Below are 127,154 nucleotides of genomic sequence, written 5' to 3'. Positions count from 1 at the left end.
AGGATCACGCTGACCGGTCGGAGGTGAACATCACCCCCACTGGGCGCCCCAGAAGCCACTGAGAGTCCCGGGCCCCCCCAGGGACCGGTGGCAGGAGGCGGTTTCTCCAGCAGATTTTGTGCAAGCAGCTGAGCGTGGTGCTGAGAGCATTTTCCCAGGTACACCGGGGAGCGTGATGCTTCCCGCGGTCAGCAGGCAATCCTGTGAAGGGCCGCTGCCCGAACAGCCCAGTAACGTTACTGACATGGCAAATTAGTACCAGGCAGAGCTGAGGAGTGGGCGGTGGGGCAGGCGGGCACATGGGGATGGGTCCCGCGTGGCCTGCAGGTGCCAAAGGCAGGAGGGCCATAGCCGTTCAAGAGCTTAGCTGCATTCCCTACTGAAGTTAAAGGGTAGCTTTTCCTCATGGACTTCCACAGGGCCAGGATTTCACCCGAGCTGTTTAACAGCCCAGAGGATTAAGTCCTATATCCCTTGTCTTGTTAGAGAGAGAGGAGAGTCTCCTGGCAGCAGACTTGGCATTTACAGAGGCTTGGCCTTCGCTTTCTCTCACCTTAAAATCAATGTGCAAAGCACATGTTGGACTCACTCAGTCTATTTGAAACGCCACCGCGCATGCCCGGCCCTCAGCCTGCCTGAAAGCATCACAAGGCGAGGAGGGGTTTTGTTCCCCGGAGTCCCCTGCTGCAGGGCTTCCTTCCCGCTGCCTGCCGCAGGCAGCCCTGCTGCTCGGCGGGCTCTGTCTCGCTTCTCCGGGTGCTGCTGCCATACCAGTATGGCCCCTCGCGCCCACGCCTGTGGGTCACGCTGGAAGGCGCTCTCCTCAAAAGCCTCCGAATGCAGCTATTCAGGCCGTTTTTAAGTTACGTGCATCTGTATTGACACACATTTTTTAATTAATTTAAAAGTTTTTTTAAACTAGCTGTTAAATTAACAAGAAAAACTGTATAAATATATATATATGCTTTTTTATATATATATATATGTATCTTAATCTAGCCAACCCGCAGCTGCTGCGTTTCTTAAGGGTCACAGGGTCAGTGCTGTTCTTGCAATCTCAAGTTACCACAATGATGCCTTTCTTAATTATTATTATTATTATTATTATTATTTTAATACCTTTCAACTCTATTTATGGCTTTCTTCTCTATTTATTTCTTATTTAGTATTTTACTCCTGTCCATACATTGAGTTGCGATTCCCTGGCTTGGACTTGCCTTCGAAGCTGCACGCTTCATCCCCAGCCACCGTCAAAATGTCTTACAAGCCCTGGCTCCTCCGACACCCGCCATGTTAGTGCCCATGGTGGCATCCTCTGTGGGTGCAGCACCCGCAGCACCCGGCTAGCTGGGCTCTCTCAGCTGCCCTCTCCGGCCTCACAGAGGTAGCAAAACGTTCCTCCCGAACAGTCCTGGCCCTGGCCATGCAGCAGGTACCCTACAAGGGGGCTGCCTTACGTTGCCCATGGTTAGAAACACCAGAGAGATGTCCCAGAGCTTTGAGACTAAGAGGAGGCAAATGGTGAGAGCAGCACGGGTTCCCGGCACTGGCTTACGGGCGGTGGGGTGCCACTCGCTGCTGAGTACTCGGAAGCACTTCTTGCCTATGAGAAGTAGTTAGTGCTTCGGTAGCAACTGCAAACTAGTGGTGAACCAGGCTTGGGGTTTGCTGGGCCCTGCAGTGTCCAAGCTCTAAGGGCTGTTGTACCTGAACAAGCTCACAAGGAGAGGAGCGAGACAGGGGCCAGGTCAGCCCCCAGGCGCATCGCCCACCACCAGCACTGCTGCCCACCCGTGCTCCTAGCAGGTTTTCCAGCCAACGGCCGGGCTCTGGCTGCCTCCTCTTGAACATGCTACTCAGTTCAGGTCTCACTGCCCTAGCACCTACCTGGGTAGAGCCCACGGGAAAGAGGACCAAGACAGCAAGGTGAAGGAGAACCAGCTTCCCTCTCATCTAGAGACCACGGCAGCATGTGAGTGAGCGCGCATCCCCGCAGGAGCATGCCTGGCCTGAGCCGTGAGCACGGGGAGGGTGTTAGGGGAAGGCCACACGCAGGGACAGCGCATCACACGTGAGGTTGCAGAGCTGCAGCACATGTGGCTTTACCTGCCCCACTAGCCGTGGGGACGCAGCGCCAACCCGGGCCGGGTGTGCCGCCCGAATAGGGCTGCTGGCTGGGTTTCTGTGGCAGTGGAGGTGTTTTGGGGCACAGAGGCGTGTTTCCCTGTTTCCCAGAGTACACCCAGACCAGGCAGCATGTTGTAAAACACTCTCTAAACAAAGGCAAAAAGGTAGTTTCCTGGCAAAGGTTTGAAAAATAATCAAGCAGAGGCAGAGCCCCGTGTTTATTTTGCTGCTCTGACTGACACAGCAAAAAGCAAACAGACCAAAGGAGAAATTAAACCCAAATGGGAAGGGGGGGCGGAATCAAATGGAAAGTCATTCAGCCCTTTGCAGCTTCCCGAAGGGAGCTGGGAGGAGGCTACGGAGCGGCCTTGCACCCCCTTAACTCTTTGCTGGTAACATGGTTCCCCACTCCCCCCACATAGCTAGGTAGGTAGGTAGAGCTAGGACTTTTATACTACTGATTTTGAAGGACAGTTTTCAATGTATAATAATATATCGGTTTAGGTGTGCAGTGTTCGAAAGAGAGACTGGGAGAAAGAAAGAAAACAAACCTCAATCAATATTATTGTTTTTTTGTTGTAAAATATTGTAACCTTGTATAAACACAAACTTTTTTTTTTTCCTTTAGCTTAACGGCCTGGGGTAGAACATATTAAAAAAAAAAAAAAAGTTTTAAAAAAGTTCAGGAAAAAAAAGAATAAAAAAAAATATTAAAAATGTTGCCATGTGAGGTTTGTGCCATGCAATGTTATTGCCTATGCAGCCATGTATTACCAGTTCATTACAGTGGAATATTAAAAAGGAACAAACAGTCTTGCAGCTTGGTTCTTTTTACCCCTTTTTTTTTTTTTTTGAAGTAAGTTATTGCACTTGCAGCTTTTTTGTTTTCTTTTTTTTTTTTTTGGGAGGTGGTAGGGACTGGCATTTCTGGGCTCCAGTTTTTATTTTTCCAGTTTTTGAAAGGAGTGGCATCGCTGGGAAGTACCCCGCTTCCCAGCCACCCCGGCTGAGGAGGCACAAACACTGTTGTTGTTGTTTTGGTTTGCAATAAACTCCTTCTCTTCTCTCCTCTCAACTGCAATCTGGCTGGTTTGTTCCTGACTCATGACAGATGAAATGTGATCAGAGGGGCCTCCAAAATCTCACGTTAATTGAAGTTGGCAAAAAATACTAACAGTGCCCTTTTGAACTGCTGACACAGTGCAGAATGGATTAGCCGGGGGTAGATTAACAACAGGTGGCAGCTCATGGGCCCACTGCCTCTCCCCGTACAAAGAGATGGTTAACAGCCAGCAGCCAGGCGCGGGAACATCCTGCCAGCCAGCTCCTGGCTAACGAGGGCCTCTCCGCCTCTGAGAGCATCACCGCTAGCCAGGCCAGAGGGCACCGTGGCCACAGGGAAGAGAGGAGGATGGTCTCCCTTGCTTACTGCTCAGGAGCTGCTGGTTCTGGCAGAGCTTAAGCCTCGCAGGGCTCCTGGGGGTCTCCCAGTCCTACCCAAGCAGTCCCTAACAAGGCAGCAGGTAATCCATCACAGCTGACACAGGGAGAAGTGACTTGGCAACAAGATGCCGAGCAGCTGAGGAGCCTCAGCCACCCAGCTCCCCGTGCCATGGCACCACCGCTTCTACACAGCACAGCCACACTCGAGGCATCGCAGCAGGTCTCCTGAACTCCAAAGAGAAGACACCCGGGGCTGGCAGTGGGGGGACCTTCCCCCCTGAAAATGCTCCTTTATCCCATGTTCCTCCTGGGCCAGTCACACCCCCTCCCCTCCCAGCTCCGCTTTGGCAAAGGCCTCCAAGCCTCACCCACCCTCTCCTCCACTGCGGCTCTGCCGGATTCCCCAGAGGCGCCTACCAGCAGCCAGATGCTGCTTACTGGGTTGCAGGAAGATTGAGCCCTCTGGGCTTCGCTTCCCCCCGCACCAACGGGAGGGCTTGGCTTGGCCCCACGCATTCCCGGGGCACGCCTCTTGCCCCATCCAACATGGGGAAAACTGGGTTCTGGGAGGGCCCTTTCTCCTGCTTTCACTCCATGAATAAACTCAGCTGAGAATGCCTTTCCCTCAGACTCCACAGAACCACTGGCACCGGTAAAAGCCCAAGCCCCTGCACCCAGACGCTGGGTGAACCAGAAAGTGCCCTCTGTGTTCAAGCAGAGCTGAGAAGGTGCCCAGCAGCTGTCAACAACCCACCGAGACCCACAGAGCCCCTCTGGCCTTTCCGTTAAGTTCGCTGGGAACATCAGCTTGGTTCAGATGGAGCATGGCTGTTTTCCATCTCGCAAAGAAACGGATAATGCAGGTGCTGTTGCAAGCTTATCCATTCCTCTCACTTGTAGGAGAAAAATTCCTTCCCTCCCCAAGCACTCAAAGCCAGATTCTCCAGATGCTGGCAAAGCTCAGGCTGCCGAGAGGCTAAAGCCAGTTTCAGTAACATCCTAGTTGTATGGGTTTACATCAGAAATTGCTCCTGGCCTGAACATTGCTAAAGAGCTAAAAAGTCTCTCTATAAACTCGATAGTGGCAGGACCCAGATTAGAAATGCACATTCTTTTCTTGAAGCTGCACTTTCCTACTGGTATTACATGAGTTGTTTAAAACACATGAAAAAATTTCTCTCTAGATGTGGCTACAGCACCTAGGTTGACGTGTTCCTTCTCCACCGGAGAATATAACTTTGAGGCAGGGCAAAGTTCGGGCAGTTTTAATGAAAAACAATTTTTTATTCCTGTAAAATAAACAGATTTGCCTTTTTTCTTCCTTTCTTTAAAAGCAGGTTATTAACCTTTAAGCAGATGGATGTACAATAATCTTCTCATTGGCAAGGAAGGTAACAGCCATGCAAGGTGCGTCTACTTATGGCCAGCTGGAGCCCACATGTAAAGGTGTTGCATTTAATCTGAGACAAACAAGTGTTTATTATTTGTGAAAGGATCTTCCACTTTCTCTTGCTTTTCAGTTCGTAACTTACTCACAGGGCAAAGACAGATGCTGTGAGTTAGCAATCTGCTCCTCCACTGCAGCCTTGCTGGATTCCTGGATCTCATTTTACGGTCCTTTCTGTTTCGAACCTTTTCCCCTGCCTGTTTGTATGAAGTGTGGCAAAGGGGCTATTGTTCCCATCAGTCTTCGGCTGAAGGCACCCAGCACTAACTGCGCCTAGCACACAGCTGAAACCTGGCCCTCCCTTTGAAAGAAAGGTTTCACAAAAGAAGGACCTGTAAGTTTTCAAATGGCCAGACCAGCAGGTGAGAAACAGTGTTTTTCTTGAGCGTATGGCTATACGGACATGCAGAAGGGAACAATAGAGCCTTTGGCCTGAAAACCTCAGGTATCTTTCCAAGGGACTATGGGCTTATCTACTGGATGAGCATGAGATGTTCACACTGGGCAGGTGGATATCCGTAAGTGGCGCTTTTCAGTCAGGGCCAAGCTTTGGCTTTTAGTTTTACAAGTTCCCATTGCTGCACAGAATGGGGGTGGGGAGCAGAAGAGCTAAGCTTCATCCTTGAAAGCACAGGGTGCAACACCAACTACATCTCATAATCACACATGGAAAACCTCATGTGGGTCTATACATCCCAAGTTCTTCACACCTTTGTTGGTCAAATGGTCCAGCTGTCACCTTTTTCCAGTCCCCCGCCAACTAAAATGTAGGTTAAAAATCCAATAGATGTGACTTAGTAATTAAACTGGTATTTTCTTTTTCTTATGACTCTGTAGAAATAGTCACAACATGGATTATTTCTCTTTATAGACACCTGGTTCTCCCCTTGCCCATCTTATCTGTTGTCTTCCCCCCTGCATACAGTCTGGTACTGAGCACTGATTCAAGTTCATAGACCTAATGAACCCATGACCAAGTTGCATTGATCTCAGCCCACAGTTACTGCAGAGTTGTCATGCTTGTCTGGAGCGGGAGCACTTCCTATTTATGCAAGTAAACAGACATTTAGAATGAATAAAGGAAATTTGAAGAAGAATTACTGGATTCTTTTCCAGACAAATGAAGATAGCAAACAGGCAACCTTGCAGGGAAAACCTCTGAGCTGCGCTGTTTTCAGTCAGAAAACTCCCTGCGTGCTGCTAGCTCCATGCCACTCCACTTAATTGCCTCAATTGTTGCTGTTATCCTTTAATGGGAAACATAACTCACTTTCAAAGCAACCACAAGAAGCTGCAAACACGGGAATCCTGAAGATCAGCAGAGGTGGGACTGTCTTACAGCCATTTCCATCAGGCTGAAATTATACAGAGTGCACCAGGAATGTCTCTAAATAGCTCCAAGCCAGGGCAGGCTGAAGCATGCCAATACTGCAAGTCAAGGCTAACGGTCCTCTACCTTGGTATTGAGCTACCCAAAACTCCAAACAAACAGACAAAGCGTGGCCGTTCTGCTAAAACACAGGCTGGGGATGCTGGTGTTCAATCCTGGTTTTACCCACACAACTCCTAAGGCCTTGGGTATATCACAGCTTCTCTCCATTTGTTTATCTGCAGTAACGGGTAAGAGGCTGATCTTACTCAAGCAGGAGGACTGTGAAGCTCTATTTATTGCGCTCAGATACAGCAGTGGCAAACATCATAGAAAGAACTTAAGAGTCCCACATGCACTCCCAAGAGCATGAGATACAACTGAGGGATCCACGACTCAACAGTAAAGCGAAAGTGTTCTAGCAAATGCCATCTCTCTCTACATATCAATGTTAGCAAGAGCTCTGAAGTGACTACCTGCTTATGGGATAACTCTCAGATCCTACAGAAAGATGCAAAGAATACTGTGTTCAGAGTTTTCTGGCAATTTTTGACAGAAATGATTTCTTTCAGCCTAAAAATTAAAAAGAAAAGACAATACAGGTGGAACATTTGCCTAGTACTTGCTCTGCTCTTCCCAACTCTTCAGGACCAGACTGAAGTTAGCAATTGAATCAGCTCACCTTCTAGCATACACTTCATCTAACACAACTTTGCAGAATGTTTTTTTCTTGCTTTAAGTACATGGAGGAGACTACCCATGATTGCAAGAACTACATGTAGTTTACAAGAGAACATGCTTTGCAGCAGTCCTAGTAAAATTTAAAGATGCAAGTCTTTAAGAAGAATGATGAAAAAATTCATACTCAGTGTGATCTCTGGCTAGGGCATTTAAAATCCGTTTTCTCATCAGCACCGTCAATTTTAGTTTTTCTTTCCTGTCTTGTGCTGCAGTCCTGTTATGACAGCAGCTTCCATGTGAAAGGGCTGGACAGAAGATTTATGCAGTACTAATTAAGCATTTTGAGATCTTTCCTGATCAAAAGGTGCTCTACCTGTGAGAAGTACCCAGGATACCAGACACCGATTATGGAGGGCATTCATGCCAAATCTTGAAGGTATTTTTAACATTAAAATTGCCCATCTAAATCCATTTTCATGTCTCTCAGTATAGCATTTTTCCAGAGTGCTCAACACTCACCAATACAACCTAAAAGCAAAACAAGTCAGAAGTGCTGAACATCTCTTAAATACCACCTTGCAATTATTTTGATATCTGTATCTCCAAGGCCTTTGAGTTTAAAAGGCCTGTGAATTGATAATTGACAGGGATAAACTAGTTGCTGCAGTAAAGCATATCTGAACCACACCAGCGGAAGAACAGTGGGTGGCAGGAGGTTAAAAAGCAGGAGCTGGAGATGGCCGGAGAGAGTAATTCAGCACATTAGGGCTTGAATTAGCATGTCCTGTAATGAGATAGTGGAACTGTGAGGAAGGAAAGAGTCAACACATTGTAGGGAGAGTTGGTGATGCTAAAAATGTATCCTTAAGACTCACCATGACTGGCAGGGCAAGCACTGCGGCACATCACACCCCTTGCTACGCACAAGCAGCTAGGTGCGCCATGAACACATGTTGCCCTTTTGCAGCACGCTCCGCAGGGACCGTGCCGCAGGTTCTGGAATCAAAGAGCTGCCACCACACTGAATTCCACCATCTCAATGACTCAGCCAAAGCTCTTCTCTCAAAAGCACAGTTCTTCAACATTTGCTGTCTCTCTTCACAAAAAGAGAAAGGATCTGTTCTCTATTTCTCCAAGATAAATGCTACTGTCAAATCTTGGCAGAAAATTAAGAGTAACAACTACTCTCTCCAAAAAGGTGACTGGGATGAATTCGTGCAGAGCAAACTTCTACTTCAAAGACACCCATCCAACTCCGGTTATGGGAAAGACAAAATACTGACGGATCTTTCTAAAGTATACTGTGGATATTGAAGTTTCACACAGATTTATGTAGCAAAACAGCCTGTCACTGCAATTCTCCCTTCTAAATGCATCCATGTTTCCTTGCGCCGCTCCAGAAGTGAAATACAACAAACACTCCTTGGATTTGCTTTTTAATATACCAATATTAACCTTTTTTTTGATAACATATATACAATGAAAAGTTAACAATGATCTTAATTCAAAGATTGACAACAAACCCATTCCAAATCAGACATACAGGTACATCTTACCTTCACAGATTTTGCATCAAGAACACACACATCATAAACATAGAGGGGAAGTAGGCCATTTTACAATTTTTTTTTTTTTTTTTTTACAGTCAATTGCCTAATTTTCTCCATGGCACAAAACAGAGACAAAGTACCATCTAAATGAGATGGCTCTATAAAAGCAACTGTAAAACACCAAAGGACAAAACACAACTGATAAAGGTCACTGGGCATTTTGTGGAAGGGGAATCCCCTCAGATACTTTGGGATGCAGGCACAAGGACCTGTTGCCTTTTGCTGACCTGAGACTACAGATCAGTTTAGGAGGGCTGGTTAGACTGTCTTTACCTAAAAATGTTCCACCAACTATTTGAAATCCTCCATGTCTTTTAAGACTCTCTGCAAAAATCCTGGCTTACTGAGAAAGAACCAAGAAATCACAGCAGCTTCACAACTTTGTGCAAGGAAGATGTTACAAACTCAATTATACTGCTAAGGCCTGCCCAGCTGAGATCAGCCCCAAAAGAACGGCCAAAACTGAAGCAACTGCTACACTGTCACGGCTACCCTTTTCAAGCAAACTTTTCAAGGGAAATACGCTGGTATTTCCTGATGCTCAAGCATCAGGACATAAATCAACAGGAACATTCAGAAAGAAAGTTCATATGAATGAACCTGAGAGGCTGCAAAGGAGAAATAGTGAGCTACAAACCTTCTCCTATCTTGTGATACCCACTGTGCAGACAGCAATTGCCACTGCAACAGCTATCCTTCTAGCTCCCCAATACCCCTTCCCACAGCCACTCAGGAACGAAACAAAGACTGCAGCGAAAAACATTTACTAGTAATTAAACGTTCCCAGAGAATCGGACGATACAGTTTACAGGCACATCCCAGGGGAGTTATGAAGTGAAGCATCCCCTCAGAGCTATTGTTCCAATATGATTTTCATTCACAGCACATCCACTGCATTGGGCAATAAGATAAGTCTTAGTGGGGGTGAGACAAATAGGAGCAGATGTTTCCTGTTTCTAGCCTGACTTTCATTTGGTTTCTGTCATTGCTGCCTATCCAGCTTAGGAGAGGGGGTGAACCGTGATGCCTAACACTTGTCCTATTGTTTGGGGTTTGGCAAAATCTGAGGAATAAGGTTGCTCACAGTGTAACAGAAAAACAGCCCATCAAGTAGGATGTCTCTGTAACTGGCAGCAACGGAGGTTTCAAAATACAGTCAAATCACCCACAGTGATATCAGGCAATTACCAAATCCAGTAACAAACCTTTTATCAGTGGAGCTGGAACAGAGATTCCTTTCTCAGCCTAACTAGGGATCATCTTTAATATCGAAGGGGAAGAGGTAATAGTCCAGGCAATTTTATTTCTAATTTTGCTGCATTTAATTTTCTAATTCAGGCTAATTTCAGTATTGGGAAACAATTCCAATGCTTGTCAGAAATGTAAAGCTTCTCCAAAAGCCTTCCTAAGCTGTATGTTTCAGTGGCAGCCTGTAGCAATGGGTTCCTTAGTTAAACTACAAGCAAAGACCCAGCAGTTTTTCCAACAATGGTAATTTATAGGAGTTTGTAAGTGTGCGTTAATAGTGTCTTGCACGTACACATATCCCTGTGCATCGAAGCTGTAACTGGGATTTTCTGTAAATTGAAGTGTTTTTACAAATCAGTACTACAACACATTGCTTGCTAAAGAGGATTCTGATGTGAAAATCTTATTTCATAGCTGTTGTTCCAATGTGTGGCTACAATGTGAAACTGTAACCTGACTGCTCTGTTTTGATAACGAAAAGCAAAAATAAAGTAAGACTGAAAGGTACATCTTTTTTTGTACAATACAACTAATTTTGACAGAGAGTCACAGTCTCTTGCACGGACACAGCAGAAAACCTGAGATTTACGCAGGAAGAAGTGCAGCAGTTGGAGTTCTGTCCTGCAGGTCTCTGCTTTGAAGGAGACCATCCTCCCAGCTGCTGTGTGTCTCAATTCACATCAAAATAATTTAAGTAAAACAAAATGCTTTGCCCTTTAAACCATGTGACAACACACAGATTTTTGTTGCTGATGATGTAAAAAAATAAACATTTGTCTCACTAGGCAGAAAAAAAAATGTTTGTTACACACTTACTTAGGCCTACAATTAAGCTCGAAAGACAGAGGCCCACCAACCGCACAGGCAGTAAGTCCCTCCCAAAAGAGAGCAGCTATACATTGCAGACAGTTGCTTTGAATGGATGGATGCTTACAAACCAGAGAACTGCAGCATGTTTGATAGAAGAGGTCAGTCATGCCAGTCAGACCACAGAGAGCGAGATTCTGTTTTATTCTTCCAGGTGCATAGCTTCCTTTGGAGAAAAGTGTGTGTTTGACAGTTCTGGGAGGACCCATGAATAGATTCAATCCTCTGTGAGCAACAGAGAAGCAGTTGTTCAGCTTTCCATTACATCTTTGTGCAATGTAAAGGGAAGACAACATACCAGATTACAACATTTATTTCCACTTCCCTCAGACGTAACCCACTCTAGCGATTTTTTTCTTCAGGGCCTTGTATTCCTCATAGCACCTTTTCGGCCGTCGTTTTCGTCACTCAGGTTTGTCTCACAGCTGCCTTTACAAGCTGCCGATATTGGGAAAGCTCTTCAGTTTCTCAGGAAAGTCATCTTTGTACAGGACAGGGTCAGCACGGTGCTCCACCACTTTCAGAGGCATGGTCCCAAAGACAGAGGCAAACTTATTGATGCATTCAGATCTGGTGAAAGGGAAAACAGTAATTAAGAACCCCAACAACTGGGCTGGCTACCAGCTCCCACACCAACATAACTGGTAGAAACCTTCCCTCTTGCGCTTGGAAGTACTTCAGCCATGCTGGCTACTGGTAAATAAAAAGAGAGCCTCACTGCAGAGAGAACTGAAAAGAAGCTGGTGTTCTTTGATTTATCCATTTAATCACAGAGACGAGCAAGGGGATGCTGGCAGCAGCACATGTGCACATGGAGGTCAAAGCTTCCCTTCTCCCTCCCCCTAGAATTCCAGTCATTCTTAAAGCAATGTACATGCTGTAAACCAGAACAGATTAACTGCCAACATGTCTCTTAAAGGGCCACTGTTGGGTCAATTTGGCTTATAACGAAGGTTTTGCAAAAACCAAACCTTTGTGAAAATGGAGTTCTTAAAAAAAAAAAAGTCTGGTTTTTTTCAGGCTTCTTCAGAAGCTCTAACTTTTCCCACAAAAATAAACGTGCCTCAGTGTATAGGCAGTGCTGATTGTACTGTAACTTAAAAGTGAAGCTGAAAAAACCCTATAAAATGAAACCAACTAGTTTATTTTCCTTGGCTAAATAAAGAGATATTGAGCAGTAGGGCATCACATTAGCACAAAAAAGATCAGACCACTGATGACTCTTTCAGTTTTAATAATCTCAGGTGTTAGTAATGCTGTGGAAGGGAACTGCCATGTGCTTCAGAAAATAAGCAAACAGATGTTTAACCTTACATCGCTCCTTTAACTCTTTCACTGAAAGGCACAGTACCTGTGGAAGCAAGGCAGGGAAAACTTGGCTCATCTCAACTCAGCCGGCGCTCAGCTAACATTAGCTGCTTTATAAAACAGCTTTGAGGAACTTCACACACCAAGAATCATGACAACAGTCCTCAACACATAACAGAGACAGCTACAAGAAAACAGGTCATGTTTCTTTTGCTGTTCAAAAGGGAAAACAAAAAAGAAATGAGTACTTTGACACAGCTACAGAGGCTGATGTGCTGCAGGCGGTCCCAGAGCAGGTGTCTCGCTCTCCAACCACTGCACCCTCTCCCGACCCCTTCAAAGCATTAGGGGGTCACTATGGCTCCAGGATAATTTTCCTCAACAGACTTGGTCAATCACACTGACTGTGAAACAGTTTTGTGATGGGGACTGCTCAAGACTGCCCCAAACACTCTTCTGAAGTAGATGGGACAGCAAGACTGGTTTTCTGGTTTTCAAAATTAATTTTTTGGCTTCTGAGCCATGCCGTGGCTCCCTCCTTAACTAGAGTAATGACTGGAAAACACAAAGCCTAAATTGTTAAAAGTGCTACATCTCTACATAGCTGTTTCAGGCTATAATGCTGATATTTCAGGCTATTTTCTGGCCTGAGAAAAGTGTCAGAAAACTACTTCATACAGGTCATACTTGAACAAAATATTTATACAGGTAAATGCAGATATTTCACTTTCTGCTACCTTCTCATCCCCTCATACTTCTTCCTATCTCCAGATTCAAATCTTTGCACTAGGAAACAAATTAAAAGGAATTCAGAATGTAAGAGGAAACCATGTGCAGTGGGAAGCAACCTCTAGATCTGGCACAAGCACAATTTGCTCCTGGGTAGCACAGATCTGAAACAGGAAAGGAACCATCAGTCAGGACTGAAGTAAAGAGACCCAAGTAGCTGTTCAACGTCTGCAATAACAAGGTGAACCATCAGGAGGGTGAGCTTTGGGCCCTGGGCACAGAAAGGTTACAGTAAGGTGGAGAACAGGAACTGAGTGTTTTCTCCAGGAACACTAAGCAGTTTCTGTTGCCTCCATGAGATGCCCAACATGAGATACTTGAAAGATACCTGATTTTCAGATAAGGTCAGACTTCCAAATCATCTGTTACTTCTGAGAAATGTGGCTAACTGTAATCCAAGTTGTGTGTACTGGAGAAGTCTCGTGGCAGGAAAAGCACAAACTTCACAGGCAAGGAGGTAGATGCACTGGGAAACGTGCATGTGAGAAGTTTGCGCAGCTGCTGGCCCTTAGTGGTTTCTGGAATACAAGAATACTTCTAGTCTACTGGTTCAAATCCTGCTTCTGCCAGTAATGACTGAAAGAGATTGTACTGTAACAGCTGCTTGGTGGCCGGTGTGAAATGAATTCGTTATCTCAGCCTGCTGCCTGGTAGGCAGGTGTCCACATCAGATCAGTCATTGTCACAACCGGAACTAAGCGGCACCCTCAGAGCAAAAGACAAAACTAAACGGATGGTGGAGACAAAACTGACCTCTTCCCTCCAGAGTTTATACTCCCAAATCAAAGATGAAGCCTCATGAGAAAATATCAAGATGGAATCCTTCTACAGCCAAACTCATTCTGGTGGCAAGACCATTCAAGCATACCAGTTCAATATCTTTAATCACCAAGAAACCACTTCATTGTTAAAGAAATGAAAAAATGAAAAATGGAAAAAACCAGTATGTTCTAATCACTCTGGCTGAGTCAGAGAAGTTAGCCCGCAGGAAATATCAAATTCAAAGATCAGAAACAGGCTTTTTTAGATGAAAGAAATGTCATACACAAGCCACAAAATGTGTTCAAAGGAAAGTCACCTCTTTCCAAAAATTTCATCTCCTGCACTGAACTAAATCACTTGAATTCCAAAGCCGTTGCCACTTTTAGACAATATAAACCAGAAAGGATATCTAGAGCATTAAACATTCAAAGCTAGGTAGCCAAGAGAATGTAACATGTCATCTTAATACGGAGGGAAGGTGTTTTTCTTGGCTGTGTCGATAGTTTTGCAAATTCATACTAACAGAGACATGTTTGCTTCCAAGAATTATTCTTTTTTTTTCTTGCTCTGCCAACAACATGCAGTTGTGCTCAACAAGGAATTAAGATTGTGTGAACTCAGAAATTGAGAGCCCTGTTGCCCCGGCAGACTGGGTGAACTTCGTGTCTGTTAAAGTCTCTCTTAATCAGTTTCCTCTCCCTTATAACCCAAATATTTTTTGGCGGGGTAACTCTGCACCCCCAGCCTTTGGCCAACTGTTACCTGGTCAGTTTGCCTCTTAAGGGAATGGCTTCCTATTTTGACTCTAACAAATACTTACATGTCCTAAAAAAAGACACTGCTGTTAATGTTGCTGCAGAAGCAGCAACAAAGCAGTCCTTTGTTGTACTTACTGTACAGGCAGTTGCCCTCTAGGCTGCATTTTACAGAGTTCTCCATTTTTGAGAGCCAGATGCAAAGATGCTAAAGGCAGAAAACTTGTTGCTACTTAAACAGCACCTGTAAATACAGGGATTATGAGATCTTCCTACAGCTTCTTCTGTGACCTGATGTAAAGGCTAACCTAGGGCAAGAAGGGGATTCTTGGTTCAAAGGTTTCTTTAGTTAATGTATTTTAATGATGGAGCTCGATAACCCTGGGGACTGAAGTCTTTTATTTATCTCAGAAAAATTACACAGCAGGAAGAATAGCAGTGTTGGCTTTCCCATGATTCGCTGTAAATATCCTTCAGTATTGGTAAAAAAAAAAAAATCTCTTAATAAAAGACAGTTTAACTGTACCATCTTTCCTTCGTCTCTGCTGAGAGTGTCAAAAGGCCCAACAGAACTGGTTAGTTACCTGTCTCTCCTGGACAGATCTCCACAACTGACTTCTCAAACCTTTTACACTCACAAAACAATCATCAGGCAGTTGCTGGGCATCTCTCTGCTATTTCTGAACCAGAAACCTAACACTAAATGTTGTGCATGCCCATGACAACCCTGATAAACTGTTTGTTTCACGAACAGTAGGTTGATCCCTGGATATCTGGGCAAGTAATTAGCTCGGACTACCTGCTCGCTATTTCTGAATGCTAAAAAACAAGGAGTCAGGCACTTTAGGAAGCTGCAAGTGAAGCTGATAATGGGTCTTTGCCTGATACCCCAGGTATTGTTCTCGGTACCCAACACTGTAAAGTTATCTGTACAAAGTTATTCTTTTATAATATGACAAGGATTCCCTGATGCATGAACTTTTTCCATTCAGCTTCTCTCCTGACCCTGAAAATAGCTATACATACACACACACACATATATATTTATATGAGCCATAAGAGCCTTATTCACTGCTAAGTTAGGAAAATTTGCTCTAGGAGTTGCTATCATTTATTATCCACTTAAAATGAACAGCTAGCTTAGAAGATTCAAAAAAAGAAACCCTTTCAGATTTTCAAATAACTCCCTTATATTGAAGGTAGATAATAACAACACAGGGCAAGAAGGTATTAGTTGTAGCATGCAGTTTCAGTATGATACTAATGATCTTCAAAATGAAGCCTGAATACACCCAAACTGTATATCCCCCCAGATTTTCTCCTGCACCCAGACTCTATCCCAGCATGTACTCCTTTGGCTGGGCAAATAAAAGTATGTGGATTTGCAGTCAATCTAACATTTCCCACAACCCAGTTATCTCCACTGTTGGAAACTACAGAGAAGCAAAGCAACAGTTTAAACATGTTCTCAATAAACTGTCAATGATACTTTACTCTGAGGATACAAGAATTGCTATAGACATGGAAACATGACCTTTACCCTACTTCATAATGCACTTTGGAGCAAAAAGCACTGTTTCATCTTCTGGTTTTATAGTGTTTACCTTAATGAGAACCTAGTTCATGACCAAAATTCCTATGTGCTGTTGTAATGCTACTAGTATGATCACAGGAAAGCCCAACTGGCTTCAGGTAGTCCATCCTGTAAGCCAGCGCACAATTGCTAGACACAGGACAACCTCTTGTGCTTCCCTTTCAGCTAACATTTAAGATCTACAAAGCTTCCAGCCCCTTCCTTAAGAAGTTTTCTGCAGAGTAATTTTTAACACCTTCATGGGGTACATTTTACTTCTGACTTGCATACTCCTTTTTTCAATCCAGCCTTATTATACATCCAGTCTAAATACTTTGTCGCTCACCCTGGTGGTTATGCTCTTCAATGCCTGGAATGATGCTTGGTTAATAATCAATCAGCCAAACTATATATGTGTTTGTGTGTATTGTGTAATGTGTGTTTACACAACAGACAGACACATGTATGCACTCTTCTTGTAAATAAACCCCCAACCTACTAACCAGTTTTGCATTAGTTCACTGCATATATTACAATACATAAATATCATTTACATTGCTAAAGGCCAGTAAATGGATACAACACTTCAAATTTGCTGAGTACTGCAGAGAAGGACAGAAAAAAGCTTACTGTTAAGATGATAACCATGTTATGTCTCTCAGTCCAAATCTGAAATGGTCTCTTTTAAATGCAGGTCAGATTTTTTTTATTTTGTCACCTCTTCTGGTGGTCTTTTCCAGCACTATGGCCACTCCTGCTTACCTACCCCATCAATGCTATGGCTGCAAATTATTTTTCCCAAAGTTTGCAGGAGAGATGCAACAGCCCAAGAAGCCTAAGGTGAAATGCTTTTGTCAGTCCTAGATCTCAGGTTAATTCCACCTAGTATCTAGTATGTACTTTTATTGTCAGATAGCCCTTTTCAAACATGGGTGTTGAACAGCTTTGTAAAAGTGAAGAAACTTTCCCTTATTTTACACATTCAGAAGCCAAGGCAGAAGGAAGTTTAGTGTCTTGGTCAAGGTTGGGAAGCTATTTCACTGTAAAGCAGGGAATGCAACTCTTATACTTACCAACTTTCAGTATGTCACTCTAAACTGCCTTTCCAAATACATACTTCATTTCAAATTAAACTCCCACAAAAATATAACAATGCCGCCATTGTTAAAAAATGTGACATGCAATTGTGCAGGCAAATGCCCTTCACCAGTGGAAGCAATGTGCTTCACAATCTTTGGAGGAAAGACAATGTACAAACACCAATTCGAATAACGTATTAATAATTTATATCCTTGTTACTCTTTGGTAAGCTAGCAACTGTCTGGTTTAAAAAAAATAAATCTCATACTCGTTACAGTTGATGTTCCACAGTAAAACAGAAATGTGGTATTACTGAAAGTACTGCCAACAACCTCAATTTCATATATGTGTCCTATATGCTTTACAGAAAAGCTGCTAAAAAATGTGCCCTTCTAAAATTCTTTCTTGTAGTCGTCCACTTTCAGTGTCACATCATCCATTGTAAGAATGACTTATGCTAATCAAATCCATGCGACATTCTTTCAAAATTAGTAATTTACAGAAATACAATCAGTGAGCATTTTTGATCCTAATTTAATGAGACACAGGATAAGATTCTAGGGATCACAACAAAGCAATCAGAGGAATAAAAGGTGGTCACTCACCTTTCCACCATGTGTGTCTGGTCCAGTGATAACCCATCAATTGCTGTGCATTCTGGACATTTGAACTTCTTTCGTGGGGTCACCTGCAGAAAGGCACACCAGATATCATCAAATATCAGCAGAAGGGACATTAATCTCCTTGCACAGAGAGCAGCGCAATACCTCTGAACATGCCTGCAGTGTAAGCTGAGCTGTCTCAAAAAGGGGGGGGGGGGGGGGGGGACGGACAAAAAACAAAAAAACCCCACACCACTCCATTCCTCCATTCAGCTCCATCTGGCCCGGCTGACTGCAAAATTCACAGGGGCCCAATAAAAACGGCTTGGAGGGGTTTTTCCTTCTGTAACTGAAAAGAAGTGGCGATGACAAGCTCCTTAATTCCTGTTTAATGACTGTTTTCTCACTGCCAAGGTCCCTGTATAAACACCATTTGTTCTTGCAGCCATAACAGCGATGAAATATAGCTTCCCATACTTCACCGTAACGTTAATCCAACAGACGCTCTTTTGCTCACTCCAGTTAATAGCTGACTGGCAAACTCTGCAAGACTCTCCGAATCACACAGAGGTGCCAAATTACTCTGCTGTGCCCTCATACAGCTCAAAAACTTTTTCGGCAAAAACACACACTTTTATCTTCTAAAGACTTTTCTAGGAAATGCAGCCACCAGTCCCAGTAAATGATGATGGACAGACGGGAAAATGGACCCTGCTAATTGAAGTAACGCCTGGTGGCCTCTAAATCTCATTCCAAGTTGACACACTTTGAAATGAATGTACAGAGTGAATGTCCAGACCTGAAAACGTGTCGAAACATGTCAGGAAATTAATTCAGGGATAAAAAGTTCATTTAAAGCTGATCTTGCAATTAACATTCTTGCAATTAACATTCCTATAAATCAGCTGTTCCCAGGCCATGACAGAGCAAGCTGTGGACAGTTGGCAATTTCTTTCCTCTAGTGATCTCAAATAGTTAAAATACATGTATGTGGGTGTGTATATATACACACACATATATATAGCTATCATTTAAATTACCTTTTTCATACTTCATCTAGATGGCTAAAATAACCACAAGAAACAACTGGTAAAAACAATTCTCTCTTCCCAGTTAGCATAAAAGTTTTACTAAAAGGCTTTTCTACCATGGAAGGAGAACAAGACACCATACCAGGGTTAAATGAGAGAAAAAGGAAGATTAAGTAATATACTGAAGCCTATTAAATAAATTTATGCGAGTCTGTACATCATGTTTTTAAATGTTGTAAAGCTAAACTGTAGAAAAGTCCCACCTTAATGACTGATTTGCCAGTGACATTTGCCACTAGAAAATTCATGGCAATATCTTCACAATTCATATGAGCATCCACCCAATTCTTGATGTCTCCAGGCATTTTGTAGGTGTAAAGATAGTTGAAATACTGCAGGACAGAGGGAGAGAGAGAGAAAATAATTTTAAATACAGATGCAGTAACTATAAGACTCTAAAGATTTCAGTCACTGAACAGCAGGCAGCTAAGGACGGATTATGGGCAAACTGTGATACTGCCTTCAGTCAAGGACTACTTTAGCAGATAGCAAATCATTTTTGGGTGCTTAATTGCATAATTACTCCTTTCCTGACCAGCACACAAATTTCTTTACAATCGGTTTTCTTTTCTTAAACTGCTAGCTACAAAGCTACATTCACTGCAAAATTTGCTGTGTAGTTACAGGTCATGCAAACTGGCAAGAGTTCTTCTGTAAGTTCATGAAGGTAACGGTTTTATTTCACAGGCAGAGACAAATCAGTTGTTTTCACAGCAACTGAAAGAGGCTTACGGAAAGTTTGCAATTGGTTCTCTGATTGTTGTAGAAAACAATCATGGCACCACAAAACACTGACAGAACAATGACAGAAACACATACAGCTCTTCAAAAAAGGTTCATGTTGTACATTAGTATACTACAAGTTGTATATTGCCTTGTGATAAAACGCTGCTCCAGTGAGCACCATTGAGACTTCATTGGTCCATTCTGATTCATATTTCCATTTGTTCATCTCATGGTCCCAAAGATGCAGGCGGCCTGGATATCCAACCAACCTGTCAGGGAACTCACGCCAAACCTGAAGAGAAAAAGACATGACACACTGCTAACCAGGCCTGCAGAGCGAGCAAACGCAAATGTGCAGATGCAACACATCTGCTTTGGAAGGGCAGAGTTACAGTGGTGCAAGGACCACTTCAATTCTTCTCAGTCCCAATTCTTGGAATAGGAAGCTGCCTGGAAGAAGTATGAAAAAGCCCAAGCTTGCTTTGGAAGGACCCTGCAACTCAGGGAAGCCATGCCCCCAGAGCAAAAGGCCACTAAAGCAATACTAACTTCCTTGTTGTAGAGAAATACCACCGACTATTAAAAAAGATTTTAACACTAACTAAAACCAAGCATGATTAAAATGGAAATTTTGATGTTAACTTCAGCAGATACGGCTACAACCTAACTACTTTCACAGCTGGCTTTGGATCTAACCAACTTGCTTCCTTCGATCGGAACAGGCTTAAAACAGGCTTATATTTTATATATTTCTGGTATTCTTTAGTGGGTGCTTGGATGGATCTAATGCTACATGGAAGGCCTCTTTGCCCTTGACTTGTTCCAGACAGCTGGATGCAATCAAGATACCATCCTTGTCACTCCATACATTATTTTGTAGCTGACTACACGATCAAACACAGTAGACAAGAACAAGGAGAAGGGCATCATTAACGCAACCCCAGTTCTCCACACTGCTGGGCACATTAAATAATGGACAATTTCTGCATCAGGAAAAAAGGGAGAAAGGATTATAATTATTTAGAAGGGTCTGAATGCTATTTGCTTGCTAAATACACAGTTTGTCTTTTTGCTGATCAATAATGAAGTTAGTGTTTATCTGCATTATTTGCAGACAAATTACTCAAAATTTGTCCTTTAATCAAAATAACTGCTAGGTTTGTTGGAAGAATACAAGTCTTGACTCTCTGACACACCGTGTTAGGTCACAAGTGTTTCTGTTTCAGATTGGTAGTGTATAAACAAACACATACCCAAATGTCATTGTGTATGCAAGATCAACAACAACAAAATATCTTACATATCCCCAACGGTCACTTCACTAGCAAACCTCTTTTCTCTGTACAAAAGGCAAGGGAACCCTACAGTTGAATTTGCAGTAAAGAAAGTGTTATCTGGAATTCCACCATCCTGCAAACCTCACCTCGTCAGCAGTTCACTTCGGGCACTTTTTATGTGCCAGTATGTTTCAGTTGGGAGGCCTGGACTATAAGGACTCTATGCAAGTATTTTGTCAAAGTACATATGATAAAACAATCAGCTTAAGTTACTGCTTCTGTATCTACATTTCTGTGATTCTGCATTACTATATACCTTTTCATCTATACATCTCAACACATTTTATTGCTGTCAGTTAATATAGCTTCAGAATCCCATGATGAGAGCAGTTATTATTTCAAACATACAGATGAGGAAACCTGCCAAAAATCATACAGGAAACAAGAATGGGAACCAGATCTTCTGACTCCCCGACTTGTACTTTATCCAGAAATCAATCTTTCTAGACAGTTCTAGGGCACAAGTACTGGCATAGTATTTAGATAGAACGCTCTAACAGGGCTCTTGAAAGCAGAGATGATTTGGAACTCAAGGAAGAGAATTCACAGGACGTTGGTGCAAGTTGGTGCCATCAGGTAATTAAAAAAATACAGATTTTTGGCAGGCAAGCCAGTGAGGGCTTGAGATACCTATTTTGACATGATGTCAAAAACATTAATAAAGAACAAAAAACCAACGGTATGGCCAGTCCTTCTTCCAAAATTTTATTCCTCTCTCTCCAGGAGTAAAAAAATTAATGATTTAATGTTAACTTTTTTTTTTAAACCTGACTATTAAAATGCCCATCTCCCAGCTGTTGGAAGGCACCACCACATAAGCTACTGAGGCTCAACAAAGGATTTGACAGAACACTACAGATCTGCACTGTATTGGGCTAAGAATTCTTGTAGAGGGAATGGCATGTGTATTAAAGGCAGCTGAAAGAAAGATTAAACTCAGCTACTGCTTCCCAAGGGACTTCAGTGCCTTCACAACACAGAATCGTAGATTCATATCCCTTCTAGTTTTTGCTGTCATCTGCAAGAGTCCAAACGACATGAAATAAAAGCCAACTATAATGCATGTTACTCATACAGATTTCTTTGTACCACTGTCAAGCTCAACCCTACCCTGACTCTGGCCCCTGAAAATTGTCAGTTTGATGCATCTAAAAAATAACTTGGTTGCTTTAAACCAAGATTCCTTTTAAAAGTAATGCTATCAAAGTCAGTGGGAAAGCTTGGCTTTTTCATAATGTTCATCACTAGCTCATTCAACGGTAATTCCTGGAAAGGCTCCAAATAGCTGCATCCAGCTCATTGCCCAAATCCATACATGTGTTTTGTGCCAAAATTAATATATACAGCTACTGCTTATAAGGAAGCTTTCAGAATAAAAATAGTGGTAATGATTCTTATACTACTCTCTATTTTGTACTACCGCCCATTTTCTTGTTTGATGGTTGCCTATAATTTATTAGTCTGTTAGGAATACATTCCATTTTAGCCAGTGATCTTATTAGCTTTCTCAGACTAAAGAAGGACAGCCTGATTTAATACTGGTAAGGGACACATCCAAGGAAAAACATATTGCCAAGTGAAAAGGAGGTATGCTTCTTTGCGGACAACACTATTCCGATGACTCTGCTAGACAACCCTGAAGATAAATATTTTTGGACGAAGCATCTCCCAGATGAAAAGTCAAATAGAAGTTCTGACTCGGTAGTTTTACTAAAAATCTTGTAAAAGACACCAAGAGAAAATGATAGTAATTTTGTTTCCAAGTCGAGTTCCCCAAGTGACATAAACAGCCTAGCTAAAACACCCTCCAGTTTCACCTCTCCACAGTTCTCTCTGCCTCTTAGCCTCAACTATTCTGTGCTGTTTTGTTGTGCCATCAGAACAGCTGCCACAGCTCATTCTCCATGGAGCCAGCGGACAGAGAAGCACTTCCTTTTCCAGAATATACTCTAACATTTATGCATTAAATTTATTAGACTATATTAAGTCACATGCAACTTCAGGAACTGGCTAATTACAACTAGAAAATTTTTAAATTTAATAAACAGAAAAATAATCAGCATTTCCAAAGCTACCGTGAAAACGTTGTAAGAATGAAACACTGACTATCCTTTAGGAATGAAAGAAAACCCAACCAATGAGTATTCCTTCTCTCCTCCCAGAGCCCCATCCACTCTTAATTCTCTCCCAGTCCTCAAAGAGATGGCTTGTGCTATTATTAAAAAACAAAGCAAAATGTAAACACAAAGCCCATTAAAAAGATAAGCGATGCTTCACATGCACACAATTTGTAAAATAACTTCCATTTGAAGAGGAGCTTTGAATGTGGCCAGCAGTTACCCATGGAGATGTCTTTGGTAAGCAGAGTTATATTATTCCTTCTATAAAGGAATGCTGAAAAATACATTTTTAACAGCCAAAATGGGTATGGAAGAATTCTCCTAAGGAAGGCATTCAAACCTTACGATGATTTTAGCCTACTGAAATATGCAATTCATCAGAGAGTTGATTTTTTTTTTTTTTAAAGAATGTCAGAGACATGAAGCACTGAAAACCAGCTCTGAGACAGAATAAGATCATCTACTAGCAGTAGGCAAGAAGCTTCCAACAGAAAAAACACAAACTTAGCAATGCACCAAACAATGTCTTCTATGAACAGAAAACATGCACTCAGAGCAATAATCCCAATTTAGATTACTTCTACTATTGTTGTAATAAAAATACTTTGTCTTTATAAGGACAAAGTGCTGCATAAGTACATAATAAGAAATCTTCATTAACTTCATACTTGGAAACTGTTATCCCCACTTTTCAGGGTGATAGAAATGCTAAGCCATCTGTCCCAAGGCCAGCTGAGATGTAGAGATGTGAACACTACGACGTGTGCTTTCCGTCCCGCATTCAAACAACAAACACTTCAGGAACAGCCAATGGTTCTGCTTTAATTTTTTAAGATTATGATAATCTAAATACTAGCTCCTTTTCTTGGGTCACTCTGATACTCCGTCTGTGAACAACAAAGATCTGTAAGTGGGGAAAAAGTTGTCTAGTCCTAACAGGTTTTTTTTCAGTGCCCCAAGTCACACCTGTGATTTCATCATGTAACTTAACAGAAATACTTTTTTCAAAGTCAGAATGTCATGAGTATTCTTCTGCTACCTTAATACAGCAGCACACAGGGACTATTTTTCTGCTTGCTCCAATAGATTTACGCAATGTCATAAATCACTGTACCATAATAGTTCACTTTTAACAGGTAAAAAATGTCTGACACTTTGAGTGTTACTATAATTTTTTATGGCTGAAAGTGTACAGAGATCAAAGTTTTCTGGTTTTTTTAGGCTTGCTCTATACATTCAGACATGTCTGTGACAGAGGGGGTTTTGCCACATGTTTAAATGTAAAGTCTCAAGGATGTCAGGAGGAGAAAAGAAAATTACTGAATGTCACGTTTCCAGCCCTTCTTATGACCAAAGCAGAAGCAGACATACTTTTAAAAGAAAACTTTCTAGTAACATTATATGCTGCTACTGTTCCCTCTGGATTCCCCTGCAAATGAGTCAAGAGCTTGAGAGATACTTTTCTGGTAACACACATACACAGATAAATAAATTATCACAGGCCGAGGACAATTTAAACATCTGGGAGCCAGCTCAGGCCTGTCAAGCAAGTCACAGACACTCAGGGACAGGAAAGATCAATCTTCAGCCCCTGATTTCTGTGCCAGAGAGTAGGAAGTACATCACCCACCCTCTATACGAGGAAAATTGTGTATTTATAAAATAATCCGCTGTGCTTCTGTATTCAAAGACATTTCTATTCATTTATTGGGGGGGGGGGGGGCACTCTCAAAATATAAGGATTCAAACTACCCACGGGTTTGTCTCAACTATCTGCTCAATAAGGCATTTTAATTTTCCATCAGTGTGGCTGTGTAGTAAACTGAATTCCCAGAATCAAAATGGAATAGGATTTATAATAAAATGCAAAAAACTGCAAAAGCAATAGTTCTTAGTCTGCCAGACTAAACAATCTTGTGTCCAAACAGTTACATTCACACACTGAATATAAGGACTGTTACTCAGATAGTCCCTGCAACCAATGCATATGGTCCACAGAAGGCCAATAAATTAGCCAGCACAGTCCAACAGCTAGACCTGGGGATGAAGAGTTGTAAGTCCCAACTGCCACCTAATCACACTGACTACAGGGGAATTCACATCACCTTTTCTTTGCCTCATTTTTTTTTTTCATGAGGATAACCCTTTCCTGCCTAAGTGATCAGACTCAATATATGTGAAGTTACAGATACTCTCCATTGAGGATGTTTAACGCTTCAGACATGAGCGCCACAGTTCTACTTCTCACGACTTCTGGCTGACACAGCTGAAAGTCAGCTGCAGTTTGAATCTCTGCTTCAAAGCCCTCCAATCCTGCTTTGCCAGTAGCAGAGCTTCATTTGGAACTACTTACACAGTCACTTAGGTTTTTATAAAACTTATCGTTATTTACTTTGAGACAGCTCGATGAAAATGAAAATCAAACTGCAAACGGAGCAGCATGCACATTATGGATTTGCTATCTTTCATCCCATCAGTTCACCCTCAAAACTAGTAGTTATAGCACCAACACAGACAAAAGTAAGTCAGCTTGCAGAACTGCCAACACTTGATTGCTCTGCTGTTGCAGTGCAGCGTTTAAAACATTCAGTGTAGACAACGGAGTATAGAGAAGGCATATGTGGCCAAAAAACCCCCTTCCTTCAGTTATCTTCTCTTCATTCCATCTTTCACACTTCATGTACTAACCCGTTACTCTTAACCTGGCAAGGGAAGTATTTCCTTTCTGGAGACACACATGATAGATTAAACCTCTGTCTCCACTACTTAACATCTTTGTTATTACATCAGCATACCTACATTACCACAAGTCATTTCTTGAGTCCAAAAGCTCGTTACTTGCTAACAGTCTCTTTCACTTGAGAGGGAGAAAGAGCCATATTTTACCACATAAGCATTCACATTAAAGAAATACTTCCAACATCTCTTAAAAAATATCTTCTTGTGTTAACAACTACACTTAAGACTGTTAAAAATGAGACAACTATCACATTTAGTTTGCTTTCTACCCTTTAGAAAAGTGGTTTTCATTATTTCACTCAATTTAAGTAATAGTTTCGTGTTCTAGCTCTCATGTATGAAGCCTAGTGTTGTTTTGCTCTTGATATTGCAGGTACAGGTGTGACTGATTCAAACCTTTCTTGAAATATACCACTTTTCTAATGTTTCTGATTTATTTACAAATATAGCATGTTTGTCTTAAATACACACATATAACAGTAAGGTCAGATTATGGACTGTGTCATATACAAAAATTAACTCATTCAAACCGAAGTTTTGGAAGGAAGACAACAGTGTTGCTTTAAGTAAGTACACTTTTTAACAAACAACTCAAATGCCTATGAAGACTTTCACCTCTTTGTACTGCCATGGGTAACTGATTTGGACAAACTTTCTTTTTGTTGATACCCTCATTACAACAGCAGCTGTTGAAGCTTTGCCATTTCAAGCATATGATACATGCGTCCCCTCCTTGACATTCTTCAGTTCCTCTTTTCATTGCACTCCACCTTATTTCGGCATGTCCTCAAGAGGCCTCCTCTGTTCCCAACACTTAATCTCTGAAACTTGTCTTGTCTGTCAAGACACATTAACTTGGATAGTTAATTTGATTTGTCTGAAAACTGTTTGAAACTGTTAAGAACGCAATTCACAGTCTCCAGACTGCTTCCATTACACCAATTACACAACATTTTCTGGAGTCTCTTGGCATTACTGTGCCAGTTACCGAAAATCTTCTGTTAGCTGGAAGTTTTTTCCATAAAGTAATGACTGTCTGTAAAAATATTTCAGTCAGCATTGAACTGTTACAGTAAAGAGAGATACAACAATCTGAATCAGCAGACTGTGTCGTGATTCCTCCACTTTATATACACATGCAATGTTGAAGTGGACAGCCTAAGAGACGGGAAAAAACCAATTCTCTTACCTCATAGCCAAACTGGAGTTCATCTGAGGTTAGCATAATGATATCGTCATCAATAGCCAACACTGCTTCTGTTTCTATCTCATCATAGGGGAAGAAGCGGTTACTAAGTTTGTTTTCTGCAGTCCTAACAACTTTCAGGGGAACACGAATCTTTGGCCAGAGGGAATCTAGACAGAAAATTAAAAGAAATGGAATTCAACATTGTACTTTACTTCTGAACAAGTCTGCACATGTCTTGGCTTCTCTTTACTCTTTCTTCCTTCATGTCTTAAACAAAAGCTTCTTAATGGCCAATTTACACCTGACTTTCAGTTAGGCAAACATGTAAGTATATGAAGGCAAGAGACAGAAGTTCAGCTACATTTCCCTCTTTTGCACTCTACAGAGAGCTTCATAGACAGCGATATGGGGGATAGCTTGCCCAAACCAGCAGTCTGCAATAATCACGTAACAAGAGTCAGCAGTACTATGCATTGGTTTAGGACACACAGCAAGGAAAGATATTTTATTCAACTGCAACTATTTAAAAGAATTTGAAGCAGCAGTATACAATCACTGACTGCAAGTCTAGGGTCATAAAGAATTTGAAAAAGAATATTAGTTCTATCAAGTGCTGAGAAAAATAAATTTTATTATATAAATGAAAAATCTAGATACACCTAAAATGTTAATCACTATTGACAGTTAAGGAGTAGATTCTGTGTGTGAGTAATTTCTTTCATCTTCAGAGTCCTAAATGGCAGTGATAAATTAAGCTAGATAAATGCAAAAGGATTACACCTGTGCCCTAGAGCTTCCTTACAAGTAGAATAAAGCATTGGAGTACATAATCATGAAAATTCACAAGTCAAACGATGCCTTAACTAGCAACAAAAAAACCCATAGAAACAAAACTGGATCTAATTCACTCTACAATGAGATTAGATTTCCATTTCTTGCTACGTGTTTAATATGTAGCACCTTAAGCATCACGTTAACAGTTTTTGCAGGCTTTTGCATACATTCAAAAATTTTCAAAATCCTATTCTATTCATACAAAAGTATAACTGCAGGCATAAGTATAGAGCACCAAGCTAAAAGAAACACAACTAAGGACTGAATACTAAACATTAATTCTAAATGCACATATTTAACCATATACTTTTTCTAGCACAAAGCTTAATGGTAGTCATTATTACAGTACGATGCATCACGAAAGCACCAATTCATCAAAAAGTAGTTTAATTAATAGCTGAACAAATTGCTAAACAAGTACCAATGTGATTTGTTGGTTTCTTCCAGCTTTCACAATACATACATTTTAATGAAAATTTGTGGGAAAAGAGAGCATTGTAAGTGGAGTCTAAGTACCTTATGAACACTAGATAGATGAACCTGAGTTTCTTACACTGGTGAAATGGAGGGGATGACAATGGTATATGATAAGAAAAATAAGCGAAAATACTTCAAATCAACTACAAAGTGACTGCTCAGAGAATTTATAAGTTGTTCTCTGTGTCAAATGAAAATGTGTATAAGGATACACCTCAAGGGCGGTGATCCTTCCCCTCTACTCAGCACTGGCGAGGCCACACCTGGAGTACTGTGTCCAGTTCTGGGCTCCTCAGTACAAGAGAGACATGGACATACCGGAGAGAGTCCAGCAAAGAGCCACGAAGATGATGAAGGGACTGGAGCATCTCTCCTATGAGGAAAGGCGAAGAGAGCTGGGACTGTTTAGCCTAGAGAAGAGAAGGCTCAGGGAGGGTCTCATCAATATGTACAAATACCTGAAGGGAAGGGGTAAAGAAGATGGAGCCAGGCTCTTTTCACTGGTGTCCAGTGACAGGACCAGATGCAATGGGTGCAAACTGAAACACAGGAGATTCCCTCTGAACACCAGGTCACTGTGAGGGTGACTGAGCACTGGCACAGGTTGCCCAGGGAGGTGGTGGAGTCTCCATCCTTGGAGATAGTCAAAAGCCATCTGGAGATGGTCCCGTGCAACCTGCTCTAGATGACCCTGCTTGAGCAGGGAGGTTGGGTACAGGATGATCTCCAGAGATCCCTTCCAAGCTCAGCCATTCTGTGATTCTGTGGTAAGTGGAGTCTATAAGAACTGACACTGGGCCTGAAGCCACTGAAATTTTCATCAGTGATCTGGAATACATAGAAACTGCCAGTGCAATTTGCAAGTGACACAAAGCCTGGAGACATGAAAAATAGTGAGGACAATAACGTCATACAAAGCACTCTGGACTGCTTAGCATTTGAACAAAAACCAGACTGACACAACTTGACACACAGTTAAACACTAGGACCAAGGCAACTTTTTCCCTAAAAGCAGCTGCTGAAAAGGATTAAGGGGTCAGACTGGACCTTAGTTCTCAGCATGCTGCTAGGGCAAAATGAATTAATGTAATTCTTGCGTATGTAGATGGGTAAGTACTAAGAAATGGGGCAAGGGGAGTGGAGGGCAGTTTTCCCTGTATGCAGACATAGTCAGATAGATGCTAAAATACTGTTTGATTCTAGTATTTTTCAAAGCACGTTAAAACACTGGAAATGGTGCAGGAAAGAACCATGTAAGTTATTTGAGGAAAGGAAAAAATGCCTTATGGTGAAACTTGGAGATCAATCTGTTTAGCTTATTAAAAGAAGGAACAAAAAGTGGATTTGATTAACATGTACAAGTATCTACACAGGAAAAAAAATGCCACATATCTTCAACCAACTAGAGAAAGACGTAACAAAAAACAATGAGTGGAATCTGAAGCCAGGCAAATTCAAAGTATAAATAAGGCAGACATTTTTAATAGTAACAGTGGTTAACCTCTGGAGGAAGTTAACAAGGACAGCAGCTGATTCTGTCTTTGAACAAGACTGGGTATTATTACAGAAGATGCACTCAAGTTAGATAGAAGTCACTGGATTGAAAAGAAAGGTGAAGTAGTGACTCGTGACTTACAGGTCAACCCACATGATCTTACTGTCCCTTCTATGAATGAAACTCTATGAATGCCTACAAGTAAAACTTGCTCCCAGGAACAAGTGTCCACATCCTCCTTGCCACTGGGCCTCTCAGATTTAACAGCTCACACAACACTCTTAAATAAAACACAGAGCTGCACACTGCTTAAAGACACCAGAGTCCAAACACTACTTGACTGGGAAAACAAAGCCGTCTTTCCAAACCACACCACGAGCCTTCAAAAGTCAGTTTTTCTTGGAGCTGTATTTTAGAAAGAAGGACTGGCATGCATGGGTGGCCAAAAGAAAGGAGAAGAAATACAGAGTGATATTTACTGGCAAAATTTGTATTCTGTTTCCTACCCCGAGGTTTTTACTGTGAGATTGAAAAAGTGACTGCAAAATCTACCTTTATCTGGGTGGTCTTGTAGACCATGGCCTGTATTTGACATGTATGCAGGTTCTTGTCCAGTTTCACTCACCTCTTTTCCTTCTAGTAGAAGGCAAGAGGCACCACCCCAAATACTGATGCGCACTTCAGTAGCTCGTCGGGGGATTCAACCCATGCTACTGATGGGCTCCAATGGAAGTCACAGTCAGCTAGCAGCTGGGGAGATACAGCAAGTGCCCTGGGGCCACAACAAAAATGTTCAAGAGCCATGGATTCCAATTACAGTGCAACACACTCATTTTATTCTCAGCATTGTAAGGTCTTTGAAATCCCCTGCTTGAGCCATAATCTGAAACAATGATTCCAGTAGGACACCACTGAAATTCCAAAATTTTCATCTTACTAGTCATCCTAACCTCAGGAGACAGTAACACTGAACGACTGGAACCGTTTATTGCAAATTAGTACTCTCAAGTCAACTCACTGCTTTCTTACTGGTTTACCATACAACATGCAAGTATCCATATTTATAAGACAGTTACAGGTATCTCACAAAGACACAATATCATGGCCTCATAAAGACTGTAGACTGTCTAACCTTTGCAAGCTAAAGACCTTAGGCTAATTGTCTATAATTATCCAATTAAAATCCCAATATCGGTATCAAATAATTTTAAGCAGCCTGCTAGATCCTCAAAAGACTCCACTGTCACAAGTGTTTCAGTAGCAATCAGAATTGCCATAGGTATGTATGCATTTGGAAATTTGTATTTATAAGTATCAACAAAGTTTACATTTTATACATGGTTAAGTACTCTTTTATTCAGGCTTTTCTTCCTTTCCCATCTGCTAAACATAAAAAAAAGATAACCAAATTGCAATAAAGATCTTATTTCAGTGCAGGAATACACTGAAACAAAAATTGAAACTGAAAAGTTACTAGGATTGAAAAATAATAATTCAGAAAGGCAAGCATGGACGCTTTAAACTTCTAGCTCTTTGGAAAATCAACTGTTTGATAGCTTAATAACAGACATGCCACTTGCATAAAAATATGGTAACAGAAGAAAAAGTAATGAGAAGCGTATGAAAAATGAAGGTGTAATCTAATTATAATCAGCATGCATCTCAGATGTCAGTAAATCCTCTTAAATCCACATGATTTACTAAGGTCTTGGAAAGTCTCTCAAAATGACCAATTCTCAAAAAGAGGTATGTTACTGTAAAATATTTGTGCTTTGAGAAACATAATACAAACTTTCTGAATTTGGACTTAATTAATGAACGGAAAATATTACCATTTTGGAAAAACTCTGAATAAGACATTAGGGTACCAGTTACTCTGCAGCATGCAAAATGAAAGAAAGCATAAGACTACTTGCTGCCTAGAGGCTGATCTGATACTGAAGGTTGCTGTACCTACAGAGATGGAAGCGCATGGGAGATGTCATCACACAATGACACCCGGGTAGCCACTTTGGCAGCCTGGGCAAAAATGACTATCACAAAGAACAGCAGGCTCTACTTAGAGGTCCAAGTATTCAAAATTAGCCCTGCTGCAGGAACTCCAAAAGAAATATATAGTCAATAAAAAAAAGACAACAGCTACTTCAGCAGTCAAAGTTTTAGAACCCATCAGGAAGGTTAAAACTGTCTATGTTTATTTTAAAAGACCACAAAAGAAGAGTATTTGTACTTTTCTTTTTTACACATAAGAGGAATGTGACTTACAGAGAAATCAGAGACAGGGTCTGCCACTTCTGTAATACCATGCTCTGAATTTTCAGATACTGCTTGGAAAGTTATGAGAAACCTCAGCACTAGCAAAACATATATGGGGGAAATTCTCAGTTTAGTGGACTTTATTTTAACCAAGGTAAAAGCACATGCTTTAATCTTACAGTAAGAGGGCACTGCATCATTTAACAGAGTATGACAAAGATAAAAGAAGCCCAAGACAAGAAGGCAGATGAAGTCTTACAAGACGGCATGAGACCCTTCAAGCATACAAAAGTAAAAATGCATGTTTGGACTAGGAATTATTCTTACTTCTTTTAAAACCAGTGAGGACTTTCTGTGATGCAGCAGAAAAGAGAGGTAAAATATGAAAACAAAGCTCTCTGGAGTGTATAAAAGTCTATGTATATACAGAGTCTGAAGAGAATGACAGGCACCTCCTATTGCACATCGTACTGAAATAATTACGAGAGAGGAGTGTTTGAATAACACTTACACTTGCTCTTTGGCATCAAGACTCAGGGCATTCTTGGCACGTTGTGCTATTTAGGACTACTGATGCACTGATTGCAGGAGCTGCCCACAGAAAACAGCATGTGGTCTTCTAAACACAAAATCAGCAGTTTCCCAACTTTTCCAAATGCGGCTTCCACTTCTAATGGGCTTACAATCCCTAACAACCACATACGTGGCTGTATTTCTGGCCAGCCCACAATCCCACCATTAAGTCCTGCAAGTCCGCATCTCATAGCAAATTTTTCAAGCATGATTTCAACAAACTACAGGATCAAAAAAAGTGCCATAATTACATTCCCATTTAAAACACACATATATAGAAGAGCAGCAAAAACCCCCACCCTCTAAATATCCATTTCTCAGCTACAACTCCCAGTGAATTACATGAAAGACATAAGGAAGAGAAGGGAGGACAATCATGAGAGAAAGGCAGCTACATTATAACCTAAAGGAATACCCTCTCACACCAAAAAACCCTTTCACTTTCCACACTCCCTAGGCTTGCCATCAGATGTTTGTAATAAAAACCTAAGTAACATAAGTTGACAAAATGCTTAGATATAAAAATGAATTCTTAGTCTGAAATCCAGCCCTGCTGCTCAGCTCTAAATGAACTGTTACATCATACATAAAAGAGGTATCATTAAAAATAATAGAGAGTAGTATTTCTATGGAGTGTATTATCTCTTTTCAAAGAGGAATGGCACCGTCATGTTGTTAAATAGCATCATTCTCTGTATCCTTGCTTCTGAGAAACTGGGAAGTTAATAGCATCTGAAAGGGCCCTTTAGCAGCAGATGCATTATCGTCTATCTAGTCAGCAGACAGAAGTGTATTTATATATGAAATTACTTGCTCTAATTATTAATCATCCATTTCCAGTTTCAACATTCGACCTAGGGAAACCGTGAATCAATACAGCTGCCGTACAGAGCTAACCAATATTCTTGGGACACCCATTCTAAGTAGTATCAAGTTCAAAAATGGCAAGTGATATTTGAATGCAGATGGTTTGTTGCATTTGCAATTGGAAGCAGCAGGTAAGGATCATGAGGAGGAGCTGGAAATACAGTGTACACTCTTGATGGCAAGAACTGAATGCTTGCCAGTATTAAGAGCAATATGACAAAATTAAAAAAAGATCCACTTATTGGCTAAAATAATGGCATTTTGATGACTCATACAAAGACACTCATACAAACACGCTTTTCCTGTTTTACTTCCTCAGTAACAACAGCTAGGAATATCTCATGACTGCTGATAACCTGGCACCAGAGTATTAATTCATATTAAGCTCACACTTCCCACAACTTCTATGGAGCCCACTTGGAACTGTAAAAAGGAAAAACCTTTCCAGAAGTTGTGCAAGGTAGACTAAGATCAATAAAAAACTGGCAGAAAACATCTCTAAACATGCTCCTCTATGTACCTGCAGTTGCACAGAATCCCATACACTATGCTCAACTCTCATACCTGATCTTTTATAAAATCCGTTATCTGATGCTCATTCTAATTGGTCTGTAGTACTCAGGATGGATTCAACTAATTGAACATGGATGATGGAAGCCTAGCAAGTGCTTTTTCAGTCTCAAAGACTGAATGGCAAAACTTAGCTGGAACATGAAGTTTCAAAAAACTGTCAGAAACAACAACATCAAGCATGTTACGTCTATATATTACCAGAATTCCTTCAATAACGGCTGACTGAAAACGTTTGTCCAGGCATTTCAACTGCTTCAATTTAGAACTATCTGTTCAAAACAGGTGCTTTCTACTTACATTACAACGTTTATATTGGTCTACAGTAATACACAGAATTCCTCTCATATATAAGAAAATAGAATATTGGTTTCTAGGACATTATTTAGAGCCCAGTTTTGTTAAGCTGGGTTTGTTAAGCTGATTTTCTAGACTTCGTTGAGAAATAACATTGCAAAATGTTTGTAAGATGATTCATGGAAGACTAAAACCATCATGAATTAGTTCTCTAGCTAATCACGGAAAACGGCATTAAGTCCATTGTCAAGAAGCCAAATTAATTCAAAACCTAAAGAGAAGTTAAAAAAAAATTCCTACCAGTGCTATTAAAGGCATAGTATGCAAAAAAACCTGCCACTGAAGACTTTTTTAATTATTTATTATTTTTTTAAAGTTAACACTTTCTTAAGATACAGTAATCCAGAGGATACTCAGGTTCCTTATCCCCAGTGTTTTAGATCAATGTTGTCCATTAATAGTATTAAATTGAAATACAAAGATGATCATTGCAGTAATACCCATAAGCCGTATAGTCTGTATCTTATTCCATGTTTATGAGCAACTTAGCTCCAGGAACCACTACCAATACAACTACACAGAAAGTACACATTCTTTAAAATAGACTTTTCATTTTTATAAAACTGAACCAAAAAAGAAATCAAGCTACCACACACGATTTGTAGCTTGTTGCGTATTTACTAACAGTAATGCATTTATACATTTTTATACCATTTATGTGGTAGACAAAATGGTTTCTTCAGTTGTCTGAAACAAACGTGATGAAACGTCAGCAGAAATTTCTATCGCAGGCTACTTTTTTGAATTTCAGAACTAGCAATTTAGACAAATACAAATGAAAGGGCAAAAGTATTTGGCTGATGGAGAAAATTAAAAAACATCCTGTCTACACAAATATTCCCAGCAGCAGACACTTGGACCATAATGTTTATTTTAATGGATGCAGAGTGAGTGACAAAAATTTGTTTTTTTCCTATACTATTTCAAAGCTTTTAATCTTTTCATTAATATACATGCAGTCATGGGCCTGCTGACATTACTGCTGGGTTGACAGGCTTCTTACATACCCTGTATGGCTGAGAATATATGTAAAACTCAGCCAAAGACACAGAGCAGAGATCACATCCCTGAAATCCAGAGAGCACTTAAGATCAGCAAGATGATTCTATAAAGCTTTAAGGTTCCAGATTAAAATCATCATTGTATGTGGTATTTTCTCTCTGCTATTTAACATCCAACATTTTTACCATCATAAGCACTCTGAAAACTTCAAAATGTTTGCACAAGACATCTGTGTTGCTCATAGTCTGTTGCAGGTGTGGTTTTTTTTCCCTAAGACACAGCTCCTATTTTGAGTTCAGAAACAAAAGATTAGACTCTTGGTTTCCAGTCTCACCCAAAGCAGTGTTCCTACTTTGGCGCACAGATTCAGCAATGACCTCAAAATACACAGTAAAGCTTCCAGCCCTTTACACATACATAGACACCTATGTCTATGGTATCTCTCAAATAGAAAGTATGGGAAGGCAGTGTGTTGAACTAAGCAAAATAAAGGCCAACGCACAGGACCTTCTTGAATCAATTCCTTGCCCTGAAGCTGAATTACTGAGTGATGGTGAAGACTTCACCTGTGTACCCCAGTTTCTAAAGCTGTAAAATGGGAATAACCAGTTAATCTACTGGTTATATAGCCAGGATACATACATAATTGTAAATATTTTGAAGGTACTCAGGTTAAATTAAAACTATAAAAAGCAGTTTCCTTTATTATTTATATTTTAATATATTTTACTTTGATTTCAAAGTAGACATTAACTTTCTAATTAGCAATCTCAGCATCTACCTAATAATAATGCCATGAATAATGCTACTTACATAGCAGTTTTAAACTATAGGTCTCAAAGAATTTATCTAAGACAATATTGTTGTAGTAATCTTAATAGACATGGAAACTGTGGCACAGAAAGAAACGAGTTGCTCCCATTCAGCTGGCAGAAGTTGTGTCTGGTCAGTGCCCCAGCTGTAAGAACTACCTGCCCAAGAAAAATAATTGAAGCATTGGGTTTTTTTAGTGCTCATTAATTTTTGTTTATTTCTCAAGAACCTTGTGAGATAGCCTATGTGTCCTTCACTGTGTTCAGGTACCAGTATGGCAGAACTAGTAGGAACTCAGAGCAGACAGTTAGGTGACTAAAGATCAGTCATTTAAGCTTGTACTAGTCACCTTGTGTTTCCTTCATACTCAGTGGAGGAAAAAAGGGTACTTCTGGAGGGATGATTTAGTTCACCCTAAAATAAATACCTAATGCAGCCTAGATGGAGGTGCTTGTTTCTTTTCACTGATTCTAAAGGAAACGCAGAGTGATGAGCTCAGACTTGCACAAGTAGCTCTCAAACATTTTAAGTTATGAGAGTGGTCCTTGCAAACTCATAGGACAAAGGGAAAAATAATCTTTAAATTGCTACTGATTTCTAGCCCATATACATGCAGCTACTTTTTCTCCAACTTTATAGTTTTGTACATTATTTGGGTGAAAACTTTCCAGTCAGGTGTTCATTTAATCAGTTGCCCTCTTAGCTGTTTACTTTATTTATTATCAGCCAATGTGACAAAAAATTTGTCAGTCAAACCGGAGCTGCATCTGCCTCGACAGGCCTAGATTTGCAAGGAGTTTGTTTTCCATACACCTTGCACACTCCCCACACCTGTTACCATTCCACAGTGCAGCAGCTGAGATCAGCTACAGCCTCTTACCTGCACTGAGGGATGCTCAGCAGTACTGATGGCAGAGTGACCACAATTCATTCTCGTCATTCATCTGACAAAAATCACCATTAGTTCATTTTCAGGTCATGCTGACAAATACACCTTTTCACTCAAACTTTACTAAATGCTGAGGACAAGCAAAAAAGGGTTTTTATCTTATGGAATGTTGCATTTGTTGAGGGGTGCAGCATCTTAAATTTTGTACAATATTTAGAATAGAATATTTCATTTTTATTCTGTTTTCCTCTTAAGTCCCAAGTTTGCTTAGTTTCATTACATAAAGGCATTATTACAAGTACATAACCATTCATTGAAAAAAAAAAATCCAAAACAAAACACAAAACCAAAACACCAACATTAATTTTAGAATTTGCATGTACTTCAAAACTTTCCGTTCCCAGGGACAGATTCCCTCTATTTCCAATACATATTGCTTCGATAACAATGTCATTTTCAATTATATTTTTCTGGTGTTGACAGAGGAAAGAAAGGAGCAACCACATGTCATATTTGTGTGGCACTACGCCAGCTACGTCTCAGGAGACCTAAATCCAATTCTCAATTTACCACACATAATCACTAAGGAAGACAACTCGGATGTCCTTCACCCAGCCCTCCCACTTACACATGCAAAACAAAACAAACACACAAAGGGTTGCAATGACAAAAGCCAAGATTTGCTTCTGTACCAAAACGTGTTCCTTACATGGAAAGGACCAGGAAATACAGCACTTGATGCTCCAGGAGGGAGGTTAAGCGCCTCAGCTTTACTATAACCAATTAAAAGCGAATAGCCATAAAAGAGCAGATACTACTGTAGGGTAATAAACCAGACTTTATCAGTGACCGTGGTGCACATTACAAACTTCAAACTCATTCCTTGCTCTAATCCATCAGAAACTTCCTGGCTTTAACAGGCTATAAACAGCAGAAGCTTTGAAGTTCAAGGATTAGGATCACTAATAGACAGACTGAACGAGAGGCTGGCTGAAGAGCCAAGTGGAATGCCCTGCATGGATCTGGAATAAAACAAGTTAATTTAATCAAACTGACCTCTCTCTTGCCATAGGCCAAGAGATTACAATGGTTATAACAGCAATAAAGGGACAAGAGACACTAGAAACAAATAGTTATTTGCTTCGATGCAATGCTTAGACTAATGTAAGGGCAAAACTGCCTATGCTTTCAATTGTGCTCTCAAATGCACAATTTTAAGCTCTACAGGCAAAGGCTTTTTTTTTTTTTTTAAAAACTAGTTTATGACTTAGTACTAATCAAGGCAGAAAAACATTAAACACTTTAATTTTCAAGAATTTCTAAATGCAAGATTAAATAGAATGATTTAACAAAAGACCATTCTAATGATTTATTTGCTTCGACTCTTCTGTATCTCAGACTCACTCAAGGAAAATGTGGAAACAATCCATTTGCGTTAAATCCACCTGCATTTGGTGCTCACATAACTGAGTATAACACTAAGTATTTTTGCTTTTAGAAAAAAAAGTCTTACTGCAAACATTCCAGTTATCATCAATTTATACACAATACTTCTCACTCCAAAGGACTGCAAAACATTTAATAAACCACTAAACTTGAGGTCTTTAGCACAGCATTATTACAAAACACTTTTTAAAGCAAACAATAAAGCTACTCCGCTTTAAACTGGAGCAAGCTGTCAAAATGCCAAATGAGCCAAGTGAATGGTAGCAATAGCTTGGCTCTGAGAAGCTATTAGAAGATGGTAAATTGAGACAAGTGGTCAGGGATTAATTTTTACATTTTATCTTGCCGCTATGCAGAATAGCTAACTTCGAAGAGTGGAAAACAGCAGCAGCTGAAGCCTCTGAAAAGAGAATTACAAAGCAAGGAGTCCTAATGACACGCTTCATTCGCTACAGAAGAATCCACAAGGTTCTGTACCACCGAATATAGCTTTTTTTTTTTAACACATATTCCTAGAAGGCAACATTTCTTCTCCCACAAAATCACCACGTTTTCAGTGAGAATGACAGATTCATATATACAGCATGTGGGAAACAAACTCATTTACAGCTACTATATCTACAGTATTTAATCGAGAATGAGAAGAGGAGGCTTTAATTGCCCAGAACAATGCTCAGGATTTTAGTATTAGTGTTCGGAACTTGGAAGAAGCTCATCCTAGGAAGCAATAAGCATGGTAATAAAGTGAGCAGCATTGGAGCGGCTGTCTGGCACTGGAGAGGATTACCACAGGCCAAGCCTAGCTACCTTTACATGGGACAATGCCTCCTGGCTCTCCCACGTACTCCATGGTGATTTCGTAAAGGAATTCACCAATGTCAGGACCTATGCTTCCAGCTGAGGACCTGGGAGAAGGGTAAGAGCAGCATGGTCTCGTGAGGCAGACAGCCTGGAGCTGGGAAAAAAGGAAGCTGGTGCAGTGGTGTTGTATGGAAGGAGACAGAGAAACATGGGATTAGGATCTTGGATTTGAAAATGTAGGCAGCAAGCTGTGAGGACTGGGCAGCCTGAGACTGAGGTCCTGGCACGAGGGGATACAGTATGGCAGCATGCCAGGCCAGCAGATACCCATGCCAGCAAAGCACACCTCAGCCACTGAAGATTAAACAAATTAATTCAGAGATCTACAGCACTGAGTTCACACTGGAGTCAATAATATACTTTTGAAACCAAATCTTCTTCCAAAAATCTAAACATTTAAATCATTTGGGAAAAGGTCTATGAATGTGCCCTCATTTTACAATAACCATGAATTCAAAAAATTTAATATATCATGCAGACTTCACCAGACTCACTCATAAAGACTATAAAGAGCAACACAGTATCCTATGTGTTGGAAACAGAAATATTTTTAAAAAGGCACGTGTCTTGTCTTACTGGGCTAGCTGTAGCATTTTTACAAGATATTCTGGTGGTGTGGGAGCTTCTTTTCAGACACCCAAAATGTCCCAAGTTTTCATTTCATCAGTCAAAATATTCACTTATTTTCTAGCTCCAAGCATTCAAACTACTTTGCTGCTTTGAACCACATTTGCCCTAGAAAACAGTCTAGCAGAAGTAGTATTCACTGTGATGAGAGAGTGTCTACAGAGAAATAAAACCAAGCATCAACAAATCAAAGATGAGTCTCTCCTTACCACTCCTCAAAGTAAAATTAGGGACAGAAATGTTTCTGTAACTATTGCATCTGTTATCTTTGATTCACATGTTAGCAGCACAACCACTAGTATGCTTTTTTCTTTTACTCTACTTCAGCTTTTCTCATTTCACTTCCAAAAATATTGCCACAAAAAAAAATCCAAATTTATTATTTTGAAAGTAACCATGAAATACTTTCCGAAGACATATTAATGAAGTAGAAGAGAGGTCATTCTGTAACAGGTGCAAGCAGGCATGCTACCCCCAGTTTCACCCTCCTCCACCACTCCTACCATGGGGTCTTACCTTCTGGTGGATTCTTATTCTGGTTGTTCCAGACAACTAACAATTTGGATAGACTAGGCACTTTAGACACTTCCGTGATGACTCGGAAAAGGCTCTCCACCCGGTCATAGGTCAGAACTATGGCTGTGAAACCTTGGGACTGAGGTGGGATCAGTGGAAGGAAGAGTGGGTTGCTCACACTGCTCCATTTCTGTGAAGGAAAAAAAGAAAACAGGAAAACGATTCAATTAAAGTGACTTATCACAGTAGGGAGTAATTATTACAGTATGGAGTAATTCACGTAGCCAGGACCTAACCGTCAGATTTGGAATTTGCTCAGATCAGGCAGGTTGACTCTCCAATTCTGGCAACAGTGGACTTCAGCAATTTCTCAAAACCTTTATTCCAATCTCTTTCTTAATTCAATTTTCATTTTTGCCTAACGTTGCAAACAAGAGGGGGTTTAGGTAAAAATTGAAGTGGAAGAGGCAGATAGATTTGTGGAGAAGAAAAACCAAGGTGAATTTTGAACCCAGCTAGCATGACTCAATTCTCATTTACTAATCACTATTTAAAGACATTTATATTTATAGTCAGGACTCAATAAACAAAGAGAAACTTAATCAGCACTACAATTTCAGAAGCGAAGAAGAGTTAACAACAACAAAACAAAAGCAGCAAAAACATAAACCTGGCATAAAATGTGTACCCAAGCAAAAAAGGCAAAAGCAGGCACTAAGAGGAATAATGTACTAGCTTCCACAAAACAGTGTTTGTTCAATGGTGAAAAAAACACCTATTGCATTTAAAAAAAAAAAAAAAAAAGAGACATGAGATGCAAAGATGAATTTCAGAGAGTTATCTACTCCTTGTGAATTTTAACTAGGGCATCCCTTTTAAGACTTTAAGGGTCTTACTTCAATACACTGCCAGCATAAGGAAGCCAGCTCAGCTGGCAAAAGACAAGACAACTAAATTCTCACTGAATGTGCCAACCTCCTTGGGAGCCGACAACGTGGGGGAGGAAGCAGTGAAGGGACCGTTTGACAGGAATGAATGCGCTGGCATTTCAGTCTCAACTTTTCCATTCCAGCTGATGTTCCAAGCAGGGGTCAGACAGAGAAGCAAAGGGAAAAACAAGACCTTTTGGGATGAGGTGAAAAGGGGAGTTGGGAAAGCAGAAATCAAGTGATGCTGTTTTGCAGGGAAGTCTTGAATCCTGTAAAAAATATGAACACTCATAAGAGGTTAGTAACTGCCAGCAGTTTACAGTAATACTGCAAGAATCTCCAGCTAAACTCATACCATAAGCCTGCTTGTATGAGGAGGACAGCAAGTTTTACAGACTCAAAGTTATCAGCTCATATTTGCAGGAAATAAACTTTGCAATTTGCCGTTTCCTTATTTAGTCTTTGGGTTACTTTATACACCCAACAATCACCCTCCTCATGTGTAGTGGTTAGACACCTCTAACTAGAATAACTTCAAGGACGAGGAGAATAGAGAGCCTATTTACTAAAAGAGATCATAACATTTTGACCATTTTGGCAAAGGAGAAAAAAAATATGATGTGAATATGATTTCCTTCTGCGAACACATCAACACTGAAGGGGGGATAAATACGTGAGGTGAAAAAGAGACACTTAGGTTAAGCACAGCACTGGCACACTGTTTTATCCAGGATGGTCTAAGGGTATGTTCCAGGCAGGGATCTGTCAGTAAGAGTAATACCCTTTAGTAGATTTCCTGAAACAGTTGGATAGACGGACTAGTCTTGAGGTACACATACTTTATCAAGTCTGGTACAAGTAGCACTCAGCATAAACTGTTTGTGAGGTTCCTAATGGAAAGTATGGAGTTCTAGTTTTTACCCAGCAGGAGTAATAGGATGATGTAGAAATAGTAACAGCATAATATGGAACTTCAGTTCATGAAAGGGACATGGCTACCTGTGATAGCAGAGGACTACACTCAGTAATTCAGAAAATATATATCCATTAGTTTAGCAACTGATATGTGCAGAGACAAATCTGCTTTCAGATTATTACATTTTCTAAAATTAAAGCTTTTATATATATTTTTCCTAATTTTACAAGACTGGTGGCAGATGGGGACAGCCCTCCGATTTTGCTCCAGCTTCAATAATTCCTACAGCAAATCACAATCTAAAGGTTACCAGAACATAATCCATCTCATTAAAGCTTTACAGACTCGTTTCCACACAACCCCCACCCCAAGACTGCTATTACCCAAATGACCCTTGTAATGTCGAGCAGCTTCTTAAAACAACTTTCAGAAACCTCTTTTCATTAATACTTGAAGCAGAGGTTTAATACCATACTCAGTAGAATGCCAAGAAAATCTTACATTTCTGCCCTACGAGAAGAAATAACTGGTAGGGTAATCTACGGACAATGCTGTATTTACTACTTACGGGTGAGTATTGCCACCTAAATAAATGGCTCCCACTTGAAGTTTATCTAGCAACTTTTTCTCTCTGGCCACAGCATTTCCTAACAAATTACTTGCTATAATACCCTTGGAAAAGGATTATTCCTTTTCTATCATCTAAGACTATTTTAAGTACTTACAGAAAAAATACAAATGTACGTGTGCAAGCACATGCATATGTGCCTAAAAAATTATCATGTTTTCTCTTAAAAACCTAAGTTTTAGGTACATGACTTAAATTCCAAGTTTTACTACTTTCAGAAAGGCATGAAAATTCTCCCCTGCTAGTTATAACTTAGGAAAAATAAGGCAACTTTTGAGGTGTTTTTGCTCATGCATCTACTAAAGGATGAGGGAGGGAGGGAAAATCCTGTAGACACTCACTAATGGATGGGAGAACCAAGCCTCTCATTTGAGAAAAACATTTCAAAAAGGCAATTAAGCATCTCTCAAGTGCCATTAAAAGCCAACCCCCTGCTGCCTGCCTGAAGAGTGTGTCTACAGTCTGAGACCTATTGACCCCACTTTCTGCAGGAAATCGGGCAAATTCAAGCCTCCATAATTTGCTAAAGTCTTCCAGATTTTTGCTTGGGAAAAGCAAACCATACAGGCAATTAATTCAACAGCAACCTAATTAAATCTCCATTATGGCAGCAAAGCATGAAATGGATAATGACATAGGGATGGGTTCTCCCAGTCACTGCTCAAGAAACCAAGTGGTGAAGGAACATTTGCTCCAGTCCTATCTTTATTAACATTCTTGATGGAAATTCACAGGAACTTTCACTCTCAGAGAGAAGAGCAAACAGCAACAGTGGATTGATCATCCATCACCTTTCTTTGACAAAGTGCTGACACTCTGCTATGGATAAGACAACCCTTCACTCTTGCCCTCCCAGCTAATATCATTAGAGGAGCCAGGATAATTAATCTAAGATTAATAGGTTGTTTGCTGTGAATCATTTTTATGGGCAAAAAGGATCAAGTTCAAATGCCAGTTTCCTAAGAGCAATCTCATGTCACTTAGGTCTCGCAGTCTCAGTTGTCTGACAGCTCTTTGCAGTTCACATGAAAAGCCAAAGTAGTGCGACCTGAATAACAGTGAGAACTTAGGGATAGCCTGAAGCTGGGGAGAGAGGAGAATTCAGGAATGGGTATGTATACAGGGAAGGATTCAGACTGCTGCAGCTGTCCTGTGCATGCTTTCCACAAGTATGCATGTGTAATAATGCCTTAGAAATAAGGCACCTTCCTTTACTATAGATACATCAAATATTGCTCTCCCTCTTGGTTATTAAAAACAACTTGATTCTATTTTAGGAAAAGTTAATACATTAAGGACAAGGTATTAAGGGATTTGAATTCTCATTATGTGGGATGCTTAAGGTTGGACTTGATGTGGAGTCCTCAGGTTCAAGTTAGCAGAGAAGTTTTAAACAGACCATTCTTAGGAAGATACAGAAGTGAGATAGATGGGAGCTTCAGGACATCAATGAACACAACTGGACTGAGAACTGGCCAATCATTATAAACACTACAAAGCCTCAAAGGTATTGGCAAAATACCAGGCATAACTAAGACAGGGTCCTACCCCAAAACTTCTTATTTGGGTGTGCACTGAGTACCATTGAAAGAGACTTGAAGAAAGACACTGCAGACACATTACAAACTGCATCTCGGAATGGTCTCTAGGAAAACAAGACTGTGTAAGATGTCCTATATTATAGAAGACAGTCAAGAACTTCCCAGCTATCATTTAGTGGGAAAACTCAGCAACAGCACTTTAGAAGAATAAAATTTCACTGCTCCCATGAACAAAACAGTGGGCTTTCCTCCCTGTGTATTTTATTTTCAACAAGTAGACTCAGTGTTTGTTGTAACCAACATATTAGTGAAACCACACAGTTCGAACAACAACTCACTGACTTTTAAAAGCACAGAGGTAAGGATAACAGCATGTTGAACTTAAACAGTAGCTAAGCAGTTCTTCTACACATCTAAGCAAAGCAGGGATATATATCCCCTGCTTCTGTGGGTGTGCCTTTTTCAGCTGGGTTGTTCTGAATATCAGTCTAACCTCAATGTGGTTTCAATTACGAATTACCAGACCAAAAAAAGCCTTGATTTATTCTATTTTGCTCCAATTATTCATGATAAGTTTCTATTGAATACTTTGAGAAAGTATTTCATCATGCTTCCCATACTCAAGTGGTCATAGGGCAAACCCAAGGGAATTAACCCTCTCTACTTCTCCAGAGCCAACCACTGTGCTTACACTCTGCAGAATCACAAGCCAAGTTGCAGTGGCCACCGTTTCATGTTTTGATGAAGACTATAAACCTTCCTCAAAAACATTTTAGCCACATGACACACAGGCGTTTCTACCTATTCCTTCTTGAGTGATGAAATCTGATACTGTCATGAATCATGAATTTTGATTGCCAAAATACATCACGTAACTATAACACTAAGTTATTCAGCATCTTTTTTTTGTTTAGCTGCTTAAATCTGATCAGCTGTCTGAGCCCTTCTGACAGAATCTATTGGCTGAACATTCTTTAATATAAAAACTCAGCTTCAGGCTCATCTCTTCAACCCCTTAATTTCAATAATGTGTCAAAGGAATAGATTTGCAGTGAAAAGAGGAGAATTATCAAGAACTGAGTTCATATTTACAGTTGCTGTAATACTTACGCTTTTTGGAATCCCTCCATCAATTTTATTGCCACTCTTTTGTAAGAATAAGAATAATAAGAATATTATAACGTTATAACCTTAATAAGAATATTCAAACAATTGGAAAGAGAACCAGGAAAAGGATTCATGTTTTTCTGGGGTGTTTTTTTCCCCCCCCCGGTGTAAGTCAGCGTAGCAGCTCCTGACCCAAAAAACCCAGGGTACGACATAATCTAAATTGGGAAAACGGAGCTTAACGTACCTTTCATGCTACCAAAGCCAGAGAAAGACAAGGAGTACTGAAAAGATGACTTGTGGAATCCAAAGCAACAAAGTCGTCATCCCCCCCCCCCTTTTTTTTTTTTTTAAGTTAATGACTCCCATTACATAAAATAAAGCTGCACAGTTATGAAGCCACAGGAGGCACCAGGCAGTGCAACAAACAAGGTAAGAACAACGATGGTGAGACCCTCACCTTTGGCCAGCAAAATTGTGCAGTTCCTTTGGGTGCATCTCAAAACTAGCTTTGCTAAGATTAAAAACATGTCTCTCACTTGTATGTTTATGTGTCTACTTCTAAGCTAAAGACAAAGCAAAAAGCTCTTAGAGAAAATAAAACCCATCAGTGTTAAATGGTTAGGTGTAGTCTTAAGAACTAAAATGTCATTCAAGTGAAATATATGAAATCCAGTTTCTGATTCTGTCAACCAAATCCAAAAATTTGTTGTTCATGCCTCAAAGGATATAATTTACAATGGAAATAAACCTACACACTAGATGCTAGCCACACAACATAGAAAAACTGTGAGGTTATCTATCATTGTGTAAGAGAAGAATCCTAATCTCTGGGCAGGTAAGTTAAATAACCAACTGTTAAATCATGTTTCTCACACACACACAAAAAAAATCAATATTTATAGCTGAATACATGTGGTATACTCAACTCGTCCATAATATCAACACTGGAAAAACATTGATAAACTGAAATTTATTTAGTATAAGAAAGAATATCTATCTTCTAACATGGTAAATAAAGCAAAATTTCGCCCAGCTGATTCAAACCATCACAGAAGGTAGCTGGAAATACAGCAGGAACAGAAACTAATATTGTTCAATGGAAAAAATACCAGATGTGCATTGTCCAGAAAAGTACTAGCTTGTTCTCATTTACAGGTAAATAAAAAAGCATATGTTAATATTTGCTTAACGCTTTGAAGATGAGGCACGGTACTAGGATGGAATTACAGTTATAACAGTGGCATTATCTGGAGACTGAGGGCTGTAAAATACTAGTCAAAGAGCTTAGAAATAGTTTAATTGTTTAACAAGTGTCAACTGCCTGGTAACTGGCAGAAGCCCACAAAGTATTCTGTAAATGAACATCCTACTTAAGCTTTGCTAAATGAATGGCACTTTTTACACTAAGTTAATTTGGCTATTTTAGTTTAAACCAAACGATGGTGCTGTTTTCTGCCTCACTGGGAGAAATGAAATCTGGTATGTTTATTGTTCGGCATAGTGATATCCTCAAGTGATTATTAAACTATGGTCTGTATCATCCAAGGTCAAAGCTCAAAAGCAGCCCCTGACAAAAAAACCTCTAATGTTTTATAGGTCTACATTATAAACAGGCTTGAAAGAATTTCAACAAAAGTAACTAAAGAAATCTGGAAAAACCCTGTCTTACTCATTTTTCAGAAACCCGTATATGTTAGCAAGGTATGAGGCAAACTAAGAGAAGAATTTAAATAATCTACAAAGAAGCACAAGTGAGAAAGTAATTTACCTCTATTAGAGCATAACGAAGTACTTAATTGAAGATAACAGATCACATCTCAAACCTCGGTCATTAGTTCTAATCCAGCCCAAACTGGTAACCATCAGAATGCACACTGTAGAAGCGGTCATTTTCTGGCTTACTTGAACGTAACTGATTGCCCCTGCCTAATGGATAATGGCTGGCCAAGAAATACAAAAGGCATTAAACTCTCATGCTTGCAGCAAAAGACACTCTGAGACACAAAGGACTCAAGTGGTCCAGGAATGAATTTCAGGCCCCCAAAACATCATTTGCCCCTCTTCATTAAAAGGAAGAAATATCTTGCAGTGCATTTTTATGGAAAGTAGTATTCCATAACATATTAACATTTTATATGCTACTAGTTTTCCACTTCCTCAACAGGATAGTGGACGAGTAGGAAAATAAACCACTTTATAACGTGGTTTTTTTTTCTTTAGAAAAGGCCAACAGTCTTCAGTCAACCCATACAAACACACAAAACTCTTGGATCACTTCCTCCATGTAATGTACTAAGTATGGAGTTAACTGCATATGCATTTATCTTCTGTGTACCTTATACTCCCTTCTGCTGGAAAAACACCCTCCCGCACTGCTGCTGCATCCACACTGTGGTGAAGATACTGAGGCAACAGTCTCACTAATATTTGAGCCAATATAAGCCAAACTAACGCCAAAAAAAGCAGCCTTCCAGCCACCCGGTCCCTCCCTTGCTCTCCCCCTCCCCCCCCTTTTTTTTTCCTTTTGCTGGGTAAGTTTTACATGAGGAAAATTATTTCAGTTAATTCGCCACAAGTGAATTAAAAAGTTCAAAAAGCAGGTAGCACATAGAGAGAGAAATCGTCATCCAACTATAGAAGAGTGCAGAACTGCCTCTTTTGGCAACAGTACCTGCTTATAGTGGTTTAAAATGTTTGGGAAATTACAGACTCAACACAAGGTGTTTCTTTGTGTTGAGACTTGAGGAATATCTGGGGAACAGGAATAACGCTTATCTATATGCATATCTAGCCATAAGCATGCCTCACTGATTTTAAATGCATGAATATCACTTTCATGCTGACTGTCCAAGATAATAGCCATCCCCTCAGATACAAACATCAATGTAATTTTGCTGAAAAGAGAATAATCATTATTATGTTTGCAGATATGTCCTAATTCCTAATTTGAAGTATCAGAGTTCAAAATAAAGGAAAGAGAAGATCTTCAGAAAATAGCCATAAGTCCCTACCAGTCCTACTTTGCAAGTGACATCAAACTTGAGGCAGCCTTTTGTGAAAAATGCAGCTTTCTCTTCATAGGTGGTGTTGCTACAAACTTACTTAATCAAATATTTGAGGCTCCTAAAAATCTCTTTTATCTAGCACACTTACAGGCTGTAATCTGTTAAATGTTTGCTAACTCAAAATAGATTCAATTCTACTGTACTATAATAAAAACAATAAAAGGCAGTACTACATGAAATCATAGGAAATAGACTGAAATTAGATGATGAATCTTAAAACTGGAAACAAACTCATGAGGCTGCAATAGCTCAACAAAATGCAGAGCAAAATGTGCACCTTGGAGAGTTATGAGCTACCCTAATTGTCAAAGTAGAAATAATGTTTTTACTGCTTTATTTTACACCTGAAGCAGTTGTAACAATTGAGCAGCAAAGCAATTAACAACCACGACATTTTACCGAGCTCTGTTTTTCTGTTACTTTGCAGGATCCTAGTGACATACTGAGTAAAATTAACCCCTATAAGCACACAAAGAAAACAAAAAAACCTTAAACCAAGGAGACAGGCAGGTAAGCAACCACAGCCAAGGATTCTCTCTAGCTAAGGATTCTCCTCTACGTGATGATCTTGCACAGACAGCAAGCTCTTCTTTCTGTTAGAAAGGTGTATTTGTCCTAGCAAGCAAGCTCATAAACCCATTAAAGCTGGCCTTTTCTGTATAAATATTCCACAGGCAAATCCATGCTCTCATTTTCAAAACCTCACTACTCAGAGCACGGGGATCTGAGCTCTATTAACAGCCTTGTACTGATTAAAGAAGTCGCTGGCTAATTTCAGTAAGCCCCCCGCCTTAAAATGGTGATTGCACCTCTGCACCCTCCATTAATCTGCCTACAGCTTCTACATACTCTTTCTGCAACTCCGCATTCCTATCTAAACTGCATAAGGGGAACAAGAGCATATAGAAGAGCACTGCATTTAACCCTTACTGGCCACAACATCACAAGGAACAACAAGCAGAGCTAGAGGAACTGGATGCTGAGCCATCCGAGTTTGAAGACAGAATACACATGGCAAGTTCTGGAGGTACAGCTCTGGCCAGTAACATGAGAATTTATGACACCCAGTTACTCACACATTTCACTGTGGTATTAATGTTAACTCACAGGTGCTTCATTTTACCAGTTACCTATATCCTGGCCCTGGGGCCAACCTGAAATAATTTGCTTTAAATGCTTCAGTCTTGGAGTTTATTTAAAGAATATGGCAATTTTCTTGTAAATGAGGAACACATTCAAGTCATCTTTAGTTATTTTGTCTTCTTATCAGTTAGAGGATACAGTTGCCACCTTCTGCTACCTCAAATGTACATACATACCTGCCTTCCAACTATAATGTTTCATCCAGGCTTACTAGAAATTGTAACAGTGCTATGAGTGGACATTAGGCACCAGCTTAGATGAGAAACACTCAGGCTCAAGTGGATCATCATTCCCCGGACAAGCAGACACCAACTGTGGAATTCCAACTAGCGCAATTATTTAAAAAAACCCCAACACTAAAATAACTATTATTAAATTTATTGACTTATTAAATTTACTAGCAGATACTGTATGTATCATCACCTTCTAAATTGTCTGAAGTTAGAAATCAGCTGAGTCCTGAAAAACATGCTCCCCTATAGACCACAACTGTAATATTCTCTCATCTCAAAGAGATAAAATATATTCACAGAAAAAAAAAAATTAATAATCTCAAAGATACACTGGAGAAGGCTCCAGTTATTTGCTTCGAATGAAAGAACAAGGGTCAAAACCAAACACTATTAGCTGGCTTAAAAAATAATAATAATAAAAAAAAATAGAAAAAAGAGCCTCATGGAAGGAAATTTTCATACATGCTCAGAGTAGCTATCAAAATCCCCAGTTAAAGATATCACAGGATTGTGTACTGCTGTTCTACAAATTTAACTGCTCTTGAACAATTCCCGATCTGAATTCTATTTTCTTTGACCCTCTGAGAAAGGGTCACAAGCACTCTGTGTTGCTGGCTAATATGGAGCTTACACAGCCCATAAAGGAACTTTTAATGATATTTCTGTTTCATATTGAAGCAAGAAATGAATTCATGCACATACTAAGCAATTTTCATAGACTAGGATAAACATCAAATTCTTTCAACTGAGACATAAAACCACCAAGGAACTGACCATTCGTGGCATGAGAGAGGCACGATACGAGGTGTTAACTCCAACGTCCTGGACAAATTCCAGCCCGTCTAATTGCAGTCAGCCTTCTAACTTTCCTTTGCAATTGCACATTGATACAACATTCCTGCCTACTCCTTGCACTGCCCTAGCGCGGTACTGCTGTTACGTGTTCCTCCACAGTTTCAGAGTTCTGTTCTGTATGTTGCCGCGTCTGTGGTCATAAACCTTCTGCTTAAGAACCTCTAGGTTGAATGACTAATATAAATATTTTTTCCAAGTATATATTAAAAAAAAAAAGAAAGAAAGAAAGAAAAAAAAAGGAGCCTGCTTGTTGCTCAGAGTAAGATTAGCTTCCCCAGAAATGGATGGGTTTCCAGTATAGGAAAGAACCCAGGAGATGTTTTTGTGTCCCCTTTAAAGACCGAGTAATCCTAAAGCCATTTTCTTCATTTTACTAGGTGTTTCAAGGTGCTTGTTTTGCTAGCATAATCTGAAAGTGTTAAGATGTTCTGATCCCCTTCTTGCAGAGTACGTACTGACTTCTTGTGCAGCTTAATTTCTTCCTTAAATATTGACAAGTGCCACGTTTGCTCTCTAGGCAATGACAACAGTAGATTATTAATACCTTTGGCTAGGCAATGGAAAATCATCTTCTGAAACACAGCAATGAGCTTCTAACTCTTTGTCAGCAACTGTTCACACTCTATTGGCCTGAAGCGTTTAAAGTAAAACACACTCTACTCCTGAGTACTCCTACCCAGCTTTCAGAGAAACTCTCTCTAAACCATCATAAAGTGAGACAGTTAACAGGTTTGGTTTTATTAGTAAAACAAAACTATTTTTTATATTTTGACACAGAGAAAATTAACTGATTATGAGTGAAAATCATCCGCAGGCTTTTATATAGAAAAAATCAGAACCAGCTGCTTGGTGCAGAAGGTCAATTAATACTCCAGTGTTTCTTCTTAACAGAGGTGGGTTCAACCGGTGAAACTATTTTTTATAAGAAAAAAAAAACCACAGCAAAACTTTGATCATCAGTTTCTGTGTAAGAGAAATTACGTAGAAATAACATGGATAAAATTGTAGGCATAGGAATAATTTCATCAGAATTACATGAAAGAACCTTGCAGATTGTTTAAGATCTTCAGTAATTCCACCGACTACTTCCACTGCAGTTATTAATTTTTAATAGCACTAAATTCAACAGAAATAAAGAAGTGTGTGTGTGTGTGTACGCATGCATGCAAAATAAATAAATATATGAACAAGCAAGCAATTTAGCATGTGCAACAGCAAAAGTTAAAAGTTCGCATTTCACTGCCAGGACATAAAATGAACTGCTAGTTATTTTGCCAGTTGTCATAAAATATATTAGCTTCATCTATGCAAGTTACCAACACAACACATACACACACAAACACACATACACAGAATTATTACCAAGTTTCATAGCACATACCTTTTATATGAGAAAAAAAAAAACAAACCCACGATTTGTTTTATGAGTGAATCAAATGAATTTACTTACCACAGCTGGGGGATCATTCCATTCTTCATAAGAAATGGCAGCATATGGGTAAATTCTATCATTGATAATCTGAAGAGTCGCAAGAGCAATTGCTTTCATCGATCGAAAATATGCTTCCCAGAACCACCTTGCCTGTAAAGAGAATGAAGTTCACTTTCACGTTGCACAGATCCAGTGCTTAATAATAAATTTTGGCTTGCCATGCACAATCTGTTCCATGCAGTCTACAAGTCAGGTGAAAATTAAATTAGGAAGCATGTTTATTGTAGCTAGGATATTTCCATAGAGCCTGAAGGCTTCAAACTCAACCCCACCCCCCAAAAAACAGGATTTACAGCCAATAAAAAGAAGCAGCAGCATTACTTTGCAAGTGATAAAATAGAATGAGAATACTTGAAGGAATCAGTTACTTTCACACTTCTATCACGTTTTCCTCTTGAAAAATGTCAAAAGCAGTTTGACCATAGAACAGAAGAAATTGCTGTTATACTCAGTTTTTCCAAGGCAGAGGAATCCACAGTGCAGCTAAATAGCCAAATAAAAGCATGCAGCCTAAAAGGTGGAACTTAAAAGTCACCTTTTAACATCAATATTAGAGACAGCTGATCAGCTAGAGAATTTCAGTACTCATGAACTCTACCAAACTAATACCTTCCCAAGTCTTCCAAAAAACAAATATTATTTATACAAGTAAATAGTAAGATTTTTACATAAAAGTACATGCCTATGCCAATTTGTTACAATCATTAATCTAGGCTAATTTACAACACAGGCAGTGTAAAATTGCTGAAATGAAGCATGTGATTTTCTTATACACGGCTGCACTGAATTTCACAGATGAGTCGTTTTCAAGCTAAGGTCCTGTATGGCAAGTTTTAATCTTGTCCCAGTTTCTATGTAAGACAGAAATGCTGGAAGAAATGCAGGGTTTTAGAAATGAAAATGCTGGCTTATCTGATTCTCTGTTAGAGACATAAACATACTTTTTAAATGCCTAGAACCATCAAATGATCCTGTAGGACCCCATCCGACCCAGAAGGAAACACGTTTTGCCAATAAATGTAGTTCAAGAGTTTTGGCCCAAGAAATGTGAATTTTTTCAACCTGATTTTTCTTCAGGAAACTCCAGCACCTTGAAGTGTCCAAAAGGCAATTTAATTTGCAGTCTCCCTGTGGTTCAGTATCAACTATAAGAGTATGCGTTTGCATCTAGGTTGTAGAACAGTTAAAACAAAAGACGTTTTTTGATAATTGGAAGCTTAAGAAGCTTTCAGAGCCAGAATACAACTGAAGACAACATACAAATTTGGCCAAGTGCTATTTTGCTCTTGCCATGGATTCCTTAAACAGCAAAAAGGCTCTACAGACAGGCTGGTTTTAATCACATGCTATGAGAATATTAAATAATATAATTTAGAATATTAAGTTACTGAAGGAATACCAAGCTTTTGGAGGTACAGACTTTAAGATGAACCAAAAAGAACTCTCATTTAGCTGTTGTTGCCAGTGTGTCTCACTCTGCAGGTCATTACTTTTTAACAGAAGACAAAGAGTGATTCCTACATGTACACTTCGTGCTGGAGCATTCCTAGGCTAAATAACAGTGTACAGGAAAGATTACAAGTAGGGAAAATGCAAATTCACAAGCAAACTTGCACATGTTCATGCATATGCTACCCTGTACTTCACTCTAAGTGTAAGCTATGCGATTCAGAACTAAAGACCTATTGCCAAAACACTGGCCCTAAAACTCTAGTTTGTGGGTAGTTTGTAAAACAGGTTGTTCAGAATAGTTCTGTTAAATATTTAAGATTTAAAAAATCCATGTTACAATTAAAAAAGCAAACTAGGAAAAAGACAAGTACTCTCTGGAGCACTACTTTTATTGTGAGAAAACAACTATAAGCCTTACTACTTCAGAGTATTTCAAAATTTTATTAAGGAGACTGATAAGTATGTCCAAAAATTACACTTCTCTGGAGCTTGTCATCCAGAAAGAGTGTAAAGCAATTTCACTCTAGAACGGAATCACTTTCCTCTTCTTATTTCTCTCCCTGGTAGGACTAGGATAACAGGCCAATTACCAAGAACATAGAACAAAATGAATATTACATCCAACTGTAAAAGCAGAAGAATTATATAAACAGGTAAGAATAAATAATGTCTGCCTTCCTAAAATACCAAAAAGACACTAAATAAAGCAAACACTATATGCTAAGCAAAAACTTAAGTATTCCTTTCCTTATGCCCCATTTCTTAAGAAAAATGTATTATCCAGAACTCAGCAGCAACTGGTTTAAAAAAAAAAAACAACGGAAGTAGATTAAGAATTAAAATGGACGAGAACAGTGAACCTCTCTATTAAAGTATCCTAAGTAAACAAGAGTAAGGACAGATTTCAAATTTCATTTTCACATTAAATAACAGTTTAGAACCACTGCTATAAGCAGCACTAAGTAGGAAAGAGAAATTATTTTATGTAGCCTTTTAACATATAACTTTATAAAGCAATTAAGTAGCTATTAATTGTGTGAAATACACACAGGACTGTGTATTTCATTGTTATTAAATGACAGCATTCCTATACTGTTCTAGGATTGTTTATTAATACTGTAATATCTATGATTATCTAGCTTCATAACAATCAAAGCTGTTTTTCCTCCTTCGGCAGAACTAGGATGGATCTGATCTAGCTTCTCTTTGCTGAAAGAATGTTTGCAATGTCAGGCAAGATTACACCTTTATACCAGCAGCAAAACTGGAGAAGAGTGCAGAGGGAATTTACTTTTTATAGACTAATATTTATGTAATTAATTTTTTGTGAAGAGCTAGAAAGTGTTCCCACAGTTGGTTGTAATTTTTTGGAGTTGTGTTTCTTTAAGGCAGAACTCAAAACCTTCTAAGGGGATTTGAAGTCTCCAAACAGATGTTTCAGGGTCTCATTACTTCCTCACCACCTTGTTTGCTTTTATAAAGCAGAACTGATTAACATGGCTTGCTAGTGTCTGCTGCTCAGCATGCTAAGTTACTAAACAATTTGGGAAAGTTTTCTGTTGGGAAGATGTATGCTGATTTGAAATGTATTTTCTGCTCTACTTGGTGTGGTTGAAAAGCTTATGTTGGAAGGTAACAAATACATACTGGGAGGGATAAAAATCTCATGAACATGTTTGGGATACAGGAGAGAGAAACAACAACAACAAGAAAAAAAAAAAAGAGACAGAGATCTGTTCCTGATTCCTATGCCAACTTTCTTAGTATTCTTACATAGTTTTTCTGAGCTGTCCATTTCTCTTTTCCATATCTATGAATTCAGATGACAATACTCGAGAGTTTTATATGTATATACATACATATACTGTTATATACTCAAGAGTAGCTTTAATACATCAGGTAATGTTTGTAAGGTATTGCAATTATAACATACTAATTAGAGCTACCTGAAAGCCTTTCAGGATCTTGAAATAAATGATCCATAATTGCAGATCTTGTCTTCCACGTAGCATTGATTATACACAGTCTACAACTATGATATGGTCAAGCTACCATTCCTTTCAACTTGAACTGAAACTAACTTCTAGTACTCTAGTAGTCTGCTTGATGAGGTTTCAGAATTTTCTAAGGAAACAAACTATGTGGACCACAGACTTGTAGAGAATGCTAACTTTGTATACAGCTAAATATTGCTTAGGTCACGGGCAATCTAATTTGTAAATAAAGATCAAACATGTACTTTGTATAACTGCCAAAACGACACAGATGAACATATGTTAACCTATGGGATCTTGTTCTGGGTGTATGGCTTACCAGCAATTGCAAACAGGTATTTAAGAAACACAGCTTCTCTTCCCCTTCTAAATTTCTAGATAAATAGAAAATCTAGGATAGATCCAAGATGAAAGACAGAAAAGCATTACTTTCTAAAACAGTTTTACCAATGTGTGGAAGAGTCAAATGTAGAGTACTGAGTGACTTGACTGAGAATGAGAAATACGTGATATTATTGGGTTGCCCAATGGGTTGGAATTGACTAGAATCTCTTATAATACAATAGATTCCCCATGAAATTAATTTGCCTGAATTCAATTTTCACAGAAAATTTTACAAAGCCAAGACAGCCTCACCATGAAAGCCAAAGACTGAAGGAATCGAAGACCAAACTCTCCCCTTTCTCCAAGAGGTAAGCTCTGCAGACCAAGGTCACAAACATGGGCATGCCCATAGGTAGCTCTAAGTTGTTTCTCTTCCTTCCTCCACACCCATTTCAATTGCTGCATCCTCATTAGATCAGCCAGGAAAAACCACCACTTTCTGTAAAGGCTAAAATTGCTTAACATAATGTAGAGGTATTAATTTATCTCTACAAATACATATGCACACTTTGAGGAACACTAGCAATATCTGTAAGACAGAAGAAAAAGTTTAGAAACTTTGTGTAGTTTTCTTCCTCGAAGCTGTAGATGGTATGGGAAATTTGCGTTCCTTCAACCAAGTAAGCAAGCATCCAAACCAAAAGTTCAATTCCACTTGTTTTCAGTTCCAGGATTTTGTTCAGGTGGACTACAAAGAAACTAAACTGACAATATTCAGCACATACTGGTACAGGCAAGAGCTTGGGACAGAAGCATTTGCAGTTGTTTTCATAGGAGACAACAGGCAGCAGCACAGAGCAATAGGGTAGCCTACTCATAGAAAGTAACATTTATTTAGGTAAGGTGTTATTTTCCTAAGAAATAAACACACTTGGGGGCCTAGCATCTCTTTATAAGCTCTTTACAAGCCAGCATAGCATCAGGTTACAAAGTCCATTCATAATAATGTTTATAAGTTCTAGTGTTAATGCCACTAATGGTGCTCCGGTGTAGAGTGCAAGTCAGATCAATGTAAATCTTTTGATTAGTTTGTGAAAAGAAAAACACTGGGCATGAGGCAAGGAAAAGAATACTTTCTGTAACATTTAGATCAAGGGGAAAACAGTCCATGAAAAGAATTTTCTAGCCTCCTGTTTTTTCACAGCCCGTAATTTGGTGGGAGTTGGTAAAGTCAGCAAAAGGGGAAAAAAACAAGATTCGCTGAAGAGTAGTAAAAGTTAACTGCCCATAAACCACCACTTCTCTCAGCTTTTAGGCCAGGCGCCATGATGCTGTAAGATTTTGCCCCACTGCAGGAGTTCAGTGTTTCTAAAATGCCTTGAAGAGGTTTATGAGGCCTTGAAATATAACCATTTTCACACTGGCTGGGGTGACTCTACTTAAATGCTTTTCCTTCTCGATGGCTCTTGGTGTTCCTGGTTTTTACTCCCTGACCAGCTGGGTTAGGGAAGTCTGGCCGAAGAAAAGAGCGTGGCCTAGCTGCTGCAGCAGCACTGGCCTGGAAGCTTGGTGATCTTATTTTTAATCCTGGTTCTGTTACTTATTTACAGATAAATGCTTGACATTCATTTTATTTCTTGCTTCTACTTCAGCCTCTCAGCAGTATGTGTAATATTCACCTCAGAGAGATGTTATGAGACTTAACCATTCTAGACCTTGGGATGGACAGAAGAACAGAAAAAAATTTAACTTTATCCTCTCATTATTTGTAAAAAGAAACCTTAAACTAATAAAACTAATATTTAGCTAACCAATGCTACCAAAGTAACTGAGTGTGGCAACCCTTTGCTACAATGTGTACCTTCAGCAGAGATATAAAAGATATTACAAGAAATACCTACAGCTCTGCTGTGTATCTAACAGCTCTGGGCATGGAAGTTTGTCCACTAAGACCTTCAGGCTCTTAAATTACATGTGATACCGTTATATAAATCAAATGTTTTTTAAGTTACTGAGACCTAACAAGTTACTGCCCATCAAGCAAGCTACTATAATTGGTCACAGGCAACCCCCCCATAACCTCTTTCCATTGTGCAGCAGGATTAGATAGGCTACTGAGGTTCAAGATAAACTGAATTATTATATATTTGCCCCATACTAAAGATGCATATGAGGATAGCTGATAATATATAATAATCAGATAGCAAGCTTGACCTCTCAAGCCCCCTACTGCCCCAAGGTAAAATGGGACTGAAGAGAGGGCGTAAGTCCCTCTTTTGGAGGAACAAGAATTTTATAAAAAGTTTCCCAAAACAAATTTTGGGTTCAGACTGAGGACCCTATAACCCCAAATTCCCACATTTTTCTGCCTATGAATTGTAATCTGCCCCCTCTTTCTGGACTGCCTTACTGTTTCTACAGCTGGTTCCCTGTTCCAACAACTTCCTTGTTGACCACACATATCACTTTTAGTATGCAGTTCTTCAGCAAAGATGATACCAGCTGGGTCAGCTAAAACCAGTGCCATCTTTGTTTCTTTACACAGGCTTATGAGAAATCCTCAGAAGACTTTATACTATTAAGAATTAGACAGTAATTTGTTGTTTCTAGAAAGTGATAAGAATTTGGGTTAAAAAAAAAATGTTTATTTGGTTTAGGACTCTTGGCAATATCACACAATCAAGTTCAACACACCTAAAGCTGGCTGGCTCAGTCTTCCCTCTGTAATCAGTGGAAAAAAAAATTGGGTCATTCAGAGAGAAATTTAGAGCTCTGGTACCTTAAAATACCTCCTGAACAATCCGTTCTCCTCTTATTAAGGGAGCATGAGAGGACAGAGTAAGTGACCAGCTGTGGGCCATGATCCTTCTTTCCCTTAAAGCCCTATCTTCAAAAATGATTTGAGGGCCCTCTCGTTTTCCCTGGAGAGGCACGAAGGTTTGAAATGAGAACTTGAAGAATGTAGGGTACATTTTTCAAGAATAATTCATGTGTTTCAGGCTATAGGAAAAACGTAAGAGCCATGCTCTGAAAAGTTGGCTCACTTTTGCGGTACCAGTACAATTACCCAAAACAGGAGGTAACCTCTTTAGAAATGGCAATATGAAAGTAAAAATTAGATTCTTGTCCCCATACACAGACTACTATATAGGAATTTTAAGAGTTAATCCATTAAATCAATGCAATACTGGTAAAATCACGCTAACTTGTCTGAAACTGAAAAGCTTTCTGAATTATTTTCATGTTTTATAGAAGATCAGATTAAAAGCACCTTTCAAATTTGACGTAAGCTGATTGTGTTGTGTCTATTTGTCAACACGGACCTATCCGAGAAAAGCAGTAATGTAGGCATTGTATAAAGAGTGCTCATAACATCAGCATGCCACTTAAGGCTAAAAAATGGGGGTAGGAAGGAATTGCACTTTTGGGGGTGTCTGATCACTTCAGATAAAGACTAATCCATAATTCAGTTTTCCCAAAGCTCAAACCAGAAGTTTCTCTAGAAAGGGAAAAGATGAACAAACAGTAGAACAATGCAGGACACATACAGTTGCTTCCAGGTTAGCTAAGGTTTGCTTCTAATGGAACACGACAACTTTCTTTTAATATTGTTTCTGAATTTTCATTCCATCTTTCAACTCTTGTTTCTGAGCTATGCATGATTCCCAAGTAAAGCCCTGAAAATATTCATCTATTTAACTTATACAACTTATATGAGTGGCATATAGCGGAATATTCCTTAATTACAAGACACTTCTGCAGGATAAGCAAGCAAACCAATAATTTTTATCATTACAGTCCTACATTTTAAGAAAGAGATTCTAAATAGACATATTGTGGTGCTGGTTTTTATTGTAATTCAGTCTCAAAAAATATTTCTTCAAAAGTAAAGCAGTAGGTGGATTTAATCACCTGGCTCAATATTCTCCACTGTAGTAATTTCAGCCATGAAGCAAGCACATTTGCCTACTTCAGATACAACAGAGAATGAAAACTAAATCTTTCCACTATCCAAATTTCTTTTTCTTTTTGAAGCTGCTGATTCATAAGGGGACAGAGGTCAGAGTTCAAAGTGCTAGTCTTACTCTTCAGATACCAGCCACTTGGGAGTAACTCACTTCTACTGGCTCTCAGTTTTATTGCTGTAAACTACTTGACAAGCGCTGACTCATAAGAGCTAAGGGTAAAGGAAAATGTTAGCGCAAGCTCAGATATTAATCTTAAGCTTCTTACACTGCAGTCTTCCTCAGATTCTCCTCTTCGGCGCTTTGAAAAGTATCACTTATATCAATTATATTAATCCATATGTACAACAACACATACTATGGATATATGAGAATGGTTCTTTGAAACATATCTGTTAAAGTTAACATTTTGAGTCTTGCTGCCATACTTTCAGATAATTTGTGGGGTTTTTGGGTTTTTTGTTTGGTTTGGGGTGTTATTTTGTTTTTGTTTGGGTTTTTTGTAAAGTTTTCATCTTCTGTTATGATCAAGAGCCTTGTTCTGCTTAAAATCTGGCTCAAATATATGACACAGAAGAAGCTATTTTTAACAGAATAGTTCTCATTCTCTCTCATGAAATGGTAACATTTTATATGGTTTTGAAATACTGCATTATTTTGACCCCTAAAATACATATTTCTGCTATTTCTCATCCTAGTGATAGTAACTTAGTTTTAAAAATAACAACAGCGCAAGACTTGAATAGATAAAAATGCCACTTAGCACTGGCATTCTCCCCTCCCTCCATACATTTCTGCACCTCAAACTTGCTTCTTTGATTAATGAGCATGTCAACTTCACAACTCTGTTCCAGAAGGCAACACTGCACCAGCCAGGAAACCTGACTTACTGCCCTGGCACCCTACAAATCCACTGCCAAAATACATTTCAGTTATGGAGCCAACAAATAGGTATCGGCACTACGAGCAGCAAGGAACCACCCTGCTCTCAGCTGTGGCTGGGAATACTGTCGAAAAGCATGCAGACAGTGCCAGCAAAGAAAGGAGCAGGATGGGAAAAAAAGCAAAGTTTCATTAAGCACTCAGAGCTTTAAACACATGTACTGTAAAAATGGCTGCCATTTACTGAATTCCCTCTGCTCCCAAAGAGCTTTCAGTCCTGTCTTCCTATTCACAGGCAAATTACATGTGTTGACACCACAGAAGTAACACAGCTGTAAGAGAGTAATATAGATCCTACTCTGGCTTCCAGATAGTCATATCTACATAATCATCATTGATAACAATGTAAAGACACTAAAAATAGCCCACTGTCTTTCCCTCCAGTTTCCAGGAGTTTGTAGGGCTCCCTAATTACTCCAATTTCACCAGGTTGTTACTGTGAAGGGGCAGGCACACCTAACCTGAGGAGTAGTCAAAATTACCTGGATCTGTATCATCGTTTTTATGATAAGTTTGACCTTTGCACACTCCCTGTTAACCACATTAAACCAGACCTACAGTGAGCTAGACTTACGCTATCCTTGATTCAACGGCAGTCCAGAAAATAATGGAAAACAAATATGTGTATGTAATTGCAGGGAACATTCAACTACTGTATGACCACAAGTTGGGGGGTGGGGGGACGTTTCAGCCACATTTCTTGACAAATGATGGACAGCTCCTGAAACTGAAAGCAATAGGTTTCTAGTCCCAGGGGTATTGCCTTCAAATATGTCTATGTTCTCAGGGTAGATCGGTTTTCCCTGCTGCAGGCATCCTGCTGAGAGGTGAGGTCCCAAGCAAAACACAGGAATCTGACTGCAAGCCTTTGAGGTGGCAGGAGCCAAGGGGGGTTCAAAGACAAGGCTGGCTGGTGGGCAGCACCTCTGAGTATTGCAGAGGTTAGAGGTTAGTAAAGCAGGAGCCACTGGCCAATAAAACAGTGTTTGGAGAGCCCACTCTACAGATAAATTGGGGATCTGTTTACACCTTTCCCAGCTTTCTGAGTTACACACACTGATGCTTCCCACTGTGATCTTGTCCTATGTCCACCAGCATCTCCCCTCCTCAGCAGCTGCCCTGCTCTCTGCTGGTTGGCTTTGTAACATGGCTAAAGGATGCTTGGAAACTTTTAATCAGCATCCAGCATCAAAAATAAATAAATAAAAGCACAACTGCTTTTATTTGTGTCAACTGCTGCAACAAGATCTGTCTTGTTTGAGATTTCCCATGACTGCTGTACTAATGCTGGGAGAATAGAAGCTTAAATTCCCTTGATTAGAGAAGCTAAACACAAAGCAAGCCCAGTGCCAATCACACACATGAAAGGACAGCTTTTTAAAGCAAGAAAAAAAAAATCTAGGTAGGGTTACTACCATATTATAGCGGTCAAAAAATCAGCACATACCTCAATTTCAGAGCTTAAGCTCTATAACAGGAAGAACTTGCCCTTTTGATGAAGACATGTTTTGCTCAGTTTCCTGTAAGCTATATAGTTCTATTTTATATAAGCATAAACATACACATACCACCATACACACAGTTCTCAACATTGGACAATTTTAACCACCGACATTACTGCCAGCATTGCTTGAATACAGATGTATGTTACTGACTTCCATAAGGATAAAAGCTGAAGGACTGGCAGTCATGGGTTTTTTTCCATATCTGTGGGAAAAAAATCAGTTTAGGACATGGTGCTGCTTTTTCCCTCCACACCTTAAAAATAACTGATCTTAGCTCAAGCTATGTAAAAATACCTCATCCTTCATGACTCAAACTGTGCACGGCTGTATGGCTGCCTGATGAAATAGATAAGGTGATTAATAATTGCTGGTTGTGATAATACTATGTGGTGGTCACACTGCAACGGAACAGGATTGAAGATAATTTTACATGGACAAAGAAATCGATAGACATCAACAAACGTTATTTATTTCTTCTTGGCAAACATCTGAAATAGCATGCTAAAGAGGAATATTCTTTACTGCATGAAGCCAAATTTTGTAAAAAAGAGAAGTAATCTCAAAGATAAACATTAAAGCTTGTTACAGATTCCTTGCTACCCCAAAAAAGATGGAAAGTACACCGACCAGCATTTGCATATTTATTCTGTTTAATCTTTTGCTTCACCTGAACAATTAAAAATGTGAGGAATTGTTTTCCCTCTCCCCTCAATACATATATAACATGGCCTCTGCAATAGACAGAACTCACATCTCAGGATATTCCCTGAAGCACTGGCTACTAAACACAGGTAGCAACAGATCAGAAACAAAACAAGTGGTCAGAGGAAGAGTGCAGAGCCTGGGCTTGGTGCTGCTAGCTTACTGAAGCATTTCAGACAGTTGGTTAATGGATTCAGATTCAGGATCAGGAAAATTTTTCTCAATGCCTCAACAGGCACCATTGATATTTTTTGCTTTTGTTTGCTACAGTGTTGGGAAGCATTTTATGGTAGACTGTGCTGTGTGGGGGAATGGAGATGAAGTATTCTGTGGACCCCCTGGGACCAGAATTCCGTTACCAGCTGAGTCCGATTGCAGGAAACTGTATTTCTTAAGCTCAACTGTAATCTAACAACTTCTATCCATGAGTCCCTACTCACCATTAGTATCTTGGAATGCGCACGCCCTCTATAATCCTCCTCTCCAGAGCATCTGTACAGATTTAAGCCATCAGGATAGAATATGTATTCAAAGACAACTAATGCCACGTGCCATTTTCATTTCTAAAAAACATTCAAAATTGTCAACTAGTGGAAAAATTTAAGGAAAAAAAAAAAAGAGGAGCAGAGGGGAAAGGAAGGAGCCAACCCCCAGATACAAGTTGCACCACTTGCAAGCCAAAGGGCATTACAGTATATTCCTAGCACAGCCCACTTTTCCATTTGTAACAAAAATACGTAATTTTCCTATACACAGGCATCTAAGAAACCGTTAGATATATCTGCACAATTTACAGACAAAGATTAAAGGAAAAGCCATCTAAAGATTATCTGACAACAGATTGTTTCTATAGAACATGTAAAACCTTTGTAACTTAAAAGCCAAACGTTCCTACTGTGTTGTAACATACATTTGATTTAGTCATTAAAACAGGATCCAGGACTTTTAAATTCCATTACTAATATTATGATTTGACCTTGTACAAGTTATTTACGCCTCTATCTACTCATCAGTAAAATGGATACAAGACCAAGGTGTATTTACTACTACTATTTAATATACTCACATGCAAATCACTACAGCAATGCAGTGTATTTATACTATATAGGTAAATGCTAAAGTTGTAACACTTTCAGTAATTAAGGGGTAAGTGGAGCAAGTGAATTTGATAAAAAAATGTAATGTGGTACAGACTAAGAAGCAGCAGAGGGAGAGCACAGAGTAACAAAGAACAAGTAGAACAGCAGGAGAGATGCTTAATCATCCATTTATCTGCAGCTAACTGCTTCATGTGCATGACAGAATATTTTCAAATATTCTTTCTAAAAGAAGTACATGCCTTTCCAATTTTTGGATCATCTGGGTTTATCTGTAGTCTATCCAAGCTATGTATAGCAATCTGCAAAGGGCAAGTACCAAAAGTCCACTTTGCAACAACATACAGACTCTTAGAATACAGACTTTTAAAATCTAACCTTGAAAACCAAAAAATAATACTGTCTTAAAATAGTGTAATTTCCCTCTCACAGTTGAAGTTTAATCTTTTGTTGTTTAGAGGCTGAAACCTAGATACAAAGGCAGCACAACTGCATCCTACAAAAATTATTCACTGAGGTGCCGACTGCTCTCAAATCTCTGAGCGCTCTCTCAGAGATGCCACAAAGACCACTCTGCAATACCACAAGCATGAAAACAGTTTTCATTCTGGAAAACAACAGGGCAGGACAGACAACAGGAAAAAAAATCTAGGATAAGGATACTCTCTGCAACAAATGAAGAGGGGAGGGGGGAGCAATGAAAGTCTCATATATAAATGCCAAGGATTCTACAACTCCCCTGGTGATCCTGGCAGTAAGCCAGGAAAAAGTTTTCTCTTTCCTTTGCTGTTTGCAGCAACAAATCTTTCCTCTGGGGGAGGGGTGAGAGGGCTGGAACTAACTTCACTGCATCTGATAAGATGGCAAATTGTCCAGGCCTGACATTTATGGGGGACCCGGAGCTCCACTGAAGCACTCTGGGAGGATTAAAGCAGGGTTAGCTTCTCCAATCGTACTCCTTAAAATGCTACAAATGGCAGACAGATGAAAGTTCGTTTAAATTTGATAATGATGAGTCTAAAGAATCCCGAGACAGAAGCTGTCCCCTGTCCAGGAAAGAACTGCAGCTGGAAGTTGAATATTCTCATTAAAAGGACTTGTAAAAATCTAACTATGCTCAAAGAGCTTCCAGTGTCCAGATATCGAAATGAAGTTTCGTTTAACTGGCTAACAAGAACTAAATCCCATCTCTTATGTGAGCTGCACCACCCACAGGAAAACTCCACCACTCATTTGCTTTAACTCTATCCAGGACTGTTTCACTGTAAGAATGGGATGTTTCACACGCCGGCAGTGATTGCCTGGAGCCAGCAGAAAGGCTCATATAGCTGTCAGCAAGCTGATAAGAGCTGAAATTACTCTACAGAGCCCTCTTTAAAGAAGAGCCAAAGAAGCACATTAAATGAAAGGGAGGAGGGGTCAGAAAAGCCAGCCACTCATGTTGTTTTAACGTGGCACTAAAACAAGTCATTGATTTATGCATGTGTCTTCAGCTCTGTTTGACCCGGAGTCTGAACTTTTCTTCAGGTCAGGGCTGAGGCACATGGGACATACACCAGAAAAACCACAATAGCTTGTCCAGGTATTCCAACTGTGGGAACAAACATTGCAAACTACATGTTTTCTATCCATGTTTTTTAAAATTAATTTACATTCCTTTTTAGCTTTTAATTGTCCACACAGGCTAAAAAGACAAGAGGTTGTGATTATCTAAAACTTTAATTAAGAAAAATCAAGAACACTGCGTGGCCCCTATTTGAGAGAGTATCTTATGGGGCTTCAGGAAAGTGAATTATCCATTCACACAAAGGAGGAAACTATACATCATGGTCAATATTCTCTCACTGAAGTGTTTGGCAGCCAGTGAAGTTAAGATGCATTTAAAAAAACACTGATGATCTGACAAGGTTATTCCGCAAGGTATTATAATACCAAGGTCTCCTGCAAACCTGAGTCCTGAAGATGCATCACTGCGACCGCACCAGGTCTGACCAAATGGCCTTCTGCTCCTGTATTCTGTCTCTGACAACGGTCCGCAGCAGGTACCTTAGGAACTCCCCCACACAGACACAGCAAGCATGAGCCACCACTTCCCCAAAGTACTCTCCAGCTTCCAGAAGTCTGCAACTCAGGAACTTCTAAGCCAGAGGGTACATCTTTGCATTCATCTCCAACTGATTTTCTTTCTCTGGATTTCTTCGTTCACCCTTTATGCCAATAAAAACCCTTCACTCACACAAAATGCTGAAGCAGAGAGTCCCACAGACTACCTACTAGTTCTGGGAAAAGATCATCTCCTTTTTTATTTTTTTAGACCAGATTTCCAATAATGCAAGTCCTAGGAAACATCAAATGAAACTGTATCAAACAATGTACAGTCATATCAATTCATTTTCTTTATGACCTCCTTATAGTTCTGTGTTATATTCTTGCTCTTCATCTTATCCCCAATCATTCATTTTCAAGATAAAGAGTGTTAGGCTATTTAATCACTCTTCTCGTGAAACTTTTGATCACTATTGTTCTATTATATCCTTTTTAAGATGGGAGAACCATAACTATGGACTGTATTCAGGGCGCAGACATACAACAGATTTACGCAGTGGCATAGTATTTTCCATTTTGTTCTCTACCTCTTTTCTAAAAATTCTTTATATTATTTTTTTTGACCATAACTGATCATGGAATTTATATTTTCACATAACTATTTATTACAGTTCTAAGAACTCTTTTCCAAGTGACTGCAGCTAGCTGAGAGGCCATGACTGCCTATGAAAAGGCTGTTCTAAATTGCACATATACCCCTCTCTTTGTATACTGAATTTCATTTGTCACTTTATCATTTGGTCATGCTGTACCTGAATTTCTTTGGCCTAAGATGTGCCAGTTCCAAACAAAACCTTTCCCAAAGCAGAATCATTCATAAGGGGTAACTGCAAGGGGTTTTTTCTATTACCGTTAGGTTGAGCTACAAATTTTCCCTTAAAGAGCCATGCTGTTCTGGGGTGCTTATCGTCTACACAGCTACCTAATTTTATGGAATTTCTTATCTCCAACATCCCCACCTCTCTGTAAGTTTGGCTGAAATTGGGCAGTAACAGAAATCAGAAGAGAAATCAGCATGCACATTGTATGTGATCATACCCTTGTTTCCCTAGGAAACCAGGATGAAAAGAATTCCTGCACTCAAGAACACTAGCTCTTCATTCTTGTACCATTAGAGCGCACAAAGTCACCCAGTCTTCCAGACTAGACATTAATTCAAAAGTTTTATTTTTGGGAGGTGGGAAGTGTTATAAAGTCAAAAAAGAACAGGCACACAAAGCCTTCTTTTGAAAATAAACTCCTTACCTAAAGTCCGTTCAGTGAGAAAGAATGCCTAAATAAACAGAGGAATAACTTTTCTGTTCCTGTTGCATAGTACTTTCATATTCTGATCCTATGCCTTAATGAGCCTATCTGTGTTAAAAGACTTCCAAGTATTTTGATATTTAGTGAGGAAAAACATTTATAAAATGTCTGTATATTCAGATAGACAGATTCATCTCACAAAAAGAAGGGAAAAAAGGCACAGAGGCTCAGATATAAGTTGAGGAAAACTTTCATACAAGTTGAAGATATTTATGTATCAACTACAGTGGTGAAATGTTTCTAGAGATTAATAGGCTTTCAAAGCAAAAACATTAGAAAAATTCTGTTGAGGGGGAAACTATACAAGGCATGGGATAAGCAGATACCAGCAAAGTTTTGTTTTGCTTTTTTTCCTTTACCTATTTCACTCTTCTTCAGGAGCAAGACAAAATTTCAAACTTCACTCTCTATCATACAGGTCTATTACATTTACTTCTATTTCTTGCCCACCTCTAGAACTTTGCTATTACCTGGGTGCTGGTTTGTGGTGCAGAGAAAATGAAAGCATAAGGATGCAGCATCAAGTCTGCGGGATCAGTAGCTCTGCAGCTGAGCTGCTTATCGACTTGCCTCTGGGCACTTCTGCCAGTGTTTCAGTCTCCATATGGAACTATTTGTGAGAGGGGGATGGTTCAAGGAAGCTTCAAAGAAAATGAGAATGACAACATTACTGTAGAACACAGACAAGACAGCAATCCCAGAGATGCGTAAGTTTCATCCAGACTGCTATTAATTTTAGCAGCTCAACTAGCAGACGCTCTTTTTGATGGTCAATATGTTGGAGTGTACAAGACCTATCATATGCTAGTCTCCAGTTCTCATGGACATAGGCTGTACATGTAGTATTGAAAATATGTAACAATTTTTCACAGCAGTGTAAACTAGGCTATGAGCATAGAAACTATTCCCTTTTGTGAGGAAAGACAGGAAACTGAACCAGGAATTGTTGAGGGCAAAATGTTCTGCAAGTTTGAACAATAAAAGCATAAGTTAATGTGGCTTGTCTCCAGAGATCTCAGCACAATCAGGTATAATGCAGGACAGTAGAAATTAATTCTGATTTCCCACACTCCAGCTCTGCTCAGATCAATAAACGTCTTTCCTGGTTTATACCATGTACTGTCTGACAAAACAACTGTCAGACAGCAAAATAAAGTCGCATTATAGGAAATCACAGCCCAGGTCATACCAGCCGTAGATCCTAACAGACAATGACTCCAAAGCTAAAGCACCTGTATGTCATCCTCTTCATGACAGTATTATGTGATGCTCATGATCAGTGTACAAACTATAAGAAAATATTTTCAAATACGCATTCTTACATATTTTAAATGTAATGACTTCTCTTTAAGAGCCTTCCTCTCTTCTCCAGCAGATGTACGGCTAGAAGCACTTCCAGAAACAAAGCAAAAATTAAGCCTAGAGAAAATTTTACTCATTAAAAGCAGACAATCTATTTCAACTTGAAAAAAAATTATATATACGTGTGTGTGTGTATGTACGTGTGCGTATATATATATTTTTTTTTTAACCTTGATGCATGATCTCCAGAGAATCAACTGCAACAAAATACTGCAAAAAGAGCGCCTAATCAACAAAGAAAACTGGCAAGCTAACATTTACAATAGAATTTGTTTTAATTATGAGGTTTTCCAACCAAGGATAAGAATTATGTCATAATCAAGACAAGCACTGAAACCAAAGTAGTCTGACAGCAAGGCTCCAATCCCACAAAGGTTATCAGACCCAGAAAGTCTGATAGGTGTGATGAATGCATGCTTCATCTTACTAAAAACCAGGAGAAATTTAGATCAAGGATTTGTTCTGTTTGGCTAAAAAGAGGATGATCTTAACCATACTCATGTCAGAAGATGTCAACTGGTTTCTTAATTTACTGAAAAAGTACATTAATTGGCAGGTACTGTCAAAGCATGTTTCACAAGTCTTTATCAAAAACGTATTGTCTCTCCTAGTCAAATTTTATGTGCAACAAAAACAGTTTTTGAAATAAAACCTAAACACATCCTAACTGCAAAGGAAACAGTGAGATGTTGCAAAATGATTTTCATATCAATTTTAACAAAAGCTCTTTGCAAAGATTGCTTTTTCCTTATTTTAACATCAGTTGTGGACCAATCTTTTTGTAACTGTTATATCAAACTCCAAGTGTTTCACAATGTAAAAACAAGAAAGAACATGATCGTTGTGATCTAACTATTTTTGTTTCCATCTCGATAAGAGCAGTGCTTGGTGAAAACTAGAACGGACTGGAAAAAATCAAGCATACCACAAGACCAGTTTCAGTCAGTCCTCTTCCACTTGACAAAAAACAAGCATCAAAATATTGTATATCAAGTGTTATTAGCCCTTGAAGCTGAAGCAGCAAAAGAAAGCGGTTTAAATATTATTGAGAAATATGGGTTACTTGCAAAACCAGAATATTTTGAAGCTTTTGTTGCCCTTCCATGGCTAAGCAGAATAAACAACTGCTACAGATCACATCTGAAAACATGTATAAATCACTACAGTTCATTTGCAGATTCATTCCATAAATGGGTATTAGCTGAGTTTCATTTTAGTAATTCCTTGCCTGACAAACAAAACAGAGCACTTATGACAAATTCACTTTGCTTCTGAACTACCCTTAGCACCAGCCTCCTCAAAAGTTCATTCCAACTTCAAATTCTCTCTTCTCCTATCACTACTTTAGCCTTATTTTGTGAATCTTTATTCATTAATTCCTGTACATCGTCACTGAAGTGAAGACACTGAAAAATACTGGGAAGATATTTTGTCTAGCCAAAACGTCCTAAGATACTTTCCCAAACCATTTAAATCAAAACACAGCAAGTAAAGTGTGCAACTGCTCCCTACTGTGAGACTGATGAGGAGGAAGGAAACAAAAGTCTATAGCACTGGTGGAATATTAGTGCATATTTATCAACGAGGAAAAGCAATCCGGTCACTGGTAGTCCACACAGTATCAGTCACTAAGTACTTTTTCACCGTATGAGATAGCTAGAACATAGAACCATGTATCAGCAAGGGAATTTCACAGATGCTTACACTGGGACTTTACCTTGTAAATAAGGCTGACAGGACATGAAATGTATGGATAACATGTTTAAGTATCCTCAATATGCAGACAGAAATAAATTCACAACGACAAAAGATCTTGTGATTTCACCCTGATACTCTTACTGCCAAAACACACAACTATATCCTCAGCAAAAGCATCAAGATGTGAGAGGAAGCTTTAGAAAAACATACTTCCCGCCTTCAGTCAATAGAATCAGTTTCCAATATGTTCAGTGATGCTTTGGACCCGATGACAATGACTACTGCAAACCATCTATAATCCAACAAAATTCACTCCAGACACAAACTAGAACTGCATTCTGGGTTTTAAAATATCTTCTATTTTAACTTAATTTTATGGAGTTACAGATAACATAGATAACTTACAGATCATCTGAATTAAGGGGGGTTTTGTTGGTTTATTTCATTGTGAATGTTTTTTGGTTTTTTGTTTGTTTGTTTTTGTTTTGTTGGGTTTGGGGTGGTTTTTTTGGTCTTGTTTTGGTTTTGGGGGGTTTTTTTTGTTTTGTTTTTTTACAAACTAGTGTTGTTTCCTGATTTCATACTTTAAAATTACTGTTTAAGCTGTCCACAATGTCAAGTGCATTCTCTGTAGGAGGAGAACATTATCCTGAAATGACTATTTTATGATATTAGTAAAATGGACAACAAGAAAATCAATGCACACTTTAACAGACTATTAATGTCAGTTTTAAAGCTTTATTAGAGATGTTAACACTAGGCAGTTTTGCCTATGTTCATGTCAGAGAAAAAAAGAAAATAAAGCAAAATCATGTTTCTAGGAGCTGTAACAGCAAAGCTACTTTTTCACCTGCCACCCCCGGTGGCAACTTGGTGCTGTCAGTGGACCCCACCAAAATGGTTCGTTTGTGTGAAGGGACTAAAGAGAAAGGAGACCCCTGATGGCTGCTGTGATATTTGCAGACTCTCTGTACACAGAATGAAGTGAAGTTGGCAATGGAATTCAGGTGTGAAAAGGTATTTACTGGTAAATTTGAGAGTCTGTTTTTTCCACACATATCCAGTATTAATGTCCACTGTGCAGCTTTTAGCACTGTCTAGGTAGAAATAACTAGTGTTGTAGGCTACACCCTGAAAAACCACTCCTTGGCTCACTTTTTACAAGGACCACACAAAAGACGACTTTGTCATTAAGGTTGGGTAAGGGAATTTCAGAAACATCTTCACAATTCTTGCAGAAATTCGACTACAGAAATCCCATGCCTCTTTAAAAGTCACCTGAGATCAGATAGTTTACTTTTTCCTTACATACCTAGCTCTTACTTTCTCTATGCCTCAGTTCCTCATCAGGAAGAACAATGATAACAGTATCTCCCTACCTTTTAACAATATATGCTCAGGTACAATACGGTGACAAGGATGAAAGATCCTACATACAAGTTTACAGTATGTGTTAACATCTTACTTCTTTGCTGGCCCAAAAATGTAATCTACATATTCCAGTCACCAGAAGAACAAGGTGGTTGAATCCTACCCCCTAATGTGGCAACAAAACTCCTCACACTTTGTGAAAATCCTCACACAGCTAACAATCCTCATCCGTTGAGCTTGCACTTTATGTGTGAGCTCTAGAATTAAAGCAACTGATGGCGATAGTATCCATAACAGCAAAGCTAATAAACAGGAATCAGCATCAACTGGAGTAAACTAGAAGACATTTCCTTTTGACTATATACCCAGCCAACATAGACTTCATTCACGAGTTTGGACAGTTCGTGATCTCAACTCTTCCAGTCACCAAATAAGTAAAATTTCCCTCTCAGAGGAATTGTCAACTTCGTTAAAATATTTAAAACATTTTGGACTTAATGCTTCCCTCACATTTTGAGCAATTAAAATTTATCTACAAACCAAAGCTTCTCTTGAGATAGATACAGACTCTTGGACTTCTTCTTTAATACAATTTAAATACAATGTAGAAAAAAGAAACAAATATACACTGTGATTTCATCAGAAATATGTTAATATATGAGAGTAGGCAGTACACCTGCATTTAGGGAGAGCTTCCATCCCAGGGTGGGTTAAGAAGCAGAGGGGACACATGTAAAAGTGAAATTAATGAAAGTGGAGTTTGACTCCATTGGTAGAAACTGGCAGTCTCCACTTCTGGCAAATACCACATGACCTTTGCATGAAAAAGCAGATAGTCAAAACCTCAGTTTCACATTTCAGATCTGCTGCAACGCAGGATGAGGAGGCATTGATCACTGTGGATGCTAAAGATCCTATATTTCACAACAGCATGTACATTAACATAGCAGGTTGGAGAAAATCCACTCTGAGTAACTGAAGTCTGCCTACTGAAGTGTTCTGCAATCACAATCATATGCAATATTCTTAACTTCTTGACTTGATGGGTAATGTAGTACTGATCAACAGCTGCTGTTCAACACATTTAGCTGCACCAGTGATGGGTAGAGATAAAACATTGAAAAGTAACGGTGAATGCATATGTTTAGCATAAAGAAAGAGGGTCAAATAATCAAAATATTAACATGAGAGTACAATGGATGCTTCTGCATCCCAACAGATTTCATAGTAAGACAGGTGTATGAACCTACACTCCAACAGTAAATAAAGGAAAATAATTTAAACACAGTACATTATTCTACCTGTCTTTGCATCTCTTCAATCTGCCGCTGGGGGACACTTTGCAGAATACTGTACATTTCAGGCATCTTTTCTTCAGGGATGACAACAGAGGCCCTATAAGCAAAAAACAGAAAACAAATGGTAAGACGAGAAGAAAGAAGTTCTTCATTAAAAGATGTCAACAGCTTTTCCAACCCAGAATCTTGTCCTATTCTAATAAGACACATTCAGAAGATATTAGCAGCAAGAAGCAGTCTTCTCTCAGTGTAATTAATTATTCTGTAGCAGTTCCTTCACAACACCAGCCAGCCTGCTCACAGATAATGCCCCAAGTCTGTGGACTGATCTGTACAGACAATCTAATAAATATGGAAGGGACAGAGACCCAGAAATCCTGAATTCTCATCTCTGGATTGCCACTGACTTGCTGTCAGCTGAGATTCTTGGAGTGACCAAACAGTAATAGCATATACAGTGCTATGTATACAAACTAGTAATTTTTGGACATGTTATCCTAAGATCACGTAACTGGGCATAGTGCATGTGTGGGAAAATAATCTAAGCTCTTAACACAGTGTACTCAGCTACAAAATAATTACACCCTTCAGTCTCAGATGAGCTTAGGAATCATGATAAAATACAGAGAATTTAGCATTTACGTGATGCAATTTCTAGCATATGCTTTCCTTAAAAGAACCTGAATGCAGACCAGTCCTCACTGAATTCAAGCACAAGATAATAAAGCAAGTCTGATTTAGAAAAAATATGATCGGCTACAGGATAACCAAATGCTCTGTCATCTCTGCCTCATTTGTTTTCCTCTCCTATTTTTGATGCATAATATATCAAGGGCAAAGACTGCATGTGTCTTACTCTGTATTCTATTCCCTGTAACCCCCAGTACATTTGACTTATCACACAGATGTTACTCAAATCACTGAATGCAATGAAGTCTCTTATGCAGTGGTTCGATGTACAATAGCAAGGGTACAGACCTCTTCCAGTCCAGAACCTCAGAGAAAGGTAAAATGTAGGAGTCAGCAATGATGACTGGGACACAGCCAGCCTGAAGAACATCGCTTAGCACAGCCTGTCCCAGGCGGGCCCCACGTAGAACGACACAGAACGTAGACTCCTGTCAACAAATGGTATCCAACACACAGATGAGGAAAAAAAAGGAAATGTTAGATTTGTATTATGCATGTGTATATGTATGTATATATGCATTATGCTTTCCTGCTTTCCCCCCTCACAAAAAAAAAAGTCAAAAGGAAAATAGGCTTGCTCCGTGCAACCAATGTATTCTATAGTATTAGCTAATTCAAAATAATCATGCCACTTTATTTTCCAGAGGCTCAAAAATATCATAAGTGGAGAGATGAGAAATCAGCTAATGGGACTATTCTATGATTTATTTTAATGGCCGAACTTCAGAATTCTAACTGAGAAAATTCAAGGGGAAAAATAAGTTAAACACTTTGAAAGTTTGGCGTAACAAGATGAACAATCGACATGAACTTATTGAGTACAAACTGTATGAAGCCAACCTAATTTTCTTCCATTATAAGGCAATCCAGCTCTATGGATAGCAGAGAAGTAATAGACTTCATATCTCAACTTTAAAAGGCATTTGACATCTTTGATAGCATTTTCATAGGCAAATTAAGAAATCATGGGCTAGATAAAGCCCTCATAGGCTTTATAGTTACATAAATTATAGTTACAGAACTCTAAGTATAAAGCAGTTAGCACTGGCTCACAGGTAAAACTGTGATGGACCAAATAATCTTTCCTAGGTGCAAGAGTATTCAATGTGTCCCTTAGTTAACCGAGTAGCAGAATTAAGACCATACTTATCAGATCTGACAATACCTATGATTTTGTAGGATTAGCAAGCATAATGGATAAGGGGATTAGAGTTTGACATTATATGGATAAATTGACTAAAAATTACCAATACATACAGGTTTCAACACTTAGATAAAAATAACCAACCGCACAAATATAAGCATGAACTAACTGGCTAGGTTTTGCACTTTGCAGAAGAGGACGTTTCCTACAAAAGGACAGGAAAAGAAAGGGTATTCACATGTCACCAATGTTGTGCTGTTGAAAAAACAAACCACTCCACCCACAGGTTGTATTAGAATGCAAAAAGTACAATCTAAGAGACCTGAAGGAATCATTCACTCTTCTCAGTAATAAAAGACCTCAGACAGAGCAGTGTGTTCAGTCTTGGGCAATGCACTTCCAGGGGTTAAAAAAAAAAAAAAAAAAAAGGATGATTACTTACCTTGACACTATGATCTACAAGGAAAGATTGACCATATCAATACTACTTATTCTGAAGGGGTGAGGGCAGGAGGAAGATGGCTAAAGGGAGCTTCAAAGATATAAAAAGTTGTTGCAAAAAGAAAGAATACAATCCACTTACTCGTGTCCACAACACACAAGACAAAAAGCCATGAGTTTAAACTGAAGCAGAGAAGACTCCTTGACTATGCTGCACTCACCCTATAAATAGGGACTTTAGTTCTCACTGCCACTGAGGAATCTTGCTACAGATTCAAGATCGCAAAATAAATGCTTGTAGAGTTCAGCTACACAAACAAGGAAAAAGCCCAAGTCAGTATTATCCCTAAGTCTAAGAAAGAAAAACTATAAAGTTGATACAGGGACTCCCACAGATAAGAAAACATCTTTCCAGCTTGCGTTCTGTGGCCTGAGGAAAAAGAGCCATAAGGCTCAGCAGGGCAGCAAATCATCAAAATGGAACTAGGAAATACAAGGGGGTTTTGCTGGCTCTTCACTTGTTTCCTAATGCAATCGTGAGACCTGTGTTCATAGAGTACTCAAAGCCTTGACAATCTCATCTAAGAGAAGACTGCAAACAGGAAGCATTAGCAACCCAGAAGCCCAAGAGGCTGTCTAGTAGGAAGTCTGTAAAGGCAGCACTGGAAAGGATGAACTGTGATCGCAGTCCCCCTTCCTCCATGTTCAGACAGGACAAGAAGGAAAAGAAGGGTGTAGGGAATGGAAGGAGCAGAGAGAATGAACACACATTTTAACCATTGACTCACTAGATCACACAGCGGCAGGTGGAAGAGACTCTAGTAAGGCCTGGGAGAGGGGAAAAAAAAAAAGCCCAGATGTGAACACACATGCTCATCTGCCCAGATAACCATTTTTCCTGTCTAGACAAAGGTTACTATAAATACATCTCCTCGCATCACCACTGTTATCAGCCAGACATTCCAAAGGGAGATGCAGGGCTCTGCAAAGGAAAGTATTTTAACAATCTCGGCATGTGCCAGCTCTCTTCCGAGTTATAAAATCATATATAGCAAGATATAGATATAGATTCCCTGACTTGCTATCCTTGAGCAATCTAGTCCGTATTTAAAGAAATAAAGCAAACAAATTTTCTTTTTTCCTTTTGGCTGAAAGTTTAGGACTCGGGGTGACCCTTTCCTCCCCCTCCCCCTCCTCCACAAGGAATTTTAAACATATTTCCTACAAAACATAACAGGAGGGGTGGAAACTTTGCCTTTCCTCAGCTTGTTTGTTATTTTATCATCATTTGCTGAAGTTCAAAGACAGATTATGTGCTGGTGGCCACAGACAGAGCACAGTGGCCTATGGCATAACTCACTTCACCACACTGCATGCCAAAGCACCTCTCTGTTAGTGAATTGCCAAGAGACACAGGGGTCTGAGAACGCTATCTAGTTTTATCTTCACTGACACATCAAAAGGCCTCTGGAAGTTGGGCCAGGGCCATGAAACACATTTCACCTAGATGTTTTCATAGCTGCATGCTGACAAGTCTTCTAGCTCAGTCTGTCATATCTATACAGATAATTTTATAGGGTTTAACTACTAAGTGCATACAAAAAATATAATCTGACCAGCTCTCCTTAAATGTAGCACTCTTTTGCCCCCAAATAAATCCACGCATAAGCTCTTTAAAGTTCATTTTGATCTTCCCTCCAACTGACAACGCCATCCTCTGTCCCAAGCTTAATCTAGCAAGGCCTGGACTGTCATATGTGAGAAATCAGTTCCAAATTCATGCCTGCTGAAGGTCATTTTGCCGGTTATTCTGGAGGGTGTAGATTCCAATGTTCTTCCCCAATTTTAAAGTGAGCAATTTTGCCTGGCCTCCAAAAGTTTCTCCTCCCATTGCTGCTGGATTTGGCAGTATCTCCATATAATTTTTTAAGTTTACATGACATTGTCATGTGTTACTAGAAGATGACCATGACCAATCTCATTAAGTTGTTAGACGTAAGCACTGCTTTCAAATTGCAGTGTAGTCTGCACATAAGTTTCATTACATAGTGCTTGGCTCTCTTAAAAATAAGAATAAAGTTAGGATATAATATCCAAGCTAACATAACAAATTATGCAGTTTCAAAACACAGCCAGCAAGTTAACTAAATGCAAGGAAGTACCCTACCAGTGCTAAAGAGGAACAGCTTCACAGCTAAGACAGTCACCAAGGGCAAGAGAAGTTTGCAGGAGAGACAGCCTTACCTGAAGCACTTGAGGATAATCAAAGACTTGATTCTTGTGACAGCGTTTGCGAACAGCAGGGACCCCATCTGACAGATTTGTACATTTGTCTAGGATCAACACTGACTCCCCATTCTCAACTTGAAGAGCTTCCAACTCAGACCGGTATTCTGGGTGCAGAGCCATTTGAGATGACAGAATGAAATACCTGCGAGGACTGGAAAACCACAGAAAGGTTACCTGACAGCACTGTGAGTTTACTTCCAAGACGCTCTAGAACCCATTTCCTTCCATCCTGGAAAAGCAGAGCAAGAATAACTAAATGTGGACATGCTGCCAAGACTGTATTTTCAGACAAGGCTGGAAAGGGTAATGATGCAATATAATTAAATCTTGGATAGTAAGTGGCTCAGCATTATTTACAACTTGATAAGTTTGTACTTGGAAAGAGTGCTTATTACATTAGAATAGGCACTTGCATTACAACCTATATTATAAACTGAAATAAACATTATTTAGCTACATATTAAAACAGCTTGCTACTGATGCCATGATTGTTTATTCTTTTGTTTGGTGTTTGTGTCTATAACAAAGTAGATAGGACACTGAATGCTGCTGCTAGTTTCTCCTCCCATACATTTTCTCATCAATTTTAATTGAAAAAAGATGCTGAACTGACAACTCAGCTACCATGTGCTTTTTTAGTCTTGATATGGTGACAGCAGCAACAGGACAAGCTCATCTCATTAGCTGTGATTGAGTTCTGTCCCTTTTGGGCAACATAAAGGCAACATTTCCAGGACAAAGTTGAAGGCCCATTATCCCATCCACTCTCAACTCCTACCAGGTTCCGAAAACATGAATATTTAAAATGTGCCTTAATACTGAAGCGTTTCAAAACGCTAATTAACATTGGAGGTAAAACACACAGGAATACAGCCTCAAATTAGGTGCTCACTGCTTTAAAAAGTTATGTTAATGTTGGAAGATAGCACGTAATATAATTGTTATACTCATTCTCATCTACTTTGGTTTCCTTTTTAAACGGGTCAGCCAAGTCAGACTGCTCCACTGCTCCCCACTGAAACGAACACACAGTAAGTGCCTGCCCTCACGCTGCCAAAAGAACACAGGAAACACAAGGCCTGCACTTAGGATTCCAGTTCTACTCCACGTGATGCTATCTTTAATTTACAGCTCTGAAAACACATACAAACACACACTTTATAAAGTCAGACCTCTCCTGCTGCTCTTCGCACCTCTTCTACTCATTTTCATGCTGGTCGCTTTAGTTGCTCCAATTAACAGTTGAGACTTGCATAGAATTTTTTTTAAACATTCTTTTTCCCAAGCCTCCAGCTGCTACCAACTTGCTACCAGCAGCTCTACAGAATATATATTCCTAGCAGAGGTGGATTTAAAATATTTTAAACAATCCAGCTGAAAAGGAGAGTAAATCAAACCCCCTCAGTTCAGCTCTATAAGAGGAATAAAAAAGGATTTGCCTTAAAAAAAGGAAATACCACTGCAGATGAGTGATAATAAATGCCTATAACCAGCTAAAAATTATGCAGGTTTGTTTGTGTATATGTTTAAAACCAAATTTTGCCTTAAAACTGTCATCATCCTATGACACTCAAAATCTAGCTATCAAATCTAGCTACAAAAGAAAGTATGTCCCAGCTCCCAGGAAATAACACACTAGTGTAGTGGAATGTAATAATTTATCCCAAGCAAGCCTGAATTCTGAGCATCGTTCCCTTGTCACACTCCTCCTGCATAAAGCAGTCGAACCCGTGAATGCGTTTCAATTAGTAACGCCAACTGGCCACTAGATGGTACTCCGGAGACTACAGTCTGTTCCTCACAAAAAAAACTCCAAACCAACAAACTTTGAGAACATGGAAGCTCCAACACCTTCACTGAACACAGACTCATGCATTGCATCGGCTCCCACATAAGAGTTTCTCTTATCTGACCTAAAACCAGACATAGCATTTAGCTGACTACACAGACATGGACAACACGACTGCATCTCTCTTTACAATTGGTTCTATACACGCTGAAGCCTATCATCACGTTCATGCTTTCCAGATAGAAATACAAAGCGCGCTTTCACTCTGTGTCAGACTGTAATAATACTTGAGATCTATGAAGAATCAATTGGGATGCAACCAGATGCTCCTACACTGGCCTGGTCCAGGAGCATCACAAGCAGGGTGTGAGCAAAGCAAACCACTGCTGCACAAGTTTGTCCTGTAACTGACTGTGGTATCTGGCTGTTGCTCTGGGCTGCTCCAAGTAAGAGCATTGCCCTTACCAGAGGAGAAGACAATTGAAGCCAAAGTACAATACCTTTTTGTGTCCGATAGTGGCAGCACCCTTTCCATCAGTTCTCAACGTTAATAATTCATATTCTCTACAGGTTGCTGTCAGAAAGAAGGACCTAAAGTTTCTGCATTTCTAAACTTGATCTTCACCATCAGTGGACACATCATTTACCCCCATTGCCTCAGTCTGCCCACCTTTTAAACCGTAACAGGGGTAAGACCTTGCTACAGTGAAACGTTTTCAGCTGTCTAATTAAGAGGCTTATGAAATATTAAAAGAGCAGTCTTCCATAATGAATTAAAACATGTCTTCCAGATTTCTACCTACTCTTGTTCTGAAGACATGAATGGATTAGAGAAACCACCACTTTCCAGGGTAGCTCATTTTAATGGCTAATTACATTCCCTGTTAAAATTAGTGCTTTATTTCCCACTTGTCTTGCTTTACTTCCAACTACAAGGTCAGGGGGGTTGTTTGTGTTTATGCCTTACTCCATTACTTTAAAAAAGAAAAAAATAAAATCAGTATTCTAATCTCTGGATGTAACTATTCCCATAATCAAATCACCTCTCATTCTTCTTTTCCATGAGCTAACCACACTAACCTCCTTAAGATTCATTCTGCAAGAACTTCTTCCCTTCAGAGCTGTATTTACTGGCTTCTCCTGTTCCAAACTCTCAATGTCATTTTGAAAGGACTTCAGAACCACAAAAACATCTAAACTGATTTACAAAGAATGTATCCGTAAGACATACAGAGGGTAAAGATCACATCCTCGCTCCTATTCTCCTGTTACTCATTCAAAGTTTGCACTGGCTGATACTACCTGAGGCACTCGTGTTGATCGCCATGATCCCTTCTATCTCTTTAAAAGTCACAATGGAGGTATAGCACACTTTTATCATTGCAATAGCTATCTTTTGCCATTACTTTGCTTTTAAGTATCCTAAAATAAATTGTCTGAAGCGATCATTTATTAGGGAATCTATTACTGCCCTGCTTTACTTACACTTTAAAGGAACCAAACATATTAACAACTACTTTTACTTATATCTGAAATATCTTGTCAGCTCACTGGAAATATTGAATCTAACTCTACTAGAAACACTGTCATGCTGTCATATTTCACAGTTCAGTTTCTGGAGCGGGAAAAACAGAATCATTCCCAAAAAATCCTCAGTTCATAGCTAAACCACACATTGGCAGATGAGCCAAGGTCATTAGCATTGGAACCATCATATATTTTAATAGCAAGAGCTATTAAAAGCAACTCTTACAAAATTGCTCAAGCCCACCAACAAGTTAGTAGCTATATTTATATTTTAACAGCATCAATATTAAACATGATATTGAATATACTTTGCGCAATTCATGGGAATTGCTTTACCCCGGTCCTCTTTCTGGCAGATCCACTTCCCCCGACAACGGGCTGTAAACAGGAATACTGACATCGTAGCCTTGCCGGTAAGTCCATGTGGAAAAGCCTCCACCAGCCAGCAGAGCTCTGAAAAATACAAGAAAGCAACTTTAAACAGAGTATGTATACCATTCAAACCTGGAGCCCGATTCACTGATTGTCATTACCAGAACATCAAGAAGATGCATGCTCTGATTTTTCCCTCAGCTTTTGTCAGTGGCATTTTTCATACAGTTTTTCAGTTCACTTTAGTTTTCATGAACTGGGCTTACTGCCAGATTGGATCTAGTCATCAATGGAGTGCTTACGATTGCGTATGAACACTGAGGAATGGGCCATTTTTGCATTAATATAGGGAAATTTAATCTATTGCAGTCATTATGATAATTCTGCATTTTTACAAGCTTACATGTCCTAAGTAAATTTTAATTTAAAGAAATACATTCTTAATTATTTATATTAGTTAACATATTCCTCGATGCCTGCACTGAAATAGGGTATAGCACAGCTCTCGAAGTGTTAGAGACAAGCTATATTTCCGATACAAGTCCAGGTACCATAACATAGTATTTTGGCAGCTTACAGTGACTCTGGACCTCTCAGTCTGGAAAATAAAATTGAGTTATTTGCAACTGTATTTTCAAAGTGATCACACAAACTAGTGAAATTTATTTCATTTTTGTATTACACAAAAATTGCTATAAACAGAAAACATGACAGCAAGAACTCCCTATGTTCTGAAACGAACTTCCAACATTAGAGGCTGCTTGGGACACTATGTGCTAGAGAGCATGGGAATCATCAAAGATTGATAAATTCAGATGGAATTCAACCTCGCAACAGGATGGCCCTGATTGTCTGTGGCTTTTCCTAGATGGGACAACCTTTGCCACACAGAAGACCTTTAAGAAACAGAAGAGAACAATGTGTACAGAAGAAAGCAATGCATCATTCACAGTGCCAGAAGAAAACGGCTTGTTACTATCTCCTATCCCAAAGCAGGCTTCTTTGAAATATGCTAGTAGAGGACATCAGCTTTTCAGTTGTCATTTCATCTCCAGTGACCAGGTGGCACCGTGAACACATCATCCTGTTTCCAAAAGAAGCTCAGATTCAGCTTCTTTAGTAAGACTTCTCAAGCAGCTGGCCAAACTTTCAGTTCTTTGTCACCAAACACCAGGGTGTGCTATACTTTAAATTGCCCCAGGGATACCATACAAAGTAGTCTGGAGAAAAAGATTTCTCCAATTCCAGTTTCTCTCCTTCTCTGTGGAAAGAAGCAGAACACAAATACACCGCTACACTAGGCACTACAGAAAGGATCTTGAGGAGCTGTACCCATTGTAGCAGCTATGATTACAGCCAAAAGCCTTATTATCACAAGCTTGCATACCATCACAGTTCAGACTGGAGCAGGCACGTGTCTCATCAGTAATCAGAACAGACACATCAGAACAAAAAGTCAAGGTGAGACTGGAAGAGGCACTGACAATCCATTACCTGATATTCTTGTTTTCAGATATCACTGAATGAAATCCTTAATATGGTGTTTGGAGAAGCAGTTTTTCCACAGCTGTTATACAACAATTATCATCCAAGACTTATCATTTTTTCCCATCAGAACATGACACCCCGGATAAACACCAGTATGTTCTGCCTGTTCTAACCCCCGTCAGACGTCCCACAGGATACTTCACTTCCTGCTCTGACCTGCAGCAAAGTTGTTCAGTGTTCAACCACCATGATCACACTTTGCCATAAATGTGACTTCACCCAAGTAGTCAAGCAAGCAGTCCTAAGTGTCGTTTAAGAAGCTCTTTGAAAATCCCAGGCTCTGGATTAGAGATGCATTTCATCTTAATGATAATTACAAAATCAAAACAATTTGCCCTTTATTACTCTTCACTCAGAACACAAACTATGGTAGGAGCAGAAATCAACTCAAGAACAGGATGATAAATCAAGTACGTGCTGAGTGAGGGTTTATGTTCCAAATCAAGTGATTATTTTTAATTCCTTTCCAATGCCCCCCCCCCCTTTGGTGACATGTACAATGCTGCTATGACTAGGTCTCACCCTTGAGGCTGCATGTTCCATGTCTTATCCATATTAACTCAGTTACAAGCAGGGAGAAAAAATTGGCTTGGGTGTTGCTGTTCTTGCACTTCACATCCCCCTCCTCTTTTTTTAACCCTCCCTAATTGGGAAACTACAACCAGATTGTTAATTGGATCTGGTGAAAACATGACAGCACCTCATCAGCCTTGAGAAAGCAGGTGTGTCATGCAGACTTTTACCTAAATAAACCCACAGGGAACCAACAGCAGTTAAATAACTCCACTCAGATTTTCATTGTACAGTGCAGTAAGGGAGTAGAGATATTAACTCCTAATGTACTCAAGACAAATAATCTTTAAATTGCACTGATCAGTGAGGAATGAGCCTGTTCCTGAGCAATTTTTCAGATATTGATCCTTCTTTCTCTCCAGGAACTGCCCCAACTGGTCTGTACTCTAAATGTTTCTGCCCGGCTGCCATCAGCAGCAGCTTTCTGCCAAACTTCACAAGTCACTGAAACCCAATTCATCAATTGAAGCAGAACGAAAAAGTATCTTAATTCATACATTCAATTCTACAGCTACAAAGTAGCTTTGCAAAAGAAATCCTTTCATCCTCATTATTGTACCAAATTCAATAGCACTTATGAACAAATAATAAAGAGTTTATTTTTAAGTTTTATGGCAGGAGATTACAAATGTTATGGCAGCTGATACCAGCAACACAGCCTCCATGCCCACAAGGCAGACTTCCATCTTTGAAATCATGGAATAAAGCACTTTTACACTGTCTTTGGAAACTGGATTTAAAGATTTATTAAACAAACAAACCCTTAGTGTGGTAACTTAGCTAAAGACAGTTCCAGATGTAAAAATATCATATAACTGAATTCCCCTTTCTGTATAAGGTCTTATTTTACCTGGATTAATATTCTGCAGCAAATCAACAGAACACTACTCTGTCAAACCTCATGATCCACTACCGTTCAACTATGTATGATCTCTGATGCGTGCCGAACAGAGAAGGCAGGCCACACTCCCTGTGCAAACTTCACAAATATTACCTGTGTATTTCATGAGCTATCCACAAAATCCCACAAATCCAGTCTTTCTGGAGTTGTACGGGTACAGTTCAAACCAGTCATTCAAAACCAACTGAACTCTTCCAACATACCTTTATTTTGGCCTGTAGCCTCTCACCCTGTGATGCTACAAACAACTGTCCTTCACACTTTGTTAACTACCCATTCTGTAACATGTGTGGACATTCTCAAATTAAGAAAACACACACAGGTCTCTTGTTCCGTTAGACACGAACTAAGATCTCCAGAGGTTTCCAAAATCATACCGTAACCTCATACTGCACCACTCAGGCCCTTCCAGGACTGGGTCCACACTACTGACTTTTTCACAGACCCCTTGTCTTCATACCTGTGACCTGTATAGTACAGGTTCTGTACTACACTGAATACAGTCTAACTGTTGGCTGCCTACAAAAAGGAGTTTCCACCTTTTCTCCGTCCCAAGCTCTGTTATTGCCCCTCTTATGTATTACAGCTAGTGATCGTACAGCTGCAGGGCGAGTCAGTTTGGCAACCTACGACAACAGCCGTATGCCAAAAAAGATTTGATTTTTTTTATTCAAATTACTCGGCTTTCCATGTTAGCATGACAAGCACTTAGAACGAACACCTACCAAAATAACGCATTTCCTGCATACTAAGCCAAGCTATAAGGCCAAATATAAATGGACATTTGACACAAAAAAGTAAAAAAAAAAAAAAAGTTGTGCAGTGTAAGAAATCTACTGTATTCAATTAATAAATCTACTTCTTCAATAGACACATGCATCCACAAACACAGTCCCAGAGCAGTCCATTCCATTAAATAGAGCATCGTCAAATGAAAACTCCCCTTAAGAATTATAAATCTTAACATAACAAATACAAGTATTTACTAACAGATTAACAGATCTGGTTATGTAAGAATGATGCTGGGCTGCCCTCTTCAGGCTAACCCACACGCATATAACATTTCATACAGAGAAGTAAAAAACTAAAGCCTTACTTCACAGTCAGTGATGTAATTACAATGAGTAAACTTACTCTTTGAACTCTTCGTTCAAAGTAAGTAAACTTACTCTTTGAACATGTCCAGAAAAAACATGTTCTGTTCTGGCATTGAAGGATGTTTTAAATCATCTTTGGTGCAAAGAAATCAAGATATACTCCATACAAAATCATCTTAGCAAAGATCAGGCAAGATTTTGTTGACATTTGGCAGAAGAAAGTTAACCTTGACCTTCAAGAGAGGGACTGGTTACATGGGACCTAACTCAGCAGAACTAAGCACATACAGGCTAATCTAGTAGAAATGTATTCAGTAACAGTATCTAAGCTAAATGCATTTGTCTCACTCTTATTCCAATTTTCCTTGCCTTACAAACTCCTTTCCTCTTCCAAAAGTAAACTATTCTGCAAGTGAAAATTGAGCTCAGGATTCACACCTTTTAAGCTTCTGGAGAATATCTTCAAAACACACTTGCCAGAGAATAACTAAGAGCATTTGTCCAATTACTAATACAATGTAATTGTTAAGATAACAAAAATTACTGAAATTCACCATAGCTTTGTCAAGTAGAGCAGCTGCTTTAAAATACCCTTGAAGCACCTGACCTATCAGAAAGTTGCAGCTACAATCATCTTTGAACTTCTAATTTGCATCAAATGGGACATTCTGTAAAGTGTTCAGGTTCAGTAACACACAAGATACAGGTCTAACCTCAAGATTCTCCATCCTTACAGCAAGCCCAACAGTTAAAAGCAAGTGCTGTCAGCCACATCCCGTATAAAATTAAGGATGGCGCTAAACTGTCAGATTTCAGGAGCAAACACACGTCCTATACAAGACAGGGAGTTCTCTACTTCCCTTTTTTGAGGAGAGAGGAAGTCATATTCCAGCTCTGTAAAGGTTAAGGAGTACGTCCTTTGCTATCAGCTGCACTTCTGAGCTTGTTGCTTCTTCGATGGCATTTAAACCCAGATCTGTGCATTCAAACACAGCAAAACACATACCTATCTCTAGGAACATCTAGGGCAGTGTTATAATCTGGTGGCCCTCCAGGAAGCATATTGAAGAGCAAGTGATTTGTGCCTCGATCCCACCTAAGGCAAAAGAAGAAACAGACAACAGTTAGAAAGGTGTTCTCTACAAACGGATGGTAAAGCCTAGCTCCGGCATTAACTCACAGCATCCTCCCCTCCTGCATTAACCTTAGTTTTTTCCACTTTGTGTTCTTTAAATTCACACACTGAAGTTTCAGTAAGTACCTGGATAACTGTGCCAAAGCCTGAGCTGTCTCCTTGATACGGAGTGCATTCTGATTGAGGACATCTATGGATGGCACAAAAAGGCAGGCCCGGTTGACATCGTCAGTGTAGAATTCACTGTCAGAGATGGCAGTTAACAGCTCATTGTATTCCCTGGAAATGGTGTTGCTCACCGACGTCCCGTATTCATCCACATACTTTTTCAGTGAGTAGATGTATACCTTGATTTTGTTTTTGGGATTGAAGCCACATCGATAGACATCGAAGCAGGTGTGCATCCTGCAGCTGAGGTCTCCCCGCTCAGGAATGGGGCTATCAGCAGGAAGCTTGACCACAGGCACATCATGGACACTGCGTTTTTCAACGGTCCAGTCACTGGATGACTCAATGGAGTGAGGCCAGAACTGGAACATTCCTGTGGCAATCAGGCCAAGCAGAACTATGGAAAAGAGAGTGATGTAGTAGATGCGATGCTTGGTTTTCATCCTTGGGATGAGGGCTGGACCCCGAGTGTTATATTTGGCCGACGCACACATAATGGAATCAATTATCTCTTGTCTCTACAAAACAGAGAGAGAGAGATTTTAGGATGAACTCTGGAAGAGATACATAGTTATCATAATGCAGAGAAACATCCAGTTAACCCTTTCAAGACAGGTTCTTTGCCTCAGCAGATTACAGGAAAATTTCTTCAGATGCTCATGTGTCCCACCAGAACGTAAGATGCCAGCTGGGACTGCCACTTGGCAAGGACAACATGAGGCTGATCTGCTGGGCCTGGCTGTAATGGAATGATGTTGGCCAGTTAACAACCACAAGTACAACCACAAGTCAGAAAAGGACGTGGCTTGGGCAGCGAGGGGAGGAAAAAATCTCAGACACTACATTAGTAGTGAGTCCTCGTAGGTGCCACTCCATCTACGTCTAAGTGTATTCATAGCGAATACTAATAAAAAATAAAACACTCATCTACAAGTGAAGAGAAACAACCTGGATACCCCACAAAGGGCTTATAACGGGGCATCGCACAGAACTTAGAATCATGATACTGCTTCTAATGTAAAGGTACTTTCAAACTGAATTTTAGAGGAACTCCATCATATCCAACTAGAATGATGCTAAACTACTTCTGGCAAGAAAAAGAAATTAATTTGTCATCTTTGTCAATATGCCTTTTGGGGCAAGAAAGTGTTCTACGAGCTGCCACTGCAGACACATTAAGAAAAGCTTATTTAAGAAAAGAACTATTATTTAAATAATAGTTCACTGTAGTCTGAATAACACTTGTAGTGAAAAACATGATGCAATATAAAGTATCACAGAGTCACACAACTACTGTCATCTTTGATGTTTCTTACAAGTTTTTACACACAGAATTGTGGCTCCAGCAAAAGTCAATTTATATTAACTACAGACTGAAGAATCAGCTACTTCTTGCCTGCAAAAACCTGTTTAGGTTTTCAACTAAAGCTTCCGTAATAAATAAATCCAACCTGAACTCTCCACAGTGGAAGCTTTTTAAATGTAGTAAGCATGTTTCTCCCGAAGAAGAATGTGGATGGTATAACTATGTGTTTTGCTTCTGGACAAACAGGATGGTTTCTTGCTTTGTGAGCAAGAAAGAAGTCTGACAGTCAACTGTACAGCAGACAACAAATATGAATAAAAGAAGTATCAATAAGGCATTAAATGGTCTTTATTACAAATTCGGTTATGTTTATTAGCAAGTGGGGTGGCTAACACATGAAGTGACTGCACTTACACACAGCAGCACAAAAATTATCTCAGACGCTAATAAATATTCCACTTTTAACAGTTGCTCTCATCAATTTACATTCACATTCTGATTGTGGAGGCAGCTTTTAAAGCCTACTGTACAAGACAACACATGCATGATGCTGTTATCAGGACAGATGCCAGAATGCTACATTCCTACCAGTTTTATAACTAAAAACTTCCCATATGCTTCTGTTAACCATGTTATTCCTCCTACTGATATACCACCAGAACCACTTGCATTATGACAAAGTTTACACATTTGCAGCAAGCATTTGAGTCACTCAGCGAAGCTGTCTAGACCTAAGCCTGGGGGGAAAAAAAGTCAATAAACTGTAACTCTCCATCCACGCAATCGTTTAATCACTTTTACACAGCACACGATCCACTTGGGCAACCTGCAGGCACAAAACAAGGTCTACTAGCATCTGGAGTGTTAGAAGGAACAGGAATAAGACACAGCAGCCAGAGGTAGCAAAAAAATTACGGGATGTCTCAGACGCGGTAACAGGCGCCTTTCGAGGGACGCCACAGCCTCGGGAGGGCCCAGGCTGACCCGGGTGCCGCGCTGCCCGGAACACGACCGGCAGGAGCCAGGCCCTCCGCCCCGCCGCCGCTCCCCCACCTCCTGCTTTCCTTGCCCGCCCGCGGCAGCCCAGCGGACGGAACCGCCGCGGACAAGGGGCAGAAGACACGGCCCGCCGGAGCGGCGGCACGGCCGGAGCTGCCGGCAACGCCCGCGACAGCCCAGCCCGGCCCGGCCTCCCCACACGGCGCCGGGCCAGGGTGGGCCGCGCCCCTCGCCGCCTGCCGCCCAGACTCACCTCCGCCCGCAGTCGCTCGGGCCCCACCGCCCGCGCCGCCAGCTCGCTGGCGACCCCACGGAGCGGGGCTCGCCCGGCAGCCGCAGCCGCCGCCCGATCCCCGCCGCCGCCGCCGCCTCCCGGCCTGGCAGGGGCGGCGTGCGCACGCGCGCGAGCCGCCGGCGCCACCACCCAGCCGCGGCCGAAGAGCGTCGCGGTCCGGCCGCGCCACCGCGACGGGCGCCACCCCGCGGCGGGAGGGCGGAGCTGCGGGGGGGAGGGGGGGGTGGTCGCGGCCCGAGGAGGCGGCGGTGAGGCCTGCGGCGCGGGGCCGGCCAAGGCCGCCGTGTGCTGCTCAGCCGCCGAGGCCCTGCCGACAGCCGGCGGGTGCAGGCGTTTCACACCCTTTTGAATTTACCTGTGACTTTAGCCCTTTTTTAGGGGAAGAAAACCAGTATTGTCAAACATTTCCAGGCGAAGGCCGTGCCGGCTCCTCCTCCCCTGCCTCGTGTTCCTGCCTCAGCAGCCGTGGCCGCTGCACCCATGTACAACCCCGCCACGCCGTGCAGGCTCCCCGCCGTGGCTCCCTTCTGAAGCCTGCTTTATATTTTGGGGAGCTTTCTTGACTGTTGGTGACTTTCCTTCCAACGCTGCGCCAGCTATAGCCCCACCCCGGTGACGGAAGCCTGGCTGCAGGATTTGGGAAGGCCTCTCCCCGCTGACGGGACACTTCTCCAGTCAGAAAGGGTACTGGGACAATATTAGTGTTCATCTGGGTGCACAAAATTTGTACCGATGAGCCGCCACCACCCTGGTTTTCCATACATTTGCATTCCTGGCTCACTTTCTTCCAGTTCTGTGCGCCTTTCCAAAACTATTTTGGGCTTTCTCCTTGACCGAGGACTTTTGGGCCATGTGTCACTTTACAACGTTTTGGATCAGACTACTTAAGTGAGAAAAAAACCAAACCCACACCTTTCCCAAACCCTTCTCAGGAGTAGCTTGAACCAACCTCTCTCCTGACAGAAGACAGAGCAGGACAAATTTGTTGCACAAAACTCCAGCTGTGCAGGCATCACAGACACTGGTTTCATTCCCAAAAACGGGAGCTGATTTGGTCTGTAGGCAAACTGACCCTTTGCAAAAAAAAATAAGTCAGTAAGATGCTGCAGCTGAACCACACACACTGCAACGGTGCAGTGGAGATGTTGCAGCAGCAGCAGCGTAGTGTCCCTGCATGTGGCACCGATGTTCTTTACCTTTCTCTGCTCTCTGGGCTGATACCAGCAGACCCTGACCATGTTCAGTGCCACTGAGGTGGAAACAAGGACGACTTTACACCTCCCACCTGTAAACAGTTCTCACCTGTTTACTGGCTCTCCTGTCAGTCTGAGGACAGATACGGACTCTTTGAGGAGCAAGTCCTCTGTTTTGTAAAGCTGCAGGTCTCCAGGGAACATTGCAACAGCCATAGAGCTACCAGAGCTCAGCGATGTCCTGCCATGCTAACTCCTCCTGCTGCAGCCCCTTCAGTCGCCTGATTTCTGAGCCAGAAGCATCTCCAGCCTGCTACCTGCTCTCTGCTGCCTGGGATACAAGGCAGGCCAGCTCTGGTCCTACCCTGTAATCCTTGGTTGTTTAAAAGACTCTTACCACATGTATCTCACAGTGTCAGCTTTTGCTGGCCTGAAATGTATTATTCCCTTCTTCACTTTTTCTTGTATCCATTTTTATATATTTGTATCTTGTGTACAATGGTGAGGTGATGGTGTACTGTCCTATAATGTGTGTTTGTGAAAGGATGGGGGGTTTGTACCTGTCTGTGCTCTAAACCTCTAAACTGATTCTCCCCCCCCCCCACACACACACACACACAGAGTACAGTGTCCTTAAGCAGTCTTGACTGTCAGCAATGGGTTAGTTCTCTTTCACTTCGCCTGCCCTTGGGAAAAACGCTTTCTGCAAAGCCATCCACATGCATGCACAGAGACAGCTCAGTACTCCCACAAGAAAGGAGAAATGCTGTCACTGCAGTGCTTTCTCTTCTTTCTCTCAACCTCTTCTCACACACGTTGCATAGCAGGTGATGTAGCATTCTCCTCAGACTCACTGCTACCTTCTTCATCCTGTCCATGACGTTCAAAGCCAACAACAGAAAGGACTCATAGATCTTAAAGCATCCTTTCTGAGCACTGGTAGTGGCTTTTTCCTCCTCCCTAGCGCAAGTTACTAGGGTTTGTTAGAGCACATAATGTTTCTGGTTTTAACCCATCAGCTTGAAATTGCTGCGAGCTGCCCCGTTCATAAATCAGAGGCAGGAACTCTCCTAGGGGGTGAATGGACTGTGCCCAATTTTGTGAATCAGAAGGGGCACCATTCATATGCTGGGGCTGCTGGGATGAGCGCTGGATCTCTGCAGCCATGGGACTCGTCAGCGTGAGCTGTGCCTGGATGTGACTGAGCCGGGGAGGGGGGTCCACAGCCCTGTCGCGTGACGGGGACGCTGGCTGGTCCACGTGCGGCCGGGGGGCCGCCGAACGCAGCCTGCGCCAGCCCATGCAGTGCCCACAGGCGCTTCCTCTGCCTCCCTGCTCTGCCAGGGAGAAGAAAGTGCATCGAATCGATTGTAGCTGAAATATTCACGGAGGCTTGATGATCGTTTCATCCCTGTAGGAAAATTTGGAAAGCAGTGCAATTTTATTAAAAGCTAGAATTAAAGAAATGCAAGCAGCATCAGCTATTTTATTTCAAAATAGCAATGAGAAATGGAGGATGTAGTCTGTTTTGATAGAAATTTCTCTGAAACCACATCAGGGAGCCTGTTTATATTCTAGTGGTGTAGCTAAGCCAGACAAGTCTGCAGCGCAGCATCTATTTTTAGACTCCAGGTTGCCATTTATAGCTTGTAAAAATATTCATCAGCATCTGGATAACAGCTATCAATTTTTATAAATGCACAAGAGAAGTCAGATATTTTACCTCTCTTTGCTTTGCTCTTTTATGTCCTGCCTTATATGACTCTTTGGGGGTCGTCTGGGAATTTGTTTTTAAGGGCTTTACCATCACACCATACATTTGCCTGCTGTTGCATACAGCACCATGTATTTTCTGCTGGGATGATCAGTATACAGAAGAGAAAGAAATGCAGAGAGAGCCTTCTGCTACTGTGTCTCCACACACGTAAAGCAGCTGCACGTGAGATTAAGATGCACTTTACGCAGTCAGTGCTGGAAGCAGCACATTCTGAAAACACCTTTATAATAGAAGGAGGTAATTTTAAAAGGCAAATATGAAGGGGAAAACTAAGGGCTTGGGGACAGCTTTTCCGCCTTATTTTCAACCTATGGCATAGCATAACTAAAAAATCATAGCTCAATTTTTTCTTCTGAAAAATTTGTTAATGTCTACTACCAATATATAAGGTACTGGACTAAATGAAAGAGTTTCTAGTACAAGAGAAAGCAGGATATTGTAACAGCCAGGTCATTGCCTTGGTTCACTCTTTTGGTTTATGTCTTACAACCAAATGATACCCTCATTTGTATCAGTTGAGCCTATAATTAGTCTGATCAATAAACCGTATCTAGCAGCCAATTGCATGGTTTTCTCTCTTGAGCCAGTCCATCGTACACCTCCAGTGCTGCTGGTTTGTGACTGATGGCGCTGGTCAATACAGTGATCTGCCTGATGTCTGTAACTCTACGTCCTCTACCGCCTTCCTGAATTGAAAGGAGAAAGAAATGTAAATATACTTTGGAGGTCTGCTGCTATAGCTCCCACTGAAGGATGAGAGACATGAGGAGATTCAGTCAGGCAAGTGTTCCCTTGAAAGAAACTATAATGTGGCAGAAACATGCAGATAGGAACGCTCTATCAGTGTACGTTTCCCCCTCCATAAAGCTTTCAGCTGTCACGGTTTGCAGATGCATTAATCTTTAATCAATTGAATGCTTTCTGCAGTGAGGTATTCAGGGAAAGAACAGGTCATGACAAGCGCTCGCCTAGAATAACTAAGCGCTCGTGCATAAGCTGTGCCATCAGACCTTGCTGGATAGCAGCAGGGAATAGGCAGAGAGCTAAAAATAGCCTTTCCTTGCAGTGTTTTTCCAGACTATTTTTGATTCTTCATTTTGATAAGGTCGACTGGCTATTTGCTAAAAATAACCAATCCTGGCAAACTGAGGACAAAAAGTAGAGTATTTATAACCATCTCAGGCTCTTCAGTACATTTGTCAGCTGCAGATAATCTAGGATCTTGTCATCGGTCAGTTGCCAGTGTTTTATGTAAGTCGGTAATACATAAAGCATTAATTGGAATGAAGAATGAGTGTATCTTGCCACTCTGATTTTCTCAGATGAAATACACATCTTTTTGTACATATATCCTTGCAGGTTACCTTGCCCTGTTCTTGATGATACTGTCTGAATTGCTTCAGAAAGAACCAAAACAATCCCCTGTTAGGTCAGCCAATCTTACAAAAATAGCTGCATATGCAATTAAAAGTGCAAAAGCGGCTTTACTCTGTTGCACGCCTGATATTTTAGATGCAGAAATTTTCGGGAAGTGTGATTCATGTAGCTTCCTCCATGAGAAAGTTTTTTATCCAGCCCTTGTGTGCCACCATCTCTCTGATGAAATGAAATCACCGCTCTGCCAGCAGCATGAGAGAAACAGAGGGATTCTGTAACCACGTAACTGGAGGAGGACTGCAGAGAAATTGTCAATATAAATGATAATTTGACCCCAAGGCAGGTTGAAGAAACTGGGTGGTTATGGGGGTGGGGGGAGCACACAGCAGTCGGCCCAGCTGTACGCTCTGTTGGATGCATTCTAATAGAGAAAGACAACAATTAAGGTATTAGCATTTATTTAGGAAAAAAACTGTCATACAGTACATTTGAGCAGCTGCCCTTCTTCAGCTAAGGTAGAGAACTATTAAGTTATTAGTGAATATTTTCCCTTACAGATATTTTGCTTGGGATCTATTCAATTTCTGTAAGGGAAAACTCATCTTCACAGATCCGTTCCTTAAGCATGCATGATCCTTCATAAATATTTATCTAGAATGGGCCCCACTTATGCTGTTTGCTTAACTGCAATGTAACACAGGTTAATAATTTGGAGATTGACAGATCCTCCCCTCCCACAAACATGGACACATCAAGAGTAGACCTGAAATGTATGTTAGGGAAGTTTCTGTGACAGAGAGCACTGCTGTACAGGAAATTCCCACCTCTAACCTAAAAACGCTGAACATGCCTCTGGAGTAGAGAGGGGGCGGGGGGGGAGAGAGAGGGAGACTGGAACATGGCAAGGACCATGAAACCATCTAGGATCCTCTCTGCACTCAAATGAATGATAACCTGAACACAAAAATTGTATGCAAAGTGGATTTTATCATCTTGTTTAATTACAATGGACACAAGCAATGAGGGCACAGTGTTATACTCATCTTGATGGCATTTCTTATTTTAGATGAAATGCAGCAATTTTAAAAAATATAGATCTGACCGGCTTCATCATTTCAGGTACTGCTCTGTTTGCCTATTGTTTGACAAACTGGTAAAAGAAAGAAATGCGGGGGGAGACAGCCCTTAATCATTTCTCTTTTTTTTTTTTTTCTGTAGAGATTTGCCACACAGAAAAAAAAAAAGACCATTAATAATAATGATGAGAAATAGTGAGCAGAAAGAACATCTAACATGGAGGTAGCAGAAGGAACAATCAATTTGTACAGGCAGAGCCTGTGTTTTTTCTGTCAGGGTATTCTTACAGCAAGTAAGAGTCTATTTAACTTCTGTATACATATACAGAGGACTTTCTAAATGTTTACCAATTCTTTTCAACCAGTAAAGGCCATTTTCAAAATTTATGGGGTTTGTACAGTCAAAACAAATGTTGTTTATTCCAATGGCAGACTCATAACATCACACTTCTCTCTAGCCTCATTTCCAGTTATATTTTGAGTTTCTGTGACCAAGCTAACATTCCTCAGCGGAGAGCTCCTCAGGCAGGTGTTAAACCTGAAAAAACATGGAAAATACTCCATGCAACAAAGTGTGTGTCTGTCCTGTTATTTTGAGTTACAGCAAGCTCAGATGGAAGTGACCATGGGCCATATTATATCAGCTGTGAGGATTTTGAAAGTGTATTACACCCTCTTTGCTACAGAGAGGTGTGCTTTACTAGCTGCTTCCACACACAGACAGTACAATAAACCCGCTTTCTGAGCAGTAAACATCTATGGGTGAAAAACATATTATATTAGTTGTTACTGTTGTATATTAACATACTCCAACCATAGGAGTGACCAGAACACCAAAAGAAAAGAACATTAGGAGTAATTAATGAGTTGAGTTCGTTATAGGAATCTCCTGAAGTACCACTTCAACTAATGCCTATACAGTCTTACCTGGTTCTTCATTTCAAAGAGCTGTCTCCCTAAATTTTTGTTGCTCAGACCCTCCTTGGGACACATAAGTAAGAGAGGGCAAACCAGTAAGTCCATTTGTGTTTTGGCTGTACATCTCGCCTCCCATTCCATTAAGAAGACCTGTCTTGTGCTATAGCTTTCTTTGTGGACACCCAAGAGCAAATGGAAAATAAATTATAATAATCAAAGAATGTACTTAAAAATATTGTACATGGACAAATGCCAAACCAATAAGCAAATATGATGCTTATATCTATCCCTTATACTCATCAATCACCTCACCAACCTTGCCTCATCACTGGCATCTGAGAGGGGGACCGGTTACTTCTAACAGCTGCCACATGCAGCACCATCTTCTCCTCACCACTGGTCAGACTCTCCTTCTCACTGTGCAGGCAATTCGCCACCGTCACCTCACCAAAGTGCAGTCGCATTAATTATTTGCTACCTATGCCTTAATAATTTGGTTTATGACATAGACATATGTTTTTGCCACTCATTATGACATCCCCATCTGCCCAGATCTATGATGCCCAAGAACAAAACCAACAGAGCCACAATGGTACCGCTGTGAGCCATCAATCACTGACATCCTACCTCACAAAGTAACTGTAAAATGAAAGCTGTTTTACTTGAAGATTGAACCAAAGAATAATCTGAATTTCCTGTTAACTCTCAATACCACCCTTCTCCTAAATGATCTACAGAGAAGAAATCTAAGCAAGATGCATGTATATCATGGGACCAAGGATTTTTTTTCCTGCCTTTCCAATTTCATATTGGAGGTTTGATCAGAAGAGTAGAAGATGGTTCTCCACTGTGTGATCGGCAAATTCCAACTGCTTTGACAGCACAGAATTTAGCCTAAACTTTATCTTTCACCTCTCTAACTCATTATATAAACAGATTCCATAATGCCGCCAGGATGAAACGTGGTTACTATTAGAACAAATTACAGGAGGAGAAAGGCGCACTTCCATTCAGTTTTCATGGGTAATTTCCTTGAACTCTGGATTAATCTGTATGCAGAAAAAACAGCTTAAATTCCTTTAAGATACCTAAATTTTATAGTACCAGAAATTAAAGAGCTTTGTATCTGTGAAAGAAGTTTTCCAACTGAAATACTTTATCACCATCATACAGGAAACAGTGTCTTTTAAAACGGAAAAGAGAGGAACGAGAGGAGACTGAAGAATACTGTTTAGTCAAACAGTATTACCTGCAAATTACATTACCCTGCAAATTGACAAACATAGCTAAAAAATTGCCTTAATTACCCTGATAATGGTGGAAGCTGCCACCTTGGAAGCCTGTGGGCTTAAAGTAGGTACATAGGTACACCTATGTACCTATGTACCACCTTCTGCACAGTGGCAGAAGCAGCATTCTCTGCATTGCCCTGCCAATATACCTCACTGCTAACCGGAAGGGAAGGACTTCCAGGAATAGGAAGGCTGCAGAAAGAACATCTACTTTCAATCACCTCTCTGTTCTTAGCTCTTTTGTGGACACTGTGCCAAGAGGCTAACGGATGCTGTTTATTTCTATGCATACAAAAAAGAAGGAGAGAAACAAAAACGGGCATTTTGCCAACTGAGGGGGTTGGATACTGGCTGATCTCAGGTTAGACTGGAAACCAACTCAAAATGATAAAGCTTTACAGAACTCAGACTACATGACCACGATCCTAAGAGCCTCACCCATGCAGATGAACCTGTACACATGCTTATTTACCCTTAGCTGAGGCTAAGTTAGGGCTCACACTGGGTTCTATCTCCCAAAAACACCTCTTTGAGAAAGCAGTCATCTTCTGGCCCCGAAATAGTTAGTTACATCTGGTCCTCATTCAGGAAAAGGGAAACTTTACACATTTTAACAATCTCAAGTCTCTGTCTTCCTGGAAAGCGTGAAATAAGAAGCATAAAAAATGACACCACAGGACCTTATAAGAGAGTTAAGAGCATATTCATTAGAAATGAAATACAAAATACAGTGATGCTGCAGGACAGGGGGTAGCAGGCGAACAAGACCCCCACCATTCCCTACCTTCACCCCAATCCAAGGAATACACCTATATAATACAAATTAGAGATCTCAAACAGGGGGGAGGGGAGGGGTTTTACAAAGTGATTTTCTTGCTATACAGAAAATATATTATTTGCTGGAAGTCACTGCTGAGCTGTTAGGGGCCCAGGGTCAGTCACTGCTCGAAACCCCCTGAAGGCTCACTGACCCCTACTGCTTTCCAACCAGTTTGCTGAACACATCGTAGATCTCTGGCTTTTCCTGTGCAAACTGCTCGGCTGTATTTTTCTGTAGCCAGTCGGATGAACGCATCTGTTGCTGCAGGAGGCCAATGAGGTCACCAAGGTTGGAGCTACCGGCACAGGTAGGCTCCTGCTGGCGGGACACAAAAATTACTTCATCTGTGCTGTCTGCTTTGCCATCCTGTTCTGACTGACAAGGCTGCTCCTTCTCCTCGGCCAGTATCTCCTGCTCCCGCTCTTCCAAAACCTTGCGGATCCGTTGCATACCTGCAGTGGTATAAGGAGGAGAAACACTAGTGGATTAGGTTAAGCCACAAGTGTCCCCAAATCCATCAGATCCAGAAAAATTTGGAGGATGGAAGGAAAGGGAGGAAAAAACAAGAAGACGAGGATAATAATAATAGGATAAGTTTAGGATTAAGGAGGGGAGGAAACAGTGCTGCAGAAATTCTGGTGGGAGGAAAAAGAGAAGAAAGCATTACTCACCTAACTGTAGCCGGTGGGTCTTGTCAGCAAAGATGATGCGGAACCATCCGGGTTCACTGCATTCAAAGGCTTTACCGCAGGACAAGAGGACCTTGTTATCCAGAAAACGCCTCCAGAGCAGCATCTCCTCCTCAAATGTGCCTGTCCTGAGGTACTAGGAGAGTCAGGAGAAGTGCCAGAGGTTAGAAACATATAAGCTAAATCACTGAGATCCTCATGAATTTGTGATTCCCATGAGGTCTGCAAAGGCCAGGGGAGACACCTTTTACCTCTGAAGTACAGCAGTTGTGATATAAAGGAAGAAATGGGGAGGAAAGTGGCTTGAGAGCAGTAAGATTCCTGCAAGGAGGGAAATGCAGACAGACGAAAGGAAAAGAACGGACAGAAATACTGGGCAGCCCTTCCCTCTGCTCATCAGACAACAAATTTGTTAAAACCAAATGCTTATCACAATATTAAACTTTCCTCTAGATGCAGTTGCACCACGTGCCTGCCCTCATCCCAGGGGAAGCCTCCTTTCCTAAGACTACCAACCTTTCGGAAATCAATCCAGACAAAGAAGCCTGCATTGCGGTTGAGAAAAGGAACCCCAAGTGTCTTCAGCTCGTCTGTCACATACGTATGGGCAGCTTTTAGGCGGGCATGGTTGGCCCTCAGGTACACCTGGTTGATCCAGTCTGACCAGAAGGAGAAGATAAAGAAAAAAATCACAAACTGAGCAAGAATTCAGATCCGTTCAAGTTTCCAAAACACTCACAGTGCCTTTTTCCATTTCACCCTTCACCTCCTTTTTTTGTTTTCTGTTTCCTCAAATAGCAAAAAGAGGGGCAAGAACTATTTAGCAGTTTCATGTCTGTGCAGAAGAATATCTTCTTGACCTTCCTGAGGAAGTTTCCCTACATTCATAGCTCTTAGTTGCTGTGGACTGTTAGCACTCCATCCAGGGCAAAGCTAGAAATCCAGTTCCATTTCCCTCGTCCCACAAGCCTGTATTCTTTGTTTCTGGTCAGCTGGTTCTACACAACGCTGGCTATTTCTATACAAATAGCTATCACATTTCTTCAGAGCTGCTCCTCTAATTCTGCTGATCAGGAACTCTGCAGAAATGGTCCTTTTCTGTAGAACTGTCAGCCTCGTGTTACATGGGCAGCTTCAGGAATACAGAAGACTGTCAATTAAGCTGTACAAAGAGAAGACCACTTGGGAAAGTAAGGGGAGGGGATCCCCCAGGTACCAAGACACACAGAATGGCAGAGGATCATACATGGAGCTACTGACTCACCTCTGTCTCTAAGCAGCTGTGCAACCTTGTGCTGGACGGGTCCACAAACCCCATGGAAATAACACAAAGAAGCCACTGCATTAGCAACATCTTGGTTCTCTGTATATAAAGTACCAAAACGAATCCCAGAGACAGCAAAATCCTGCAGAAGACACGGAGAGACTACTTTATTACACAGGAAGACCGGGATCCTATTACTACTGCCTTGTTCTTTCCAGCATGAGGAACCTGAGGACACCAGGCCAACCCTACCAGCCAGGAAGCCACGGCACAATGGCGACCAGCACTCACCTTGCTTATTCCCCACATCACATGAGTCCGCTGTGGATCAGGCAATCTGTATGTAGAAGGATGCAGATGGGCAGTTAGTGTCATAGGTGCTGAAGCTTTTGGATCACCAGTGCAGCATTGCAGAAACAGAGAGGCAGCATTACACAATGACAGACAGTGCAGCACGGAACATCAGTCAAGTAGGGAAAATTCAAATCCGACCTAACTTTAGAATCTAGGAACTCCCTGGAACTAGTTTTAGACACAATTTTTAAATATTTCAGACATAGAGATACTTGCAAGTGCTATATTTCATGCGCAGGTTTCCTGCACATATGAAGCTTGTACATATAATACTACAAATCAGGCCTGTGCCAATGTATTTGCCAAGAATTAGAAGTAATTTTCTTTCTTTCAAACCCCAATATTTTGCAGAAGGAGATAAAATTCTTCTTTTGCAATGTCGTACATCCAAGCCCAGCAACACTGAGCTAACACTTAACCAAGTGTATTTTATTTCCTTGCAATTGAGCACAAAAAGAAAGATAGCACCGCTGGTGAAAACTAGAAATTAAAAAAAAACCCACACAAAAAAAAACAAAAAACCCCACACCATATTTTTGAAAGGTGAGATTTGAAAAGTTTTTCATCTCGTTAAATCAATACCTAATAAAACCCATTCTCCAGTCTGTAATAGCACTGTGATCCGTGACTACTGTATGAAAAAAAAGAAAGTAAACAGCAACAGAAAGTCTTCACAGGCATCAACAGAAATGTGGGAAAGAGGTAACAATGTTTAGGTAGGAAGAAAAGCCTCGCTCTCAACAAATGAAACATCTGTTTCCAGTTTTGGGGACTGTCACAAGCAAATACCGAAGCACACATTGAAAAGTATACCACAACAGAAAACTAACTACCATTTTTTACTTGCTAGATTGCACTTGACAAAATGCATTTGCCATTTAGAAATTACAAAAAACAGGAGATCAGCGTAAGGCAGATTCAGAATTTGCTAGCTCATGACTTAACTTCCAGTCACAAGTTCTCAGCAAGGCATCATGTTGAACTGTCACTGGAAGATGGCCAGGGAAGTAGGAGCTGATTTTACCTGTCCATGCCTAGGACACTGTGAAACGTGGCTGATTCATCAAAAACTGACAGCATGTAGATCTCATCTACTATCACATGCAATTCATGTCTGCAAAAGGACAAAATGGAGATTACAAAAGGCGGCTGCTTCTGGTTTAGAAGCAGATATAAATTCAGGCCTGCAAAGTCTCGCTTTATACAAAGAAGAGGGACACCAAATTTTGCGGAAGCAAAGCATTTTTTTCACAACTCAGAAGGTCTATTATGTGTACATTGAAGTGATTTGAGATATATCCACCTGTCACCCACTGCAACCATATAACAAGATAAAAATTTAGTCATTTCCAATGCACTGGTGAAAATTAATTCCTGTATGTACTACCCGTCTAGAATAAGTTGTATCATCATCCACGCAGAATCTCACAGATTCTGAATCTCAGGGAGTATCCGTGATCGATGATGAAGCTGGGAACCCATATTCATATATTTCTTTGTCTTTGCACATACAGAGAAACTGAGAGGAAAGGAACTCAGCTTCCTACCAGAGAAGCACAATGCCATAGTGTTTGCTAGGACCACCAACAAATAAAACTTGCATTCCTTGATGCAAGTTGCTTTGCCACTCCAGATGACTGCATGGTCCATGTTCTCTTGTCCCCAGCACTCCGCTCTCCTCTCTTAAGCCCACCACTGTGTCTGAAGAATAGACTGTTTGCCTGACTTAAAAGATATTCACAGATAAATTCAGGGACAGTGAGTAGTCCACCAGATTCTGGAAGCCGTATCCGACTCAGGATGCCTCAGCCTTCCAAACTGACATACCTTTTAGCAAATTCCAGGTAATCCCGTAGCTCTGACAAGGAGTAGATGTCCCCGAGGGGATTTTGGGGATTCAGAAGAATTAAGGCCCTTACAGTGACACCCTGCAGAACACAAATAACACAGTATTAAGAGAGCACCCATCATGAGATAAATTTTCAGTCCCTCTGCTTGAGCAGTGAGTGTGACACAAGATTCCCCTTGAGCTTCCACCATGATTTTTCACCTCAAAGGTTAGATTTGTATGAGAAAACTTTCAGCCACAAATTAAGATTTTTTTTATAATTATACCACTTGCAAAGTGAACTGAGGAAAAGATTATAGAATCAATCTATGACTTTGAAAAGAGGGAGCCTGCCACAACTGTTGCCATCTGGTCAACCAATTAATGAGAAAGATGCTCTCACACGTTCTCAGCATGGAAGAGAACCTTCTCTGAGCTGTATCAGTAACTGGGAAGTAACAGATTACTGAAGATTGCCCATGAATGAGGCAAGAAAGATAGGAATTTGAGCTATGTGGATGCAAACTGTTCTCATTTAGAGCACACTTGGCTGGAGATGTCAGAGCCGGTACTGATCTAAAGATGCGGCTAAACATATATAGGGCTTAGGACAACGTGAAAACTTACAGACTAATTATTCAGAAAGGTGATACTCATTTGCATTTATCCTCTAGATTTGCACCTCTCTCCCTCCTGCAAAAACTCTCGGTGTTCTTAGTGGATTCATCTGCACTACTGTGTAGAGCAGTCAGTTTTGGGGTAACTCAGCTGGCCTTCCTGAAGGAGAAACCCTGGGTAGTCCCCAGTTTTTAGTGCACGCCCAAGTACATTTTTTTTTGTGATATGAATGGGCTCCAGTGCTTTGTGAATGGTCCGGTACTCCTGGTTTTTCCTTTCTGCTGTGACCAAAATTGGACAGACACGACACCGGGCGATTCCCCCTAAGACTGCCCCTGAGTTTGCAAGCAGCCTCATCTCAGTTGGTCTACAAGGACAACCAGAAAGCCAGGTGCTAGGTTTTGAAAATGTTTTGATCTTCAGGCCACATATTGTAGACTTAACTGGTGATGTGAAGCTTGGCCAAACTCACCTCTGCCCGGGCATCCTGCAAGGCTTTTTCCAGTTTTTCCACTGTAAGCTGAAAAGGCCGAGTGCTTGTTCCAGTAATCTGAAAGACATCACAAAGATAAAAAAGGCCACGTTTTTTCAATAGAGTCTGCCTTGAGCCAATCCCCTGAGAAATGTTCCCCAAAAGAAAATAAAAACCCAACAATAATGACCTCGCAACCATTTTCTTATCTTTTTATACTACAGAGAGAATAAATAAATAAATAAAATCAAAGAAATGTTCATCATAGGCTGGCCACACACACAGAATTCTCTGGTTATGCTTGAATAACTAAAACAATGCAAGACCTCCATCTGCTCTTCTACCCCTGGGACCATCTTTAGTAGGACAGTACATACTTCTGTCTTCAAGGCTCAAAATGGCCATTTTTTTCCTCTCAAGAGCCGTTATTGGGAGTAAGATACAAGAAAAGGACAGGACTGGAATCCAGATTTATGGTCTCGAACAACTTTCTTGCAAATTATGTGCCCAGTTTCCCAGCAATAAACTGGGAAAATGTCCACAGGCTGCAGCCTATCCTCATTCTGAGGACTGCTTTCAGAGGTTCCCAAAGCTCGGCACTTTCCAGTATCAATTTTAACTACAGAGGTTGGTATTCCCTTCCAGAATCTGAGGTAAGATCTTACCTTACTGTCTAAATAGGCATACACCAGCTTGACATTACCATAGAGGAAGACACTCTGGGTAATACCACCGTAAAAGGGAGTAGCAATCAGAACAGCTTCTGGAACCGAGAAAACAAAATTGTTTATCAACAGGTCACAGTCCTTCTCTCTCTTCTAATGTACTTCATCTAAACATGAAAGCTTTTTTACAGCTGTGCCCTCTGGAAACACTGTAATGTTACTGCCTTTTCCTCCACTTCATTTTTACGTTAATTCTTTAATCTTCTGCAAGAACCCAAGTAAACATGAGTATAGCACACTTTTAGTCTAACAAACTAAAACAGGGCACCACGAAAACAGTGAAGGCAGACAGGGCAAGACACCAAGTGTGAGTGCATGACATCTGCAGACCATGGAGATGATGAATTTCACAGCACAACCTTGCACGAAACGAACTTTGCAGTAGGCCAATGCCAGTTCCACTACTTCATTTCTGTCAAACAATATTTAAACGGAGTAACACATTATTTCCCATGAAAAATAAACATTAAAAACATCTCCCAAAATCCACTTACCCCCTGGATCACAAAGTACTGTAGCTAATGCAGAAAATAAAGAGCCACAACCATTTAAAACAATCACCTACAGAAGAAAGAGAGAGGCTAGTGATGAATCTGTCCATAGAAAGACAACACTATAAAATAATAATTTCTGACCATATCACCGAAATATATTTTCTCCCCAATTCTTTAGCACGGATGTTCCCGTAATTTTCCTGCTGAAATCCCACTTCTACCAGAAATACATTTAACCCTGTTCTTTGCTTCAGAGACACTTTGTCCGGTGCTGTTCTCGATTCTAATAAGCAATTTAGAAAAAGAGTAGGCTTTAAGTAGGGAAAAAATTGGGGAGCAGTTCTGAACTGCTAGAAAAGCAAACTACTTTTCATCAGCTAATGTGTTATTGTCTCTTCGTGGTAACAGCAGCTCCAACCTTCTGCCAAATTTGTGCAAAAGTGGAAACCACTGTCTTGTACAGGAGCAGGTTTGACTCCTGCTTCTAGAAGACAGATGCTCACAAGTCCCATGAGTGTCACTCCAAGTATCAGGCAGAATCTGCTGCCTTGGAGAAGCAGTGACCAGCAAACTGAACTTCAGTTCACGTGAAGTATGGGCTTCCGCTGAATTATTGCAGCCAGAAAAGCAATGGCTGCACCAGCTCCTGCTGCCTTCAGCACTCAGCAGAGGCAGGAGTCCCCGATCTCCACAGGCGCCTGCACCCAGTCTGCATCTCTCCCAAGTCAGCAAGTCCTGCAGAGACTCAGGTCTTGATGCGTTCCTTACAACAGTGCCGCAAAGTTTGAAAAGGTCTGTTTTTACAGGCTAAAACTACTCTTGGCTCAATTACAGATTTTTGTCCTGAGGTGTAACAGCAGAACGGGATGAAATTAAACTTGACTGAAACAATGGGCACTCTTTGTCAAGGCTGAGGGATACAGGCACAGTAGATCCCAGAGCTGAGTAAGGAGATGAAAACATAAAGCCCCACTGAGAGTACTGGCATGAGGAGTTGGCACACAAAAGTAAAGCATGAGGCAAATATACAGTACACCCGAAGTGTTTTGGCTGAAGTGTGCATCAAAAGCTACTGAAATGGCAATGAATCAATCTCATTTACATGATAAAAGGCTGTCATCTTACCAAATCATTTGTTTAAAAAAAGAAGATGAAACTGTTTGACAACAAATGGCAATACATTAGAAGAGACACCAATGGAAAGTGGGTTACCCACATTTTCTGCCTTAAGAGGTGCAGGGGCCTTGCAGTAATAGGTCAAAAATCGAGCCACTTCCTCCCGTAAACTGAGAAAGACACAAAAGCAAATATTAATTCAGCTTATTCTCCAAGAGGCTGGGCTTCCCCAGGTCCACATCTCGGGACAATAAAGCCAGGGCACAGTAAAGTCTGGTGAAAATAGCTAGAAAACAGGATAGCTCAGGCCCATGCCACAGACATGACTTTTACACACAGCAAAGGTGTCACAGATAACGTCTATAATGCTGCATACATTTCTGATGAGCTTTAATCGAGGCACAGAAGAGAAGATTAAAGTCCCCAAGTGTTCACTATGTTTCAAAGAACTGTTTGGCGTTACCTAATTTGTTAATGTATACAGTGCTTTTAAAACTCTGTTTGCTTTAGAAAAATTGCACCTTCTCTCACATAAAAGGTTTTTTAACTGGATGAACTGGTAGGGCAGCTAATTTACAGTTTTGCAAAGAAAAAGATGATTAAATGACCTAGAAAAGTTTTAACTAGTGAGTGTAGCAGAACAAGTTTGTATTCATCCATTCTGCTTATCAGACAAGTAGTCAAAAAGAGAAGCATTACAGAAAAGAGAAGACTTACAACATATGTCCCTTCCAATCAGGATACTGAAGCAGTGGAGGCTCCATCAGATTCATATCGGTCTGTGTCAGCTGGGAGCAACAAGAAGAACCATTAAAAGCACAATCACTGATATCGGAAACATGGAGGTAGACGGGATCCATGTACAGGCACATACCTGCACAGACACGCACACACACACGTGCAACTTCAACAGTTGTAAAACTGGATTGAGAAAGCCACTGACCATCACAATTAATGCAGCTTGGAGAAGCAAGGACCAGCAAACTGATCAGTGATAACTTCAGGTTATGTGAAGTACGCGCTTCTGCTAAGTTATTGCAGCCAAAACTTTGCTGCACAGAGATCTACAAAAAGGACGCAGAATGGGCAATACACACAATGCCCATAACCAAGATGCCTGCAGAAGACTTTCTCAGCAAATGAAGCAACCCAAAGAGTCCCAAAGAGTGTTTCGCCCAAGCTCTGAAGACAACAGCTTTCAGCTGGAAAGTAAGTCCCAGTTGTGAAAGCTCAGGTCTAGACTGTCAGAAAGAGATAGGAAATATTTTGAATCACAGTCAGATACGTATTTTCTTTAATAAACTTTCAATATATTAAATTTATTAATGAATTCTAGCTTTCATTTATGTCTCAGTTCCAAGTTACTGCAGCTCCTTCAGATCTTTAATTCTGATAAGTTTTGGTAAGTGTTAAAGCGTAACAGGAGCTTTCAAAAGACAGGAGAAAAATGAAATTATCTTCTTGATAATTCTTCCCTGGGTCAGGCACTTTGTTCCTTATTAAGAGTTCATTCTGATCTCAAAGACAGACTCACCTGAACTGTGGAGCCCTTTTTAATGTTTATATTTAGATAAAGTATGCACACTGCTTTTATCTAAATATTTTCAAGGTTGTAAATATCAGGGTTTCACATAATCCAGTTCTATGAAGTTGCAAGGGAAAGCACAGCAGTGATATGGGCAGAGAGGACATTTTACATAAACAAAAAGGGAATAAACAAATATTATGTACAATGTACCTTCCAAATATTTAATGGCAACCAAATCTATGAGTTAATATTAAAAAAGGCGAGGGTGGAGGGACACGACAAGTAGGTGATAGTGCAAGGGAGGAGGGAAATTCAACATGCAGTGTGAAAGTTTCTCACATAATAATAAAACCACAACATTCTGTATCGGTGTTTTAATAACTGGTGCCAAGCTCTGGAGTTTAAAGACACTGTCCTTATCCCATGCAAAATTACAACCTGATATTATAGGATTAAAGTTCCTTTATTCAGCTGCAGATGTTCTTGAAGCCTACGTAGCACAGAACAGTGCCTCCTTAGATCTCTCTCCTAAACCTATCTAGAGAATGCAACATAAAACACATCAGCAAACTTGGCCAAAAATGACTATGCAATAATAAAGAGGAGAACCCTTAAAGGTAATGCATTAAGGGCTAAGGAAGCCAGATGGGCCAAATGAAAGGAAGACCATCTGAGATGTCACGCCACAAAATATTCTTTAATTTAAGGGTCAAAAGTTGAAGACAGAAATGTGATACATTATTCAGTGGAAACAGTAAGTATTTATTATCCCAAATAGCAACAAATTATTTGCCTACAATCCCAGCTGGTGCTGCATTCAGTGAATCCATACTGTCACTCCAGGCTGTGATGACCGAGAAGCTGGCAACAATATCTTTGTTCAGCTTGTTGCCACAAGCGTGATGGCTCATCTCACTATAGCTTACAAAGTCTTAACTCATTTTCGTAATAAGGCCAATTAAGATGCAGCTGACTACCGTCTCCCTCTGCACTACTTACTGCAGGCTTGGTGTTAGTTTTAAGGGGAAAGGACAGCGAAGGAAGGAAGGTACCACCTACGCAGCCTAGAAGGCACCTTTTTTGTGCAGGCAGCAGCTCTGCCTTACCTGTTCTTTTAGCTGGAAGGCGGAGTGGTGGGGTAGCGTCCCCCCGAGTCAGTGGAGTGGCAGGCAGAAATAAAACAAGGAACATTTTGAGGGTGGGAATTGGTGGAACGGGAGCAACCATGAACTTCAAACCACAGAGGCCGACTGTCCGACCCTGAGCCACCTTCCCTCCCCACAGACAACTTCAGGTAGGAGAAACTGCCACCTGCCTGCCTCGCAGGCTGCACCTGGGCAGTGATTTTAATGGAAATCAAGAAACATTCCTCTAGAGCACGGTTCTGTTGTTTTCTTTTCACTTTTTCCACTTTTTGAGTTGTGCTGTGTTTCATGCCTCTCCCTGGTGCAACTGAACAAAGTGAGCAGGTAGCAGCTGACCCAGTCTGATTTCGAGAGATTTCAAGAGCTGCCACCATTCACTGCTGCCACCCTCACACATTTCAGGTAAATTCAGAACTGGGTGTCCAAATCGTGTGACTTTATAATGAACAGATGTGAAGATCCTTGACATTAAATAGAGTTCAAAACTAATTTCAAAACCTCTGTATTAAATCAACTCCTGTCAGCAGGAGAAAATAAAATGCATCCTATTTTCTTTTAGTTTTCTGAGCCAAATACATCCCCAAAGAGAAACCCATCATGAAGAGGAACGGAAAAACACCCTTCTTCCTATCCTTCTGGAAAAATAACATAAATAAATGTACAAATAGCCGGACTCAAAAGCAACTTCCAACAAATAAAAAATTCACAATGAAAAACTTTACCAGAGAAACCTGAGCAACAGCAATAACTCTGGGAAAGTGCAAGCACTGAGGAGAAGCTACACAGCAAATTCAGTATTTCTTTTTGGAATAGGACTTACCCGCTTAGACATCAGGTCAAAGCAGAGTTTATTCTCACTGGTGCCGAAGTTTATTATACCCTAGAAAAATAAACAATTTCTTGTTTATAGACACAAAAAACACGTGCATACATCACCTTAGCTATCACTTCACTAAATTGCCTCCAAAAAGCTTACCAAGGAAAAGCCAAAACACAGTTCACATAAACTTCACCATGTATAACTTGAGACACATATCTCTGTGTGTGTGTTTACATATATATCCCAGGCACTCAGCTTCTTAGTCAATAAACTAACAGTTCGTACTTCTTTACAGAGTATGTTTAACTTAATCTTGAATTCACTCACTGGTATATATCTAACTACAAAAGAAACCCTAAAACAATTCTGAGAAAACCAAGGTTTACCCTTCTGCAGCAGTTTTAAACAACTTTTTGGATACACTTCTTTATCTAAAAGCATTTGTTTATCAATCATTACCATTCCACTCCACAGATTTGCTCAGAAACCACATAAACATGTAGTCATGAAAAGTGGTTAAAACACTACATTTTCCCCTCTGGAGAGATGACCCTACAGTTCCATGTTTAGCATTTGGCCCTGCTTATTTAGCACTACATTAGATCTTGAAGAGTTCAAATCTACTAGCACATTTTCATTATTGGAAGAGGTTAGGTAAATACGTTTTTAAAAATGCAAAAGGAAATCTAAGCAGCTGTACATTTATGATGTTACTAAAGTACAAGTCCAATTTTAGGTATTTGTTTAAAAAGCTACCTCCTACATAGACAACAGTTGGCAGAAGAGGGAGTTTGTGCCTCATAATGCACCTTGTATCAAAAACTTCACTGTGTTTTCCTATCTTAAAAATCTAGTTTTCACCTCCCAACACAGTGTGACTAAAGTCAGGGCTAATAATAAAACATTTTTAAAGTTTCAAGTAGTTCAGTATCTGAATGCAAGATCTATTAAAAAGTAATCCACATATAAATCATTATTTATATTTACTAATAATTATTTATATTTACTATACTTGTTACTCAGTAATAATCTGCCATGAAGGATTAACACTCAGCCTTTGTGCCACAAGGGGGGTATGATGAGCTACTTACAATTGAGCAGCTGAGCGTAAACAGGCAGAAAAAGTGCTGAGTGTTAGTTAAAAGTAATTTAAAAAAAAGTCTACCACTTAGTTGTTGTACCTCCTGCACCCATCACCTGCAATAATCAGATATAATCAGATAATCAGAGATGGTCTTCAGTGGGCAACAGAGGTGATGAGGTGAAAGGAGGAACAGGAGCTCTGTTTGTTCCTGCAGATTTCTTACATCTTTCAAGGTCTACTATTGCTATTATTTCCCCAACAGGGAAATCAGAGCGTGCAAACCTGAGCTGAACAGGTTCATCTTTGATATACAGACGATCTGCAAAGCTACTTTTCATTTCTCTTCCTCAAACAAACAGCTTGACCCGCCATGTATTAGCGAGATCAAAAAAACCCCCACACTTCTAGCATATCTGTCAGCAAACCTCTAAGAAAGTTTTTTTCCTAGCAAGAAAGCCAGGAAAACACTCTGAGGTTCTCACTCACATTGGGGTTCTTGTCTTCATCATACTTGTCAGCATGATAAGCTTTGTACCCTTCCTCGGTGGAGCCACGAAAAATGTTGGCAATGTTGCCGCGAGCAGAGAGGTAGGGACTTCTCTGGAAATCGCTGGGGTTACAGAAGCTGTGCATGTCAACCCTCCTCTCAGTAAGCGGCCGAGCCCGTATCTCTTGCAGGTCGCCCCCTCCTCCTCCCATTCCCGCAATTTCGGACAGCGCCTGGCTGAAGTCCAAGCCCCGAGGCATCGCAACGGAGGAGGAGGAGCCGCTATGGCTCTGCTTTAGGATGCTGAGCATCTGAGCAAAGACATTGAACATGCGGAACTCATGTTCCCGCTCCAGTTCAAACCGGCGCTGCTCCAGTTGCATCCGACGCTCCTCCACGTCCAAATCTCGCTGAAATCGGCGTTCTTCCATCTGCAAAAAGCGCTCTTCCATGGCCCGCTGAGATGTCAGGGTCTTCAGCAAGAGATCATCGAGCGGGTCCTTCACGCGCTGGCCTTTCCGCTTTTTTCTCAGCCGATGCAAGGCGGAGAAGCCAGGCCGGGGAACCATGTTCTGGACCCGTGATGAGTTTGCCATGTTGGGCTCACTGAAACCTGTGAATATGTAAAAGCAAGGAAGAAAAATTAAACGCGCAGCAAGTAAAGTGGCGTGGGCATGCTTTGCTGCCTTCCCGTGCCCTTCCTAGGAAACACCCCTCGATCTACTGTAGGGTTTTACAGGAAAACCAAAGTAAAACCTGTCAGGTACATCTTGAAGTTTGCGAGTTTCTTTGAAGTTTGTTTTTAACTTCACACGTGGGCACCCCATTATGCTGCCAGCCCCAGCCCCGTACTTGGCCTCTGAATTAACCCAAACGATCATCAGTTCCCTCCACTGGACTAACTACGCAACCACCACGGCGAAGAGGACATAGCATTCTTCCTGATCTCAGACATCAACCTCACACTGGTTATCGTCTCTCTTCTTCCCCATCATGCCGTGCTCTTCCATCAGCCTGTCCTAGACCGGTTTGAAATCCCCAGGATTTCCAGGCTGTACCCTTCCTGGCAGCCAGGCAATGGCCAACTGCACGTCCAGTGCAGGAGTCTCATCTCCTGTAAACAGATACGCTGTTTCTGCCAGTGACTTTCAAAAACATCTTCTTTCCAAGTCCTAATTAATAGCTTAGAAAGCCAGGCAATGATTATTCCCAAGTATTCTTCATTGTTGAGTGTCCTAAAAGATTAGATCCGGAAAATATTTTAAAAGAACGCAAGGAAAGTTTCACCTGCAGGTTTATAGTGTAGCCATGGCAGAAGAGGGTCTCCTGATACAATTCAGCATGAGGACCACAGACAGCCCTGGTCAGGTTCAAATTATACCAAAAAGCATGCAGGTTTTTTTTTTTCCAATAAGGTAAGCACTGTCAGCATTATATGCAGAAATCTAGCACAAATGCCTAGCCCGGCTTATGGCAGACATGCCAGCCCTTTGGATTTCATACACAGTATTTAGCCTAGCGCAGTAATTTTAGATTTTATTTACCTGCAGCAAGATACGTTTCGGGAATGGCCAGAAGACTATGAATGCAGATACCAGCCTTCTACTTTAAAGCTTTTTGGGATGTGGAAAGATAAGGATCCAAACGTCAGTGTGAAAACCAGGTGTCTATCTGTGCACCAGAAAAAAAAATCTCTCTTTCTGGGAAACTGGGCAGAAACCTTATGCTGGAATGTAAAAGGCTATCCCTACCTGAAGGTGAAACACTGGTTTCAATGGGAATCTCCACCCTGGAGATGGGAGAGTCGTTCTGGGCCCTCTCCAAGAAGGCTCTCTCCATCTCATGTTCTTCAGGGGAGCCCTGCTGGTAAGACATGGATGGTGGGGGCTCTGGGGTCAAGCAGTGTTCATCAGAGTTCACCTCCTCACATTTGATTTCCATCAGTTCAGGGTGCTGGGAGTGTCCAAAGGGCAGGGCCGAGGAGGCAAACTGGTGATGGTAGCTCTCCACCATGCTGCCCTGCAGCACCTGCTGAGCCATCATGCTGCCGCTCAGGGAGCTGTAGGCCAGGGCGGGCCGGCTGGTCAGCACCCGGTCCATCACCTCGTAGAACTTCCACGTCCGGCCACCCCGCGGGGCCTTGCTGTTGTCCTTGATCCGCCGGTACTCCAGCTTCATCTTCTTGATCTTCTCCCGGCACTGGTCGCCCGTCCGGTGGATGCCCTTCTCCCGCAGCACCTCGGCGATGCGGTTGAAGACATGCTGGTTGCGCAAGCAGCTCTCCAGCTCCATCTGCACCGACTCATCGGCCCAGAGCTGCAGCAGCTCCACCACCTCGGGGTCCGACCAGTTACTGCCGCGCTCGTACTTCTTCCCCCGAAAATCCATAGCTCCCGGACCCCGGCCGCGGGGCGGCGGGGCGGGCCGGGGAGGGGTGCCGGCGGGCCGGGGGCTCGGCCCCCGCGCTGCCCAGCCCCCCCGGGCCGAGCCCCGCCGGGCCAGCGGCGGGAAGGGGCGCCGAGGGGGGCCGGGGGCGCCGGGGAGGGGGAGGCGGCGGCGGCACCGCGGGGGCGCCCGGGGCGGGCTGCGCCGGGGGTCCCGCCCGCCGCTCGGCCCGGCCCGGCCCCGCCCGGGCGGCGCACCTGCCCCTGCCCCTGCCCCCGCCCCGGCCCCGCCCGGGGGGCCGGGCCCCCCGCCGGGAGGGGGCTCTCGCACCGTGGCCCTCGAGGGCGCCCGGACGGCCCCGCCTCCCCCCAGCCCCTAGCGGGCCGTACGGCCGCCGGCACGGCTCGGCACGGCTCGGCTCGGCACGGCTCGGCTTAGCCCGTCCGCTAGAGCCGGGCGGAGCGAGCTAGCGGGGAGCCGGGCCGGCATGTTCACATCCGGGGTGACGCACATGCGTGCAGCCTTATTCCGGGATAACTTTAGTCCGTGCCAGGCGCTTGCCGCGCTCCCGGGGCCGCGCCGGGCTCCGCGCAGCGCTGCGGGGTCCCTCCCCCGCCCCTCCGCCCGCCCTGCCCCCGGCCCGGCGGCAGGCAGCACCGTACTGTGCCGTACCGCACCGTACCACGCCGTGCCGTGCCGTGCCACAGCCGCGCCGCCCGGAGGAGGCGCCCCGCTGCCCCTCGCCGCGCTCGGCACCGCTGGCCCGCCCGTCCCCGCCCCGCCCGGCGCTGCCAGGCACGGCTCGGCACGGCCTCGCCCGCAGTCACGCCCCGGGCTCCGGCCCAGAGCGAGGCGGGAGCCCTCGGGAGCTGTGTTGGCAGGGGCAGGGCCCCTCCCCGCGTCGGTAGCCGCCGGTGAAGAGGCCGAGCCCGCTCACGCTGCCCCCGCAGAGCTGCCCCCCCGGGCGCCGTTTACTCGCGGTGCCGCGGTGCGGGTGGCGGGTCTGTGGGGACGTGGGCTCGGCTTGGCTAGAGCTGCGTGGCGTGCGGGGTACGCAGCATCGGCCGGTGTTAGCGGCTGCCCCCGGGTCACTCGGGCAGGGCTTGGGGACACGTCACTGCCTGCGTTCCCCGGACACCAGCGAAGCACTTGTGCGTCCAGTTTGGCTGTCTTCCTTCCCGCGCCCAGAGAGCTTAGCAAGCAGCAGGTATGGAGGGACCAGACATTACATCAGTTCACTCTATTTACCGGCCCCCATCAGTTAGTTGCATGGTTCAAATCATTCCAAGTACCCCCCACCCCCACCCCGCTACATCCCTGAATGGGGTGGAGGACTGCAGAGAGCGAATGCAGGATTTCTTGCTTCCCCTCTACATCACCAGGTCAAATTCCCTACAGGGATCTGTAATTGCAGGGCTCGAGTCTTCACAGAGCTGTCCCACCACATCAGCCATGAAGATGGCCTCAAGCCACACTGCAGGATGGAGCGTGTTGCACCATGGCCCATCAGTTTGGAAATTTCAGTCCGGATCTGAGCCTGGCAGGATAAGGACTGACCCCTAAGGCAACGAGTATGAACATAAAAACAGTAATTTATGAGAAAAACAGAATGAAACACAGCACGTCCACATCCTGTATCACAGTTCTCACGGCTAGTGTACAGGTTGTGAAACACATACTAGGTTCGTGATTTTCCTTTTAGATCAAAAGATCTGCTTCATCGCAGCATTGTGGGGTTTTTATCTGACTCTTATTAACCTCCCTCTGGATTTTAATAAATCATTCACGGCCTTTATGATTCCATTTCTCAGTCTGTGAAACGGAAATAAAAATCTTGATCTTCATTCTATTTTGTGAAATACTTTGAATCCTGTCTCGGGGAGGGGGGGCGGGGGGAGACAAGTCTTAGCTTTAAAAATGACACTACCTTTCCTAATAACTTATGATCAGATAGTAGTTTGGATTTTTTCCAGTGGTCTGCTTAACTCGAGTTTGTACTTCCACACCCCCATAAGAAAGGTGTGCTTTTACTTTCCTAGGGTTTTTCATGGGAACGGCGTGCTATGTTCTACGAATACAGACTTAATTATATAAGGACATTTACATTGACTGTGTACTGGAGTACACAAAGACCAGGGCAACAATGAATAGAGCCATTGATGGTAGAAGTTTAATAGTAAATATAAATAGATTAAAGGCAGCATGGAACAGTCTTTTTAAAAAGCTTTTCGAAGAAGCCCGAGAGCCTGGTTGCAGCCTGTTATACCTGAGGGCCATAACTTAGCCAGGCAGCAGCAGAGCATTCTCAAAAGTAACTCGACATATACCCTGACTTCAGAAAGAGCCACTATTTCAAAATACAAGCATTAAAAGGGATGGAAGCTAGATTCATGATGTAAAACAATAATAATAAATCTTGAACTATTGTTCATGGTTCCATTGTTTCCACCTTTTTATGCCACATGAAGTGGAAACTTGATTTTTTAAATGAAGTTAAGAGCTTCCCTTGCAATCATGTGTCAGGCATGCATGGCATTGAGAACAAACATATCACACGCTGTTATATTGCTGAGATAATTTTTTGAGCTGCCAGTTCTTTGAGCTGCTTTTCCAATTCAGATGGAAAAGAGGACTAACAGGGGCTGTGTTCCCAAAGCGCAAGAAGTGACGGTGTTAAACTGTGCACAGTGCAAGCCACTGAGAACTGCAAAACCAAAAAGAAAGACTTTATTTTCTCAACCAGTTTGTATACCTATTTTATTGACAAAAGTGTGGGTGCCACCTAATTTGGTTTATCTAAGACAGGCTAATTCTTTTAACACGCGTTTGACAAAAACCCCTCTCTGCCTTTCCTTTTCATGCAGCAAGCTCAGGAATGCAAACCGAATGCTGCCACGGAGTACCTTCCTTATTCTCAGAGAATTTCATGCCTCGGTTTCGTCTCAGCAGATGACAGCTGAGTGCCGCAGTTGCAGGGCATTCCTTCCCTGAGCAAACTGCGTACCACAACTCCTTTTCTAACAAGCCATGACATGGGATCCTGAAAATACCCCCTTTAAAAACGGTGTTAAGCTTCACTGTTTTGTTAAGTTTAGTTTATTATAGGTCTCCAAGTGATTGATGCAACTAGCTGACGATCAGCTAAATCTTAGACAACAGTGTTTGCCCTACACATTGCAGGCCATCAGAGCAACAGACTGTGCTCTCCTGCCGGTGCCCGTAAGCAATGACATTCAAAATAAATTTTCATTAAATTTGGAGTCTAGCTCAATGGCATGGTCACAGACAGCACTGAAATGAAAGCCCTGGAAGCCGAAATTTCTGTTTATTTACAGCACATTTGCAAGCTGAGCAGAAGGGGCCCATTGAATATCAGCTGGGAAATGTGACAACCGTCACGGTGGTTTTGGTAGGGAAAACTTTCACAAAAGCACGTAGAGGCCTTGCAACTCAGTTAAATGTCAGGTGGTAACAATAAATTCTTTTGTTGTAACTACAGCAGCTTTTTTTTAATAATAATTTAAAAAAGCCTTAAAATTAGAGAGGCCTTCATGCTGCACAGAGGACGGCTAATAACGAGCAGCAGTTTGGGTTAGCATCTCCACAATCACTCTGCTCTCTACCCCTCTCCCAAAGAAAGTCATTCCCATCCCCTCACAGCAGAGAGGGCATTTAGCAGTTCCCACTGCTGACACACCCTGAGCTGAAGCTTTGCAAAGCAAAATCTCTCTGGCCTTTTGGCTCACACCCATCTCGACTCCGCAAGAGGAGACGTGGTGGGATGGAGGTGTTCCTGGCAGGCCTCCTGCCTAGGCAGGCGGCTCGGCGTGGTGATGGGTGGAAGGTCCCTGCAGAGGGTGCTCCAGCTCCGGCTACCTTCCTCCAGCCAGCGCAGGCCACGCTGGGTCTGCAACCTACTTTGGGTTTTCATGGAAACCCATGGGTGGGAAGGAGCACATGTAAGCAGGGGGACCTTGGCAGGCCGGGAATGCATCAGTGAGAGATTTAACCGGCAGCTCAGTTGCCCAGCAGGCCTGTTTTCCAGAATTTCAGTACATGGCTCTCCACGGTTCAGTATAAAAGGAAGTTTCTGCTGCAGCTGAGTAAAACACAAATCTTCAACAGCCTCTGACATGGAAAAGGATGCTGGTTTGACTCTTACAATGCTGTAGATCAGAGGAAGGTTACTTCCCTGGGAAGTGTAGTGGCTGCTGGCAGCACTTTACTTAAAGCCCAGCAGCACCGTGACCGAAACCACAACCATCTGATGCCTGTTTCCATACTGACTTGGAGTCAGATGAGTTGAGCAGACTCAGGTCTAGCTCCTAAGAGATGACACTGGTAAAAATTCTTTGCAGTAATTGCAGCTTAGAAATTAAAGTCCAAACAGACCATTGAGACAAAAACATTCTTACATCTCCCTAGTTTGGTAGATAGTATAAATAAATATGAGATTTTGCCATGTTATTGGACAAACCACAACAAATTGAAACTCTCTTAATTCTGTTAGTTTCTCTGGATCTGAGCTGATGCCCTGGCCAGAGATGGTGCGGAAGACCACCCCCAGGCACTGCCTGTTCTGCATCTCATTCCCCAGATTGCCAAGGGGCACTGAGCAGCTGAAGCCATCAAGCAGCATTTATTTTTACATTCTTTAAAAACTGACCATTGTAGAGAAGTGCTGGAAAACACCCTTTCTGCTTCACAAAGAGTTTTTGATGTATAAATCTTATTAGTAAAATTGATTATACACTCAATCCTCCTGCAAAAACCCTCATCCCAGCCCCTGAAAACCACAAAATGATGACTGAAATAAAGCACCTAAACCAAAACTAAGGCGGGATCTTATATGTACCAGGATCTTCCTTCCTAACTCATTACTAATTTATCTAGCTCTGTCTTTTTCTTTGGAGATGAGTTTATATCTCGCCAGCTTTCAGAGCAAGCCCCAACAACCATTACAGATGCCTTCTCTTAGGCTTCTTATTGCATTGGCAGGCACAGCGGGGGTACAGTTGGTCTTGTTAAATTAAGACATCATTTTAATAAGCAGCTTCAGCACAGGGACATGAGACAAGAGAAGCAAAAGTTTCTGAGGGACTCTGCTCCCAACACATGCCCAAAGGGTTATTTAAGGTACTTTGCTGTAAAGCCCACAGAGGGCAGTAGGACAGTCTTCAAAAACCTTTCGTAAAGCAGAGCTGGACAAGAAAAACTGCAGAAGAAAAGAAGAGTTTGGTTATTAAGCACCTAGGTTTTCTGGGACTGATATCCCCCCCCCCAAGTGTCAATTTTGTAACTGATTGAACAGCACACTGCATTTTCTGTGAAACTCTGGGCAGACCCACAGGACCTGTCCCATTGCAGGCAGAGGGAGCTATTGGAAGTGCTGAGTGTTTTCCACCCTCACAGTCAGTGTAACATCCACACAAACAACTGCGAAACTGTGTTTTTCCCACTTTCTGTGGAAATTACCTTGATAAGAGCCAGGCCTGCTTACTCATCCCATGCAACTGGTTAATGGTATTCCCTGGAGCAGGAAGCGGTGATTGGGTTGGGGGTGTTTTAAGTACTGTCTAACCCTGTGACTATTAACAAACAAGATAAAGTGAATCTGAGAGTCTAAATTCATATGTTAGAGGGATTCAAGAAAGGGAATGGATCCAGATTCCTATGACCAAGCCTACTTCTGCAATTTCAGGCCTGGACAGGACTAAAAATGAAGAGAGACCAATTCTCTTCTTCAAAGATACCTAAATTCCTGTAGATTCAGCTGCCATAATACAATTTCTGTAAGTCATGACTGAATAATTGTCTATGCTACAGATGAAATGGTGACAAATTTCAGGGCAGGAGTGGGTTGCGCTTCTGCTAAACTGATGAGCACACCACAGTTAACTAGGGACTGGCAGGATCTGTGTTTGATTCTTCAGGGTGAAGTAACAGTGGCTGATGCCCCGGGCAAGAAATCAAACCCAATGTGTCTATTAGGGCAAATAAATTTAACTTTCTATATGACACTGACACTTGTCATACTATATGTAGAGAAAGTTCTTGCAGTGCCTCACGTCCTGTGCATCCCTCCGCTAAGGCTTGCCAGGCACCTCGTGACCAAGGCAAGCAAAGGCACTCATCACTTGCAGATTCACATTTACATTTAATTTCCTTGTGGAGCTGGTTGAAACCTTCCCTTTCTAAACACAGAGATTTTGCATTGCCCCTAGAGAAAGAAACCCTGAGAGGCTTCACCATGAAGGACACAGAGTGTGGCAGCTGATGTAGTGACCTCTGTTTGCAGCTTCTTCATGGTCACTGATACTGGAAGAGGACTGCAGGGCAAAACTGCCTTGAAGAGAGTACAGGGAAAGAAGAGGTACTGGCTCTAGCTGGAAAACTCAAAGTTGCTTCCCTCTTAACATGCTGTTTATATTAGCCAGTCATGCATTTTTATTTGTCTGGTTTCTTTCTTTTTTGGCCATTGCTGCTTCTTGGGCTGGCTCTGGTCTGTACTGTGAGTTCTTTGCAAGGAGACATGCAAATGTTTTCTCCCTCTCTGCTGCCAGAAAACAACGTGGGTCATTTCAGAACCCACAGACACGGAGCCAAGAACCCCTCAGCCCCTTTTGTGGCCTCCAAACTCACATCTGCAGATCACAAAAATCTCAGCTTGATAAGATAAGGGTACTGTTTTTATCACAGAAAGTTACGCATTTTGATGGTATTATCCTTTATCCTGAAAGAGAGATTAAAACAGTAGCTAATATGCTCGGGAACACAGCAACAACCTACAGGGATATATGTGTTGCTATATTGCTCTACAAAATCAGGACACACTAACACAAAAATTGCTAACACCAAAATTGCATCACTGATGTAAATACAAGAGATAAAATTCCCCAAGTAATGACACAACAAAACCAGGTATCAACCCATTTCCCTCTCTGTGGCTGGCTGGACTGTGCCCTTCAGTTGCCAGAAGTTTTTTTGTCCCTCTAGTTTTAAGTAAAGCATATTCAGGATCTTTCACCATTTGCCTTAAAAGAGAAAAGCCAAAGGCAAGGAAAAGAGCAGGCTAACTGGCCCTTATCTGATGCTAAAGATAGACACAGAGCCATGTTTGGTCTGATACAGAAAACAGTCAGGATTAAATTTCTAGATAAAACCATGGGTGAGAATTCTTCTGTATTTTCATACAGAAAATACATACTCAACAGTAAGGAGTTTACACCGCTTCTGCCCGAAATAACTACATGAGCTGAAATTGGGATCTTGTTTCCTGTAGCATGACTAAAAGCCAGGCAGGATACTTCTAACGTGCCCCCAGCAAGACCTGTTCATTCACACTGAGTCTTTTCTAACCTGGGGGGTGGTGGTATGTATGTGTGCGTCAGTGTAGTTTTTTGCAATTACAGACGAAATTAACTATTTATATACAGTGGGAAACCACGTACATAAAGAAGACTTTCCCACAGAGCTGTAATGCTGGCCTGCAGCACCCGCTGCTACGGCTGTCCTTGGTTTTCACAGAGCTCTGCCAGTGCAACTCAACCCTAAAGTGCCGGAGCCCTGCAGCTATTCTGCTCCAGCCTCGCCGCAGTGACAGCAGATCATCATCCTCATCCTGACCTTCTTTTCTGCTCTGCCAGACCTGAGAATAACAAGTGATGCTAACATTTACTGGTAGCCTTGTGTCTGAGGCTGAGGCCACAAAACTCGTATCACTGCTTGCCTTGAACAGAGAGCTACAAAGGCAACATCAGCTGTGCTCAGCTTCTGCTTTCCTGAACCAAGTATAATCCTCAAATGGCAACATTCCCCTCATATTGTCAGTGCTGTCTATCCTTTCTTAGTTACTGCTAATAAATAGTAGTCTTTTTTTTTTTTAAGCTTTCCTGTGCAGTCAGTTCATGAAAGCTGGAGACCTTTCTGTTCTCCTTCCCTTATTCTCCCCACCTTGTTGTGCAAGAGTTTCAGTGATGTTGCCCTTAAAAAGTCAGTAATTGCTCCCAGGAACATTGATTGTCCTTGCGTAACTACCAGCACACTCAGGAAACAGCCTGAGACTCTGTGGGACAACATTGGTCCTGCTGAACTGCGTAACGCCAGCTGCCTGTGCTGTACAACTCTTCGGTGTCCCATCCAGCTATGCTATGTTTATCTGAACTTGATGTGGCCCAGAAAAGAAATTCCAATTTTTAAATACTATTTTAATGCAAACTTCCTGAGAACAGGCTGGGGAAATCATCGTTGTCTGGCTGTGCAAGGGAGGAATGAAGGTTTTCGAGCTGCCTGAAATAAATTTTTAAATAAGGCTAGCAGAAATTTTATGCTAACATTTAAATTCAAACAACCACATTGTATTGATTGCTGTCTGGAAAGGAGACATAACCAGAAGTTAGAACAGCACAAGGATTTGATACCTTTAAGTAGATATTTGTCAATGCTGCTAAGAGTCTATCTTCCCTTCAGAGCAGTGTATGGATTAAAAAAAAAATTGGTCAGGGAAAGAAACATGGAAGTGGTCGGGGTGGAAGTCAGTTCTCCCAAGACTGGAAATCCTTCCAGTTTCCCACATGGACCCAGAACCTGAAATCCCTTTAAAGCCGGTGGCCCCCAGACACTTAAACGGAAGCAGGGGAGAACTCTTGTCCTGATAGTTCTGCAACCTGCCATTAGTATCTGGAGAATAAAATAAGGCAGAAACAGTCAACAAAAGCGTGGAGGTGCTGCTGCTACCTTTGTTTCTAAAAGGGCTGCCAAGCACCTTTGTTCTTCTTTTCTTATTGAGTGATTTCTCCTGCCCCTGTCGCTTGTCTGGCACGGACTGGCAGGAACACTGTGGTCTGTTCCACAGCAAGATTACCAGTAGCTTGAGACTGGAAGAGAAACTTACTTGCCCAAAGGTTCGTCTGGTTTCCACAGCTACACTATCTGGGTTCTCTGTTGTTCTCTTCTGTTACTTTCATCTCTACCTGTGGCAGCACTACCGTGACATCACTCCTGGAAGATGCAAAGTTTTTGAAATCTCCCGTAAAAGACTCCCAGCCTCCCTAAGCAACCTATTCAGTGCTTCACTACATTTGGCATGAGAAGGGCTTCCTAATGCTTCACCCTTATCTCCCCTGCTACAATATAAGTTGTAAGGGAGATTTCTTGTCCTATCTACCACTGACACAGAAAACTGTTTGTCTTCTTTCTTTCGCAGCAAGCTGAGAGGTTAGCATACAGCCTTCTCTTCTCAACAAACTCAAAAAATGTAGAGAATATCTTCTCTAGACTTCTGACTATTTTTGGTTTTCTTCTCTCAACTCTCTTAAACCAATCTACAGCTTTTGGGAAATCTGGCATCCACAATTAGGCATAACATTCGAGCCAAAATCCCACCAGTGCTAAGCAGAGAAAGGAGACTGTTTCAGAGACTATACTTGTGTCTGTTTGTCCTAGGATAATGTTGGTCTCTTAACAGTAGCAAAGCATTTGAAACACATTCATTTTGTGATCCCTTATAACCACTAAAACCTTCCCTACCTGCTGTCCTGCAAGCCATTGCCTACCTTGTATTTGTGCAGTGGATTATTCATTCCTTTTTTGTGCCTGTCCATATCAAATATTTTTCCATTTGGTTCTCCAGTGCTTGAAGACCCCTTTGAATTCTGACCCTGTTTTCCCGTGTGCTTGCATGCCCCCCAGCATGACACTGCCATCACATTTGATAAGCATTATCTCTGTTGCAGCTACAAAGCCATTAATGACAAGACTGACTGACTGGGGAAGAGACCCTGCAGTCCCTTCATTGCTCCCTCTCCGTTTGATGCAAAGCTCCGAGGGCTGGTCAGTGAATAGGCTTTTCCATGGGGCTGTGCACCCATATTCCACGAGTTTCACCTAGGGTGTATGTCCATAGCTGCCTTATGAGTATCATGTGAAGGAGCATGGAAAACCTTACCTAACTCGGAATATAGGACATCTCCTTTTTCTTCCCTGGTTGGTTACTCTGTCAGAAAAAAGAGGGCAGACTGCTCTGATAGGATTTCTTCTTGACAGGCCTGCATGCCTGCGACTTATCACCTTGTTATCTTCTATATGCTTACGCACAGCTCATTTGTTCCACTTTTTCCAGGAATTGGAACTGGGGTGACTACTACCCAGTTCTTTTCACCTCTTTCTCTCCTTTCTTCAAAGACCATCATTACGTGCACCCTTTTCCGACATTTTGGGGTCTCATCCATTTCACGTGATATCTCAGAAATAATTCCTAACAATTCTGCAGCTGTCTCAGCCAGTTCCCTCAATGCTGGACGACTTCAAGTGAACATGAAGACATGTATCTAAGCAGTGCCTGAGCAATCCTAGGATTGCGCTGTGTGCAGAGTGGTGCTACACAAAGCCAGCTCCAATCTGTCAGAGATCCATTCCCTCCGACACTGGTCCTGAGCCAACCCAGTCCTCAAAGCAGAACAACCACGTCCGTGCAACACTGGGTCTGACCCCATTGTCTCTGCCAGACCCCACTGTTTCTTCTCACTCCCTGCATTACAGTGGTGCAGACTCACCCAGGAGGCTGCCACAAAGCTAATTAGGTCCTGAGTTGGTTTGGTCCAACATGCAGCTCCTCCATCCCAATATCCAGCATATTCTCACCTACCAGCCAAATAATGGTGGGTTGACTAACAGTCATCCCTCTGCACTGGTCCAGTTCCAAAAAAGTTGGCAGAGGGAAAAAAATTACTCTTAAAAATATAGCTGTTGGTCATCCCAACCTTGTTTTCTGCTGTAAAATAGGCAAATGCCTCATGTGTGTGTATGACTGTAACCTTACAACACAGTCATACAGCTTGCTCCCACTTTACATCTAAGAAAGAGAGGCACAGAGCAATTCAGTGGCTTCTCACAGGTCAAAAAGAACATGTGCGGAGAAGTACCAACAAGAGATGCTGGCTGTCTTCTCCGAGTTCAGTGCCCCACAATGACAGCAGTGTCATTTATCCAGAACTAGGATACCCCAGAAATGAACTATACCCATTGTCTAAAGCAAACAAAAAATATTTCCCCATACCTTACAGCTGAAGCAAAACACAGTTGGAGCAAGATACTAGTATTTTGCTCTTACCGGTGGACTTTGCTGGCAGAAATAGAAATGGGCTGGCAGACAGTCAGTCAGATTTTGCCTTATGATCCTGGGCACAGCTGCAGTTATAACTCTGGCAAAAAGGCTGAGGAAGTGCTCTCTTTTGTGTTTGTTTACTTTGTCAGGTGTGTTCATTAGACTCAGATTGCATCAAGGAGCTCCCAGAAAAGCATGTGTGAGAATCACACCCCCCCTTGCAAGGCTTTCCCAATCAGAGGCCGTGTCCTTGTGCCCTTGGCTAGGATCACGTGCCTTCCTTGCAGTATTTAAAGAGCAGCATGTGCGCTGGTTATCAATCATCGGGTGTGAGCCTTCTGGGGTGGAAGAGAACATTCAGAAGTCACAGCTATTGCTAGAAATTTCTGACTTGGAGGCTGACAGTGGTTTTATTGCATTAAGGAAAAGAACAGAGTTTGTTTTGCAGTTTTTGGCAAACCTTTTCTTTGAGAACTCAATCTCAGTTCAAACTGTACTGTGTTCAGTCATGTTAACTGTATGATGTTTACTGAGCTGTTGTTAAACAGTAATTTGTTCTAGGGAACTTCACAAAAGGTTCTAAAACCATTTAAGAAAATACTTCTAGATCTTCAAGTGACAGGCTGTTCAGCTACTCACTGGTCCAGATATCAATAACAATCAGATGTCAGTGCCTTGAAGAATGCCAATGCTAACTATGTTTTCCACCCCCTAACTTCAGATTTGCAAAGACTAGAGGGTTTCTGCAGAGATCACCTCCTAACCTGAGACTGTCACAGCAAATTCCCATCCCAGAGCCTGAGGGAATACTTGAGACCCCTCTTTCCAAAGCTAATAAATCTCTGGCAAGTTGAGGCCCAGCACCCTTTGCAGGGTCTCTCAAGCCTGCTGAAAGCCGGTCTCTGCTGCTGACATGTTGATGTCATTTTCCAAATATGATACACGGTGGGAGCAAAAGAATCTGCTCTGGTTTTGTAAGTAATTTTTAAAAATAGTAGGTAAGTGTAGCGCCAGTGAGCTGAGTCAGGGTACTCATGCCCTGAATACAGCCAGAAGGGGCTTGTCATGCTCAGTTGACAAAGGAAACTTTCCCCATGCCACCCTGCCATCGTTGCACAGCTTGAAACTGGTGGGTGACTGCAAGAGATGAAAGAAATTTTTTCAGTCTTTTATTTAAGTCTTCAATGCATCTGGCAAGACTTCAGAAAGGGAACTGCTTTTGTGCCATGGGAGCTGTGCAGCAGAAACTGAGCGGAGGCCAGTTCCACCCAAACCTCCTGTCCAGACTACTGGAATGCATCCAGGACCATCACCACCCTAGCTGACACAGGAAAGGAAATGGAGATCACCAGTATTAAAGATGTGAGCTGCTTGGCTTGAACTTGAGTCAGATGTCTATAACCAAGACTGTAGTAGCAGCCTCCATCCTTTGTAAATCAAGGATAGGTGGGAGAGAGGAAACGTGATCTCACCTGCAGTACTATCAAAGACTTACAAACAAGAGCCTTCACATCACATTCCCAATTTCTCAGCCTTTCAGTCTGTCCTGTTATCATCTGACTGTACACTCCAGGAGTATCTTCCTCACCCTTAAGAGACTCTGCTTTAATTGAACCCCAATTTGAGTCTACCCTTAAAAAGTTATCTTACTGGCCAGATTTAGTTCATGTCCCTTCACCCCTTCTCCTCTGCAGTTTTGGATCCATTGCAACTGAACGGGGTAATTATCAAGGAAGACACGCATAAACCTTCCCTTTGAAATGTGTGCATTGTCACCATCTTTCTTCCCTCTACTTTCCCATTTTTTTGACTGAAACTGCTTTGATTCAGAAGTGACCAAAATTATGGTAACTTTTATAAAGGCAATTAGTTACATTTCAAGCCAGTTATCTAGAAATTATGAATACCTCACAAAAAACCCATTAAGTCTGTTGCTGGCCCAGAGGTCATGACTGAAGCAGACCGTTTGTCCCACAAGGAAACCTGCCTCTTTCCACTTGGAAGCAAGAAATATTTTGGCAAGCAGAGGCAGCGTACATGGGAAGTGTGTTCTGCCTGTCCCCAGGCTGCTTCAGTCTGATGGATGGGATTTCATTCACTATCTCCACGAAACTCCTTAAACTTCACTAAATTCAAATATGCAAAGAGAGAGAAGTCAGAGTATAGTTATGTTCAGAGAGACAGCACAGATTTCAAAACCAGCTCTCCTTGTTAGCATACTTCAAACCTCTTTGTCTGCAGACAGAAGGATACCTCTTTCAGAAAGCACCAGAGTCTGTTTAAGCTAATATTAATCTGCTTTAATAGTAGTAGCTAGTTTTAAACCACTCCAAATCTCATCTGCATTACCAACCTTTGAGGCAGGGGCTTTGCTAAATGGCAGTGGTTGCTCGGTACCCAGGAGGCAGCATCGTGTATCACCTACATATCTCCAGGAGTGGAAGGCACTGTGCCAAAGCAGGAGTCACCTCTTAGCCATGTTGTCTCACCAGGTGCTCTCTTGTGCTCCAAACCATTGGGGGAAGAGTGAGAGATCATTGCTGTCTCCCTTCCAAACTCAGGTACAAGCCACGTGCCTGTCCCACATGGAGAATGCGCCAGATGCTCCCAAGTGATGCTGCGGAAAAAGCACAGGTGATCCACTGATTAAGTGGTCAAGGTCTGGCCTCTGGTCCAAAACCAGTCATAGTTATTTACAGAACAATTTGCAAGAAGGGAGGAAGAAAAGAAGTTTTATTTACAGCTTTCATAGATTTTTCTCTATCAGCTGCTCAGTTAAAATCTTTGGTGGAAAACAGATGCTGGTTTTAATTTCTGGTTTTATTAATTGGAATG

The 127,154-nt window shown here is 41.3% G+C and overlaps 2 protein-coding genes across 5 annotated transcripts; both read right to left on the bottom strand.

The window, feature by feature from the left end:
- Positions 1-8,487: 8,487 nt before the first annotated feature.
- On the bottom strand, positions 8,488-89,802 carry EXT2 (exostosin glycosyltransferase 2). The gene is made up of 14 exons (XM_076344410.1): positions 89,712-89,802; positions 87,112-87,671; positions 86,857-86,946; positions 81,696-81,812; positions 77,999-78,194; positions 74,458-74,597; positions 73,483-73,576; positions 52,317-52,448; positions 40,447-40,636; positions 26,864-27,030; positions 19,627-19,770; positions 18,956-19,084; positions 17,665-17,747; positions 8,488-11,362 (listed from the first exon to the last, which is right to left on the bottom strand). Exons 2-14 carry the CDS (start codon positions 87,645-87,647, stop codon positions 11,224-11,226), a joined length of 2,157 nt encoding a protein of 718 aa, XP_076200525.1. The 5' UTR covers positions 87,648-87,671; positions 89,712-89,802; the 3' UTR covers positions 8,488-11,223.
- Positions 89,803-98,067: 8,265 nt separating this feature from the next.
- ACCS (1-aminocyclopropane-1-carboxylate synthase homolog (inactive)) lies at positions 98,068-126,918 on the bottom strand. 4 transcript variants are annotated; one of them, XM_076344408.1, is made up of 15 exons: positions 126,809-126,918; positions 110,830-111,443; positions 109,260-109,319; positions 106,484-106,554; positions 105,867-105,936; positions 104,651-104,717; positions 104,097-104,194; positions 103,432-103,509; positions 102,341-102,441; positions 101,538-101,627; positions 100,451-100,496; positions 100,160-100,301; positions 99,412-99,554; positions 98,878-99,031; positions 98,068-98,658 (listed from the first exon to the last, which is right to left on the bottom strand). In XM_076344408.1, exons 1-15 carry the CDS (start codon positions 126,855-126,857, stop codon positions 98,360-98,362), a joined length of 2,082 nt encoding a protein of 693 aa, XP_076200523.1. In that variant the 5' UTR covers positions 126,858-126,918; the 3' UTR covers positions 98,068-98,359. The 4 variants fall into 4 exon arrangements, with proteins under 4 accessions (XP_076200523.1, XP_076200522.1, XP_076200520.1 ...); XM_076344407.1 differs by lacking the exon at positions 126,809-126,918 and adding an exon at positions 113,893-113,944; XM_076344405.1 differs by lacking the exon at positions 126,809-126,918 and adding an exon at positions 112,582-113,241.
- Positions 126,919-127,154: the final 236 nt, after the last annotated feature.

This window comes from Aptenodytes patagonicus, chromosome 7, assembly GCF_965638725.1.
Source record: "Aptenodytes patagonicus chromosome 7, bAptPat1.pri.cur, whole genome shotgun sequence".
Lineage (NCBI taxonomy): Eukaryota > Metazoa > Chordata > Aves > Sphenisciformes > Spheniscidae > Aptenodytes > Aptenodytes patagonicus.
Note: the sequence above shows the minus strand (reverse complement) of the source record. Positions and strands in the feature narration are given on the sequence as shown.

Coding starts and splice junctions, on each gene's coding strand:
- ACCS (XM_076344405.1), bottom strand. CDS start 113,218: ATGGATTTTCGGGGGAAGAAGTACGAGCGCGGCAGTAACTGGTCGGAC. Junction 103,510..104,096: donor ATGCCTATTTAGACAGTAAG/GTAAGATCTTAC, acceptor GATGTCTTTCAG/ATTACTGGAACAAGCACTCG. Junction 101,628..102,340: donor TACCTGGAATTTGCTAAAAG/GTATGTCAGTTT, acceptor GTCCTTTTGCAG/ACATGAATTGCATGTGATAG.
- EXT2 (XM_076344410.1), bottom strand. CDS start 87,647: ATGTGTGCGTCGGCCAAATATAACACTCGGGGTCCAGCCCTCATCCCA. Junction 86,947..87,111: donor GCTTTGGCACAGTTATCCAG/GTACTTACTGAA, acceptor CTTTTGCCTTAG/GTGGGATCGAGGCACAAATC. Junction 78,195..81,695: donor CTGCCAGAAAGAGGACCGGG/GTAAAGCAATTC, acceptor GTGGTTTTCCAG/TCCTCGCAGGTATTTCATTC.